At 55.5% G+C, this 139,077-nt stretch overlaps 1 protein-coding gene across 1 annotated transcript; it reads left to right on the forward strand.

Moving 5' to 3' along the window:
* Nucleotides 1-26,118: 26,118 nt before the first annotated feature.
* On the forward strand, nt 26,119-120,133 carry CACNA1E (calcium voltage-gated channel subunit alpha1 E). The gene is made up of 48 exons (XM_084265976.1): nt 26,119-26,385; nt 34,488-34,593; nt 35,040-35,179; nt 45,503-45,606; nt 46,385-46,537; nt 46,800-46,981; nt 61,538-61,641; nt 73,919-74,034; nt 75,072-75,125; nt 75,441-75,575; nt 75,838-76,047; nt 77,378-77,490; nt 77,724-77,836; nt 77,963-78,094; nt 78,430-78,502; nt 78,867-78,984; nt 79,306-79,373; nt 80,777-80,874; nt 83,913-83,969; nt 85,225-85,833; nt 85,933-86,207; nt 86,817-86,976; nt 87,482-87,611; nt 88,154-88,213; nt 88,544-88,650; nt 92,545-92,556; nt 94,216-94,312; nt 95,401-95,561; nt 95,657-95,794; nt 96,693-96,894; nt 97,085-97,249; nt 97,597-97,707; nt 98,705-98,788; nt 98,875-99,000; nt 99,192-99,257; nt 101,191-101,282; nt 101,732-101,897; nt 102,033-102,160; nt 104,849-104,945; nt 111,603-111,708; nt 113,544-113,651; nt 114,171-114,271; nt 114,563-114,669; nt 115,322-115,430; nt 116,752-116,880; nt 118,431-118,611; nt 118,756-118,949; nt 119,536-120,133. Exons 1-48 carry the CDS (start codon nt 26,120-26,122, stop codon nt 120,073-120,075), a joined length of 6,903 nt encoding a protein of 2,300 aa, XP_084122102.1. The 5' UTR covers nt 26,119; the 3' UTR covers nt 120,076-120,133.
* Nucleotides 120,134-139,077: the final 18,944 nt, after the last annotated feature.

Here is a 139,077-nt window from a genome sequence, read left to right on the forward strand (position 1 = left end):
GGAGAGGAGCTGAGAGAGGTTAGGTCGTCTTTCTTGCTGAAAGAAGAAACCCTGTGAGGAGGAGAGTGAGCCTGATAAGATGGTGGCTTGGATCCCAAGGGGAGGTGCTGGGATCACTGATGCTACTGAAGCGAGGCAGACAGTGGGTGATGAGCACCCCTCTCACTGGGTTTTGGAGGGGGAGTTGGCACCAGGGCTGGGGGCAAAGCTGTGTTGTGGGAGGGATGGGAGGCTGCTGACTGTGACTGGGGTCTGACTGGGTGCATCTGGAAGAGCAGCACCTGGAAGTGGTGTGCTCTGTGCTGGTCCCCCTGCACGGGTGGTTTCCAGGTCCCTCAGTGGGGCGGCTGGGTTCGTGTTCATGCAGGCTCAGCCCTCATGGGGATGAGGTCTGGGCTGCTGTTTGGGGCATTCAGGCAGCACCCAGGCTTACCTGTGGACCCGAAGGAGGAGAGAGTGACCCTTGGGACTTGGCGGGTGTGTGCACATCGGGTGGGAGGTGAGCGCTGGGCGTTTGCTGAGCCAGGTTGCTGGGCCTGGTGGGAAGAACAAGGCTGCTGGAATGTTCTCTGTAGCTCCCTGTATGCATCTTTCTGCTTTCCTCCTCTAATGTGGGAGGCTGGGAGGGAAACTGGGCGTGGGGGATGAGCTCTGCATGCATGTGGCTGAGCATGGTGGGGATGGGTGAAGATGAGGATGGAGGATGAAGGGCAGAGGCTGGTCCGGGCTTTTGCCTGTGAGCTGACAAGTGTCCTGGGACATCCTCTCCTACCCTTTAGACCCAGCAGGGCAGCTGGCTGCTTGCTCAAGGCCCCATTCATGCATCTGTGATGCCAACAGGCAAGAAATACCCTTATTGTCCACTTACCCTGTCCCAGCTCAGGCCAGGATAAGGTGAAACTTAAGCCCAGGCAGTTCTCCTTAGGGTGCCAGGTGATCGGGGAAGGCTTATAGAAGACCTGGGTGAAGGAGCAGAAAGAAAACCTCTCTCTCCTCGTTTTGATGGACTTGGGAAGGTCTTGCTTTGTCCTGGTCAGGGGCTCCCACTTCTGTGGCTGGTGAGGACCTTGCAGGAGAAGATGCAGAGCACACTACCTTCTGTTATTCTTCAACACAGTGGGACCAGGCTTATTCTTCATCCCCTTTTCCTCCTTCACTGTGCAATTTGTGCAAGAGACTGTCTCTTTTTTTCCCTTTTGCACAAACAATGAGACCTTTTAGTGAGTCTTTGTACATAACAAGAACAAAAGTCAAAGAAGAATAAAGCCTGCCGTCGCTCACCTCTAAAGCATCCCTTTGTTTTAACATCTCAGGGGTGCTGTGACTCCTTGTGCCGGGAATCTGATGTTTGCATGAGCATATAATTGCCTTAGTGGGTCTATTAAGTAATGACACACATTGTGGCTTGTGAGTCACCTCAGCACAGGCACCGTTGGAAGCGGGAACTTCTTTTTTCTCCCTGGCTTTGCCAGGTTAAACAAGAATTGTGGCCGTGTTTTTCTTAAGCTTCCTGGCTGTGGGGAGGAAGGGGAGGCTGGAGGAGCTGCCACCGAGCCCTGAGGAGGGATCCCAGGAGGGAACCCCTTGGAGATGGTCCTGGGATGCTCTCTTCCTGTGGTGCTGGAGCCCTGGGTGTGTTCTTCCTCTCCTGTTGCAGCTGGCAGCTCCTGGCTAAGCCAGGTGTGTTCAGAGAAGCGGTAGCACAGAGCTGGAATCGGGGCATGTGTTAGCAACTCCTGGGGTGCTCAGGGTGCCATCCATTCACAACCACCCTCTGGGGAGCCTGGGCAGAGCAGCTCCCTGGTCTCATAATCCGTCTTGGGACCATAGGGGAACAAACCTTTCCTGGGGCAGTGCTCAGGAGGCTTGGATGCTTCGTGGCTCCCTATTTTATTTCTTGTTTTCCTTCCCAATTTACTTCCAATCCCCTTTGCATCTGTGGTTTCTGGTTTTCTTACGGGCAACGCTCTGTTCTCGGCCCCTTCCCATGTGCTGCCCTGCTTCAGGTGCTCCGGAGCGAGGGCTGGCTGCCTTCTCCCAGCAGTGTTTCCCAGAAACCCATATATTTATTATCTTTTTAAAGCCTTCTCTCTCTCTGTTGCACAGCAACTTCTAACACACCCTGGCTGGTGCCAGCAGCTCCTGCTCCTCTCTGCACCTCAGCGATTCCTGCTGCTGCGTTGGGCTGAGCGTGGTGAGGACTGATGCTGGACCCTGATGACATTTGGGGGGGGGGGGGGTCACTAGTCCTCTCAAAACGTGTGCATCAGCTCTGGGCTCACCAAACATCTAAGGGATGCTGGGTTGGGATGTGGAGGTGCTGCTCTCCCCCTGCCCATGGCTGGGCAAGAGGGGCAGGTTTTGGAGGCCCATGAGCTCGAGAGTTGGGTTTTTTCCCCCTGTATGTGCACTTTATAGTGGTGCTGGCTGTCTGCCCTGCATCTCGGGGACGGACAGGCAGCCCAGGAGGATCATCGTGCCTTTCTGAGGAAAACATCCTGGCAGTGGGAGCTTGGAGGGAGGAGGGCGGTGTGGCCCCGAGGCGGGTGACAGACAGCCTGTGTGCTTGTGCAGGAGCAGAGTTTTACTGCTGGAGGGTGGCCCGGTGATTCCAGCTGGAAATTATCCGAAGTCCTGGCTCTGCCCTTCTTTGGAAAGCAAACTCCCGAGGGCACGCTCTCTGGCTACACGTACGCTCGTCTCCAAGCGCCGCTGGTTTCTAGACGCTGCTGCTGCACACATCACTGCTTGCTTTCCCATCCTGGATGTTGTCTCTTGCCAGGCTTGGTCCTGCGCTGTGCACAGCTGTGCTGCAGAGCTAGGTGAGCCAGAGTCCAGTACATGCCTGCTGGAGCTGTACCTGTCCCCTGCTGAGGGGGAAGAGCTTGTACAAGGAAGGGAAGCATCATCCCGTCTCTGCCCGTGGCTGGCGACAGACACGCTCTCAGGTCTGGCCTTTCTCTGCCTTCCTGGAGGAGCTGGGGTGCTGGTGGGGATCAGCACCTGTGTGGGGTTGGTACTGGGCTGGGGGCAGGGAGTGGGTTGCAGGCATGGAATGTGTGATGAGGGATACCTTGCCTTGAGATGTGGAAAGCTGTCTGTCTAGCACGGAGGGGTACGGGACGAGGTGATGAGATGGTCTCAAACGTGATTGTGGGAGATTTGGGCACTGGGCTGTTGGTCAGGATGGGTGTTCTCAGGCACTGGGACACAGAGCTGTTGATGCCTGGTGAAATCCTTGTGTTGGACCAGACAGAGCCCTGTCACTGCCCCCTCATCCCCCCAGCAGCATCATGTCTGTCCCTTGCTGTGCCCTAACATCCTCGGTGCTGGGGCTGCAGCCAGCTCCTGAGCAGCGAGTCCCACTCCCTGGCAGCCTCTGGTGCTCTCTGTTCTCCATGTTGGAGATGGAGAGCTGATTTCTTTGACATACACTTATATAAATAATAGTGGGGTTGTTTAACAGTTGCTCTTAAAGGAGAGATGAGATAATTTCATGTTTTGATATTCTTAAAGCTGATTCCCCTGGGAGCGGTGCTCTGCAGGAGGGCTCCTGTACCTGGGGCTCTGCTGCTGTGCCACCAGCGCGGGCAGAGTCCTTTGCACCCGCCGTAGGCTCCCTGTCCTTGAAATGCCTCCGAACTGGGATGGGGTCTGAGTGGCAGCCTGGCCCCATCCAGGCTCAGCGTGGCTTTTCCCAGGAAGCAGAGCGGTGCTCAGCCCCTAAGGAGCAGGGTCTGCTGCTGGAGCACTGGCTGGCTGTGTGAGCCTTGGCAAGGTCAGAACAAAAGCTCTTTCCCAGACAAACGGTTCTCTGGTGTTTGGGTATCTCCTGGCCCCTGGCTTTCTCCTCCACCAGATCTTTGCTGTTGTTCCAGGGGGGGTCTTTGTAGTGTCTTGGTGCTGTAAAGGCCCCCCCCCAAATAGTTAATTTTATGTGAATGGGTGAGGAGAAATGAATGTCCCTTGAGAAATGAGCCCTGCTTTTATTGCACTGCATCTCTCCGTGGTGCTGCCTTCCCTGGCTCTATGTACCTGGATGCTTGACCCAACCTTTGCCCTTGCAGCTTCTGCTGAGCACAGGAGTGGGTCTGTGTGATGAATCTTTGCCTGCAGACATCTTTCTTTAGTATTTTCTTCCTCACCTTGCATAAGCCTCTCTGTTACTGGTGTCATACAGAGAGCTCCAAGTGTAGGATGCAGCACTGGCCCTTGCTGGGTACCAAGGATGCTGGGAGCAGCTCTTCCCAGCAGATTTCCTGCAAGCCTGATGGTGGTGGGGGATCTGGGAAAGGGGTGGGTTTAATCCAACAAACCTTTCCCCACTAACAAATGCTGTAACTAAAAATAGCTCACCCGTGCCAGCTGGCTCCTGCAGCTGTCACCGTGCCGCACAGACCCAGCCGCCGTGTTCAGTGCGAGACAGAGGAGCCAGAGGACCACGAGGGTCCAGAGCTGGCCCGGGGTGGTGCTCACCCACCACAGCATCTGTGCCACTGCAAGGGGAAGTGCACGTGGTGGGAAAGGAAAAGGCCATGAGGATGAATCAGTCGCTTTCACAGCCCATCTGGCTCTGTTTTGGAGGGGCCCCCGTGCTGTGTGTCTCCCAAGCGTGCGGAGGTTTGGCGCTCTGCTTAGCTGGGGGTAGCTGCCCTCCTCCCTGTGAGCAGGGACTGATAATGGGCGGTTCTGGATGAGTGGGGTTTGGCATTCCATTGCCCTGAAAACCGGGTGACCTCCAGGACCTGGAGAAAAGGGGCAGCAGGGGGTGAGTTTGAAGCCTTCTCTGTGCCCCTGAGAAGGATGGATGGGGCTGAGATGGCTGGGCACACGGGTTCCCAGGGTGACTGGCCAAGTATATGTGTATATACGTATATAAAAATGAGATTTCACACACATTATATATATACACAAATCTCCTTGGAGGGGTTTGCTCTTGTCCTGGTTGTGTGCTCTCCTTAAGAAAGGAGAGGGACACTCACTTCCAAAGGGAAGCAGCAGCTTCTTGCTCTCAGCAGGTGTCAAAAATCATTCCCCCAGTGCCAGGAGAAGGCTGCTGGACCATGGTGAGAGGACTGTGGCAGCTATGCTTGTTGCATACAACACAGCTGGGCTTTGTCTATTTGTCCTCTCCAGGATGGGATGTCCAACTCTGCTTACCCAACGCTGTGGCGCTGGACCCTTGTGCTGTCCAGGGAAGATCAGCCCCCGCGGGGTCAGCGCAGGATGAAGCCCTTCTGCTTTAACTCTGGGCCCTTTGGTGAAGGTTGTTTAGATAATGGAAGCAAAGAGCTCGCCCAGCGGCTTAAGTGTAGTTATTATGGTACCACATAGTTCCTTGGCTGAAGGCGCGATCGCCGCCGCTGTAACACAAACACGTACACGGAGAAAAAGCCCTAAAAGGAATTTCCTCTCCATAGGGCAGCAGTGCTGCTGGGACGCTCCTTCTCCAGCAGCTCCCTCGTTTTCCCTTGCAGTGACTGGTTAACTGCTGATGGATGGTGTTGAGGGTCTGAGGTGTCCTGTCCACGGGGCTGTGTTGCTCTGCCATGATGCGCAATTTGGGCTGATGATGCCTATGGAATGCTGGAGAGGACCTGTGTGTGTGTGTGTTGTCACTTGTCCTGTGGTGCTGAGGTCTCTCGGGCTGTTTTTGGTGGTCTGTGGGGTGGGATGCTTCCCTGGGCTGTGTCCCACTTCAGCTGGTGTGAATGTCCAGGCCAAGGGGCCGGAGACGCTTGCTGTGCTGTCCCTGTTTGGCCATGGCAGTCCCAGTGTGGGAACAGAGGAAGGGATGGATGGATGCTGGGAGCGATCTCTCTAATGAGATCCCCGTTGGACAGTATGAGCTCTGACTGTCCATCATCACAGCTGGGTGGGCTGTATCCTCAGATGTCCATGGGCTGTGCTGGCAGCATCACACTACTCCCTGCCAGGACACAGGTGAGAGTGTAATTGCTGGCACTTTCCCAGCCGAACATCCCCTCTCTCATTCAGTTCAGCCTCTCCTGGTGCCCTGTGGCCATGGCTTTATCAAGATGACTTCCCTTCTTTGGGAGCAAACAGTAAATTTCCTGACTCTTATTACTCTGAGAAATTGGGAGATAAGAGACCCTAGAAACTTCATTTTCTGGCACAGAAAGCCTGCTACGTGTCATAGCAGCAGTGGCTTCTTGGCTCTCCTGTGTTAAGCGCAGCCAACGTCCCTGTCTGTGCAGTGATGTCCTCTGGTTTTGGTGAGATACAGCTGTGGCATGGGATGCTGACAGTGACCATCAGCTGGGAACGCCTGTGGGAAGCCACATGTGGTACCGTGGGGAGAGTGAATGGGTGGATATACTGATTGTTTTTAAAACTGTCAACTGGGTTGTGAAGCCATCTTCTGCCCAGCTGTTTGCGGGGAGCTGTGCAGCCCAAACAGCACTCTCCCCCTGTGTGAAGGTTGGTTTGCAGCCGGAAGGGCTTAGGAGCAGAGTTACATGCCCGAGCTCTGTGTTATGAAGCAAGGTGGGGCTGCGTTTTAGCCTGGAGAAGAGAAGGCTGAGGGGAGACCTTATCACTGCCTACACTGACCTGACAGGAGGGTGTAGGGAGGTGGGTGATGGTCTCTTCAGACAGGGGACAGGAGATGGGACAAAGGGAAATGGCCTCAAGCTGTGCCAGGTCAGGGTCAGATCAGATGTTAGGGAAAAGCTCTTCCCTGAGAGTTGTGGGGATGTGGAACAGGCTGCCCAGGGAGGGGCTGAGTCACTGCCCCTGGGTGTGTTAAAAAAAAAAAAAGGGTAGATGAGGTGCTCAGGGATATGGTTTAGCATAGGACAGGAATGGTTGGACTTGATGATCTTTAAAGGTCTTTTCCAACCTTGTGATTCTGCTGGCTGGCTGTGCGGTCCCAGCTCCATCACGTACCAAGCAGTGGGTTCCCACCAACGGGATCAGAAGTTAACTCTTATCTTCCACGCTGACAGTGTCCTGGCTTACCAGAGGTTTCCCTTTTGCAGGAGGCAGGGCTGGTGTTTAAACAGCAGCAACTGAAACACCCCCACCAATGCGGTGCTCTCTCCACTAACTCAGGCTTTGTGTAAAAATAAAGTGGGTTTGTTTTCGATGCAAGGATGGGGCAGCGAAGGCTAGAAGATGGGCAGGTGCCCTGGTGTCAGATGGCATCCCACAAGCACCCTTGTTAGCGTGTAGCCTCGTCAGCTTTTTCCTTAACAAAATGTTCTGGCATCCTCCCCTTCTTTGCCTGTCACTTCACCAGAGGGAACGTGGCTGCTTCTGCTGGCAGCGTGAGCCCTGTTTGCTTTGGCGGGGGCAGAGCTAATTGTTTCTATTTATTTCCTCAAAACTTTTTGCTGTGTTTTCAGTTGAGGGCTCGGAGCTTTTTTCACTTGTCTCTGAGCCTGGGAGTCACCGGTGTCCCTGGAACACACACTGGTAGGTTTCCACGTGGATGCTGGACCTGCCCTCTGGATGCATCCTCGTTTGCTCTTGACTTAATTGGATGTGGCCAAGACCCAGTGTGCAAAGAAAGCCTCCAGTTCTTCCTGTGGGAGCGGGGCTGCAGAGAGGGGGGTTAGAACAAGTGAAGCAACCCCGCAACCCCACAACCCTACCACCCTTAAAGCAAGGTGCAAATCAAAACCAAGCCACAAACTCCTAAAGAAAACCCCGGTGCAGCTGAAGGAGGGGGTAAACTCAAGCTGGAGCAGGGCTGAAAAGGAAAGGCAGGAGCTGGGGAGAGGGGTTCTGTGTGCCTTTATAGTATCTGACTTGAGCAAGTAAACTGATGCCCTTTAAATCAAACAAGGAAAGAAGCTGCCTGGGTAAGCGCAGTAGCAAAGAATCTGTTTATAGCTCTCAGTGGGAGCAGCCAAACTCTCCTCTTATTGATGTGCTCATTAATTTGCTGGGGCTCTGCCTGGCCGTTGCCTTTTTCTCTCCAGAGACTTTGCCAAGGGGTGAGTATCCCTCGGGCCAGGCAGGCTTGGGTGACTTTAGGCACTTGATGCTGGCCATGCAGCACCGCACATGGGGGCCCACCTTCTCCTTTGCCCCCTCAGATGCTCTTGGATTTTTTTCCTCTGTGTTTGTTTTGGTTCTGCTCTTGGTGTGGTGATTTCCCAGCCTTTCCCCCAGACACCTCCCTCTTCACGCCAGAGGAGTTTGGTGGCACCAACTGATGCCCTGAGAAGGGCTTAAGGTGATGGATGTGCTTGATGTCAGACACACAGACTGGTTTGGGTAGGAAGGGACCTCAAAGCCCCCCCAGAGCCACCTTGAGAGCCATGGGCAGGGACACCCCCTGCCAGCCCAGGGTGCCCAGATCCCCATCCAGTCTGGCCTTGAACCCTGCCAGGGATCCAGGGGCAGCCCTAGCTTCTCTGGGCACCCTGTGCCAGGGCCTCCCCATCCCTAGGAAGGATTTCTGCCTCCCAGTTCCTCTACAGCTGCCCTTCTGTAGCTGAAAGCCATTCACCTGGGCCTGGCCCTCCCTGCCCTTGTCCCTCTCCAGCTTTCCTGGAGAGCCCCTTCAGGAACTGAACAGGGCTCTAAGTTCTCCCAGAGCCTTCTCTTCTCCAGGCTGAGCCACCCCAACTCTCTCTCACCATAGCAGAGGTGCTCCAACCCTTGGATCATCTTGGTGATTTCCTCTGGACTCACTTCAGCTCTGTGTCCTTGTTCTGTGGACCCCCAGACTTGGATGCAGCGCTGCAGAGGGGTGTCACCAGCATGGAGGGGCACAATTGCACCCCTTGACTTGCTGGTCACACTGCTAGTGACATGGTTGGCTTTCTGGGCTGCAGACACACACTATCAGCTTGTGCTGCTAAGAAAGATGCTAAGTAGTGCTGACCCCAGTACCAACCCCTGAGGAACACCACTTGTCACTGGTCTGCACTTGGACATTGAGCTGTTGAGCACAACTCTTGTGAGTGTGACCATCCAACCAGTTACTCACCCCTTGAGCCCCCCACCTGTCAAACCTGTGTCTCTGCAGTTTAGAGGTGGGGATGTTGTGTGGCACAGCATCAAATGGCTTGCACAGGAATGGGTACACAATGTCAGTTGCTCTTTCCTTGTCCACTAAAGCTGTAACCCTGTTGTGGATGGGTTTGTCCCCACATTTGTCAGGCACAACTTGCCCTTAGCCAAGCCATGTTTACCATCACCCACCACCTCCTTATTTTCCATGTGTCTTAGCATAGTTTCCAGGAGGATCTGCTCCTGTGATCTCGCTGGGCTCGGAGGTGAGTTTGTTTGCTGTGTTAACGCTGTGCTTGGGGGGAGGTGTGTGTTAATTCCTCCTTCATGTCTTTCCCTTGCTGGCTTGTCAGGGATATTATGGAGGGGGTGACAGCCCCGATGAGAAGTGTCTGCTGCCTCCCCTCTCCTCCTCCTTTTGGATCTCCATCATGGACAAACCCTGATCAGGGGACTTCCAGGGGCTGCTGGAGCAGAGCCCTGCTGCAGCAGTAACAAGCTGAATGGAGGGTCCCCCCTTCTTTAATGTGAGAATAAGATATCTCGCTGTGATGAGCCTTTGGGTGTGTTGTCAGACATCTCCTGTCTACAGAACATCATCTGCTTCGCTTGGCCCAGGAGGCGTTGCTCTGCTCGGTGTTTCTGGCAGCATCCCTGTGCCTTTCGCTCCGACACACACCTCCTGTGTCAAGGCTGCGCTGATATTGCCACATCCAGCCTTCTAAGCTGCTGCCTGTCTCTGCCTGGACTGAAAGCCTGGGGCTGGAAGGAGGGACACACGCTGTTGTGGATGCTTTGGCTAGGGATGCTCCAGCACCGTGCCCACCTGGGAGGCAGCGTGTGAGGGCACCGCACCATCTGTCGGCATGGGTGCTGCTTGCACAGCCCCTGCCTGCACTTGGCAGCATCCAGCTTTTTGGGGAACGTGTGGATGCCTGCTGGACTGGCTGGGGAGAGCTGTGCTGGGGGTTACTGGGGTGTGCTCCCAGCTGAGCAGTGCTGTGCCAGAACTCCTTTATTCCTCCAAAGCAAAAAAACCCAACCCCAAAACCCCACCCTAACCTGATAAAGAGGAGGAAAAAGCAAAAGCAATGCAGGGTGGCTTGATCCAGGTCTCCTGAGTCGCCTCTTTTCCCATCTGTGAGGCACCGTGGGGGCTCATTGTGTTGTGGTCCAGCTGTGTTGCTGTGGGGTCAGAGCTGCAGCTTTGTGGGGTGCAGGGATGCCCGGGTTGGGAAGGAGGAGAGAAGCAGCAGTGCAGGTGGCGTTATCCCTTCTAGCTTTGGGGTTCAGTGCTGTGAGCCCAGTGCCTGGTTTTCAGGGGTCTAGCTCAGCACACCCAGGGGAAATGGGGCTTTCAGTTGGCGAGGGAGGGAGTTGGGGGGTAAATGGAGTAAACCCCTGAGCCTTGGTTCTCTGTCCTGTGCCCCTTCCAGGGTGATGAACTACAACAGCACCAAAGATGCTGGGATTCGGCACGTGCTCTGTCAGCGCCCCAACGCCGGGCAGGGGGGCTGAACTGGATGCTGCCTCTCCCTGCTACGTCCTGGCCCTGCCGGAGGAGGAGACGTGGCGCAAGCACCGGCTCGGCCTGATGCAAACCACCCAGTCCTGCAACCTCCTGGAGCCGGAGGGCCTGGCTGAAGCCCTGGTCTCTCGCGCTGCCAGCTTCGATGCCCTCTACGAGCCCCGGTCCCGGGATGGCGACGCCGGCGTGGAGATGGGCAGTACCTTCGACCTGGGGCTTGGCCAGTACGTCCCTGTGAGCCCAGACGTGATCAAGCGCCGGCGGGGAGGGCTGATCGAGCAGAGGGACATTATCAAGGCGCACGAGGCGCACAAGATGCAGAGCACGCCGCAGGCGCGGAGGAAGGAGTGGGAGTAAGTACCGGCGAACCCCCAGCCCAGGTGGGCAGCTGGGGGAAGCGGGAGCATTCCTAGACCTTGCTGGGGTGGGGAGGCGGAACCGAGGGAGGGTGTCACTTTGGTGTTGTCTCCACGGAACAGCCACACGAGCTGTGCTTGATCTGGCACTCCTGAGCAGGGCTGCTTTTCCTCATCACCTTTGTTTTCCAGGGAAGACTTTTAAAGGGAATGAGAGAGGTTTTTTTTTTTTTTTCTCCAGTCCTGCCAGATCTTTTCTGTTTTCTTGTTCTCTCCCTGTGTTCTTCAAACCAATGGGATGTGTGGTCCTGCCTCCAGCAGCTGGGACCTGGTGCAGCACCCGCCCTAGGGTTCAACACATCCCACAGGGCTCTGGCTGCTCTTAGGCAGCTGGACCAGGGTGGGGTTTTTTTGGACAGGGTGAGTTCACGGGGTGTGTGCAAGAGATGGAGAGAGGTACTGGGGTGCTGTGGATGGGAGGCGAGCATTTGTCAGCCAAAGTTTGTCGGAGGCACCTCTCGGCTCTGAGCTGGAGGGTGGCACCTGATGGAGATGAAGGGGAAACTTGGAAGTCCTTGAGACGGTTTCCCTTGGCTGTAGTGGAGCTTTTGAATGTGTTTGGCTTTTCCTGTGGTTCGAGCCCTGCTGCAAGGGGGGTTGTATTTAACCCTAAGAAGTGGTCAAGTCTCCCTGAGTCAGAGAAATCCGAAGATGTAAATGAACCTGGACAAACAGAAGAGAAGTGCTCAGCAGAGCCAGAACCTGCTTATCAAAGGGAAGTAATCAGTCAGATGAATTTCTTCTTATAGTTTGTCTTAGTGCTGTGAACGAAACCCAGGTCCTGGATTACTCTACTGTGCCCAGCATTTAAATTAGGGAGTTTCCTTTCCTTACAACTACCCAGCCAAATTGCCTGGGATGAGTTGCTGCAGAACATCCTGCTCTGCTGTTCCCTGTCTGGAGCAGCTCCCTGCTTTGGGCGCTTTTTTTGGGGAACAATCAATACATTACAAAGCACCAGGGTGGTGAAGGAGGTGGGAGCCCCTCTGTTAATTAGATGTGGCATGTTGTTTCTGGTGAGATCCAGGTCAGCGCTCCGCTTGTTTGAAGCGGGAGGGGTCTCTTTGGGATGCTTCACGTGGTAAAATTGACTGTGATGCTACTGAAGCTGCTCCTGCCTGCCTGTATCTCTTTTGGAGGGCAGCCCATCGGAGAGGCAGGCTCTCCCCGGCCCTCTTGGCTCTGCGCTCATCCCTTTGCGCCCAGGGAACCTCCTGGCCGGTGACTCAGGAAGCCCCGTGCAGGGAAAATAAATTGACATATGGGCTCGGCGAGCAGCTCGGTGCCTTGTTATCTTTTCCGTGACCCACCAGGGATGCCAGATGAATAAATCATGGCCGGGCAGGAAGCAGAGGGATGGCCTCGTTAATTGTCGGCTGGCGGAGAGAGTTCCTAGACCGGCTGCTGGCTAATTAACTGCCTGGATGACTACAGCTCTATTTTGCGGCAGGGAGATGAATCTAGAGCCCTTCCTCGCTTGAACCGTGTGGGATGTGCCACTTTCACCACCCTCAGCTTCTCTCTTGAGCAGTAACTCAAACACAAAGCCCAACGCTTCTGTCTCTAGTGCTGCAGGACCACACAGGCAGCTGCTGCTTCGGCCTCTCCCAGTACAGTCCAGCGTCTCCCCAGGTTGGAAGGATCCAACTGTTGTGTTTTCCAGCTCTTGGGGGGTTGGCTTGGGGCGCTTCAGCCTGCTTTGCAATGGTTTCGCATGGGAAGTCACGTGGGAGACAGGCACCCCTTTGATTTGGGATGGACTGTCCTTCCTGGGGTCAGCGCTGGCGGGGTCTGGCCATGGGATGCTCTTCTTGCAGGGGCCCAAGCCTGCAGCCTGGTAGCCACACTGCAGGAAGAGCTTTATAGAAACCTATGGTGCCTGGGGAAGGGGATGCTGGGCTCCAGGCCTGACAGCAGCCCTCAGGCTTCATGGACCTTCTGGTCCTCGGTGGGACGCAGAAGGTCCACTGGCTGTCCTGGCTAGTCCCTTCCCAGGGAGCTGGTGATCTCAGGGCAGCAGGCTGAACCCCAGAGGGTAGGATGTGTGCCTCTCTGAAGGGTTAGGTGCCCTGATACCCCTCCAGCCTGCAAAACCCACCTGCCTGAGGCCCCTGCTCTAACATCAGACTGGCAAAAGAGTGATGTTCTCCCAGAAACATTGCCAAAGTCCAGGCTGGCATGTGGAGCCGGTAAGCCTGGTGCTGTGGATGCTCTCTGGGATAGACACATAATGTGTGTGAGCAAATTAGTTTCCTAGTCTATATTTTTGTTAGCAGTAATGCTGTTTCCCTGTGATTTAATTTTCAGAAGGGTGGTTCTAATGGGCAGGTGTGGGTGACTGTGGTTGACCAGTGTCTTTGCTGTGTGTGCATTGGCACCTTTGTTTGGGCAAAAGAAACCAAGTTCCAAAGAAAAGAAAAGCTCCCTGTCAAAATAATGCAAATGGGGAACCCTCCCACAGCTTCTCCAGGCTGTGTGGCTCTGTCCCCAGCTCTGATGGAAAGGATAGGCAGAGATGACTGGGGGCATCCTAGCAAAGCCTCAAGCTGAGTTTGCAGCAGAGAGGAACTAAACCTGCCTTGTGTGGGTGAAAACCCCGCCTGCGTGGATGTTTGAAGTCAGCTTGGGGAAGGTGAGCTGTGCTCTCGTTGTGGAAGGATGCCCACGGCCAGGCTGCATGGAAAAGCCTGGTTCCCAGGGCTCAGGGTGAGAGACGGGGAGAGTTGAAAGGAGCTGGGTCACAGCACAGTTTGGAGATAACAGCACAGAGGAGGAGGGATGCTGTGATTTGGGACTCAGGGGTGATGGGCCTGTGTGTTTTGGTCCTGTGGGAGGTGATGCACACTGCTCCTGAGGGGCAGGGCCCTTGAGAACCATCTCCAGTCTCCTAGCATCTCAGAGCTTTGGTGTTAGGACCTTGTGAGGTCTCCCTTGCGTGGTGTGATCCCATAGCCAATCTTGGGAGGCTGTGGTTCCTGGAACGGCAGAGCAGGAGAGCTTTCTGCTGCTGGCTCAGCCCCAGCCCCACTGGGCTGTGGGGAGCTGGCTGCAGCTCTGCCTTAGTGTGATGCTGCTGGGAGGAGGAAGGGAAGGGAAGGGAAGGAGCTGTGATAGCACACAGGGTGTTGCTGACAGGTCTCGGGGGCTCTTTGTGGCTTGGCAGCCTGTCTGGGTACGTGTGCACTCTGCATCCCAGATTACAAATGAAGCTGGATTTGTTTTTTTCATTTTCCCTCAGTGCCAAACAAGACAAAGGGCCCCCTTGGTGTAAGCCAGGCTGCTGGCTCCGTCACTGCTTCCCAGCATATTCCCTGCACCGTCCTGGTTTAACTGGCTTCAGTGATGGAGAGGGCAAGAGCACGTGTGGGGCAGTGCTGCTGCTGGCTCCTGGCTGTGGGTGAAGCTGCCTGGGAAATGCATCCTGGTTGGCACTGCTTTGGCAGCAGCGTGGCCCTAGCTGGACCGGTGCCCCTCACCCTGGCTTTCCTCGGGCCTGCAGGGAAGGGACAAGCCCCTAGGGGGTCCCTGAGTTGCCGTCACTGATGTTGGTAGCACTGCAGCATGGTTTTGGGAGAGGTGTTGGATGCAGTGGGTGTTGCTATGCTGTAAGCTGCAGCCCTGCTCCCTGCAGCAGCTCCTGGCTCCGCAAGTAGGCTCTGCTGGGGGGGCTGCTGGGTGCTGCCCTGTCCCAGTGTGGGTCTGGGGGTGGCTCTGGCTCTTGGCTGCAGCTCCAGTGTTGGGAAGGACCCATGGAAGAGCAGCCCTCACTCCCCTGTGGGTGCTGCTGAGGAAGGGAGGAGGTCCCCCACCATCCCCTCCTGGTCTTGGCTCTGGCAGTGGTGCCCATTACCCCCCTCTTGCCTCCCTCCCTGCCCTGGGATGTAGATGACTTTCCTCTTCCACTAGCTCTGCAGCATCAGTTGGGCTTCTCTTCAGCACTGTGGGCTTCTCTTCAGCACTGTGGGCTTCTCTTCAGCACTGTGGGCTTCTCTTCAGACATCTGCTGCTGTGTGTCAGGGGTTCTGGGCAGGAAGGGTTGGGCCAGCGCTGGCAGGAGCTATGGGGGCACCGTGGGTGAAAGCCCAGAGATGGTGGCAGGTGAAACCAGGCTCCTGCACCTTGGAGCATCCTCCATGGAGATACCTCTGTCTTCTGTGTGAGCCCTTTGCAACCCAGGGCAAAGCAATTAACCTCTTCAAGAGCCTAACGAGCATCTCTCAGTTAAGATGACTCTCCCTGCTTCTGTTTTTTGCCCTGCAGGAGGTGAGGAAGGGGCTGTGGATGTGCTAAACCTGCGGGCAGTGAAACATGGCTTTTATTTACCTGGCTTTGGGCAGCAGAGGAGCATCTCTCCTTGAGGCATCCACCCCAGCCCTCCCTGCCCTTTCCTCCTTCCTTTACGCAGGCTGAGGCTTTGATGCATGGGGAGAAGATCTTTTCTCCTGACCCGGTGTGAACTTAGTTCTGCTGAGTGTCCTGGCAACAGCATAGAAATAGAAACATCTTTCTCCAAACGCCTCGAAGTCTGGGATTCTGGCACACCCTGGAGGAAGAATGCCTTTTCTGAGCTATTTCAGGTGACTTTGCCAAGGACTGTGGTCTGTCCCAGCCTCCCTGCGTGGCTGAGGTCACTCTTCCAGGGAGCTGTCTGCTTAAATGTGGAGGAGGAGGTGGCGGCTCCTGGCGAGATGCCTCCTCTTCCAGAGCTGCTGCTGCCTCACACCTTGTCACCGCATCCTGGCACGTCTCATTCCTGCTTCCCTGGAGTCTGGGCTGCAGCTGCGGGTGTTGGGAGCTTCGTTAGCACATCTCTGCATCTCGGGGCTGCGTCTGAGCCCCGCACTGTGCTGGAGCTGGCTGAGCTTCCCAGGAACCAGCCTTTGGAGAGAGCTTCTCCCTTGGCCTGTGGCTGGCTGGGGTTAGGAGCAAAGAATTGCTGGGGGTGGTGAGGTGGGAAGAGACCTCTGGATGCCACCTGGTCCGTCGCCCTGCTCAAGCAGGCTGCCTAGGACTGTGTCCAGGCAGGCTTTGAGTATCTCCAGGGTTGGAGACTCTACAACCTTTCTGGGCAGCCTGTCCCAAACACTCAGACTCTCTTGCAATCAGCAAGTTCATTTCTGTGTCTAAACGGAGTTTCTTTGGTTGCAGTCTGTGCCTCTTTGCATCTTGTCCCATCTGTGTGTGCAAGGGAGAAGAGCTCTGCCTATGCAGCCCCCCACCAGGTATTCATTTGAGCTGATGTGACCCCTGAGCCTTTTCCAGCTGGACTGAACAACCTCAGCTCTCCCAGGCTCTGTGTAGGGCGGATACTCTGTTGCTTTGGTCACCTTTGCTATAACTGCTCCATTAAGTCCTTGTCTCCTGCCCTGGGGACCTCATCTCTGGGCACAGCACTCTGGGGATGAGCAGAGGGGAAGGGTCATCAACTCAACCTCCTGTCCATGGCGTTTCTCTGCCCAGCTGCTTCCCAGCGGGCAGCACTGCGTCCTTCTTCCCCAAGAGCAGGACTTGGCATTTCCCTGCTGAACTTGGTTCCTCAGCCTGTTTCTCCAGGCTGTCGGAGCCCCTCTGGATGGCAGCACAACCCTCTGCTTGATCTGTCCTGGTTTTGTATTATCTCACTATACTGAGCTCTGCTGGTGTCACCCAGCCCAGGGGACACACACTGAGACTTCTGGTATTCAACAGCTTCATCCTTCCCCTGCCCTGGAATAATCCCACCTGTTCCCCTCTCCCAAAGTGATTCTGACAGGGAGTGACCTGTTAGCCAGGAGGTGTTGGTGGGAGAGGTGCTTTCCAGCCTCGCAAGTGCGTATGGTTAATGCTGTTCTCTGTGCAGCTGATAAGGTGTGTCACATCCCTCCCTTTGCCCACATATGTTTGAGATGATGGGGTAATAGGGTGGCTTAGGGTGGAGGGGACCTCAGGAGGTGTCTGGTCCCATCAGGCTGTAACTCTTAGTTTTCTTTGTTTCTGTCACGCCATGTAGCTTTCAACCTTGGGAAAGGGTTTTGGAAGGCTGGTGAACCCCTCCTTCCCTGCCTCCCCTGTGGGCATTAGCTGTCCCTGGAGAGACCAGCTTCGCCATACCATGGCCAGGGCACTTCCACCTTGCTGTGCTCCAGTGAATGCCATCGATGGGGAAGTGTCTGTTTGGGGCACGTGTGGGATGTTAGCTGTTTTGAGGCTGGTGCTATCCATGCCAGCACAGCCTCTGCTCCCCAACTGGGAGAAACATGCCAATGCTCATCCCTGGCCCCAAGGGACTGTGGTGCCAGAGGAGATCAGCATGGCACTGTCCTTTCCCAAAACACAGCCATGGCTGATCTTCCATGGGTGATGCTCACCACCTTGACAGGACAGTGGCTGTTCTGTGAGCTTGGAGCCCATCACTGTGATGGATGATGCTGCAATGAGACACATGGCCTTTGTGAGCTCTAATACAAACCATGAGCCCTCATTTTTTGCCATCTGAGGAGCTTCACAGGGGTCACTTCCCCACCCCTCCTCCCTGCCGCCACAGCTCATGGGGTGGTAAAACAGTAGCAAACCTGGTGTAACTGTCCTTGAGGTGGGGGAAATTGGCGTCTGAATTCTTCAGTGAACTTTTTCCCACTGAGGAGCTGCACACAGTGGCACTTTCCCAGGGATGGGTGAGGGTGTCTGCCTTCGCAGCGGCTGTTGGGCTGCTGACTGCCTGTCGCTGTGGCAATGGGGGGAGGTGTGCTTTTTTGCACCTCCAAGCACTTGAGTAGCTTTCAGAGAGCAGTTTTGCTCTTTGGCCTTTTCTTGTTCACAGGTTTGGGAGAAGGAAATGGTGTCTCCTTCCTGGCTGCCCTCCAGGGACAGGGCTCCTCTGACTGTCTTGAGCATCAGCTGCTCAGCGTAAGTTCAGATGTGCTGGAAAATACTGTTTTCCAACAGCTCCATCTTCTCCTGGCTCTTGTCCTGGGGATGTGATTTCATTGAAGGCACCCTGTTAGCTCACAGGTTGCTTCTGAGAGAGCCCAGCCCATGAGTTGGGCTTCATTAGATCAAGGATGGAGATGGTGAGATGCTGGTCTGGCTTTCCTTTGATCGCTGGGGGGTATTTTCAGCCCCAAAGTGGGAGGCTCCTCCGTCATCCTGCTCCTTGGTCCCACAGCTGCTGTGTTTGGCTCAAGCCTTGCAAGGCAGGCAGAGGGTCAGAGAAAGCACAGGATGGTCCTTAGGCATGGACCTGCCTTTTGTGAGGGCAAAGAGGAGATCTGAGGGGAAGAAGAAAAAACTTCTGCTGGCTTTGGCAGGAGATAACGCTGCTGCACCAGAGTGGTCTCAAGGATGTTGATGGAGCAAGGGCTTTATTCTGCTTCAGATAGTGCAGAGGTTGAAGAAATGCTTAAAAAAAAAAATCTCTGACTGTTTGGCAGGTTAGAAACAGGTTTTCTCCTCTTGACTGTCCATGGCTGGCCCAGGATGTCTTTTTTTTGAGCAGCCATAGAACTTGGCACCTCAGCATTTGGGTGCTCGGCTGTGGCAGGATCTGCACCCTTGAGCCCTGTGCTTGCAGGGCTTTGATGACAGGAAGGGGAATATTCCCCTCCCCAGGTCTGTGCTCATTCCCTTCTTCCTCTCCTTGGTCTCCTCTTATCCATGCTTCCCAGCCATGATCCTTTGGGCAGGGTCATTCTAAAATATCCCTGTTGTTTTTCCTATTGTATCCTCTTGAATCTGCCTCTCTGGAAGCTCAACTCCCAAAACTGGACCTGTCAGAGATGGGGGGAGGATGGAGAGGTTCTACCTCACCTGCTGCCAGCTCAGGGAGCATGGGGCTGGGATGCTTAGCAGAGGGGGAGCAGGATGCTGTGTGGAGGGACTTGGGTGGTGGAAATGAGGATGGAAATTTTCTTTAATCTGATGGAAAAGCAGAGGCAAGCGGATAGATCTTCTCTGGGAGTTGGGATTGCTGTGTGCCTGCCTGGAGCTGCCGGGAGGTGACTCTGAATGCTAATTAGAGCCCGATTCACGAGGCTAAATAAAGCAGCAGGGCACTCCAGGCAATTTATTAATGGGTGATTATTTCAGGCCTCGTCAGCCGAGCTGTGAAGCCTCCTGGCCGGAGGCAGAGTTATCCCAAGGAGCACCACTGCTGTCCTCGCAAACGCTCCTGGCTGCAGCCGGCACCGGGGCCAAGCGATGCTGCCCCTTGGCTGCGATGCCTTGGGGGTGACGGGGTCTCGCCTGCCTCTGAGCTGTGTCAGCAAACCCTTGTGCTTGTTGGGTGGCCTATGCAGCTGCAGAGGTGGCCAGTGGCTTTGGTTTGGGCTTTTGGGAGCCCGTGGGGAGGTGGGTGAGCGCAGACACCCAGCTTCGTGGTGGCAGAGTGAGACAAGCCCCCACAGCCACGTCCCATGGGTTCTGTGGGGCCGGGTGCATAGTTTATCCCCATAAATGCACGGGACTGGAGACTTCTTGGCTGTCCTTTAACCCTCCCAGCTCTCTCAGCCTGCGGGTGCTGGGTTGCTGAATCCCTCTTGGACTCCAGATGCAGCATCCTTCTGTTTTTATCTGACATAAGAGCTGCTCCCATCCTATGGCAATGCAGTGTTGGGCCAGCATCCAACCTCAAGGCTCTGAGGCGCATTTGGGCACTTGTGGTGGCCTCAGGAGGTACGTGAGGAGTTTACTTCAGGGTGCTTGTGACCCCAGGATGCTGTGGGCAGTGGTGAGCCCTGGGGAGGATCTGGTGCTGGGCTACAGCACTGGTACCTCGGCACATCGTGGACTGAAGAGAGCACAAGAAGGAGGTTACAGTGCTGGATCCCTGCTCTGCCATCCCGTCTGACTGGCAGAGACACCTTTAGCATGTGTCTCCTTCACTCGTGCAGGTGGATGTTGCAACAAATCAGGTCCTGGGAAACATCTCCATGCATGCAGCAAGGGGAGGAGGGATGGAGGCTCCTGGGTTTTCTTCCAGGCTCTGCCTGGAACTCCCTAGGAAAAAAAACCCGTGATTGACATGCACAATCAGCTCTGGTATCTCCTCCCAGAGAAGCAGGGGACTGGTGGGCTGTGCAGGGGTGTGGTGGGATGTTGTAAGTTTGGGAACCTCAAGTGGGATCCACTGTGAACTAGGCTCGTGTTTGTGTGACATTTTGCACCAGTTTCGTGCTTCATTTTGCTTGTGAGCTGAGCACTGGCTGGTGTTTTAAAAACTGGGACCAAGGATGCTCTGGGCTGGGTTCTCTTAGGCAAATGCTTGGAGAGAGGTTTGGAAAAGGGGTCTCTGGGCTGGGAACACAAGGTGTGCTGAGTCAGGTATCTTGGGAAGGGGCTGCATCAGGGAGGGTTGAGTGAGAGCTGCTGTGGCACTGCTCCTCTGCATCTCCATCACCTGCGCTCCAGCTTGGGGAGAGGTTCTCAGGAGATAGTGACCCAAACCCTCATTTTTCCATCCCAGGAAAGAGCATTGCTGAGATGCTTAGCCCACTGATTTTAAAGATGCCAGGATGGGATGTTGCACTCATGGGTGTCTGCTCATAGCATTGGAGCATCTCCCCTGTGAGGAAAGGCTGAGTGACCTGGGGCTGTTCAGCCCGGAGAAAAGAAGCCTGAGAGGGGATCTGATCAGTGTTTATCAGTAGCTGAAGGGTGGGACACAGGGGAAATGGCCAGCCTCTTCTCAGTGTCTGTGGGGACAGGACAAGGGGCGATGGCCTCAAGTTGGAGCACAGGGAGTTCTGCACCAATATGCAGCAGAACTTCTTCCTGGTGAGGGAGCCCTGGGACAGGCTGCCCAGGGGGTGTGGAGTCTCCTCTGGAGATATTCCAGCCCTGTCTGGACACCTCCCTGTGTGACGTGTCCTGGGGACCCTGCTTTGGCAGGGGTGTTGGACTCGATCTCTGGAGCTCCCTTCCAACCCCTACAATCCCTGTGGTTCTGTGTTGATAGTTAAAAGCAGCACTATTGGGGAACACAGGTGTTTTTTGGCAGCATGTGGCAAATTACCCTCTCTGCTTAAAGCAGCCTGAAGTTTTCCTGCTGCTGCTGGTGTGGGTGCTCTGGCCACGTGACCAGGAGGAGCTTGGAGTAGTGGTGGCTGCTTGAACCTGGGCACATGGCTCATATCTTGGTGTGAAACTTGCTGGCTTGTGCTGGTCTTCCAGCCGTCTTTGTTTTCCCTGAGAAGTCAGGGTTGGAGATGTGCCTGGGGCAGTTTTGGAAGATGATGATGATGCTCCTCTTTGTATTTAGTGCTGAGGAAGACACATTCCAGTGAGGCAGGTGGCTTGGGGACGGTAAGCATGGGAAGTGTGAAGCCAGGAATGAGGGAGCAGGTGGCAGAGGGCAGGACCACACTTGCCCTGGCTTGAGTAAGAGCTGCTTTGCTGTGAGGCAGTGTAGAGTCTCTGCAGCACAGCCAAGGTGGTGTGCCTGGCCCAGGGTGTTGCTGGCAGGAGATATGCCTGTGCTGCAGCTGCTAACATCTGCACTGCTGTGTGTGTGGTACCCTCCTCTGGAGATGGCATCCTGGAGCTGCTCAGACACCTTCCACCTTCATCCTAGATGTCTGCGGGACTCTGCCTCCCTGCTGCAGAGGTTCTTGGCTTGGCCCCTTCACAAGCAGGGAAAACATCTTGTCCTAATCCAGCAGGTAATGAATTTGTTCCTGGAACAACCCAACCCTTCCATCCCTGCATGGTTATAAACATGCTTCTGAGTCACAGCTCCCAGGTCCTGGTTTGAAATTTGGCCAGAGCACTGTAGATGATTCTCACTTGATCCTTCCTCTTATTCCTTAAAACATAAAATCATCTCAGGATGCCAAAAGCCACTTTCTAAGATGAGTTGCAGTCCATCAAAACTGGGCATATCAACCACCAGCCTGACTCCCCCAGCCCCTGTGTGATGCTGTCCCTGAGAGGAGGAGCAGCTCTAGCTCTGAGCTCCAGGGAGAATGCTTTTAGCATTTCCTGTACCCAGAGGTGCAGAGGTGAGAGATTTTGGGTGGGCTGGGGTGAGCCTGACCCCGCTGCGGTGCCAGGACAGCCGTGCGAAGGGATGCTGGGCGAGGGGCTTTGTGCATCTGCTTTAACAGCCCCCCCCCCACCTGCCCCCCCCCCCTCACCCCCACCCCTCGGGAAGGGTGGGCAAAGGGGGTGGGCCAAGGGGCTCGGCTCGGCTCCCCCCGACTGGAAATCTGCGCCCTGTTGGCAGAGACTGGGATGAGCTGGAGGGCGGCTGCAGAGAGGGGGCAGCGGCCGCTAGATGGCAATGCCGGCGCGGCGAGCGGCCCGCGTCCCTGCGGTGCCGGGCGGAGGGGACACCCCCCCTCCCACCCACCCACCTCGGTCCTCTCCAGGGAAAGGGGTAGCCCAGTGTCCCCGGTGATGCTCCGCCGTGCAGGGGTAGGGGCATGGCTGGCGATAGGGGGGGCCGTGAGGGGGGCAAACCCAACCCACAAACCAAAACCAACCAGGCAGGGAGGCTGCTTGGCTGGTGCCAGCAGAGTGAGGAGGGCAGTTAGCCCGCTCCTGGAAAACCAGCGCATCCCAGCCCATCCCGGCAGCTGCTGCCAGCCTGTCGCTTTGGATTCCCTTCATTCACAACAAAAAAACACCCAGCCACCCCCCCCCAACCCCACATTAGCTGGCTCTGAGTCTCTGTGCCATGTTGAATCATGCGGGCATCAGCCACGCTTCTCCCTGACTCACCGATCCCAGCGTGCTGGGGTGAGGGTCAAGACGAGAATGGCAATAAACATCCTGGGAAACCGAGCCTGCATCTCTTGGCACAGCCAGGGACTTTCTTCCCCCCCAGGCCCCCCCCTTCCTTGCTTTCAATCTTCTCTTAAGGAGCTGCTTTCTCATAAATATCCCATCCTTTAGCACCGTCTGAGCTGGAGAGAGGCTCCCAGTGGGGTCATCCTGCGCTCGGCTCTGCAGCAGCGAATACAGAGCAGAGCCAAGGGTGAACCCTCCCGTCCTGGGCGCAGGGGATAGCCTGCTGCCCCAGCTGAGGTGTCTAAGGTAAGGTGTGCATCCCTGCTTCCAGGGGGCAGGAGGAATGATGCCTCCTTCTTTCTCCTCCACGCCTTGCACTGAGCGGTAAGGCAGGCGTGGTATCCCTGAGCGCGGGGCAGGGAGTGCAGGGGGAGTGCTGGGTCCAGCCTTCCCCATCCACCTTGGAACTCTGGGGACCAGCCAGAGCTTGAGAATTTAGGCTGGGTGGAGGCATGCTTGCAGGCTTGGGGGGGCTGAAAGAAAGCTGTGTGTTTGGGGGAGGGGGGGAGGCTGTGGGGGGGAGCCAAGGCAGCTCTGCAGACTGAGGATCTGCTCCTGGCAATCAGCCCAGCCTTGGGCTTAATTAACAGCGGCTTAAGAGGTTGAAAGGTGGGAGAGTGGCATCGCTCCTGATGCTGCACTGATGCTGGGGAGGAGGATGCGAAGGGGATGAGCCACAAATCATAATTGATTCATTTAGGGCAGTGTCTTGCCTGGAATGAATCGAAGGCCCTGTAATTAGTCCATAGCCAGCGTGGCTTCCTTGTTCTTGGTCATTAGTGGAATCAAAGCCCAGGGTCATTTGGGCTTGTGCCAGGGCTGGCTGGTGGGTTTGGGGAGTGTTTTGGGAGGGGTCTTGCCCACTCCTGCTCCACTCCATGCTGCAGTGTGGTGGTGACACAGCTGGGGGTCTTGTGGAACCTGCACCCCCCAATTACACCCAGTTCTGTTATAAGAGGAGTGGAGTCAAGCAGGGATGTGGCAGATGGGCAGCGTGGTGAGCTGGTGGGCTTCTGATGTCTGGCTGAGGCTGGGGGGAATGATCCCACAGTCTTTTTTGCAAACACTCCTCTTTTACCTTCCGGCAGATCCTTCTTCTCTCTCACCCAGGCAGCCCAAGGGCTCCTGTTAAGGCACCTCTGAAAGCCCAGGCCAAAAAGCAAGCTGTTCCATCATAGTAGTGCCTGCAAGGTGGGGAAGTCCATGGTGAGGTGCTGCCAGACTGCACAGGGGGAGCAGCCCTTGCCCAAATGAGTTTGTGATTTGTGTGATTATTTGGGGTTTTTTTTCCCTGCCCTGAGGGTTCCTGTCAGCCCCATGGCAGATGTGGGGGACAGGGCAGCCGCTGCTGTGCTTGCAGAGCTGGTGGTGGGGTTGATGGGGGAAAAGCGTCACAGGGATGCAGGGTGTCTTGTGATGCCAGCAGGAGAAGTGGGCACCCTTCCTGTGGGAAGGGGAAGTAGCTGGGTCTGAAGGCCCTGGGGAACCCTTCAGCTGAGGGATTGAATGGGAGGGAGGAAGTTGGGGGGGGATCCTGTGTGTGAGGTGCTTGCAAGGTCTGTAGGTGTGCTGAGTGGTGAGGCTGCTGGTGTCCTGCCTGTTGGGTAAGGTTGGTGAGGCCAGCCCTGGGTGTGCCAGGAGGGCAGGATGCATTCCCCAAAGGTGGGTAGGCAGGCAGACCCTGCACCAGGGGTGCCCAGACCAGGGGACCCTGATCATCCCTCTCCCCTGCATGGCCGCAGAGGTGAGGGTGCAGGACTGGCACTGGCCCCAGCTTTCTGCCTGTGGTGGGCAGTGGGGTGGCAGGAGGGGGGGATTGGGGTCAGAGCCTGGACTGGCCTTGGTACCAGCCCCCCTGCCGTGGCAGCTGCTGCAGGGTCACATCCAGAGCGGGTTGTTTACACCCCTCTGCTGAGCTGCTGCTTCCTCTGGCCAACATCAAGTGTCAAAAAGAAAAGGCCGAGATGGGGGGCTGGGGGTTGCGTGCGCTAAAGAGCCTGATCTGTATGCGAGGGAGCAGGAGGGCTCTCCCCGGGCAGCCGAGGGGAACCGGGAGCCTCAAAGTTTCCCAGGGATGGAGGGGAGGGGGGGATGGGGGGTGGTGGGAACGGTGCATGTGGCCGGAGAGATGCTCAGCGGGGGTTGAGATGCAGCAAGCCTCTCGTCTCCACTGTGGGCAGGGGGAAGCTAGAGCCGCCCCCCCCCCCCCCTCCGTCACCCCCACCCCCCCGATTAGCCACTCACCTAGCAGTACCCATGTGCTGAAAAAAACCCCTCTGCAAGCCGGGGCGGTGGTGTGGCGGTGGGGTTTTCTTGTAGGGTGGGGGCTCCCCTATTGCCTTTGTTCCCTTCAGACCCTCCCCTCCCCTTCCCTTCCCTTTGCGGCAGCTCCGGTGCTTGCCAAGAGAATGCACTGGATGGAGAGAGGGAGCGAGCCGGGCGGGTGTGCGCGCTGGTGTGCGCCTGTCTTGGGGCTGGCTCCACTAAAGCAAGGGGTCCCCGAGCTGCAGAGGCGCGGCAGCCTTTAATTTCGTGGCCCGGTTCCTCCTGCTGCGGGGAGGGGAGGGGGGAAACCGGCGTCGCTTTTGCGAAGGGCTGAGCATCCTCCCCTACCGCCGCCGCAGGTGCCTGCCTGCCTGCCCGCCCGGGGTTTGGGGAGGAGGAGGGAGGGGAAAGGAAGGAGGGGGGTGGGGAGGAAGCTCTACCCGCTGCCCCCCGGGAGCCGGCGGATGGGTGGCCGTGCTCTCGCAGGCTGCTGAAGATGGAGTCGGGAGGAGGGAGTTGGACACTTGGCTCCAACTAGGCTGGACCACGCTGCAACCTGTTTCCCCGGCCTCCCCTCCGCTGCCGCGCTGGGTGCTGTAACCACATTGCGTTTTCCTTTGCGACGGGGCGGATGGAAGGACTGGGGAGCCCCAAAGCCCTTTGCTTGCCTTGCTGGGGACTGGGGGGATGGGGCGGAGTGGGGTGCGGGGAGGTTAAAAGGGGCAGGTTTGGACTTGCAGAGCCGGTGGGAAGGATGCGGCTGGGTTTAACCCCTTGCTTCGTGGCGTCAGGTGCCTCCGGGGACCGCGTTGCTGCGGCCTCCGCCGATACACAGGACGGCTCCCTGCCCTTCCCCGCTGCCCGGGGATGCCTGTGCGGCTCTCGGGGAGGGGGGGGGCTGGGGGCCGGGGGTAGCTGTCTGTCCACCATGCCGTGCAGCTGAGCCGGGGCCGCGTGTTACCGCCTCTCCTTCTCCACGCGAGTCCCCCTTTCCCCCCGGAGGGACGGAGGAGAGACGGAGCTGAGCATCACCTGGCGAGGAGGAGGAGGGGGCTGTGGTTGGGACTGCGCCCCGCAACCCCCCTCCCTCTCCCCCCACCTCTTTCCCCCCGAGTCTGTCTCGGTAGTGCTGCTTTGGCTCACCCGTGTGTTTTCTTCCAGGATGGCTCGTTTCGGGGAGGCGGTGGCCGGCAGGCTGGGGTCCGGAGATGGGGGCTCCGACCAGAACCGGAGCCGGCAAGGACCTCCTGCCCCTACGGGAGGAACCCCGGGAGCCTTCAAACAAACCAAAGCCCAGAGAGCCCGGACTATGGCTCTGTACAACCCCATCCCTGTCCGGCAGAACTGCTTCACCGTCAACAGATCGCTTTTCCTCTTTGGGGAAGAGAACATAGTGAGGAAATACGCCAAGAAGCTCATTGACTGGCCATATCCTTTCTGCGCCCCCTGCGAGCCCCCCCCTTTGCTCTCAGGATTTGCCTTGGTGGCCGCCCAGGACACGTGCGTGTGGCACTAGCCGGCAGGTAAGCACTTGCCTTCTGCTCTCCTTCGGCATGCGGAGAGGGGTGCCCCGTCCCCCGGGGATGCTCTCTATACCCTGTTGCTGCTTCCCCTCCCGTGCTCCGCTCAGTGCCTGGCAGGGAGCTGAACCCCTTGTCCCCATGGGGAGCTCCCCCCTCCCCGGCCCCTCCTCAGGCTTGGATTTGGGAGCCCTCCTGCGATGGCAAGGAGTGTGGGGGGGGCTCTGATCCCTGTTTAACCCTGTGTGCTTTTAGGATGCTCTGTGCATGTATGGAAGCGGGGGGGTGTCATGGCATTTCCTCGCGGCCTCAGTACCTCGCTCGAGTTTTGCCACCCCACCTGGAGCCACCCATCCTGCTGAGGACGGACCCTGGAAGCCCACAAATCTCCAGTCCCTGCTGGGTGGCTGCTTTGTCCCCTCCTGCCTGCTTGTGCCACCTTTGCTGCTGGGCACACCTGGCAGGACATGCCCCCCCCTTACCCTGCAGCCCCTGGCCTCCCATAGCAGCTCTGGGTACTAGATGTCCCCTCCCTGCGGCAGAGACAAAGATGCTCTAAACCTGTCTCTGCCCCATGGTCCCTCTGCGGGGGGCTGGTGCAGGGGTTTGTGGCTTATCCCAGCGGCGCACCTCCTAGGGCTGGGTAGAAGGTGCAGATCCCCCCCTCCACTCCTTCCCTTGCTCCTCTACCAATTCATACACCCCCTCATACTGCTCTTCCCTGCAGGTACCCCCTGTGCACCCTGGTCAGTGCCCAGCACCGCATCTCCCCATTATCCTGGGCTCGCTGCCCTGCTGTTGCCTCTCCCCCAAAGACCCCTCCTGGGTTTTGCCCCCACTGAGGACCTGAGGCTGAAAACTTCAGCGCTGCCAGGCTTTGGCTTCGGGACCCTCCCCGTGCTGTTTTCTGCAGTGGTGATTACGTGCAGCTCTTGCTGCTGCTGCTGATTTCGCTCCCTGCAACTTGTTGGTGAACTTGCCGGCTCCTCGAGCGGGCGCGGGAGAGCTCGCCCCGGGAGCAGAGTGCTGCTGCTGTGGCCTGGTGCAACAGGTACCTCGGGGAAACCCTCTGGAGAGGCCCCAGGGATGCTGAGCAGGTCACCCACCCTGCTGACCGTTGCAGAGGGAAATGGTCACCTTGCACCTCTAACGCACCATGTTGAGCCTCTGCCAGGCAGGAGGTGGGGAGCAGCAAAGCCCCAGGATTTGAGGCAGGGGATTGAAAGGATAGCTTGCGGCGGGGTAAAAGGTGCTGAATTCCCTGTGGCATCCTTAAATCCGCCCCTGCCAGCAGTGGTGGGTGGGTGGCTGAGGGAGGATGAGTGCGGGAGCTGGGGCTGTGGCAGCTCAGCCTGGATCCCTGCCGGGCAGCGGCCGGGCCGGCCTGCCTGCTTTTCCAGAATATGCCAAATTATTCATGTGCTGCTTTTTTTCCAGAGTGCGCTGTGCGTAGGAGGCAGGGCCCTCACCCCTTTGCCTTTCATTTAAAGCGAGAAGGAGCTGGGGTGCTGCCGCTGGCCCTGCGCTCCCTGCGTGGGCTGGGGTCCCGTGCCAGTGTGGTGGGATGTCTCATCTCTAGGCAGCCGCTGTCTCCTAGAGACTGGAGCTTCACCGCCACGCAGTTAAAACCCCTCAGCGTTATTCTTTCCTGGAATTTGCAATGCATGAGGGAGATGTGCTGGGTTTATATGTATATATAATTTTTTTCTTCCAGGAGTGACATATCCCCATGCAAACGTTGGGCACGGGTGTGCTCCAGGCACGGGAGCTGAGCATCCCTGGCCATCATCCCCCACCTTGTTGCCATCTCTTTCCGAGGAACTCTTCTGCCCTAGAGCTTCTCCGCATTGCTTGAGCTCTCGAGGGCTTGGGGATGGATGAGGCTTTTTTTGGGTGATGAGTTTGGTCAGGTTGGCCAGGCAAGATGTTCTCACCCTTGTAGTTGTAGCCTGGCACGAGGAGCTGGTACCCTTTTGGTAGGGCTAGGGAAGGCGTGTGTGTGTCTCAGCTGCCTGGCCCGGAGCCTGTGGCATCGCTCCTGGGCAAGGGTGGTTTGGGGAGGTGAGCGTTGGATCTTGGCCATCGTCAATGAGAGCTGCTGGCCTTGGGAGGGAGATGGCTGATCCTGGCGCTGTGGGTCGGAGCAGGCACAGCATCAAGGAATGCTGAGGGGGCTTGGGGTGGAGTGCAGGGAGGAGTTGAAGGCTCTTCTTCATCCAGCTCCAGTTGACTAGGTAATAGGGCTAAAAATAACTGGTGATTCAGGCCTGTATATCTGCTGGGTAACTGTATAATTATAACCAGCAGCCTCTGCAGTTTGGCTTCCTAGTGTAAATAGGGATGATGCATGGAGGGGAAGGAGGAGAAATACGAGGAACTGGGATTGGGATGCAGCTCCATGGGGAGATGAATCTCTGCTGAGTTCCTTGCTGGGAAGCCCAGTGCGTTGCCTCTGCTGGAGCTGCTCTTTTGACTGGTCCTGTTGGAAACGGGGCAGCTACTGTTTTGGCTGTAGGAACATCTACTCCTCCTTCTCCTTTGGAAACAAAGCCTCGTCCTGCCTGCTCTCCTCCTGCTGATGGCCAGGCCTTTAGCCCTGATTTCATTTGTTTGGCTGCCTGGAAAGCTGCAATTCAGTTAGCACATGAGATGGGCTGCAGCTCATCTATATCTGCTCCCTTCTTCATCCGCTTAATCACATTTGACCTGGATAAGATCCCTCTCCCGCCCCAGAAAGGCTAGATGACATTGTGTGGCTGTGTCCCCAAGGACAGCCTCTGGCTGCAGGCGCGCACCGGCCACCGCACCTGTCCCCTTGGTTGGGCAGGGGAGAGGGATGGCCACTGAGGTCCGTCAGTCCTCTGGGGACCTTGCTCCTTCCTGCAGCGAGGGCTTTCTCCTGTCTAAGCCCCTTCAAGGACTGAATCTGGCCAAGAGCAGCAGGGGGGACTCTGCAAAAGCCCCAGTGTGCATCCCCTGTCCAGCACACGTGCAGATCTTGCTCCACAGGATGCACAACTGTGTGTATGTGCCTTTGAACCCTTTTACACGTGGTGACTCCTGTTTTGGGCTGGCCATCTCCCATGCTGTATGGGCATCACCCTTCAGGGACCCTGAGCAAGCATCTTCTGCACCTTCACTTCTGCCCAGCCAAGATTTTGACAGGTCTCACCTTCCCATGGGAAGAGCCGCACCATGTTGTGCTGTCCTTGGGCAGCTCCCTCCTTGTGTTACCAAGAACATCTCATTTTTTTTCTCCTTTCTTTTCTGCCCCCTCCCCCCTCCCCCCTTTTAAGGCTGTTTTCTGCTCCCTTCATTCATCAGATTTTTTAAAACGCTTTTTTTTTGGGGAGGGGCGAGTAGGTGTAATGGCAGGTCCATCTTTTTGACAGCCGGGGGGAGAGCGAGGCTGCCTGTCAGATGGTGAATTTAAACAGAGGCAGCTGTTGTCATGGTGATGCCAAGTTGCATCCTGTTGCTGTGGCAACCAAAGTTAAAAAACTGATGTTAAGGCAGAAGAATCACATGATGTGGTTCTTTTTTGTTTAGGGGAAAGAAAAGGAGAGGGGAAAAAAAAAAAAAAAAAGAGATATTTGATTTCCAGTTTTTAAGTGGAGGGTTGAGGTGGGGGGAAAAGGATGATGCTTCTCCACGGAGCTGCTTGCACGTGGCAGGCAGGTTGCCTCATGCCTGCATCCCTATGGAAGCAGCAGCAGCGCGGGTGGCTCTGCCCTGCCTTTGGGTTTAGTCCTTAGGAGAGACCAGAGTGCTTTAACTCGAAGTATTAAGCAGCAGCATCTACAGCTGTAGATAGGGAGAAGAGTCTCCTCAGCTGCCATGTGTCCATACGGTGAGATTTGGGCAGGCTGAGCACCTTGGCTGGGTGGTCCTCCTCCACTCCCCCCCCTACCCCCGCCCTGAGTTGTGCAGAGACTCAGGCGCAGCCCCCAGCCTACGCTCCCTCTCCTGAGCCCATTCTGCTGTGTGTAATAGGCACGTGGGAGCTGGCTCGTATTCAAAGCCTGGCTGGGGGATTTGGGATCTTTTGGCACCTTGTCCTTCTGGAGACTGTTTTCTGTCAAGCCCAGTATGGCAGGGATGGGCCGGGAGTGCAGGAATGGGGATGGCTATGAGAGGCTGTGGCTGCTTGAAGGGCACTGGGTTGCTTTATCTGCTGGGGGAAGATGGCCCATGTCTGTGGGGACAGGCCAGGCAGGTGCTGTATGGGGCTGGGGAAACCCAGAGCTGAGTTAGGTCTGCTCATGGTCTTTGCTCTGTTTGGCAGTTTGTTTCTCTTGGAAAACAGCCTTGGTGAGGAGGCACTAGCTTTCCTGCTGGGTGATGGGAGGGCAAGGCGTTAAATCATTCCTGATCTTCTCGCTGCGTCTCTGACGTAGACTTTCCCAAGAACCACTTTGGAGATGCTCGCGTGGCCTTGCTCCTCTGGCTCCTCTCCTTCCCCACCTGCCTGCCCAGGAGCAGGGAGAAGGCACGATCACTGAAATGGGGAGGTGGAGGGAGGCGCTCTGCAGCTCCCAACCCTCATCTGCATCCAGGGAGGGATTTATCTTGCACCCAGCCTCTTGGGGAGGTTCCATCAGTGTGCTATCAGCACCATGAACCCATCTTCAGGCCTGGAGCTGGGCACGCTCCCTGTGCTAGCAATACAGATGTTCTGGGTGGGATAGTTTTACTTAGGGAGGGAGGTGATGTTGGAGGAAGGGGGGGATGTCACAGCTGGAAGCAAGGTTATCTCCCCATGCTCCCTTCCAGACCCACCAAGGAGCTCCAGGCATGGGATTAGCCCACAGCACTTGCTCCGAGTGGACTGGGGCATGGACCTTGGTGGGAGGGGTCCTCATGGCCTGAGAGCCCCTTGCCCACCATGGATGGAGCTGCAAGTGTGGATTGCATGGGGACTGGCCAAGTTGCTAAGGAAACAAGTCAATGGTGCAAGGGAGAGCGTGTTGGGTAAAGGAGATAAATCAATAAGAAAACCTATTTTTATCGGCTCCCTAATGATCCTCCAGGAGAAGCCAGACAAGGGAGGAGGAGGAGGCTGGAGGGAGCTGGGCTTTCATTGTCAGGCTTGGAGGGAGGCAAGTGCTACTCTGTGTTCTGGGTGGACACCTAATGAGAGAAGAAGCGGAGTGATAGTGTCGTCTGGGGGGCTCCAGCCCTGATCTGTCAGGATGTTTGCTTGGCAGAGGTGGAGTGTGTGGATAAAATTTCCCCCTGGTTTAGCCCAGCTGTTCCTGATCTCCCTTGGGGAGGGTTTTCTTATCCTTGAACTCTCAAAAGTCTGGCACAACTGGAGCTGTGGGGGCTTGGTTCTGCAGGGTGGGTGCCTCACACTTCTCACGTAGCTCCAGGTGTGATAACCCAGGCTTGGGTCCCTGGAAAACTGCACCGGTGGGGTTTGGAGAATCACATTTGATGACAACCTCATGCTTAGGTTGACCGCTGCTCAGGGTGTCCCTTACACTTGGTGTTTGCTGACCCATGTGCCCAATGGAAGTGGAGTGGGGATGAAACCCTGTGCCAGGGCTGGCAGATGTGCACCCTCCTTGCACAGCTGAGCCAGATGTTGGCGTCAGCAAGGCAATACAGGGGTGAGCTGAGCCATCAGAGGTGGTCCTGAGCTCCTCCAGCTGCTGGCTTTTTGAAAACCTGGGATTTTCCCACCAGGGTGTTTTCCCTGTGGATGCTGGATGCTCAGCCGGGTTAGCTGTGCTGGGGCAGACAGACGGACTCGCTGTGCCGTTCCCACGCTTCTCATCTAGGCCAGTGTGCCTAGCGCCTGGGGAGCTGGCTGCGCTGCCCCGCTAACGGGCTGGTTTCTCTCCAGCCTGTGCTAATTGCTCACAGACTTTCAGGAAGACAAAACAAAAGCTCCCCCCGGAATGGGCCGGTGGCTGGGGGCCAAGTGCTGCGGCCTGCGCTTCAGCTGGGGCCTGCGCTTCAGCTGGAGTGTGTGGCCAGAGGTGGGAAGGAGGTGGGGGGGGGGGTGGAAGTATTTGGCTTGGGTGGGAGCCCTGCAGTGAAATCCTTACTTGGATGAAGTCTCGGAGGGAAACTTTTTTGGGGTCTGGCCTCCCTGCAAGCTCAGGATTCGGATCCAGCTGGCTCTGAGCTCCAAGCTCGCAGCAGCGAGTGCTGCAGCGGTCTCTCTTTCGGTTTGCCTTTAACTTAGCGACCATTAATTTCGCTGAGTGGCCTTTTAAATGCCTTGGCTGGATCTTTCCTGGCTCTTCTCCCTATCAAGCTAAACAGATCCCAGCTCCTGCGGGCTCTCCTTGGCTGCCCCTCCTGGTCTGCTCGCCGGGGACCCGCTCCCATGCCTGGCCCAGCTCCCGCCTTGCCTGTGTGCTGCAGCATGCACAGGGGCTCTGCTGCTGGGGGTGATTCATGGTTTCCAGCTTGTGGCCAGCACTGAGATGTCTCCTCTTGCCCATGGGCTTGGGGATGGTGGTTTAAAGCATCTCACTGAAGTCAAAGGCTTCACCAAAAGCCAGGGTTCCAAAAGAGTAAAGCCCTTGTCCCAGGGGTGACAGAATGGGATGGTACCTCCTGACCTGAGTGTTGTGAGCCTGAAGCTGCTGGGTATGGAGGAGGCTGGTGTGGCAGAGAAGGGCTCAGCCTGGGTGCTGCTCCCATGCCACCTTGGGATGGGTGGGAGCATGAATGGTTTTGCTGTGGGCAAATCCATGCCAGGTGGAATCACATCTCCCTGCCACAGGCACGAGCCTTGGGAGGGTGACAGTCCCATCCTGGGGGGGCTGCTGGTGACAGTAATATAGCTGCAGGTTTTTGGCACAGAGGGGAAGGGGTGTGTTGCCTGCTCGTGATGTTTTCTTCTTGAGGACAGCAGAGCTTTTGCTGTAAAGGTGGATGGGAAGTGGGAAAGATGTGGCTGTCCCGTTGCTTGGAACTGCTTTGTTTTCAGGGCGTGGTGATAGGCCAGGCAGGAGGATGGAGCTCGTGCCCCTGCCTCGCTCCTGGTGGCCCCTGCAAATCAAAAGGCAGGAGGGAGCTGGGTTTGGGGTGCTTTTCTGGGTGCCACCCTGTCCTTTCCTCCCCCCTTGCTGAGGTCCTCAGCTGCCAGCATCTGCTGCCACTTGTCCTGGTATGGGCTTGCTCCCAGGGAAGAGTGTGTAAGCCTGAGGCTTGGCTGCAGGATTTAGGATGCTTGTAAGGGTCTGACCAGACCCTAACCCCACCTGGGGTATTGGTGGAGTGTAGCTGAGCTGGGATGTTTCCATGGGGAATTTCTATCCTGATGGTATTGGAGCTTGGACCTAGTTATCATCAGTGTCTTGAGTTATAAATACTCAGTCTTGAGCTCTGCAGCTCCCAACGCTACCTGGGTTCTCCCAGCCACCCACAGGGTGCTTGGCATGGAACCCTTGGGTTCCAGGGCATGTCCACCTTGCCACCTGATCTAGGTTGGGTCTTCCAGGACCTGCTGGGAAACCCTGTCTTCCTTGGGAAGGCAAGCAGCAGGACCATGGCATGCAGGGACATGCCAGCCACCAGCATGCCATGCCATGGAGAGCCACCTTGACGCTACCTGGGATCATATCAAGCCCCTTTCCAAATGAAGCCCAACCTGGTCAGAGCCTGGTTGGCCACCTTCATACTTGTGTCTGTCTCCTGGGCTCCCACCACAGCAGTGTTGCTCTCCTAAGAGAGTTCACAGCCCAGCAAAAGCCATTGGTTAACTGTCCTGTTGCCTTGGGGAAGGATGTGATGAGGCTCAGCAGGTTTCAGGTGAGGAAGGTCCCAGAGGCTCTCTGTTCTGTTGCCACCCCTCTTGTTTCCAAACACTGCCAAGGTGGGCTTTACCTTCCTGCCCAGGAGCAGCAGTAGGTGAAAGCTGGGCTCTGTGTGTACCTGTTTCTGTGGGGAAAAGCAGTGGTGGTGGCTAACAAGCAGGTAGAACGAGGGCTGGACTGGTGGGTTGGGGATGGACATCATCCACCTCTTCTCTGCTCCTTAACTCCCCTCCACTCCCTTCGAGTACATGATCCTGGCGACCATCATTGCCAACTGCATTGTGCTGGCCCTTGAGCAGCACCTCCCCGAGGACGACAAGACACCCATGTCACGGAGATTAGTAAGTACCCTGTGTCCATCCCTCTCTGCCCTGTGTTGGGGGGTCGGGTGGGTGAGTGGGGGTACCAGCCAAAGGGAACAACCCTGTCCTACTAGCCTGTTCCTGGTTGTTTCGGGGTGGTAGGGTAGAAGGCTTCCTCCAGGACTGGTCCCTCCAGCCTTCCTGGGGCTGCTGTCACATACTTACTACTCCACGTAAAGGGTTCAGGAAGGTTTAAGCGCCTTAGAGTGGTAGGGAAGGGGGGCTGGGTGGTCTGAGTGGGTGGTAGACATCATCTTTTCATTTCCAAGGCTGATGCTGGCTGAGGAAGGGCTGGGAAGGCTCCCAAAGAGGAGGAGGGGGCTGTGGAAGGTGGTATGGGTTGTGAGTTGGGTCAATGTGAAATGGCTGGCGCTGTGTTTGCTCCACCTTCCCCTCTCACTGTGTCCCTGATTCCCTCCTGGCAGGAGAAGACGGAGCCCTACTTCATTGGGATTTTCTGCTTCGAGGCTGGGATTAAGATTGTGGCTCTGGGGTTTGTTTTCCACAAGGGCTCATACCTGCGCAACGGCTGGAACGTCATGGACTTCATCGTGGTCCTCAGTGGGTGAGTCGGACAGCTGGGCTTGGGGGCTCATCCTACTGGGGGTGCGAGCTCCAGGGTGTGGGGCAAGGCCCTGGTTTGCTGTTGTCATTCATGTTTCCTCATCCCAACGAGGGAGGGGATTGTGGTTCCCTGCCCTGGAGGCCCCTGTGCTGAAGGCTCCTATGTTGGTTTTGCTGTGGGTAGCTGATGGAGGAACACGCTTCCCCATCGGGCAAGCAGGTTTGGGCTCTGAAGGCATCATGTTGAGCTTCCCTCAGCCGGTGCCTGTATCAGTCACCCATCTGGGCATAAGGTGAGGTGGGGATGGGTGAGGGTCCAGTCTGATGAGCAACTGGACATGGTTTGGGACAGATCTAGGTCCAAGACCCCAAAGTGGGGGGAAAAACTCCTCTCCTCTTGCCTTCCCAAGCACTTTCCAGCATTGGCAAGGTGCTGGGATTTTGGGAACGAGGTCTGGGTTGGGGCTGTTTCCCCAGGTGATGCTCGCTCAGCATTCCAGCGTGCTGCAGCAACACTGGGGGTGGTACTGTGCGGAGCTTCACAGGTGCTAGTTGTGTCACTGGTGGTGTCACCTGCTACAGACATGGCCCAGATTTGAGTCCTGTGCTGGTGACATAGAAAGGAACAGGGATGTTTAGGCTTGTGCTAGCCAATGGTGGCAGTTGGCCTGAGTAGAACCCTCCCAGGGTGATACCTCCCCTGGCCCCTCACTGCGTGGAGGGCAGGGGTGCCTGGATCGTGGCTGTTGCTTTTTGCATGCTGGTGGAAACCCCCCATTCCGAGGAGCCGGTTTGATATGTACCAACAGATGGTGTCTGGGCACCTCTGAGTGCTTTGGGTGAGCTTAGTTGGGTGCAGAGCTGCTGTAGGGCTGGCTGGGAAACTGAGGCATGGGACCCAGGCAAGGTACCTGGGTCTCTCCTGGTTGCACAGTCATGCCTCTTGGCTTGTGGCCTTTTCTGTGTGGTTGCACCGTGTGGGATGTGGCACCAGTTTGGGTGTTCAGAGGGGGAGGGGGATGCTTGAGCCTGGTGCTGCCAGGGACGTGGCGCTGGTGGGTTGGGGCTGTGATTGAGAGAAGGTGTCAGAACAATGTGGCCAGGAACATTCCAACTCCCTTGATCCAATATGGACCTGTTTGGCTTTGCTGGGGAGTGGGATGGTCTCTGCCTGTGTAGGTGATGTGCCTCAGCATGTCGGTGGTGGTTCTCACCAGGCAGTGGGTGCTGCAGGCTCTTTGGCATCTGCAGAGTGGCTCTGAGGGGGCCTCAGTGCTGTGGGGAGAGAACTGGGCACAGCTCCTGGGCTGGGCAAAGGCGGGCGCATCTATAGGGACAGCGTGGGGCACGAGTCACCCCCCTGGTAGCAGTGAGGGGGGATGACCCGGCCTCACTGCCGCTGGGCTGAGTGCGCAGAGGGTGGCCGGGAAATGCCCATCAGATGTCTCCTGGCCCCAGCATCCTTTGGGGCTTGGGCCAAGGGGAAGCACTGGGCTGGGAGGTTGCGGGGAGGTTCTCCACGGACCTCCCCCTGCCCTCCCTGCGGGCTGACTGTAATGGAGCCGGTGCTGAGTCAGCGCTCGGCAATTACTCACTCGCGAAAGCCCCGCCAGCTCCGCTCAGTGCCGCGCTGCGCCTGGCCCCGTGCCAGGGAATCAATTGGCCGTGAAGGGCTGTTAGTGCCGCGCCAGCCACCCTGGTGGGAGGTACCCAGGTTCCCCCCCTAACACCGATGGTTATGGGGCGCAGTCCTCCGTCGTCTGCTCTGCCGCCGTCATCCCCCTCGTGTCCTGATGCCTGCTTCAGCAGGACAAAAGCCTTTCCAAAAAATGCCAAGTTACCCACTGGCATGAGCTCACCAGGCTTTTCGGGGTGAATTCTGTGGTTTGATGGGTGGAGGAATTATCCCAGACCAGTTTTGGGGTTGCTGGGGGGTCAGCCGGACCCAGGTCTCTGCGCCGTACAGCTTTTGCTTTGTGTTTGGTGTGTGGTGCTGACGCTGCCACTGTCCTTCAGCGCAATGCCCAAACCTCCTGCACAAGAGAGACTCTCACCTGTTTGATCTGCTGAATTATTGGCCAATTTCTCCAGCAAACAACCCTCAGCTGGCAAATGCCTCTCCAGCGGCTTACAGGAGGTTTGTGCTCGGTGGTTTGCACGGTGGTGGCTGCATAAGGCGGGCGGTGAAGTCTGCACGGGGGATGTGTGCAGGTGACTGGTGGGTTTGGGATCCTCTTCACAGACTAAAACTTTACACTTGGTTAATATGTGAGTGTCTGGACACAGAGACTGTTGAGCTTGGGAGGATTCATGGTTACTGGGATGTTTTGGGGAGGAGACCATGGCGGTGGTGGAGGGGAAGTTGCGAGGTGCGAGGTAGTGCTTGCCTTGGGGTGTGCTGGCTGTTTTGGGGTGCTGATGCATCCCATGGTGATGGACCAGAGGGGATTATCCACAAGAGCAGGACCTTCTCCCTTCTCTGACTGACCCAGTATTGCACTCGCTGGCTGGTCCTTGTCCCTCCAAGTGTGACACAGCATTATTACTCTTCTGGACTTTAAGGCTGAGTGACCTGTGGCTGCTCAGCCTGGAGAAAAGAAGCCTGAGAGAGGATCTCATCAGTGTTTGTCAATATCTGAAGGGTGGGACACAGGAGGAAATGGCCAGCCTCTTCTCAGTGTCTGTGGGGATAGGACAAGGGGTGATGGCCTCGAGTTGGAGCACAGGAACTTCCACACCAATATGTGGGAGAACCTCTTCCTGGTGAGGGTGAGGGAGCCCTGAGACAGGCTGCCCAGGGGGTGTGGAGTCTCCTTCTCTGGAGATATTCTGGCCCCATCTGGATGCCTCCCTGTGCGACCTGTCCTAGGGACCCTGCTTTGGCAGAGGGGTTGGACTCGATGAGCTCTGGAGGTCCCTTCCAACTCCTATGATTCTGTGATTCTGTGACTTATTTTTTGCCGTGAGTCTGATGGGAGAGGTGGGATCACAGCCCAAGACACCACATCAGGGTTTTGGTGAGCAGCAGGATTTCTCTTCCTGGTGTAAATTAGCCTAACAAGGGGCTATTGCCATGAGCACCCTCCTGGGACCCCATGCAGGAATGGATGGCACTGACTTGGGTTCAACTGGTGGTTGCTTCCTGTGTCAGTAAATCCAGATACTTCATCTCAGTGGAAATCAACACCCACCTAAAACTCCCTGATGCTAAAGCTTCCACTGGGGAACTAATAGTCACATTTGTAAACCTGCTCTGTTTATAACCTGTGGTTTCCAAATCATCGTGGCTGTCTGAAAAAAGCCCAGCCTGTTCTCTCTCATCTACAAATATTGGTTTTTTTCCTCCAAAAATGCGTAAAATACCTTCACTCCTTCTGAGGTACAGCCGGGGGACAGGGACGTCTGTGTTTCTCCTGGGGTTTGGGGATGCTCGCCTTGCTTGTGCATGAACCAGAGCTGGCTCTGTGCCCTGGAGCTGGACTTGTGATCCACTCAATGCAGCATGTCCTGGACCAAAAAGGGGAAAACTGCTCAGAAATAGTCAGAAAGGGCAGCGGGAGTTTGGGGACCTCTTAATCGGTGGCCCAACAAGAAGAAGTTGGAGGAGCCATCAACAACTTCTCCCCGAGTATCATTAGCATGATGAATAGAGGACCCTACACCAGCCCGGCCTTGTCCTATACCATATTTGAAGGGCTCTCATGGAGAAAGAAGGGTTAAACTCCCTCTGCCAATACCCAGGTGGGTGTGTGTGCTTCACACACTCCAAGGCCTGAGCACCGCCGCACCATGCTGCCTCTTCCTTTTTTAATAGAAGTGGCAGTGGTAATACAGTAACACGTAGCAGGAGAGGTGAAGGGGTGGGGGAACGCTTCTAACAATGGGGAGGAGGGGGGAAAAAGGAATCAAAATGGAAATCAAGAAGCCCTTCTGAAGCTGTGCTGCTCGGGAGCCGGGGAAGGGTAAATGAGAGCAGCATCACTCAAAGGAAGCGCTGGCGCCGGGGTTTTTTCGGAGGGTTTAATAACAGCTGTTACACCTCCAGTGCCTTTTGTTGAAGCCCTTGTGTGCTGTGGTTTTCGTTGAGTGATTTTTTTTTGGTAGGGTAGAGTGTGGCTGAGGGAAGGCAGGAACCAGCGATTGCCGGCCGTGCCCTTAATGAACCTGGAGCTGACTAGACGGGCACCAGCCCGTGCCCGGCTCTGTGAGCCCTGATGGCTTAAAAACAGAGTCCTCTCGCCTCAAAGGCAAGCAGCACTCCGGAGCCTTAAACCGGGTTAGGTTGTTGCTGATCGTGGTGCTGCCTGGATTTTGGGATGACTGGCCCAGAAGGTGCCTGGTGGCACCCTTTTTGTGGTCCCCCTTGGCAGAGGTGAGGATGCTTTGGCCCCCAGTACTCGGTGCACCTTATGCAACATGAGCTCTATGTGTCTTAGGTGGTCTTTTTGGTCTTGGAGGTCTAGAGCTTCCTTGCCTGGTTCAGAGATGAACTGTCTGTGCAACATTCATCTCTGACCCAGGCAAGGAAGCCTGGGGGAGCGGACGTGAGGCATGGACAACAGCTGTTAGGTCAGAGCCAAAGCCTAGCATCCTGCCACGATTGCCCTTCTGGAGTCTGTACTGCTGGAAGGAGTCTTGTCCTGTAGGATAAACCAGTAAAGAGACAACCCCGAGTCCAAAAGCGGAGTAGTGCTTTGATCACACCAGACAAAGATGGTTTTTCCCTTCTTTTCCTTTCATGAATGGTGCCGGTCTCCAACCTGATGTCTGCCCTATCTCCCACCCCCTTCCCAGCTCTTTCCTTCCAGGACAATTAGTAAAGTGTTTGGTCTTTCGTTTGGATGAATAATTAATCTCCCAGCTTTGTGAATGATTCATGTGCCATATGCCACGGCAATGGGACGTGCCTGACATCGGCACCTTGTGTAAAGGGCAGTGCTGTTTCTGTGGTGAGGGTATGGGGTGGGTGAGGGAAAAGGCTCTGTGCTGCAGAGGACAGGCAGTGGGGAGGACACAGGGTGACCCCCAGGCAGGCAGACCCATGGCTCTGGCTGTGGGGGAGACGGGCATCCTGCTTTTCTCCAGCACAGGATCCGGCTCACATGCTGCTCACGTGCTTTGTCCCATCCTTCTTGGAGTGAGTCAGTCCCTCCCACATGACTGCTGGTACCTGGGGGCATCGCCTCCACCCTTTCCCCCCACCCTCCGACACCATTGCGTAGCTCCTAGGCTGAGGTGAAGCCCTCATCCTCCTGGGATGGTGGTGGCCTTGGGCCAAACTGCAGTGTCCCCATGTGCCATGTCTTTGCACCTCTGTGGACCTCACTGCAGGAGAGGAGTTGCGGGGTAGAAGGCTGGCTGCCTGGCTTTGAGGGGAGGGGAAAGGTTATTTTCCATGGCATCCTCATGTGGGGAGGTGGTATTGCCCACCCAGGCTTGGGTTGGATATCTCTGGGGGTCTGGGACCTCTCCTTTGGCATGAGTTTAGACAGCTCCCATCATGATGCGTGTTCACCTGTGCTGTGCTGGCCTTTGCAGGACCAGCTCTGTAGCCTCCTGGCAGCGACTTTGGGTTTCCACCAGGTCCTGTTTGGGCAAATGCAATTTCACCAGAATCTTTGCTCCTCCCTGACAAATCCTGCATCCTCTGAGAGAATTTGCAGGGGTTGGAGGTTGAGAGGGAGGTGTGGGGTCTGGCCAATTCAGGGTTTGGGGTGGGGATGCTCCCTCAGGCACTAAACCTGAGAGCTTCCCCAGGAAGAAACGGCCTGGAGAGCATTTCATCCCCCCACCCCATCCAGACCAAAGGCTGGTGATTTTGTGTTCACCCTCATCACACCTTCGTGGGGAGTCACTGGTGCCAGTTCAGGGCTCTTGAAGCTGCTGGGGAAAAAAGATGGGATCAGCAGCTTTGCGGTGCTGCAATTCACTTGTGTCACGGCCCCGAAACCTAGAAAGACCAAGCGAAGATGACAGAGGCTTGGAGGTTGCTCTGAGCTGTGCCCAGAGCGGAGCTCAGACCTGGTTTGTGTCCCCGTCCCTCGGCAGCCCTAAAGCCGGAGCACTGGGGCATCCTCGGGGTGGGCGACCCTAATCCCACCGGGAGCCCAGAGAGCATCCTGCTATTCGGGGATGTGTCAGCAGGGGTTGGGGGGAGGGGGGGCAGAAAGTGGGGGCAATTGTCCAGCAGAAAGGGGGTAAATTCATCAGTTAACTTACTTTCTGTGAGCTGTTTGACCAGTGTATTAATTATGAAGTAGTCTCCCTCACAGAGTCGGGTGGCAGTGCAGGCCCTCGGGGGCCTTTCCACTTAATTATAAATATTAATTTGCACACCAGCCAGCCAGCCAGCACCCTCCCTGCCCCAGATTTTGAGTCTGTCTCAGCCGATCCCTTCCAGCGCCCCGGAGCTGCCCTTTCCTGGGTCAGCTTGTCTGCATGTGCCTCTGCAGTAGTCCCTGTCGGAAGCGGTGGAGGGATGCTGGGTTTTGGGGTAGGGGGATGAATTGAGGGGTGATGGCTTGTCCCCAGTGCAAAGCCCAAGCTGCGTGTGCTGTCCCCATGGGCTGATGCTTCAGGGCTGCCGGCGCAGCTCCCCGTGGGATGGTGGGGACAGGAGCAGGTGTGACATGCAGCCCCCCTGGCACAGCGGAAGCACGGTGGGTGCTGTGGTAAGCGATAGCACCCGAATTCAGTGCTGGCTTTGTGTGGGCAGGGGCATCGAGCGTTGCTCACGGTTTATTCTGCTAAAGCCCCAAAGAGCAGAGAGTCGCTTTAAATGGGATGGATTATTTATTTATCTTTCATTATAATTTTTATTTTTAAAAATTTACTTATTTATTTCTCATCCCTGGGGAAAGCAATCCATAGGTGCCAGGTCTTCAGCGGGCGGCGTGGGTGTGCGCTTTGCTCAGCCGCTGCTGTGAGCTGGAGCGATGCCCAAAGGCTGAGCAGCGCTGAGCAGCAGCGCTCTGCCGGCAGCCAGCCCCAGGAGCCCGCAGGTGCGCCGGGCCCGGCAGGAGCTCGCCCCTTCGCTCCGCAGCCTGTAAATAAATAAAAGAAACTCATCGTCCTGGTTGCAAACACAAAGCACTGGGGGGGTTTGGGGTATTTTTTAATTATTTTTTTTTTTTATTTGCTGGAAGCATGTTTTTGTCTGCCGGTGATTGCTCACTATTCAATTATACTTTGGGGATTAGCATATATTTCCCATCCTGCCTCCTCTCTCATTTGCATCCTTCCAATAGCTCTTCTCTGCTCCTTTCTTCACCTGAAGCCTCTTCCCCCTTTCCTCGGAAGAAGTAAAACTCACCCCTTTGCCTGGGTGACCTATAAAAACGCCTTCACTTTTTCTCTTCCCCACCCCCCCCCCCCCCCTTCTTCTTTTTTTTCCTCCGGTACATATGATGAAAAGCATGAGATCACTGGGATTTTTATAGCCCAATCTGGCAGCTTTTTCAAATAACTTGGATGGTGAGATGTAATTTTAGTTTGGGTCCTTGCCTAAAAATAAAGAATAATTATTAGCACATCAGACGTGGATATTGTAAGCGTTGGGAAAGGGTTTAAATTGTTCTAGAGAGATACTGGAGCCGCCGCCCCGTGTCCAGTGTGTTAGTGCTGTCACAGCCCGAGGTCCTGTCTGTGCACCCATTGGCCTGAGGAGATGTAAGACATCTTCACGTGTGTCAGTAAATTGGAAAGTGGTTGTACTGGGTGATGTGCATGGCTTGAGGGGTGAGAGGGCAGGGGGAGAGGGAAAAGGGCATGCTTTGAGGGTTACTAAGCAATCCTCAGGTGAGATGCTGTAGTCCAAAGCTGGAGAGCATGCTTTGGGTGTTGTATTTAACATTAGCGGTGCCGTGGTGGTGGTGTCTGCGGCTTTTCCTAGTCACCTCGACCTATCTTAAGGTGGTCCAGGGCTGCTCAGACTCTGATCAGAGGCTCTGGGGCACCTTGGTGCTCTGGGATGGATGGGTTTCCCAGGAGCAGCTCCAGCAGCATGTGCTCCCAGCGCATCCCCCCTCACCAGGAGCCACGCTGTGCCTGCAAAAGGATGCTTAGGCATCTATTTCATAGTGGTGAGTCGTCTCTGCCTTTGGTTTGAGGGGACACCCGTGCAGTGCTACCACCAGGTGATCTGTCCAGACCTCCTTCTGAAAGAGCTCGTGATGTCCCTTGTCCCCCAGTGAGGACAAGGAGCATGTCACCTTGCCACAGAGGAGTCCCATTCTTAGCAGCTAATTTAGAGCGCTGGGAAGCGGTGCCCTGGAATCGCCGGAACCTTGCCTGAAGGCTCAGTGCGGCAGCTCCCGAGCCCTTCAAACAAATCTGGGTTAGCGGAGGACTCAGCAGCCAGGGTGCTTGGCTCCCCTCTGCTGTGATGGGCGGCTGGTGATGGTCCTGCCTTGGGGAGGAGATGTGTGGTGGGGCTTGGAGCAGCCATGGCTCCACCTCCATCACTGCCTGGCTCTGTAGGGACCACAGCCCCTGTGGCTCTGTGGTGGGAGAGAGCTGTCAATACACTCTGCTGCCAGGACCCTTCCAGTTGGGCTCTTCACAATACTAGGCTTGTGTTGGTGAACCTTCAGGAGAAGGGCTGGAGCCTACATCCAGCTTGGAGCATCCCTGGTCTCCTGGAAATGCTCAGTCCTGCCTGGATTCAGCTTAGGGGCTACAGATGCCTTTCCCCTGTCCTTTTCGGGAGGCTGGTTGGACATCAGGATGTGAGGAGGAAAAGCTGATGGAAGGTTTTGGAGTCCTCAGCACAGTGTTGAGCACTCTGTGCTGGTGTTTTGGGGTGCGCTGGGTTACCCCGCTCTTCTCGGCAGATTGCGTGAAAGAGATGAAAGTGCCTGTGCTTTGCTCTCTCCCATGTGCTGTTGAGTGGCTGTGCTTTATCATACTTATTGATTTTGATCTTACAACCAATTTAACAACGCAGCTCTCCCCAGCCTCTGGGTGCTCCTGACTTAATTAAGTCCCTTTTCTGCTCTCCCATCAAGGGCTGGGGTGTGAGGACTGTGCCGATGGGGGGAAAGGAAAAGTGCTGCTGAGGGTGAAAGATCCCTGATACACAGGGAGTGGTGGGTGATGCATCCCCACTGCTGCTGGGGCTTTGTGGCTGACCCCTTGTAGGGAAGGAGGGAGGAAGAGGAGGTAAGGGAGAGGGGTTGAAACAACACGGTTTGCTGGTGCCAGAGCGTTTCTGCTGCTGGGGTATCCTAGGAAACCCAGCCGCCTTTCTGGAGGGGCAGGTTGGTACCTGCGGTACCTCGGGGAGAGGGGGAGAGAAAGAGTGCTAATTGCTCAGCGCGCAGGAGAGCTGCTCTGGCCTGTAATTAGATGAATTAGTGGAACAATGACCCAATTTCCATCGGTTTTTGGATTGCTGCAAACAGCCCTGAGGTTGCTGCCTCCCTCTGTCCCACTCTCCTCCCCATCCCCTCCTCTCCCGTCCCCTGCTCCCCTACTGCAGCCCTCCCTTCTCCTCCTCCTCGCCCAGCACCTGGGGACTGAGCCCAGATGGGATATGAGGCCATGAGCTCCGACACCACTGTCTCTGCTCCCACAGCTTCACCGGTATCCCCAAGCTGCACCATTCCCTGTCCTCCCAGCAGGTCCTGGTGCCCTGAGTATTTCTACTGCTGGGCTCACTGTACACCAGTTCCCTTCTGCCCCAGTTTGTTTTCCAGAGATGGGCTCAGAAGAAAGAACTCTTTCGTGTTTTAAAAGAAAGCCTCAGGAGTCCTTCCCGTGCTGCTGGTTGCCTTCCAAGGTCATCAGACTTTTACTACTATAGGTTTTGGAATGCGTGTGAGGTTCTCTGCTTGTTCTGAGCAGTCCCAGAGGTGGGACTCTAAGGAAGCTCCATGTGTGGGGAAAAAAGCCCCAGAGCAGCTGATAGCTGGAGGTGCTGCCAGGGAAGCATGGGTGGCTGTCAGGGGAGCAAGACCCCCCTCGATATCTGAAGCACCATCTCCAGTCCATGTGACACCTGCCATCCTTGTGCAGCTGCAATGAGCACAACATCCACAGCACTGACTGCATGGTGCGGGTGATTACCAGCGCTGTGGTGTGAGCCTGTACCCAGCAGTCCTGGTGCGTGGAGGGTTTGGTGGCCACCAGGGTTTGGTGGCCCCTGGGTGGCTTTGGCTGGCTGGAGTGATCTATGAGCTTTGATGCCAGCATCAAGCAGGGGCTCACTGGCATGTGAGTTTTAGGATGCGTTAAATCTCTGTACCTGCCGTCATGGTTGCCCACAGCCTAGTGTGAGAACGTGGCTCCTGCCTGGGGTAACTGCTCTCTCCCTGTCTGCCCACAGCATCCTTGCCACTGCTGGGACGCACTTCAACACCCACGTGGACCTACGGACACTGCGGGCCGTGCGTGTGCTCAGACCTCTGAAGCTCGTCTCGGGCATTCCCAGTAAGTTGGATGCTCCTGCTCTTCCTCCTGGGGTGTCCGTGTCGGTCCCTGACATCCTTTGGAGTGAAAGGGTGCCACCTCAGGGATTTAGGGTGCAGTTGTGGAAGAAGGGGACAAGCCTCCCTGTGTAGCAGGGATCATATGTGCCATTTTCCCAGGCACCCCTTGGACAGCCTGCAGGGAAGAGGGCTGCAGGACGGCAGTGTTTGATGTCCCTGGGTGGCACTTCTCGTTGCCTGTCCTGCTCCATGCTAACACAAGGCTGGGCTTGGGGGCTTGCTGGGGCCCACTGGCAGTTCCACTTCCCTGGCCAGAAGGCACTGGGTGGATCCTTTCAGGACTGAGGTTTATTCAGGGGAGATTTTGGGGTTTTTTGCAAAATTTCATCTGCCGGCACATGGATAAATAAAGAAAGTAGGCTGCTACTGGCACTGGTTCTCCCATCCCTCCTGCCCTGGGCACTGTGCTGGGTCTGTCCCTTGGTGGGGATGGGGGGTCCCACGGGGGGTTTCACCCACCCAGGCAGGACACCAGGGACAGGAATCAGCTCTCCTGGAGCCTTTCTCTATGGCCTGGCCCTCCCTGCTCTCCATGGGACTATGCTTTCACCCGTGGTCCTCTGCCTAAAGGGATGCTCCAGGCTGTGCTGACCTCCTGGATCTGTCTGAGGACTGTGTCCTCCTTGCTGTCCTCCTCTTGCTCTGCCTGGGATGGATGTGACCCAGGCAGGTGCTTTGCATCCCAGTGCTGAGCCACGCTCTTTCTTTCCCCCCACCAGGCCTGCAAATTGTGCTGAAATCCATCATGAAGGCCATGGTGCCTCTCCTCCAGATCGGCTTGCTGCTCTTTTTTGCTATCCTCATGTTTGCCATCATCGGCCTGGAATTCTACAGCGGGAAGCTGCACCGAGCCTGCTACACAAACAATTCAGGTGGGGAGAAGGGCTCTGTGCCCACACTGCGGAGAATGGCTGCGGGAAGCGCGCGTTGCTGTTGTGGGGTGCCGGGGGCTGCGGGGATGCTGTGTTTCGCTTTGTGTACGCCAAGGCATCGCCCAGTTGCATTCAGGACATCCCAGTGTGAAGCCAGGGCTGGTCCCAGCAGGGTCCTGATGAGCTTTCAGGCTCATCCTTTTGCCCGTCCCCTGCCTCTCTCTTACCTCTGCCCTTTTGGCTCTCTGCTGTGTGCTTGCAGGTGAACTGGAGGAGCTGGACCCCCCCCATCCATGCGGGGTGCAGGGTTGCCCCCCAGGTTACGAGTGCCGGGAGTGGATCGGTCCCAATGATGGGATCACACAGTTCGACAACATCCTCTTCGCTGTGTTGACTGTCTTCCAGTGCATCACCATGGAAGGGTGGACCACTGTCCTGTACAATGTGAGTAGTGCTGCGCTGGGGGTCTCTGGGGACAGCTGAACATGGGGATGGAGAGCTGGACATGGTATTTCCTGGAAGCCTGTGAGATGTTGAATTCCCTTTGTGATGGAGATGGGATCAGTCTGTCTGGTTTGGGCAGGAGATGGGGAGTCGAGGCATGGGTCTCTGGGCAAAGGGAGCTCTGAGGGCCTGGCCCCATTTCTGGGCTGGATGTACAACCCCTCACAGAGAGCAAAGCTTGGTGGGCAGTGGCCTCGGGAAGCCCCAGAGCTGGGCTCAGACCCCCTTGGTCACTGGGACAGCATTTTGGTGCGTGACAGCAAGCTGAGATATTTGGTATTTGTGCTGCAAATACCTGTTGGTGCTGATGAAGCGGGGCATGGCTGGGCTGGGTTCCTGTGGCTTAGAGCTGCTGATGCCCGAGCCCTTGGGGTGTGTGGGGAGCAACACAGGGGCAAAGCTGGAAGCAGGAGGGAAAAAAGCTACTGGTGATGAGGCAGTGGGATATTGCTGAGAGGGACTGTCTGTGGTACATACTTTTTAGTTTACGGGCTACGAGCAACCAAGCCAGTTCTGTTCCTGGCCTAATTTCAGCATCAATTTGGTGTCACTGCACTGGGAATGTTTTTATACCCTGCTTCCCAGGTCTCCCAGAGACTTGTGGAGTGGGATTGCTCTGTGGGAGACAGATTGGATGGCTTGTGATGGGGAAACATGCTTCCATCAGTGTGTTTCATTGTGGAGCAGGAAGGCTGTTCTTAATCCTGGACAGAGGAACTGTGCTGCTAGCTTTGGGGTCCCCATCCCCACTCCATCCACCCCTCCTGGGGGTGCAGGGTAGTGTTTGTGGGCAGACTGCCTTTGAAACCCAGACTGCGGTGGGAAGAAAAGAGTTCACGTCAAAGGCTTGGCTTTCCTCTTCCTAAAGGAGATCGTGGCATAAGGATCCTGCCACTTCGGTGGGAAAGTAGGCAGGATGGAACCACTCAGGAGCTCAGACCAAAAAAAGAATGCTTCTTGGCTGCTCCTGGTGTATCAACGGGATTAGACTCTTAACTACAGCGCTTATTGCCCAGGCTTAATTGCATATAGTGGGAAAGGTATTTTGGTGGTTTTTTTTCTTTCTCCCCTGCCTGGTGCCGTGGTTTCCCTGCCTTTATCATGCTAGGCAGCTGCTGCCTGCTCCCATCGCTGCATGGAGTAGCTGGCACCACCAACCTGTCCCCAGCCTTCTTTCTTGTGGTAATGACTGTCTTTCTGCAAAACCCCAGGGCTGGGCCCACATCCCGTCTCCCCATCCCTCAGTGCCTGCAGCAGTTGGCAGCAAGAGCTCCAGTTGTGCCATGTCAGGAGCCAGTGAGCTATGTGGATGGGCGATGTATGGTCTGATAGACCTTGAGGGTTTGGTACCACTGGCTTCTGAAAAAGTCTGGACTCCGGTTGTTTAGCTGGGTCTGTTGGGATGCCCGTACCCGAGGGCTGGATCCAGTCCACATGGTGTCTGTGATTTGCTGATCCACCATCTGGATCTTACTGGTGTGGGGGTAAGGATGGGAGATGCTGCTGAGGGTGCTGAAGAGCATTCTCTGCAGCACTTACCCTGTGGGTTCCCCCGTTTACCACTGCAGCTGCCAAACTGGGGACTCTCCAGGTCACATCAGGACCCATAAGCCTTGGTATCCAAATGCTCTTCCCAGCGCCAGTTGCCGTGCTGGGCAGACACGCTCTGTCACTGTGTCCCCAGCGGCTGGGGACCATAAGGTGCCTCCCTTTCCCGCTCATCTGCAAAGAACCAGCTATTACTGGCTCATAATGGAAAGGATTAAGGGCCTTCCTTGGCTTTTAATTGAATGAGGATCAGGGCTTTGGTAGTGAAACGCTGCTGATTCACTTGGGGAAGGTTCGGACACTGTTCCCAGCACTGTCAGGCTGTACCTCCCTCTCTCCCTGGGAACATGGGCTGTCTTGCAGAGTGCAAATACTACAGGTGCTCAGTCCTCCTGCTGCTCCCAGGGAGGAGAATGGGCTCATGCCTTGTTTTTTTCCTTTTCTTTTGAAATAGAGAAGTGAGGTGTGTGACACGCTGTGGGGGATGTGGTCCCTGGGGGGGGGGGGATGGGAAGGGGTGGAAAAGCACTGGGGTGCTCTGCCATCGCCTTCATCACTTGGAGCAGCAAACTAGACCAGGCTGCCAACCAGCGTGGACCTCACCCGGTGTGCACCTCAGATTTGGGGTGATGGAGGGGGTGGCACTCTCTATTTTCCCACAGGGGAAAAGGGATGGGAAGCTGTATCCTTGCAGGTGAACGCTGCAGCTTTGCAGAGGAGAGGGAGCCGGCAGGAAAACCGCCGTAGCAACCTCTGAAAGAGAGCGCGTACGACAGTATTCCCCTGTGTAACTGTATCGTGATTTCAGAGCCATTTTCCCCACAATTTTACTGGGTCTAGAAGCGTGGCTCCTGGAATTTGTAGATAACATCACAGAAGGCTAATTGGCCCCGTGGCACTTTTCCCCATGTGCTGTTGGGTGGATGCGCTTACCTTTCCCCTTGCTTTAATCAGCCTTGCCTGCGTGAAATGCCAGGCAGAGAACACGGCCTGGGTGGATAAAAAAATCTTTACAAAAATCTTAAAAAGAAGAAAAAGACGTTAATTTGGGCTGTTTTGGTTTTTCCAGCTCCAGTCCCTGGGAGTCTGAAGGACTTTGATTTCTTTTAGAGGAGAGTTGTGGCTTTGTGGGTCCTGTGTCTGTCTCTGCAGCCCAAAACAAGGGCTAAGGAGTATTCTGCTTTGCTTTTTATACCGGAGCAGATGCCCCGTCCCTGGGCTGGCTTGAGACCAAACCTGATTTCTTTTAGAGACCAGAGGGAAAAATAATGCTGGCAAAAGAGGCTCTTGCTGTCCTACTTCTCCGCCTCTGCTTGGCGTGACGGCATGGGGCAGGGTTGCGGTTTTGTCCTTACATGGTGATGCTGAGGTGCGGGAGCGGGGGGTGGCAGGGCTAGTGAGGGGCTGGCCAGGCACAGGACAGATGCTCAGTGGTGCTGGTGGCTTTGGGTGCTCAGTGCAGCTGCCCGGGTCCTGGAGTGAAAATGGGAGAGGAGTTTGAAATGGAGGTTTCCTCTCCCCTTCCCCATCAGTGCTGCTGGGGGCTGAGAAGGGAAGAAAAACACCCGTGGCAAGTGTGTGGTGGGGTGGTGGGCTGGTGGTGGGGGATTCTCTGCAGGGAGAGGGGTCAGCCCTGCCTGTTTTGGCTGGATACCTTGTCCTGGGTGTTGCTCTGGGCTCTCTGGAGCTGCTGGAGCTGGTAACACACCAGCCATGCAGCATGGGAACCGCAGCACCCAGTTGGGAACTGGTCCAAGATAACATGTAGCCCCAGTTGAGTCCTGAGAGTGGGAGCAACCCAGAGATGGGCTGGAGTGCCAGCATGGCAGTGATTGCTGAGCTGGGTCATGCCAAGAGCCCACCTGATTTTGAGCGGGTCTGCGGCTGCTTTGCAGTGCCAGGGGAGTGATGCTTCCCTCCTAGGGAGTGCATGTGTGCTGGAAGAGCAGTGCTGGAAGAGCTGCCCTGCTGCTAATTCAGAACGCACGGCCAGCCATGGCTGCTTGCTGTGTAAACCCCGAAAGATCCCTTCGTGGTGCAAGTGATTAGGATTATAGGGAAAAGAGGGGGGCTGGGAGGTATGGGGGGAGCATCAGTGCTGGCACTAAGCACAGGGAGCATTTCTGGGTGCTTTTACAGGGAGGAGAGTGCTTGCTGGGGGGAAAAAGAGCCAAGTTCTCAGCAGTTTCCAAAATACCTAGGGAAAAGCAGGGGCTGTGGGGCAGAGATGGGGTATGCAGGCCTTGCGTCCCCACGCAGATCTGAGCAGCTACGCTCGGCGCTGAGTGTGAGCTGTGTGTGCACAGACGCTGTGAGAGCTGCCGTGAGGAAGAAGGGGGTTTGCAGCAAGTGTGACTCAACCACCACGTGCTGCCGGTGCGCCCGAGGCGCCGCGGCCACGAGTGTGCGAGGGGAGGGGACAAGGGGACACACAGAGCCTGGACTCCGGCACTGCACTGGGGTTTGGGATCCCCTCTAAACGCAGGGTGCAGAAGGACTGGGATGAGCCTCGCCGCGTGCACGGGCACCAATCCTGAGATCTCCCTGGCTTTTGGATGCAGTGACGCATCCATCCATCCCCTTTTGAAAGGGGGACTGTGCAGGCAGCCCCGATGTGTGTGCCGGGAAAGGGACGATGTGTTAAATCACCGGCTGTGCCAGAACACACAGGGGCTCGGCTGTCCTGCTCCCTGCCACTCCCCAGTTGCATGGGTTGAGTATCCTCAGAGGGGCTTGCAGGAGGAATTGGTTGCTAATCAGTCATTCTTCTCTGTGTGTGTGTGTGTGTGTGTGTGTGTGTGTGTGTGTGTACAGAATTGCTCATCGCTTGTTGGCGTAAATTCCCAGGGTGTCACAGTCATCTCTTGGGATGCTCAGCACTCCGCAGCTCTCCCTGAAGCACGAGTGAGCAGCACAAGTGAGACCTGAGCATTGTGTGGGTCTGGGTGTGCTTCTCCCCTTTTGGAAAGACCCCCACCACCCCTCTCCCGAAGTAGGGGAGGCTTCTCCCCTCTCCAAAAGCAGGGGAAGCTTCTGCTTTTGGAAAGACAAGGGCAGTGCCCGACTATGCGCAGGGCAGCCAAATTACTGGCTTCACTGGGGAGGAGCTTGCTTCTGCTGGGGTTCATGTGAACCTGTAGTAGGGTCTCTGCAGTGCAAAGACCCCACACTAAACAGCCCCTGCCCTGACACCGCAGTGATGGGCAGAGCACTGGAGGAGCTCAGTACAGGAGCTGAGTCCACCCTGCTGCTTATTCTGGAGGTTTGGAGAGGGGGGTGAAGCTCGGAGCGTGATGGGTGAGGAGCAGCACTGGCTAGAGGTGATCTTTGGGGAGAGGATGAGGAGGAAGAGGGAGAGAGGCGAGGTGGTGAAAGTGGGGAACCCACTTGGGTTTTTTAGCCTCCGCACCCTGGGATGATGCCAGGGTCTCAAGCTGGAGCGCTCATGAAGGGAAAAGCAGTCCCTTCTTGTGTGTTTGAAATTAAAACGCAGCACGAAAAATATCCTGTCGGGGAGGTATGAAAATTTAATCAACACCCAGCACTGCCGGCAGCAAGCACCGATCTTAATGCCTCTGCGGCTATTCCCGGCTGCTCCCAGCCGGGTGGGCCAAGCAGGGTGCACTGTGTGCTGGGGTAGACAAGGGACACACACACACATGGGGGCTGCCAAAAAGTTCCCAGCACTCGTGGCACCGCAGGACAGAGCCCTGTCCTGCTTCTTCCTCCGGAGCGTTAAGTGCGGGATGTTTTTAAAGGCGGTCACATTAATGAGGACTTCACAGGGGACGCTTCAAGTGCCTCCTCCTTGGTTTAAAGAAAACCCACAAACCCAACCAAACCTTCCTAACTTTTTAAGGAAACGAGCTGCTTTCCCTTCCCTCCCTCCCCTCCCCCCCCAACCCCCCAAATGGCTCCTGCTGATGCTCGAGCCAGCAGCTTGTGCTGCCAGCCGTGGGTGCTGGAGCCTGTTCCTGACGGGCACGCGTGCGGCAGCCAGCCTGCTTTGCCCTCTTTTCCCTTTGGAAGAAACGGCTCTTTCTCTGTGCTCAGCAAAGCCAGACCCTTGCCAGCTTGCCAAATGTTCCTGCTTTTTTTTTTTTCCCTTTTTTATTCCCCCCCACCTTTTCCCTCTGTGTGTGCGTGCTGAAATGACACAGCAAGAAACAAACGGTGTCTGCTGGATCCCCAGCTTTGCCGGCATATTCTGTCAGAAGCTCCCTGCCCACACCCTCTTCCCTAGACCTAGTCTCGCTCCTAGACCGTCTGCTGGCAGGAGTCGGGGAGCCCAGGGGATGCTGAAGGCACTGATGCTCTGGCTTTGCCCAAAAAGGCTGGCCTTAAGGAGGGAAGGTGGTCCTGGGGGGTGGTCTTGGTGCTGCCTGGCTCCTGCTTCTCATCTTCGTTAAGCCCGGGGTCTGTAATTCCATGAGCAGGTTTGGTGGTGGAAGTTGTGCCAGTGAGATTTTGTAAAGCTGATTCTGCATCTCTGCATTGGTACATGTGCTGCTCTGTGTGTGTGTCGGTGGGCAGTGGGGGGGAAGGGGGTGTTTGGGTGAGTTTGGGGTTCTCAAGCAAGGTTGCACATGGGTCTTGCTCCAGAGCATCGCAGCTGGAGCTGGGGTTGTTCCTGCATCCAGGAGACACATCAAGGGCCCTTAGCTGCCTCTCTGGGTTTGCAGAATGATTTGAAGCAATAGCAAGAAAGGAGTCATCCAGAGGGATCTTGACAGGCTGGAAAGGTGGGCCCAGGTGAACCTGATGAGATTCAACACTGTGAAGTGCCAGGTGTTGCACTTGGGCTCGAGGAATGTCAGACACATATACAGACTGGGAGAAGAGCTCCTGGAGACCAGCCCTGCTGTGAAGGGCCTGGGGGTTCTGGTGGATGAGAAATTTAACATGAGCCAGCAGTGTGCTCTTGCAGCTCAGAAGGGCAATGGGATCCTGGGCTCCATCAGCAGAGGGGTGGCCAGCAGGGACAGAGAGGGGATTGTCCCTCTCTGCTCTGCACTCAGGAGACCCCAGCTGAAGTCCTGTGTCCAGATTCAGGGACCCCAGAAAGATGTGGAACTGTTGGAGAGGGCTCAGAGGAGCCACGGAGATGATGGGAGGGCTGGAGTACCTCCCCTACGAAGAGAGGCTGAAGGAGCTGGGCTTGTCCAGCCTGGAGAAGAGAAGGCTGTGGGGGGACCTCATTGCAGCCTTCCCATCCCTGAAGGGAGCAGAGAAACGGGAGGGGAATCAACTTTTCACAAGGGCAGAGACTGGCAGGACAAGAGGAATGGAGTGAAGCTGAAGGAGGGAAGGGTTAGATTAGGGGGAAGTTTTTTATAGAGAGAGTGGTGAGGGTCTGGAACAGGCTGCCCAGAGAGGGGTTGGGTGCCCCATCCCTGGGGGTGTTCAAGGCCAGGCTGGATGGGGCCCTGGGCAACCTTGCGTAGATCCAGGCCTGGAGGTTGGTGTCCCTGCCTGTGGCAGGGGGTTGGATCTCTGTGATCCCTGGGGTCCCTTCCAACCCAGACCACTCTTTGATTCTGTGAAACCAAGCAGGGATCCAGCCTGGCAATTAGCAAGGCTCACTGTAAAACACCTCCAAATCTGACCCCTGCACCCCACAGACCCCATGCCCCACTGCGGTGTGCGGGCTCTGGGTCCCACTGGTGAGGCAGCAGTGCTGGCACGTGTCTGAGCCCGATGCTGAGGATCTGCACTGGGAACACTGATGCTGCTTTAGCCAAGGTCTAACAAAGGCTGTGGAGCTTGGCAGGTGCTCCATCAGGAAAAGTTCATTCTGGGACAGGGGGAAGGTCAGGGTTTGGGAACAGAGGAGGGGGCTTGGGAGCGAAGGGGTTGCAGTGAGCGATGGTTGCAGGGAGAGGAGGAGGAGACAACATACTTGTGGCTGGGGTCTGTGGGTTGATGCTGGGGCATCTGGGTGTGGTTTCTTGGTGGATAGAGAGCAGAACAAAGATCGGTCTCTGTCCCTATTTCAGCGGGTTTGGAACCACTGGATTTTTAGCAGTGCCTCTGGCAATGCAGTTTTTGCATTCAGCTTAGAGAACAGGAAAATGAGATATATATCGAGCTTTTTCCTGTCTCCCCACTCCTGCCCCTTCCCTGCACAGGCACCAGCGTGCCCACGCACTGTGGGCTTTGGACACCCCTCACCCAGGACCCATGGCTCTACTGCCTACCCCAGTGCCCTGCCCTCTCCCCCAAAGCACCCCAGGGCCAGGGGCCAGGCAGTGCTGCAGGCAGGGACTTGGGCAGGAGGTGCCCTGCCCGGACCTCCCAGCGCATGTCTGCAGCAGGATGCGTCCCTGCAAAGGAAATGTACCAATTTCCTCATTAACCTGATTTGGAAAAGCAAAGTGTTTCCATTCAGATCTTGTCCAGCGCTGGGGTCACTGACGGATACCAGGCAGGGCTGGTGGGGAGTGAGGCATGGCCCTGTGTGCAGCAGATCAAATTATGGTTATTACAGGGAAGCAAGAGATCTGTTACGGGCTGGGGAGAGCAGCACCAGGTGTCAAGGGCTTGAGGGAACTGGTTAGGCCAAGGAACCTGCTGATATGGTGGTGGTGTTTTGTATTTTTCATTTCCCCTCCACCCCTTTTTTTTTTTTCTGGAGTGCGGCGATCCGGAGGCTGTTTCCTGCTCTCCTGCCTCTGTTTTGCAGCCAGAAGTGGCTGTGGTTTGCAGGGTTGGGGGCAGCAGAAGTGATGCTGGAGGGATGGCATCAGCTGTGGGGGGGCCATGGTGTGCCTCACCCCTAAAGCTGAGGGTTTGGCATACAGATCATGGGGCCTGTGGTGTTGTCACACCTGCTGTCCCAGCAGGTCTGGTCTGCAGCAAGCCTGGGGAAGGGCAGGCATGGTGTCCAGGGCAAAGCCTTCTGAGATCCTGGTTTTCCGATCATTCCCACCTACCTGGCTAGGATTGCAGTGAGAGGGACAGGCAGACCTCTCCTGCCTGGCTGCAGCGGATGGGGTGGTTTGGTCATCCCATCCCTGCCTGCAATGCTGGCAAAGCTGTGTGTCCCTGCTGGAGCTCTCCGTGGGGTGGGAGATCCCTGGCAGAGGACCACAATGAGAGCAGGATGTGACCACCCATCCTGTAAACTGGGAGCCTAGCCCTGTTTCTAGACACTGGAGCATTAGTGAGGGCAGATCGCTGTCTGACTGAAATCCAGCAGCTCCCTGTTTTCAATGGTCTGTGGGGACAGGACAAGGGGCGATGGCCTCAAATTGGAGCACAGGAAGTTCTACACCAATCTGCAGCAGAACTTCTTCCCGGTGAGGTTGATGGAGCCCTGGGAGAGGCTGCTCAGGGGGGTTGTGGAGTTTCTTTCTCTGGAGATATTTCAGCCCCATCTGGACACCTCCCTGTGTGACCTGTCCTAGGGACCCTGCTTTGGCAGGGCGGTTGGACCTGATGACCTCTGGAGGCCCCTTCCAACCCCAACAGTTCTGTGATTCTGTAATGTCCTACTGCTCCCCAAATGAGTTGAGCACCCACAGCCTCGGTCCCCAACCCCCCTCCCCAAACTGGTGGGCAGCGAGTGGCCATTAAAGGCACCCTGCACCAGCAGAACCTGCTCTCTGTTTATTTTTAGGTAGAAGAGACTGAATTTGTGAGGGTTTTTTAGGTTTTGTTCCCCCCCTTTCCCCTATAGCAAAAGAAATCCTAAAGTTTCCCATGTGAGCGCAGCCCGAGGGAGGGTACGTGTGGGCTGCGAGCTTGTGCTTTGCATTCCACTCGAGTATATATTTAGATTTCTTTAGATTTCTGGCCCCCTGAGTGAGACCTGCTTTTGCAGCTCCCTGTGCCTTTTCCCGCCCTTTGGAATGGGGAAAAGAAAAAAAAAAAAAAAAAAAAGAAAAAACAAAAAGAAAAAAGGAAAAATAAAAAAGAAAGAAAAAATACAACACAAGAGCTGCTGAAACAATAACTCCGTGCTGGGGGTTGAGAAGCAGGAGCTGGCGGGGGCTCCTCCGCAGGGTGGGGACCTGCCGTGCTGGCTCTGTTATCCCATGGGGTTCCTGCTCCCACGCCTCCGCGGTGTCATTTATAGGCTCGATGGCTTCGCTGGCAGCGGGGTGGGTCATCTCAATGGTGGAGGTGCGAGTCCAGCGGTTCGGCTCCTGCCAGGGAGTGGCTGGGGGTCTCCGTCGATGCCTTGGCGAGAGAACTGCCCTCGGGTGTGGAGTCCCTTGGGGAAGCTGTGGCTCCTTAGACGTCACCATCAAGCTCACGTTGGTTGTGTTGGTGTCTTGGGTGTGCCCCAAGAAGAAACACATTTCATCGTCTGGATGATATGGGAGGGCTCAGGTTGGTGGTCGTGGTTTAGGCTGGTGGGGGGTGGGTATTGAAAAACTGGTTGTCTGGAAGGGAATCATAGAATCACAGACTGGTCTGGGTTGGAAGGGACCTCAAGGATCACAGAGGTCCAATCCCCCTGCCACAGGCAGGGACACCAACCTCCAGGCCTGGAGCTACATAAGGCTGCCCAGGGCACCATCCAGCCTGGCCTTGAACACCTCCAGAGATGGGGCACCCACCCCCTCTCTGGGCAGCTTGTTCCGGCCCCTCACCACTCTCTATGTAAAAGAGAGGGAGGGAGCAGCTCAGTTAAGCCATCAGGCAGCATCTCTATTTTCCAAAAGGCTTGGGTGAGCAATGGGACCTGGTTTGCTGCACAGGGCAGGAACCAGGAGTTTCTTCCTTAAAGGAGGTATAGTGTTTTTATGGTTTGGGGATTAAACTCCCTGTATCTCCACACATGGTGACCTCCTGCTACTTTCAGCAAAAGAGGAAAAAAAAACCAGCAGGCAGCCACAGTGGACCAAGGCGATGAACCTCTGGAGGAATATTAAGAACAACCAATGCCCCAAAGGGGTGGGAAAAGGGACTGCTCAGTCAAGACAACTACATTCTGGCACTGAAGATGTTGGGAAGTGCTATGGGAGCTGCCAAAAGTCCCACCAACATGGACCTTGTGCAGGATGTTCAAAGGGCCAGCGAGTGGTTCCCCATCTCTGCAGATCAAAGCAAGGCCATGGGGAAGCAATGGCTGGGGATGTCTGGGCAACAAACGGATCTTTCACCCTGTTTTTTGGTCACCAGCAAGACTGAGGCAACGAAAGGGGATGGATAGTGGGAATGAGGACATGGGCGTGAGCCGATGTGGAAGCCAAGCACTGAGACCATCGCGCCCATTGGGATGGCTTCCCCCCTCCCTGTGTTTGGAGGGAGCTGGCACATGAAATGGCAGGTCTGGTAACAAGTATTTTTAACAACTCCATCGAGTTGGGGGAGGCACCATCTGACTGGAGAATAGCGAATGCGATGCCTATATTTAAAAGCAGGGGGAAGAGGAGAAAAAAAAAGTAAGGCAGGCAGGAATAGGACTGCAAGCCTGACCTCAATCGCATACCACTCCAGAACAGATTTGGAAGGCAAAAGAGGAAAATGAATCATGGGTTTGCCAAAGGTAGGTCACTCCAGGCTAACCTGGCATCAGAGACCTGGAAGCGTGTGGAGCTGCTCTTTGTAGTAAAGCTTTTGCTATGGGAAAGTGTTAATGAAGTAGAGAAGAGGGGAAGGAGAAGAGGAGCTCAGTGAGGCTGGCAGGGAAGCGAGCAGCATTGGGATAGCACTGGGTGGTGTTGAGGGGACGTAGTGGCTGGTGGTGACCGGCGGTGCTCCTTGGGGATGAGTCACGGGCTTTCCTGCTTCCAGCTTAGGCTGGCTTCCTGGAGCTGGGGGAGATGGAGGCTGCCGCCCTGGACTGGAAGAGCTTGAGGGCTGGAGGACGAGATTTGGGATGCAGTGAGAAATGGAAAGCCACGTGCTTGTTGAGGAACAGTGAAGATATCTCCTAAGAACCCAAGTCTTGCTGATTGCGAAGTCGCAGTGTGGAGGAGGATGGGATGAGCAGGGGAGTGCAGGGTGACCGTGGGCCAGCGGTACCCTGGAAGAGCAAGGAGGTTTGCAGACAGGATGGCACAGTCTTGGTAGCATCATGTAAGGATAGAGTGGGACCCATCAGAATCCTTCACTTGGGTCTCCTGAGTCCAGAGAAAGGTAATTGAGCCCGGACTGGGGCAGGGAAGGGAGGGCCAATTGTGCAAGAGAGAACTGGAGGTACCTTGCTTTGACTGGCAAATCAAGGACTGGGGGTGGCTGTGATTGCTCTGTATAAATACATCAGGTTAGGAAGCAGGAGAAGAGCAGTTTCTGTTAAAGGCCAGTGCTGGTAGAAGAATGGCGTGACCACAAATTTAGGCTGGAAGTTAGAGTATCCATTAGAGCATCTACTTGTGGAGCCTTCCAGTGAGTTTTTACAGTTGAGTTGACAAAACTTGGGGGAGATTGCATGATGTGAGGTGGTTTGGACTTGGCAACTCCATGAGACCCTCTGATAGTCCAGATCTCTCCAGACAAACCCACTGGCCTCCAGCTGAGGAGCAGGGTGTGTGTCAGAGTTTTGGGGATGACAGGACATATGGCCAAGTGTTCCTTTGGTTCCCTGGGCAGATGTGCTTCAGCTTTGGAAGTGGAGAGGTAGGAATACACCCACTTGTGCGTGTGTATGCACACATGTTCTGTGTACTCCTGCGCTGGGTGCTTTGTGGTCATGTTCTCCACTGTGAGCTAGAGAAGTAGTGGAAGATGCAGAGCCTGTGAAATGCCATGCCCTTCATGTTTCACAAACAAACCCTCTTGTCCCAGCTAGCTGGGACCTCTGCAGCCTGGGTGCTGTAAAGGTACTGGAGCAACTCTTCCAGCTCCTCGGGGAATAAAAGGGCAAATTTTGGCAGTCAGAGTGGCTGAGCAGGTACTAGATGATGGGCTGGAGTCACCACAGCCTTCCTGGGCATCACCAGCTCCTGGTGGTGCAGGGACCATTGGGAAATTTTATCTTGGGGATCTGGGATCCCAGCAAAGCTGGCACCAGCCAGGAGGACCCATGTTGCTGCTCAGTGCAGGGCTGTTCATGGGGCTCCTGGCATTTGCCTGGGAGACAGGGACCGTTCTTGAGCTCTCTGAGGTCAGTGGTGTGTCCTTGGGTACCTGGGATCCATCCCCTCCACTGCCCCAGCAGTGCCCTTCCTGGAGATGCTGGCTGCTAATGGTACTGGGCATGTAACCCCCAAAGCCTCTAAAATCTCTCTAATCCCTTCTACCTCCACCCCCATGGGAGCTGGGTACCCAAATGGGCAAAGAGGTCGAAGTTGCAGACAACCTGTCCCGCTGGGGTGGTGCCCAGCCCCAGTCTCATCGTTCCTGGCTGCAGGTCCTCAGTGCCGCTACCTTTGCCATGCCCAGAAAATGGAGTGGGAAGAGGTGGTCTGGGCACTGCTGCTGGTGTTGCAGGCTGATAACCCTGGGGAAGTTGTCCCCTGCTCCATCATCCCATCTGTCACCCCCTCCATCTCCTGTTGAGCACTGCTGGAGAGGAGAAGGCCAAAGGGTGGTGATGACCCAGCCCTGGGGAAAGATGTCGTGTTCACTTGTAGGAGCTCATCCATTTTGTGTTCCTCTTGCCAAGGACCTTGTCTTGGTGGCATCTTGGCAGGGACCTAGGGGTGTACAATCCCTTGAAGACTAATGCTGTGGCAAATGGCACTGCTAGAGCAGAGCATGGGGGCCTGGGTGGCTCTGGAAAGCAGTGACCAATGTTGGCTCTATGGGATTCCCACGCATCATTCCCACGTCCCCATGCCCTGAAGAAAGGGTCTGGTGGTGGACTGGGGCTCTCAAAAGGTGCAGGTCCTTGAGAAGACACGTGTTGTCTGGTTTCCCTGGTGCTGGAGGAGGAAGGTGGCGAGTCTTTCTGCAACGTCCTGCTGCGTGCTAGGTGCTCCTCGCCACCGGAGTCTCTGCCCGTGGTATCCCCCTCCTCGTGCTGCGGTCCATGCTTGCAACAGGATGCGTTGGCATCACCCTTCCTAAACTGGGCTGGGTTTCAGGGTGATGGGGGTGCCTGACTGAGGTTCCCACTGGCGCCTTGGGCACTGGAGGAAGACTACGGTGTGGTGGCTTTCTCTCCCCATCCCTTGGAGATGTGCTTCTCCCCTTGCAGAGCCTTGTCTTGGCTCTTGCACTGGCTGACCGGGAGAGGTGGTGCCAATGACTCAGACGAAGATGAGGGCTTAATTAGCATGGGGAGGGGGGGGGTGGGGAAAGAGAGAGAAAAGAGAAAGAGTCTTTCATTGCAACAAGATTGATACCACCTCCCCCAGACAGTCACGTTCTGCCGCATCACCCTCCAGCCCGGCATCGTGTGCACCGTGCCTGACACTGGAGGACAAATGGGGCTTGGGGAGCGGCTGTGAGGTGCAGAGGAGCACTGGTTTATTAAAAGCCTCAGTGAATAAATGTCTGGAGGCATCGAGCAGGGCTTGCAACCTGTTTAGCTGTCAGGCTCTGTCCAGCTCTTAGGGTTCCTCTCAGCTCCTTGGACTTGGGGCAGCGCATCTTGGGCTGGGAGGGTGCCTGCAAGGTATCAGTGATGATGCCATCAGCAAAGCACCCATCTGAAGGTGTGGGGCTTGCCTGCACCTCTCTGTTTTCCTACTGCACATGGAAGGATGAACACCGGCTGCCTCATCTTTTGCCGCTGGCCTCCCTGGCACGACGACACCTTCTAAATCTGTCCCTCTTAACCTGTGCTGCGCTTCACTGGGCACCGCTGCTGCTGTCCTGGCTTGGTGGGCCGGGGAGGGGGATGCTGCTGGGGTAGGCATGCTCAGAGTGGCCCTCACACCCTCAGCACCCTGATTTTTTGGGTGGCATGCTCCTACACCTCTGAGGAGCCTGGTGCAGTCAGCCTGGAGAGAGAATCGCCATGGGGCTGTAGGTAACGCCGCCTCCCTCTGCCCTGGGTGCTGGTGTCGAAGGTAATGTCACACGTGTTTGTGTTTTTTCTTTCCCCTCCAGACCAATGATGCCTTAGGAGCCACCTGGAACTGGCTGTACTTCATCCCCCTCATCATCATTGGATCCTTCTTTGTCCTCAACCTTGTCCTGGGAGTGCTGTCAGGGTAAGCGAGATGCTGTCCTTCCCACCCGGGCCGTGTTGCATGTCTCCAAGCCCCAAGGTTGTACTGTACTGCCACGCCCCCACCCCAAAATCCCAGTAGCTGGTTCCCCCTCCACGCCTGCTTGTCCCATAGCTAGGGATTGCTCCGTAACTCTGCTTAGCTCCTTCCCTGCCTGGGGAGCTGGGGAAGGGGCAGCCTTGAAGATGTCTTCTTGTTGTTTCACCTTGCCAAAGATTTTGTGGTTTGGTCACCTGTGAGAAATGGACAGGGTTGATCTCCTGGCTGCTTGGGACCTGCTGGGGCAGGGGGTAGGGGGGACATGTCAGGGGGCCTTATGGAAATGTGTTTGTAGTGGGGTGAGTGTTTACTGGCTGCTGGAGTGTGGTGGTGGGTTTGCAGCAGTGGTGCAGGGCAGTTCCATGCTGGGTGGGCTGTAGCCAGGAGGATGTGCCCAGCGCTGTGGGGGATGAGGGTAGGGGTGCCTGGGGCACATGCGGACATGTCAGGGATGCGGGGACATCACAACTGTCCCTGTTCTGCTCTTCCCAGCAGAGAGGAGGTTTTAGTCCAAGCCATTAAGCTGGATTTGGAGAGGAAAAGGCTTCTTGTCTCCATGACAATAAACTGCGGTTGCATCAGCCCATCCTCAGCTGCTGGCAGGAGCTGGTGCATGGGGACATCATGGCCTCTCCTGCACTGGGAGGGGAAAGTGGGCTTCTCTGCCCTTGCTGCAGGTGGCAGCACAGACCCCATGCCTGGCAGCAGAATTTTTTTCCTGATTGTCCATCATGACCAAAAAAAGCCACTGTAGCACTGGTTTGGCCAGTGGGAAAGCTCTGAGATGCAAGGATTTATGTAGAGACTGTCCCTGGGCACCTCCGTCACTGCCTGAAGTGTCCTGTGAGTTCAGGTGTGATGACGGTGGTTTCAGGAGTGCCTCTGGAGTGGCAGGCTGGGCTTCAGGGCCTCTCGGTGGATTGAACTTCCCCAGCTCTCATTCTGGGGTCTGACTGAGTCCAGGGGCACTGGGGACAGGCTGGAGGAAGGGTGGGAGGGAGATCTTATGGAGAGTGACGATGTCCAAGCAGCACTGGGTGGCTTTTGCATCCCTTGTGCCCCATCCAGATTGGGAAATTGAGCAAAGTCCAATTGGGCATCAGTGTCAAGTAGAAGCTTTCCTACCAAAGCTCGGAGCAGGGAAGTCAGGAAGCTTAGGGCTTGGCAGCTGGAAAAGCCCCTTGAATTGTGCCAGTGTAGCCTGGTGTGTGGACATCGAGGCTTTCAGTGCTGGTGTGATGCCAAGAGCAGCCTGGGAATGCAGCAAGGTGGCACTGCTCTGTCCTGCAAGCCAGCCATTGGCAGGGGGACCACAGGTTGGCTGGTGGGATGCTCAGCCCGTGCCCCGGTCCGTGCTTGGTGCTTGCCCGCACTGGGACTGTGTGAGGCAGCTGTTCCTGCGCCCGCCAAATTGGATGCAATTGTCAAGCGCCGGCTGGCATTTCAACTGTTTGTTTATCGCTAATAGGGTTTGTATTGGGGAAGGATGCAAGTGGGTGGGTGGCCTAATTGGCAATGGAGATGCTCTTGTGGCGTGCCAGATACCTAGGGAAAAGCGTGACTGCTCAGCTCCCCGGAGGGCTGAGCGAGGTGAGCGGAGGCGGCGAGCTGGGCTCTTCCACTCGATGGCAAAGCCACCCAGTGTCAAGGCCACCGCGCATGCTCTCCCACCTGGCCACGGCCATCCTCGGCAACTCAGTGGATGCAGGACCTCGGCGGTGGAGAAGCATCCTCTTGCTAAAGCTGGTGCTGGAGTCATGGAATGGAGGGATGCAAGGCAGGAGAAGGTTCTTTTGCATGCAAACAATGCGCGTCCTTGAGTGCAAAAAGAAGAGTTTCACTCCTGGCTTTCCTTGCTTAGTTGTTTTGTTTTTAATAGTTCTCGGGATGAGAGCGCTTGGCTCTGTTGTGGGAGGGGAAGGGTGACTTTCCAGCCTGCCCCAAGCCTCAAAGCTGGGTGAGCAAGCAAGGTCTGGCAGCATCCCCCTGGAATGAGCTGGGAGGAGAAGGTCACGTTGGGGATGAGCTCGGTGGAAAACACCTCCTGGTGAAGGAAACCTTTCCCTGGTGTTGCAGCACTGCTTTGGGGGGAGGGCATGCAGCCTGCTCGCCTCGCTGAAACCATGGCTGCTCCGTTACCTCGGGGCGGAGCGGTGAGCAGGGATTCCTGGTAGGCCGATTGCAGAAACCTGGACGCGCACTGCTCGCAGACTGCACCGTCTGCACCGGTGGATAACAAGGTCCGCTTGGGATTTCCAGCCTCCTTCTCCAAGTTCGCGCTCACGAGCGGCTGCAGAGCTGCCTCTCAGCTCTCCTCTCGGCAGAGGCTTTCCATGGGGAAGCAACCAAACGCCCGAGGCGGGTCCTGAATGCAAAGAGGCTGCAGAAGGACATTTGTATGTTTAACTTGCCACCATTAGACGCTTGCCGGAGCCCAGATTTAGCAGTCTTCTGGTTGTGATGTGCATCTCTCCTAACAGTCGGTTCCCCAACTGTTAAGCTGAGGCATGACCTCCGTGATGTAAACAGCCTGGATCCATCTGCTCCTAAGCACAAAGTATGTGGGAGAGGAAAAGAAATTATTTCTATCATACCAAGAGGCTCTCTGATTTTTCTCTCTAAATACGAACAGGCACACATGCACTGGAACGGCGTGCAATGCTATTAAGAGGAGATGGAGTCGTTCCAGGGTAGGGGTTTGTGGAGATCCAGTTCTTCTGGGGTTTTGGCATTTATTACTGGGTCTATTAACTTCCCCCCCCACTCTATGGGTGCAATTATAGATCAATTAATTCTAACTGAAAGCAGGAAAGGGGAAAAAAAACCCCAAAACTAAAAAAAATATTGGCCCTGTTCCTTCTTGAGAAGCAGGTATGAAGCCCGAGGAGATGCGACTGCTCAGCTTTTAAAGCTGCACAAGCTACCGAAATAATCCTGGCAGAAGAGAGTCAGTGGGAGCGAGCGAGGATGGAGCATCAGCTGCAGTGCCCTGTTTTCTGCCATGTGGCAGCCGAGTGGTTTGGGAGCTGGGAAGATGCTGAGACTCTCACCGAGCGTGGCTTGCTGGTGTCATCCAGCCACCCTGCTGTGGTGGGGCAGTATGCGCTGTGGCTCTGCACCTCTTCCCAGGGGCAATCGCTGGACTGTGGAGAGAGGATTGGATGCTGCAGCCATCTTCACTGTGGGATGCGCAGCAGGGGTGGATGGGACCACCTCCTGCCCCATGGCTGATGGTGGGTCAGCTCATGGGATCCAGAAGTTGCACATGTCTCTGTGCTGGAGGTTTGGAAAGGTCTGCTCTCCCTTTGTTGGGAAAGGGGTTGGTTTGGTTTGGTTTGATTTGTCTCAACTGTTTTACAGAAGAAACAGCTTGGATCTGTGTGTTCATACTGCATCTCCAGAGCAGCAGAGACCTGGCTAGAGCCGTGCTGGGGGATGCGTGCTGCCTGCGGTGCACATGGTGTCTCAGCAGCGGTAATGCCATCACAGCTCACCACTGGCCCTATCCAAGCCTCTGCAGGTGTCCTGCCTGTTTTGCCACTCCTGATGCTGAGGGGTCTTCTGGCTAGCTTGTCACTGGGAGCAAGAAGATGAAAGGGTGAAGCTTAAAAATAAGCTATGCTTGGAGGAATAACGGGGGATCTTGTGAAGCTCCTGAGACCAAACAGGCTGTGTTTTGACTCTTTTCCATCTCCCTTTACCCATGGCTTGAAGAGAAAATTCGGCTTGTGATCCCCCTCCTCCATTTGTTGCAGCTCTTGGCGGCTGGTAGACTCCTTTCCCATATCCAGTGTCATTCTTCCAGCCCCTTTCCAGGGTGACAAAGCCACAACAGCCATCGGTATTTGCAGTTGGCAGCGGTAGCTGAGCAGATGCATGCAGAAGAGGATGCTACCTGACCCGGGAAGGCTGGATCCTCAGGTCCAGGAAGGCTGGATCCTCAGATTTGGGAAGGCTGGATCCTTGGGTCCGCGGAGGAGAAGACCTCTGGAAACTGACGACAGAGCAAGTTGAACACGGTGGCAAGAAAAATGAAATCCATCTGCCTTGTACCAAACAAGAGAGTAATTTAAATCCTCCTAATTGCTTCCACTCATCCTGGTGATGTTAAGTCTTTTCTCCCTTTAAGTCTTTTCTGCCCCCCACCCCCAGCTCTCGCACTAAGCCTTTGAAAGAAACGACTAATGTTATAATTAAAGGATCAATTTGGCAAGATTTCTTTGTCTTAAGATCTTCTTTCTTTCAGGTTGGGTTAGTGCTGTGTTCCCAGTCTCCGGAGAGTTTTCTTCAGCTCCTTCAGGAGCCTTCTGTACCATCACTGAAATCTTTTCACTTCACTTAATTTGAATTTTTCTCACATCCAATTTTGAGGCATAACAAACGATGAATAAAATTAAGTTTTAGAGCAATTAATAATAAGGGCATTGAAGGAACAAGCATACATTTTCAATGGAGGCAAGGGTTTGGTTTTGGGATTTTTTTGCTGGTGCTACTCGAAACCTGGGCCTTGTGTGGTTGAGCTGGATCAGCTGGTTTTAGGCCAAAAACGTGAGGAAGAGGATTAGTGTCTTGGAGGTAGGCGGTTTGTGGAGGGAAAAGCGGGGAGACCTGTTGCCATAACACAGGAAGGCCTGTGGGGAAATCATGAGTTGACAGTGAGATGCCAACAAACATCCCTGAGTTGTGTTTCATCGGATGCACGAAAGCTTGGAAGCATCAGGGTTTGGTTTGGTTTTCCTTTAATGGTGGCGGCATCGGATGAGATGTAAAAATGTCTGTAGCACGTTTGGGGTTTCGCTAGTCGGAACTGCTTTGGAATGGAGGTGTGGCTGTAATGAGGTGGGGGGGCTGTGATGCCTCCCACTGGGTCCTCCAGCACCATCTTGCGATGCACGTTGGCCGGGCCATGTTTGGCAAGAAACGGCCATGCTTATCACTTTGTTCTGAGGAAGCTCTTGTGTCACTGACGTGGTGTTTGAACATGAGTGAAGTGAGGGAGCCTTTGAGATCTTCATCTATATTCAGCAGCCAGGTGGGTATCCATATTCAATGAGGGCCTCTCTGCCTCGCTCTGCCATACCACCTTGCTGTGGAGGGCCTCCAAGCCCTTTTCAAACAAGCTGCCTAACAAGAGATGCGTGTGCCTCGTGTGCCGCATCCCCCGGTGTTACAGGAAACAGTGACTCCTCTTACAGCCGGACAGGCAGGATTAAAAAAAAGAAGGAAAAAAGAGATGACTCAGTGACTTTTCCCCCTTGATTTGTCTTTGCTAATTACTTCCCAGTGTGTCTCAACTGCTTCAGATTGGCTCTTGCTTGTGCTTCCGTGCAAATCTGCTCTACAGACCGCCTGTTGTCTGGGGACCGTGGGTGAAAAGGTCTGGCTTTGACCCTCTCGACACAAGTGCTCAGCAGATAGTTCTTGCTTACAGATTGCTTTTGGAGTTGGTTTGTTCTAGAGCGTCGTAATTTCTGTCACGTGGCCATGACTTGAAGCTCTTTGACTTGGCGGGCAGCTTTGGAGAGGCCCGGTTTCCTCCATGACAAACTCCATCCTTGCAAGGGGGGGATGCTGGGCGCTTCAGTTGGGTGAAGCAGAGGGGATGCCCCAAACAAATCACACAGTGTTACCAGCTATTTGTACATTGCAGGTGGCTGGCTGTTTGTTTTGCAGCAGCGGGGCGATGTATCTAGCAGTTGGTGTTGTGGGTTGATGGTTGGTTCTGCCTTCATTGGATTTGCATGTGGAAGGTGTCGATTAGAGTGCTTGGAGGTTCCTGGGAAGTTATGAAATGTTGAAAACTGGTGATGTGGGGTGTTTTTCCCCTGTTCTGTAACACACCTGCAGCACTGGCTGTCCACCTTTCATCTGCAGATTGATCTCGCTCGCAAAAGGGGACTATAAAACTGTTCTCGACTTAACAGAGGATAAAAACTGGAGCATAGAAGGGAAGGGGAGGAGTGACATTTCCCCAGCGCTGCGTGAGCCAGTGGGAGTGATTGTGAACAAAGCCTGGGGCTCTTGAAGCAGCAAAGCTGCTCTGCTCATAGCAGCCCTGCCTGATAAGAGCAAAACAAACCCCAGAGCTTCCACCTCTGCCTCTTGCCACCAGACCCTCTGCCTGGACCTTGCTGTCACTTTCTTGCGGCGCAGGTTGGCTGCCTTTCTTGTTTGCGATGTCACACCGGACTTCTCTGAGCGGTGGGGACCGAGGTGCAAACCTCAGCCTTGTTACCCCTGGAAAAGTATTGGAGACCCTATAACAGGAATGCCAGCGGCTCCCTTTTTCCCAGTGATATTTGTCCTCTCTGCTGTTGTTTTTTCTCCGCTTCAAAGCAATAAGCCCTCCAAACAATTAGCTGCTTGGAAACCAACCCAAGTGCCCAGGGAAGCATTTGTTTATTTATTTATTCAGAGGTCATGGCAGGGTTGAGCTGAGCACAAAGCTCCGCGTCGCTCTTCTCACTGTGATCACAGAGTGCTACGTGTTCTTGGAGACTGTGTGTGGAGGGGCTGGTCCCACCCCAAAGTGCAGAGGCTGGACTGAGCATCTCTGCTGGGGTCTGTTGCTGAAGGACGGGCTCTGCAGCGAGGTACAGCTGATGCCCAGCCATGTTCCCAAGCGATGAGTGAACCTGCTTTTGGATGAATCAGAGCCTATTGACAGAAGCTTAATTGTAGACAAGAAAGAGGCTTACTGGAGAGAAGGGAAGTATTTAAAGTCCTTGCTGTTCAGTGGGCTGTGTTCTCCATCAGCAGATGCAAAGTCTGAGTTCTCTTGTGTTTCTCACTGCTTTGAGTCATTTCAGTGTCTCCACTGCTGGTCTCCATCAAGTCATAGTTAGTCGAATTCTTAATCTTCAAAGCTGTCCAAAGCCTGGACCTACAAGATGCCATTACACAGCTGGCCAACAGTGACCCTGTCCCTGATGCTTTGGGCCATACATGGAGCCATGAAGGTCCATATCTCTTTGAGGGACTGGCTTACAAGAGGAGCTGTTTAGTGCTGGGAGTCTTGACTTTGTTTTTGGTGGCTCCTCATCTGGAGGCCCTCTGCCTTCTCCTCACTTGTGGAGACGGTTTCCCATTTGGGCTGCCTTCTCCTCCCCGCATCTCCATGCTGTCACTGCCTTTTCCTTTTGTCTCTATTTTTGTTCACTTCTCCTTTTAGCGTGGGGTGTCAACACACGCTAGCATGACGAGGTCTTTCTGAATTGTTCCTGCTGCTCAGGATCAATCCTGTCTAATCCAAGCCCCTTTTACGACCTGGTAGAAGTGAGAGACATCAGCGAGTACCTATAACAAAATCTGATGTAAATCACGAGCTTTCCCCAAGGTAGAATATAGCCATTAGCATCTGCCCCTTCTTAAATGGGACAGTGAGGTAATGGGTAATCTCAGGGCTGGTATCTCCCAGCTCTTTCCCATTTTACCATTCAATGTCGCCAACAGCTTGTCAGCTTTTCATTCCCCAACTCGTGCATCTGCCAGCACTCTATAAACGTGCTCCCTTTTAGCGTCGTCAGCTGTGAGCTCCGCTTCTCGCTGCGGCTTTGTCACAGCGTGGTGAGCACATAACTCTCACCCAGGTACATGGGGATGATCAAAAGCTAAGGGCCGCCACTAAAAGGGAATAGAAGAAATGGGATGTCCCTGTTCTCCTGGGTTTGGTTTTTTATTCTTTTCACCGGTTAGTGCTTCGTGGGAAGACTTTCTCAAGGCAATCCAGCTTTGACAAGGGATGATAGAACCATTGAATAGGTTTGGGTTGAAGGAACTGTTACAGGTCATCTATTCCAATTTCCCTGCAATGAGCAGGGACATCTTCAACTAGATCAGGTTGCTCAGAACCCAGTCCAGCCCGACTTTGAATCTTCTCTGACTTCTGGCAAGTACCCTTTATCCAAAAAATCTTGTTGCCTCCTTCAAAGCAGACCTAGGAAGCTCATCCTCCCTCTGTTGAGGTGTTCTGTACCTCGTGGACTCCCTGCTCTAGCCATTGCTGTCAGTTCAGTGCAGAAACCCTGGTCTGCAGTGCCAGTTCTGCTGTGCCTGCTTGCAACCGGCTGTTTAAGCTGAAGCACCAGGTTACAGACTGCACAGTTAGTTTGACACGCATGCTTTAGTTCCTTTACACCTCTTGGGTAAATACCATCTGATCCCCCCTGGTTTGCAACTGTCTCATCCGTGTTTTCCAAGCCGTCTGTTGTCAGGTCTGTCCCGTAACCTTCCCTGACACTCTCCTGGAGTTCCAAGGTGGGTTTCTCTTCAAATTGTGGTGCTCAAAGCTCACATTTGGAGCCATGAACTGAGACCTCATGAGTGCTGAGGAGAGCAGCAGTGTTACCTGATGCCTTACAGATGGTGTTCCTTGTTGTACGGTTCCTTGTTGTACACCCCATTACGTGTGGTTTTTCAACAGCAGTACAGTACTGCTACCTCATCCTTAGCACATAATCTAGTATTCCTCCTCTTCCCACTCCATCCTTTCCGCTGCCCCCATATCATTTTAAAACCTGGTTGGTAACTGGTTTGTTGGAGGCATCTTTAACAGTGGCAAAAGGTAATGAATGTATGGGTTTGAAGATGGTTGGCTTGTTGTTTCAAAGCATGGAAGCCACAATGTTGATGTGACCAGTGCTATATAGCCACTGTAGACTCAAAGAAGCTCCAAAAAGGAGAAAAGTGGGTTGCAGCATCTGTGATTTTCATTATTTTTTTTCTTAATTGGTTTTTGGTTGTTGGTTTTCTTGTGGTTAGGCATTTTTGTGTTTCCTTTTCTTTGCTTGATTTGTTACAAAGAAGGAGACCCGTTTTCAAGCTGGGTGCTTCCGCACGGGTGGTTCTCCCATTAAAACCAGACCTGGGCTCTCCAGTCCTTTGAGCAGAGCACAATGGCATAGTAAAAGCATCGCTGCCCTGTGGTGAGCGAGGGAGCAGGACCTGCGGAGGAAGGTGGCTGAGCATGCCGGTGTCCCCTGGGGTCTCCTGCCAGGCAGAGATGCTCTTGGGCCGTGTGAGAGGAATGCCAAGGCTGAATTTGGAGGAGCGAACCATCTGTGCTCCAATCGCCCTGGCAGGCTGGGCATGGCATGCGGACGGATGGTGCCCTTGCATGCAGGAGAACAGATGGCACACTGCTCCCCAGCTCCCACCATGACCTTCCTTCATTGCTCACTGCACCTCTTCAGCTTTACAACGTGGAGGAGCTGCAGTTGCACATGAGTGGAGTTCGGCTGCTGTGGGTGGATATTTTCGTGCCAGAGGCATTGGGAGTTGGGGCTGGGACACCCAGATGGACAAGCAGAAGTGTTGCCAGTGGGGACTGTGCTATCTGCTGGAGTCCTCTGAGCACCCCTCGCCGGGAATCCCATGGGGGCAGCATGGTCCTGTGCTCTTTGCAAGGCAAAATTGGGCTATTCCTGGTTCTGTAACTGAACGTGCTGGGGAGCAGAGCCCTTCAATGGCAGGCAGGCGCCCAGCTCCCTCGGCAAGGCAGTGCCACCCTGCCTGTGACTTGGAGCCTTCCCAAGTGGCTGTCAGTCACCGTCGCTGGCCCTGTTCTCACTCACATACAGTATTATCTCTACCCGCTGCTGCAAATTGGCTCTGAGCAATCCTTGATCTGTCAGCATCGCCTACCCACTCTCAGATGTCACCAGCCCCCGCTGCTGCCCTGCTCGGTAACGTGTCTCTATGAAATGTAATAATTCATTAAGTTGAGCTTAACTTTTGTTTTTTCTCCCCCCCCGCCTCAGCCACCCCTTCCTCCTCCTAATGGACAAAAGCAATTAAGGTCCATTAGGGATCAAGCGAGTGGGAAGTGTCTCCCTCGGAGACACTGCTGCAGCTGCACAGACCTTGTCCCCAGATGCGTGTGGCACCGGTTTCTTGCAAACCAGGGCTCTGCCAGCAAAGAGCTGGGGAGGGGAAAACAGTGCTCGATGAGGGAGGGCACTGGAAAAGATGCTCCTTGTCCATCCTCTGGGGAAAAGGTGTTTTGAGGCTTTGCTGGTCCTTCTGGCTGGGTTTCATCATGGATGCACAATGATTCATAGAATTGTAGGGGTCGGAAGGGAGCAGCAGAGATCATCAGGTCCAAGCCCCTGCCAAAGCAGGGTCCCTGGGACAGGTCGCACAGGGAGGCATCCAGGCGGGTCAGGAATCTCTCCAGAGAAGGAGACTTGATGATGGGTTCTCTTGCCGTGCAGTGAGATGAGACACTGACCTCAGCAGAGGAGGAGCTGGAAGACAGAGGGATGGGCAAGAGGGAGGAGGCAAAGAGGGGCCAGATTCCCAGCTGGTGTAAATCAGGTGAAGGCTTCCAGGTGGTCCTGGTTGCAGAATATATCTGCAGGGTCTGGCTTGCAAAACTTCTGCCAAGGAGCTGGCTGGTGTGGGGTTATGGCCTGTGGGACAGAGGTTGAGCACATGGGAGGACCAGTGGACCAAACCAGAGGGAGAGTGGCAACTCCCCCGCTCGGTCTGGTTGCAAAAGGCATCTTCTCATTTCTTGACATCCTGAATTTGCTAACAAGCAAAGGCCGGTGGGGGATGATGGCACAGCCAAAATGGTCCTGCCTTTCCTCCAGCTAGAGTAAGGAGGGATTTTGGCATGGCATGCCCAAAATTGAGAGCGCATTTCACTGTTGGCTGTGGGAGGTCCTTCGTTCTCCCCCATCTCCTCCCGCCTTCCTTCCCTTCACTTAGGCTGCTTTTATCTTCCTTGCCTTTTGTTCTCTCCCCCTTCTCTGCCCTAGGAAAAAAGTCTCATTTCACTCTGAAAGCCCAGCAATGGAGCGGGAGAGTCATTTGAAGCTTAATACCAGAGCGGCAGGAAACTTCACCTTCCTGGGGTAGAATTAAAAACACTTGAATTGTCTGGGGATCTTAAACAAGAGATGCAGGGAACATTCAGGGCTTTTCACACAAACAGACACACACACACACATGCAAAAGCCCACACAGCATTAAGGGTGTAATAGCTCAGCTGGGGTAATGCACTTGAACTCTCTCTGCAGCAGACAGACCAATTCTTTCAGTTCTTTTGAAAAAAAAATATATATATATATTTGAGGCTGGAGATTACTGCTGATCTCTGGGGAGAGAGAGACATTCGTCTCGCAGAGAGAACGGTGCCATTTGTTCTTTGCGATCACAGGGGGACCTCATCACAGCCTTCCAGTTCCTGAAGGGAGCAGAGACACAGGAGGGGAATCAGCTTTGCTAAAGGGCAGATACTGGCAGGACAAGGGGGATGGAGTGAAGCTGAAGGAGAGAAGGGTTAGATGAGATACTGGGGGGAAGTTCTTTACATAGAGAGTGGTGAGTGGCTGGAACAGGCTGCCCAGAGAAGTAGTGGATGCCCCATCCCTGGAAGTGTTCAAGGCCAGGTTGGATAGGGCCCTGGGCAACCTTGTGTAGATCCAGGCCTGAGGTTGGTGTCCCTGCCTGTGTCAGGGGGGTTGGAGCTCTATGATCCTTGGGGTCCCTTCCAACCCATGCCATTCTATGATTCTGTGAGCACCTGGGTGCTGCCGCATCTGTGCCCCACGCATGTCAGAGGCCATGGGAGCAGTGTGGGCGGCATTAGCTCTGCCCAGCGTTGCTCAATATTTGACATGCCCTTTCAACCCCTTCCCAACGTGGTGACAAGCCATTGTGCTGCTCTGGACTGGTCATGGTGTCTGGATGGGGAGATGCTGAAGTCCAGAGAAGGGTGACAAGGATGTCTCGAGCCCCAGCACATCCTGCCAAGGAGAGGCTGGGAAGAGGAAGGGTTCAGAGGAGAAGGTGAAGGCAGGAGACGAGACCTCCCTTTGTCCATCCCCTTGCTGCCTCCTCATGGTGCCTGTTTTTTGTTCCCTGTAGGAACACAGCAGCTAGGCTGGTTCTGGAGCCATGTGGAGCTGGGAATGTTCCCATGCAGCGGCAGCTCCCAGGCAGCCGCAGCTCCCAGCCAGGGCACACAAGGCTCAGCAGCTGGGCAGGGGGCTTGCTCATGCGCATCGGTGCCTTTCCTTCTGCAAAGAAGCCTCTTTTCTCTGATTGCTCACCCATCCCTTATCCATGCTTTGGCTGGGATTGCCCCAACCTGCTCCAGCAGCTCCTGGCTCATGCTCGCCCTTGGTGCCTGCCTCTCCTCTGGGCCCTGTGGTGCCCACAGCCCCCCGCTGTCCCCCCAGCCATGCTCTCACTGAGCCCCTCTGTCCTTCCCCAGGGAGTTTGCCAAAGAGCGTGAGCGAGTGGAGAACCGACGAGCCTTCATGAAACTGCGGCGCCAGCAGCAGATCGAGCGGGAGCTCAATGGCTACCGGGCCTGGATAGACAAAGCAGGTAAAGGCTGGAGGGCCAGGGGGAGCTCTGATGGTGGGGCAGCAGGCGTGGCAGGCTGCTGGTCATGCAGAATGGTGGGGATGGGAAGGGATCCCTGTGGATCTTGCAGGGCAACCATAAAGTTTCCCAGAGTTGCCCTGCTGCTCACATGGGAGCCTTGGGTGCACAGGCTGATGTGATGCCAGATGCGCCAGCAGCTCTCCAGCCAGGCTGAGAGCAGAGGCATCACCAATGGCTAATGAAACATCATGTTCTGGGGTGTGAAGCTGTTGTATTTTGAACGTGAGGCATATTGCATCTTCAGGGGAGGATGCAAGCACCACAGCTGCAAGCTTTGCCATGGTTTACTTTCTCTTGATGCTTGCTGGAGTCTTCTGCAGTGGTAGTCAGGGGGAGAGTAAAGCAGGGAGCAGTGGTTTTCCATCTAAACCTGTTCCTGGAGCAGTCTGGAGGGGATGTGCTTGGTGGTTCTGGCTCAAGGCTCCCACTTGGACCTGGGTAAGGGCTGGGGGTGATGGAGGTTTCCAGGCATCCTTGTACACCCAACCAGGTGGGACAGTCTGCGGGTGCTGGTCCCCACATTGCCACAGCCCCTGTCCTTATTTGCCCCTTGTGGGGATCAGCTCAGTGCATTCAGCTCTGGAAAGGGAAGACTTGAGCTTTCATCTAGTGCCTGGGCTTGAAAGAAGGTGATAGCTTGGAACGAGGCCTGAGCTGCAGACCTCAGCTTCAGTCCTGGACTGTGAGCCTGGGCCTCAGACCTGCCTGCCATGTTCCCTTCCTTAGTGGGGTTAATTACAGCAGAGAAAGAAAGATTGATTAGAAGTAAATTTTCTTTCTGATGCAATATGTGGTGGGTCCCACTTGCCACCCACCAGAACTTGCTTCTGGATGCTTACCCAATACTTGAGAAGAGTTTGCAGCCTGGAGCACCCCACTTCGAGGGTGGGCAGAGTGCTCAGGTACAAGACAGCGAGGTGTGGTCTGCTCAGCCAATGGTGTCTTGTCCCTGATGCTGAACTGTGTGTTTTGCATAGAGGAAGTCATGCTGGCTGAAGAGAACAAGAATTCTGGGACCTCAGCCTTAGAAGGTAAGACAAGCGATGCCCTGCCTAAAAAAATATCTGCCTGCAGACGGCGTTTGAAACCCTCCAGCTGTGGTGGGAGGTCTGGGGACTCCCTGGTGGGATCTGCAGCCTGAGGGGGGGATGCGGGAAGGTGAATTGACAGCAAAATCCCTGAGAGAGCGTGGGGGGTGTCTGATCCCACGCAAGGCAGCTCTGGACTGTGTATCCCCATCCCGTTATGAGACCTGAGTTAGCCAAGTACTGGTCATCAGGTGCTGGTCCAACAAGCTGGCCACTGGCAGAGTTGGGCCACCGACCCCTCTTCCCTTCCCTTCCCAGTGCTCAGGCGAGCCACTATCAAAAGGAACCGGACAGATGCCATGAACCGTGACTCCAGCGACGAGCACTGCGTCGATATCGCCTCTGTGGGCGAGCGGAGGCTGGCACAGAGAAGACCTCTTCATCCAACCTTGGGTCAGTGCAGTTTGGAGCTTGCTTCCCCAAAACCTCACCTGGAGATCGTCACAGATCGGCTACCTCTGCTTGTCTGGTAGCAAAGGGGCAGACCTCGTGCCGCCCCCTGCGCTGCATAAAAGCTGTCTGGATAAGTTGTGTCCCATAAGAGCAGTGTCTGTCAGCTGTCTGTCCCATCCTACGTTGCGGAGAAGGCTGGAGCACCCAGCTCCTCTCTCCTTGACTGGAGCACCCAACTCCTTCTCCCCCTCTTTTCCCGTAGGTAACCCCTTGAGTCACTCTGGCCTCAAAGGTGCCAGAGTGGATGGTGCCTCCTACTTACGGCACAAGGAGCGACTCCTGCGCATCTCCGTTCGCCACATGGTGAAATCCCAGGTCTTCTACTGGATTGTCCTGAGCCTGGTGGCTCTCAACACTGCCTGCGTGGCCATCGTCCATCACAACCAGCCAGCCTGGCTCACCCACTTCCTCTGTGAGTCCCTGGGCTTTGTGTAGGTGTGTGAACACTGCATGGGCAGGCAAAAACCTCCAGCAACCTTCTTATCTCCAGAGGTTGCAGCAGTACGCCCTTGTTCCTTGCTCCCAGGCACACGGGGATGAATCCCACCAAAGTCAGGCTGGTGTGGAGCAAGGTGGGGGATAACCTGAGTTATGTTCGCTGTTGATTTAAAGAAAAGGATTGTCTACAACCAGTTAATTCAGCTTGGCCCCACGGCCACTGATGGTTGTCTCAGCTCTGTGGGCAAATGTAGAGGAGTTTTACCGGCCCCGTGCCCTCCAGGTTTGATGTGTTTGCCAAGAGGGAGAAACAGACTGCAGCTCTCAGTTGGGTTTATCCTAAAACTGTGAACAGTGGTGATGAAAAGCTTGCTGGACGTCCACCTTTGAATGCCTGCAAGCAATTGCTGGAAAGAAGTGAGTTTGCAGGGATGAGACTGGTTAAAGCTTTGGTGCAGAGCATGGCATGGAGATACCAGGCTTGAAACCAGTTACTGGAGCATGTCCCAGACCTCTGTGGGTTGTAGTACAAGGTCAGGTGTTGGGGACAGTACATCCAAGTCTATTCTAGAGCAGTGTTAATTGAGGAACGGCATGGTCAACCCCGTGTCAGCAGTGTGTTACTCCAGAGCTGCTGCAGCAGGGTCAGGGCTGTCTTCTCAACCGTATGATTGTGACTCACCTTGAAAATGTCCCTGTCAAGCACCGTGTCTGCCCAAATTTGCATTAACCTGCTCAGGCCTGCCAGGATCCCAGCATGCCACAGTGTGGTATGGCAGCTGGTCGTGGTGAGAAGCATCTTTGGACAAGGTGAAGAGCCAGACTCTTGCCTGCTGAGGTTTGTGAGGTAGCTGAAGATGCTTTTCACTGGCTCTTGGCTGCTTGGCTCAGTCACTCTGGCCAAGTTCCAGCTGTACAATGATTTAAATCCAGGTTGCTAATATCCCCTTACAGTGTCATGTGGTTAATGTCTTCCCAGACATCCCAGCCACCACTGTATAATGCTAAAGAGCTGCTTTGCTCCATACCAGCCACCTCTGGTTTTCTCAACCCTCTGGGACATCAGTGCAGCTATCCTGAAAGATTAACTTTTGGGGTTGGTGCTCTGTGATGTACATTTTACAACATCTTGGACAAGCTTCCCTCATCCCATATCCTGTGGCCTGAGAGAGCTGTGGGGAAGCAGTGTGGTCCTCAACCTGTCCACAACTCTGATGTGCCATGTAGGCTGTGGGTGGATGCATGCAAGATGCTCCTCATGGCTCAGTGGTCTGAGGGTAGCTCATCTGGGATTTCTCTTTCAGACTATGCAGAGTTCCTGTTTCTCGGGCTCTTCCTCCTGGAGATGTCCTTAAAGATGTATGGGATGGGGCCACGCCTTTACTTCCATTCTTCCTTCAACTGCTTTGACTGTGGGGTAAGCAGCCCCAGAGATGCTGTGGGTGTTGGGGGGAGATGTTTGGCAGGTAGATGTCTGTAGTGCAGTGCACCAAGGGTGAGAAGAACTTTCTGCCAGGACAGCCTGCCTGTGCCAGGCCAACACTGGGTCTTTGGCAGTGTAATGGGTACCCCCTCTTCAGGCACATGCAGGCTTCCTACAGCAGCCCATCCTCAGCCTGTCTTTGACTCATGACTGTGTTTGCTTCTCAGGTCACGGTGGGAAGCATCTTTGAAGTGGTTTGGGCTATCTTCAGACCAGGAACCTCTTTTGGCATCAGTGTCCTACGAGCCCTTCGTCTCCTGCGAATATTTAAAATAACTAAGTATGTACCAACGTGTTGACGCCAGTCAGCCTTCATCTCAGACTCTGGCTGCAGCCCAGATCCAGTTGCTCCTGCTCTCCCATTGGCATCACTCTTGAGTATTCCATCACTGTCTTTGTTTCCTAGGTACTGGGCATCCTTGAGGAATTTGGTGGTTTCGCTGATGAGCTCCATGAAGTCTATCATCAGCCTGCTCTTCCTCCTCTTCCTCTTCATTGTAGTCTTTGCCCTGCTGGGGATGCAGCTCTTTGGAGGCAGGTAGGTTGTTTCAAGTCTGGGGAAAAGGAATTTCATGGTGTTAAGTCCAAGTGATGACACCCTCTTAGGTGCCTAGGAAGACTGTAGCTTTGCCCCTCAGCCTGCTGGTAACAGTGGTACTTCCCCCATACCAAAGTTCCTCCTTGGGGAGGGCCTCAATGCTGTATGGGTCCTTCTGGCCAGGAGTTCTGGGTTCTGGCACCAGATGCTCAGGAGACCTTCCTTAGAGTGGGAAAAGATCCTCCTAAGCATGAGCTGGCTGATAGCACAGCAAGTCAGTGTTTTGATGACCTTGGTACTCCAGCCCATTTATGTTCTCCTGATTCCACCTCCAGGTTTAACTTCATTGATGGGACACCATCAGCCAACTTTGACACTTTCCCTGCAGCCATCATGACAGTGTTCCAGGTAGGAGCTGGGCTGCAGGGGTACGCGCCCAAACAGACTTGGGACTCACTCCCCACTAGCTGGAAGGGCTCTTTAAACCAAACGGGTTCCCCTCCATCAGCTGTTAGGATGTAACTTGCTTCCTCCCTCCCCTCTCAGTAAAGAAGGTGGCAGGAGATGGAAGCACTTCCACCTCCGTTATATAAGTTGGAAGAATTTCAAAACTATGTTGAGGAGACGTAATCCTCAGCAGTGTCCAGCATCTTCTCTCTCACTGCATGGGGTCTCTGCACTCCTCTCCTGTGAGTTGGTGGGATAGATCTAGGGGGCCCCCCAGATGATAGGAAGGTGTGGGTGACAGAGCTGCTGGCCTGTTTTCCTGCAGATCCTGACGGGTGAGGACTGGAATGAGGTGATGTACAACGGCATCCGCTCCCAGGGAGGTGTTCGCTCGGGCATGTGGTCCTCCATCTATTTCATCGTCCTCACTTTGTTTGGAAACTGTATCCACCTGGCTGCTGTGCTTTTAGGGGACAGCCCCACCTCAATGCCTTCTCTGGGGGCATCCACCTCCCCCACCCACTGCTTCTTTCTCCTCTTCCAATTGAGGGAGACCCAGTGCAGCAGCCCTGGATATCCCAAATGTGGAGAAGGAGCTGTCTGGAGAGGTGCAGTGGGGACTGTGTACATGGTATGGGTGAGGAGTTTGAACATTTGGCTGCTTCTCAATGAGCCGGTGAGGAGCCATCAGGGCTACCCTCAATTGGTGGCTATAGACACACATGTCCTTAACACGTGGCTTGTGCATCCTTAGCTGCTCACAGATACTCTGCTGAATGTGTTCTTGGCCATTGCGGTGGACAACCTGGCCAACGCTCAGGAGCTCACCAAGGTATGTTCCTGTTGATCCTTTTTCTTCATGTGTGAAGAGAGCAGAGGGGCCCAGCAGGAAAGGTGCTGGGAGCAGCGCCTGTAGCTGTTCTCACTCTAGAGCTGAGGCTACCACATCCCCTAGCTCAGCCTGCCTTAGGAAGAGGCAGGGTCAGGTTGGAAGTGGAGGCTCTTCCTCAGGGAAGGTGTGCAGGGTGCTCACCTGAAACACAAACCACTATCACTAGGCAAAGCCATTTAGATTCCTTAAACCCACTGGTCTCCTCAGGAACACCCACACTTCTCATCAAATGTGGCTAAACTACTTTTCCACTTAAGCTCCACGGTTTCATCTGCATCCTGACAGATGGAGGTAACCTGGTGGGCTCTGAGGTGGGGATAGTTATTTGCCCGAGCAGCCTGGCGATGTGGGGTGGGAAGTGCTTTCCAGTGGTGTCAGTATTTATTCCCCATCTGCCCGCAGGGCAGTGGATTTGATTTAGGATGTAATTTAGGATGGTGCTTGAGAAGGTTATTGGGTTTAGCTGTTTTTAAGACCATGCTGGGAAATATTTGGGGAGTGATGAAAAGTTGGGGCATCATCTGGATAACAATGAGCAGGCGAGAACTGCAAGGGTCATTGCTGCTCTTTGGAGGGGACCAGCGATTCCACTGTGCCCGTTTTATTAGTTTGGCTTTGTATGCAGAGCCCGTATCTGTTACTCAGGGTCGCTGAGAGGTTTCCACGCTGGTGTAAATCTGATCCGTTAGCGGTAAACAAAATGGGACACGGTGCTTGTTTGCCTGAGGGGGTGCGTGCGGGGGTCCCTGTCCCCTCCCACAGCGGGTGCAGGTAACACTTCCAGGGGCTGCTGGCTGCTGCTGGGGTGCAAGGGGTGGGATATCCCTGCAGCGTACCAGCAGCACCAATTAAGGGAACAATGAGTTTTTGAAAAGGCTGAATGTGTGCTGATGACTCCTAATGACATGGGTTTTGTGCTCCGGAGATACCGCCATACTCATTAAAAGCAATATGGGCTCTGCTGGGGTCATTTGTGGATGCCTTGCCTCCTGTGCCATTTCGGGGGGATGCCTGTCTCGCCCCTGTGGATATGAAGGAGGGCCGTGCTGGTCTACTCTGTCTGGGGCTGTTCTGGTGTGCACAGCCTGGTTCTTGCCTGGAGTGGGCTGGGTTCACTTATTTAAGTAGCGCTGACGCCTTTGGTGAGATCTGGCGACGTGGGGAAGTCACATCCCCACAAGAGGATAAAAGGTCGTCCCTGGAAATCCAGGTGCCCTCTCCCCTTTTCTCCTGCACACCTCGGCATCTAAGGTCACCTGGCGCATCCCTCACTGCTTCGGATGGCTGCACCTGCCCTAGGAAGCCCGGCGTCCCACTGAGCACCTCCCCTCTTTCCTCTGCAGGATGAGCAGGAGGAAGAGGAGGCCTTTAACCAGAAGCACGCCCTTCAGAAAGCCAAAGAAGTCAGCCCCATGTCTGCCCCAAACATGCCTGCTATCGAGTGAGTGACAACCCCCTTCCATCAACCTCTACCCTGGTGCCCTCCACCCACACCCCTCCCTGAGCCCAGCGGGGCTCCTCAGCAGGGTGGAGAACTGAAGCAGAGCCTGGCCATGGCTGTTTGGGGGGGTACTGGAAGAAAAAGGGGTCCCCGCGTGGGGTGATTCCTTCTATGGGTGTCTTCCTGAGGATGGATGGAGATCTAGCAGCATGCACCCCATGCCATCAGAGCAGGGACCGGCTCACCTGGGGAGTGCCCACCCCTGCCCAAAGCAGCAGCCCCAGCACTTGAGTATGGCAGAAATCCAGTAAAAGAGACTTTGCCCCAAACATACGGCTCGAATGCTCAGGGCTGCTGCTGGGGCTGGGGAAAGAGGCTGGGGAGGAGGAAGGTATCTCAGTGTTTTCTTAGAGGGGTGATATTTGTTCCTGGGGAGTGGGGGGTTTTGTGGCAGACCTGTGGGATTGCAGCCAGGGCTGGGGGAGAAGGAAGCAGCGGTGTCACAAATCTCCTCTGGGCTCCTTCCCTGGGTAGCAAACGCAGTTAGGAGAGATGGAGGAGGTATTTGAAACCACATTTGATTGTACAGAAATTTGATTTGGGCAAGGAAAAAAAAATCCCAAACCACATAAACCCCCGGCACGGTGTTAAGGAGCCTTGTCTCTGCGTTTCAGCAGAAGAAAATTCGGTTTTTTCCTTTCCAGACACCTTTTTTTTCCCTTTATTTTGCAGTGTCATATGGTCTAAATCACATAAAACTTTCAAAGTCAACATTGGAACGAGGCGTTTTGATTTGTTTCCCAAAACAGTACATTCCAGTACGGCTGGAAGGATATTTCCCCCCCTCCCTTTTTTCTTCTTCTTTATTTTTTTATAGAATCTCTTCCCAGGGAATTTTAGGGTTTGTTGTGCTTTGAAACCCAGCCAAGCTCGTACATGGCAGAATCTCTTGCAGATTTGCCCAGAGAAACTGCTGTCTTCAGGTGAACGCTGAGCTGGGGGGAGGAAGGTGTCGGGGGGTTCCAGAGGCAGCATTAGGAACAGATGTGATGGTCCCCCATCCTGTGTGCATCACCCGTGGTTTTAGGGGTGACAGGTGTTTGGGGGTCCTTGTAAGCCCTGCTTGGTCTCGCAGTAGCCAGAGATACTGCTCGGTTTTGGGGGTGGTGGGGTGTTCCTAATGGATTTGTGCTTGGCCAAGTACTGGGGTGGGGTGGGGGGTGGATTGCAGGAGAGATGGCAGAGTCTGCGTGTCACAAGCATCTCTGGCTACCAGCGGGAACGTGTTGGATAAAGCGAGGGAATGGAAGGATTTAGGCTGCAGAAGGGGATGAAGAATGAAGAGGTCCAGGAAGGGAAAAGGGAAAGATGGACCTTGTGAGGGTATGGAAGGATCTGCCTGCGCTGCACATCCCTGGTAGAGTTTTCTAGCCCTTGTCAGACATAGCTGGTTAGGAAAACAAATCTCTCTTAACCTTTTGTTGTTGTTCTGGTGGCATTGAAATAGGAGGTATTGATATTCGCAGGTCTTTTTTACAGCTCCTCCCCCTCACCAGGATGGATGGTATCAGGGACAGGAAAGGGAGCGTGATGCCACAGGGGTGATGATGCTCTGATGTGCTTTTGGTGGCTGTACCCTGCTGCCAGAAGCCAGGGAGGGACAGAGGGGACATCACAGCAAAGGGACAAGCTGGAGCAGAGCTGTTACCGAAGGGCTGTTGGAAACACAGAGCCGGTGAAGCTGAGCCCGTCTCCGCGCTCAGACACAGATGGCTTCACTGCTCTGTGGGTACCCAGCGCGGGCAGGTTTGGTACACGCGTTCCTGCCTTGCGGAGAGGTCCGGTTGGAGCTTGGGGATGAGTGCTCCCACGTGGCCAGGTTGGCGTGGGCGGCTGCGGTGCCGATCGGAGTATTGTATTTGTACATGGGCGCCGTGTGGTGCAGATGGCTCGGGGCTGGCTGACGAGTGGGTGGCCAGATGGACGCATGCGGATGCTGTCATGTGTTGGTGCCTTAACGCGGTGCGTGGATGCGTTTGAAGGCTCGGGCCACTTGCTGCGGGCACGGTGATGGGTGCCTGTGGCTCTCTCCCTGCCTGGAGTGTGGCAGTGGGGCCGTAAGGAGGCAGTTCACCAGTGTGACGTGCCCCAGGGATGAGAGTATGGCCACACTTGGGGGATGGCAGCGGCGGTGCCAGCAGGAGCCCTGTGTGCAGGCAGGTGCTTGGTTCCACTCGGTTAGGGGATGTTTGCTTGTGCATCCTGCACACACGTGGCGTGTGTGGAAAGTCAAGCCTATAAATCACGGCGCGGACATTTGTGTGTGCTCATGGCTGATTGCTTGGAGCTGTGTGGCTCTGAACTGTCCCTGTGCTGGTACGAAGGGGAAAGCCTTGAATTTCCCTAGCTGCCTGAGCTCGGTGTGGGTGCAGGGCACTGTGATGACCCTGCTGGGCTTCTCTCAGGTGACAGAGGCTTGGAGCTTGGAGCTTATGGACAGAGGCTGGGGAGCTTCATGTTCCCCTCTGTGGGCTCAGGGCAGCATCAGCCCATGGCAATGGGCTTGGGGCGGGGCTGACATGTCGCTTCCTCTTATAAATGGCTGTGTGTGGCTTGGGAGAAGTGAATTTGGAGCAGCTTGAAGAAGCTGTTTGATACCCTGGTACATCATTGGGTATCTGCCCTGCCTGTGATCCTTGAGGTCCCTTCCAACCTAGACCATTCTATCATTCTATGATCTGGGGGGTTGCAGCCTGCACCGCGCTCTCTGTGCTGCTGATTGATGGGAGGAAGGTTCTGTGACCCCCATGAAATGGATCGCAGTGTGTGAGGAGTGTGACCAGCCTCGAAGGCAGCTCACTGTGGGTGTGCAAGCCTGGACATGCAAGGGCTTCAGTGTTGGGTACTGTGCTCCAGCATCCCAGCAGCCAATAGGCAAAGAGATGCCGGCTGTCTGGGGCTGGGGGACACACACCTCTTTGCACTGCCCACCTGGGGTGAAGGGAGGGGGATTGAACCGGTTTGTTTTTCCTCCCCAGAAGAGACAGGCGAAGGAGACACCACATGTCGATGTGGGAGCCACGCAGCAGCCACCTGTATGTGGGCCGCGGGGGCGCGTGTCATCTGTGGCTCCTGTGCTTTCTGTGTGTCCGTGGGGCCGGCGCACACGCTGCTCCTCTCCATCTCCCCCCCCCAGCCTCCTCGGCTGTTTGGGGTGGGGGGGGGCGGCGGGCCGCGTGTGCACATGCCTCTACTCAGTGTCCTCCTTTGCACCCCTGTTTGTGTGTGTGGGTTTGTGCGTGTACCTGTGGTGCTGTGCGTGCCGTGCAGTGTGTGTGTGTTGGCGTGTGCCGCTACCCGTGGATGTGCAGTCGTGCGTGCTCCGGGGGCGAGCGGTGTACTTGCTTGTGTGTGCTCATGGGTGTTTCTGTGTACCTTGAGTGCGTTGGGAAGGGCACGTCTGTCTTCTCCAAGGTGTTTGTGTGTGTGTTTAGGGTGCTGACGGGGTTTCCGGGCACAGCCCGGTTGCCCCCTTAGAGTACTCCTGCAGGGACACAGAGGAGCCCAGCACAGCTCCTTCCCCTGCGGACAGGCACAACTGCTGCTCCCCGAGTCTGGGGATGGGCTCCCTTCCCGGGATGTGCTGGGTGAGAGGCTGTCCCAACAGACCGTAGCTGGGCACAGGGAGGGAGACAGACCCCCTGCACCCGGTGACCTTCTCCTTGGCAGGTTCTCCATTGCCACTCTCTCAGGTCTTAGACCTGGTGTCTTTTTCTCCCTCTTCCTCTCTGTCCCTGTCCCACCAGGGACTCTGCCACCTTTGTCAGCAAGCTGGCTCCCATGTCAGTCACCTGCATCATCATTTGTACTGTTTAGGGCAGCACCACTCCAAAAAGGAGCCCAGCTCTGAGGAGCTGGTGCTGCAAGGACATCCCTGGTGCAAGGAGGGACCCCCGGCTGCAGTGAGAGGGCATCAGCCCACCTTTAAGCAGGCGTCCCTGGGAAATCACACCAGAGGAAGGTGATCACTGCCTGGCTGGGGTCAGGCTGGGAAAGGGGTGCCGGCTGCTTCCAGCAAGCTGCCCGAAAGCTTTTGTGCGGCTGTGAGGCTGCTGCGGCTGGTCCTCCATCAGCCTTCCAAAGGGGCAGAAGCACACGTGCTCAGGCCCATTTCCAGTCCTTGCCAGCACCAGAGGGATGCCAAAGTTCTGGGGGCAAAGCAGGAGCCCAGCCCATAGCCCTGGGGATGGCATTTCCTTCTCCCCAGGCTTCCAAAATTATATCTAGGGAGGGTGCTTCACTGGGCAGGGGGCAGGTGGGGTGCTGACCTCCAGCTATCACCCACTGCAGGCGAGAGCGTCGCCGGCGGCACCACATGTCGGTGTGGGAGCAGCGCACCAGCCAGCTGCGCCGGCACATGCAGATGTCCAGCCAGGAGGGCATCAACAAGGACGAGCCGCCCCTCATCAACCCCCACGCCAGCATCTTCCGCAGGAAGAAACCAGGAGATGGTGTCAGCCTGGAGAAATGTGCCGAGGAGCAGGGCAGCAAGGCCGAGCGGCCACCGGCCGAGGGACCTGAGCAGCCCACTACAGTAGCCAACCCAGGTGGTGGTGAGGACAGGAGGAGCCCATCGCCCCGGGCCAAGCGAGACAAAGATCTGTGGCACCAGAAATCGTGCCATGGGAACTGTGAGCCGAGTGAGCAGGATGGGGCAGGAGGTGGCATTGAGGATAGGGCCAGGATGCGACAGAGCCAGAGGCGCAGCCGGCACCGCAGAGCCCGGATGGAGGGGAAGGAGCCGGCCAGCACCCTGGGGAGCCGCTCAGCCAGCCAGGAGATGGGTCTGGAGGAGGCCAGCCCCACGGAGGGGGTGCAGGATGGGGACCAACGCGGGGACACAGCTGCAGCAGAAGCGCTGATTGAGGGGGAGCTTGAGGCGAGCGGGGAGCCCCTCAGGTTGGTACCTGGGGAGGGCATCTTGCAGTGCCTGCAGCTCCTTTTTCTTTTCCCTCCTTATCTTCTTGCACTTCATTTTCTCCCACATCCATCCTGCAGGACAAACGGGGTTCCTGGCAGTGATGCTGAGCTGATTGGGACCACTGAGGAGGGGAGTGCCCCGCAAGCGGTACCCGAGCCCCCCCAGGGGAAGATGGGCAGCCTGACAGAGCAGGACTGCAGCAGCCTGGACACCAGCGAGCAAGCACTGCTGGAGGCCAGCCGCACCGTCAGCCGGAGCGAGCCCGACCTCTCTTCCATCACCCCCAACACCGAGAAGGCGACGGAGAGCACCACCATCACGATTGATGTCCACGACTCCGCTGTGGTACAGAGTGAGGACCTGTCTCTCTTTCCTGAGCCCTTCTCCCAGCCCTTGGGGACCTTGCAGGGATGGGAAGCTGCTTGCGTGGCTTTTCCTATCTGCATCCATCAACCTGGGAGGTGGGGCGGGGGGGGCTTTCCTTGCTGTTCCTTGCAACACCTCCCTCCAGCAGCCTGGTTTACAGGGGAGTCTGGACACAATGCTGGTGTGCCACCATCCCCTGGGGAGCTTCTCCCACTCTCACCTCCTTCCCACTTGCCTGATCCCTCCTTTCCTCTTCTCCCCAGCCCTGGCAAAGCATTCGCATCTCCTGTGTTTCCTAACACATCTGCAGCTTCTGCCCAGCTCGCTGCCACTCATGTGCCTTAACAGCATCCTTGCTGTCAAAGTGAGCTGCTTTTAATAGTGTTATTAATTAAACAGCACTGCAGAAGCTGGCCTTGTTAAAACCCCTTCTGTCTGCTTCATCCTGGTAGTGTGTGTCTTTTCATCCTGCTCCTCGTAATGGCACGGGGATGCAAAGCAGAAACCAGGGGGGGTTACACATGTCTGGGTGGCAGGGACACCCCAGGATGCTGTCTGAGTGCAAGGCCAGGCAAAGGTTCTCGCTTTCCTGCAGTTAGCAACAAGACAGATGGTGAAGCCAGCCCCTTAAAGGAGGCAGAGACCAAAGAGGATGAGGAAGAGATGGAGAAGAAGAAGAGGAAGAAGGAGAAGAGCGAGACGGGCAAAGCGATGGTGCCGCACAGCTCCATGTTCATCTTCAGCACCACCAACCCGTGAGATGGTTTTTTGGACTTGTGGGATCTGGGGAGGGCTGCAAGGGGAAGGACCCCTAGGTGCCAGCAAAAACAGAGGATCCCAGTGGGAAGGGGGCTGAGTATCTCCCGGAGAGCCTGGATAACCAGCCACGGTGTTCTCTGTCTGTGCCAGCCACGCTCATGGCTTTCTCTCCTGACTGCTGATCACTAGCTGTGATTTTTATTCAATGCTTGTTGCACACCTCTGCGGTTCTCTGCTCCTCTGTAGCTCTTGCCCAGCTCCAGCAGCCTGGAAGAATAAGCCCTGTAGTTTCTCAGGGACTTGCCCTGGGCTGTCTGGGACAGCTGAGCAAGAGAGGTCAGCAGGCCCAGACCACCCTTGGGGTCCCCTGGTTTGCTCCTCAGACATCATTGCCCATCTCTCTGCTCTGGAAGCTGGTGTTGTGGGGTGGGATTCACATGAGGGTCATTCCTGGGGCGTGCTGGGAGCTCAGAGGTTGCGGTGGGGTCTGTCTCCCTGCAGGGTGCGGAGGGCTTGCCACTACATCGTGAACCTGCGCTACTTTGAGATGTGCATCCTCCTGGTGATCGCCGCCAGCAGCATCGCCCTCGCGGCAGAGGATCCCGTCCTCACCAACTCTGACCGCAACAAAGTGATTACAACCCCTCCTGCTCCCCCCATCCCGTGGGCAATGCCAACAGAGGTCCCGTAGGATTTTAGCTTCCACAGCGGGACACGCGTGGGACAAGAATCAGGGCAGCCGGTGGCCACGGGATCTGGCTTCTTCCTTCACCACCTTCTGTTATAAACCCTGGAGACCCCTCTCAGCCTTGTACACATGGGGTGTAGAACCTGGGGAGCAGATCCCAGGGCACTTTGTTGGTAGTAAAGTAGTTTAAACTGGGCAGATGCTGATGTAGACTGGGACCGGTGTGGGGAAAACACGGTTCTAGTTCACCGTGTCATTTCAGAGCTGCTTGTGCCGTGCGTGGGAGATGCTTCTCTCCTGCCTACGCAGGCTGGGTTTATGGCTGCCCTGAACTCTTAGGGAACAGGCTGGGGCAAGCACCCAACCCTCTGTCTGTGCCTGAGCCGGGCGAGCCCCGGTACGGGATGGTAACGAGGTCTGGGTGAGCACCAGTGTGCCTGTTTGCTTGGTAGTGGCTGCAGAGCCCCCTTGTCCTCTCTCTGCAGGTCCTGAGGTACTTTGACTACGTCTTCACTGGTGTCTTCACCTTTGAAATGGTTATCAAGGTAAGAGGCCTTGCAGGTTGGCTGTGCTGGGGCTCCTGCATCCCGCAGCATCCTTGCAGCAGGTGGGAAATGGCTCCATTTTTCGGTTCTGGCCCTAAATTTTGCGTGATAGAGACTTGAAAGCCTGGTTCTTACTGGTGGGAGTTGGGTGCTCAACGCTGCCTTTGTTTGTCACCAAGCCCCCAAAGTATGACACATACTTGGGGTGCAGGGTCAGGTTTGCTGCTTCCCACTGATGTCCCTGCCCGCAGCACAGCCTGCCACTGGTTCCACTTGACAGCCAGAGCTGCTCATTCCTCACCTGTTTTTCTCACCACTTCCCCTCCACAGATGATCGATCAGGGCTTGATCCTGCAGGACGGCTCCTATTTCCGAGACCTCTGGAACATCCTGGATTTCATCGTGGTGGTGGGAGCGCTGGTGGCTTTCGCCTTGGCGTAAGTGGCCATCGTCCCTGTCAGCTCTTTGGCCTTCCCTGGGCCAGGGTGGGAGGGAGGATGCAGTTGGGTGCACTAGCTCACTAGAGCCCGATTTATTTATTTATTATTTGTATTTCTCTCCACCCTCCTTTTCTGCCTTGGGGGTGGCTCCTGGCAGCAGCACGTGGCTGCTCCCAAGGTGTATTTCTCCTTGTTTGTCTGATGCTGGTGAGCAAGCAGGCAGAGGGGGCAAAGCAAGCTGGAGATACTAGGAAGAGGTTGGCGGTGCAAATGGACTTGAAAGAGGGCAGGAGGAGCTGTTAGAGAGGGGATTGGGGAAAGGCCTAAGGGTGGCACAGCTGGAGTCACATGTCTGCTGTGCATCCCAGAGCCAGCAAAAGCAGCAGCCTGCCAGGTGGGGCTGCCCTCTGAACGCGTTTGTGCTGGAAACAGTACCTCTGGCCAGTGGCTCTTCCTCTGCTCCAAGGGGAAACTGTTGCCCTGGAGTCCTGCATAGATGGAGATGTGGCCAGTCGGGTTTGCCTGCATTCTCTGCAGCATCACACTGGTGGCAGGGTGCTGTGCATTTGCTCAGCAACCTGTTCCTGCTGAGCCATTGCTTTGCAGTGGAGCTCTGGTATTGAGCATCCGTAGGTGTGTCCTCCTCTGCAGAGTGCTCTATGTCTCTGTGGTGACCTTGCCACAGAGGGGAGAATCATCCAGGGATGATGTTTGTGCTGCTCTGCTCTCCTGTGAGCATGGGGAGGGATGCACTGGTACCTGGAGAAGTGGGTGAGGGGCACCCCATGGTCCCCCGGGGCCCATGGTGCCCTGTCAGTGCCCAAGGAGGGAGATGAGAGGAGATGCTGTGGGTTTGTCATGCTGTTGTTCTCTCTTTGTGCCTCTGACACTGGCGGCAGTGGCCTTAGTGCTGGTGAGAGGAGAGGGCCTGGCAGCCATGCGGACTGGAGCCCTGTCCTTGTCCACAGCTCAGGTACCGTGCGAGGCTCTTGGGGTGGCTGGGTCCAAGTGCCCCGAGGTCACTTGATGGATTACAGGCTGTAATCCATCCCTCCCAACGCACCCCTGGCTGGGCAGCAGCTCCTTCCCCTCACTCTTTGCCCACTTGCACCCTCCCTGGCTTGTTGCTTTTGTCTTCCTCACCCTCTTCCTCACCCGGTGCTTCCATCTGCTGCTCTCTCCTTGGGAAGAGCACAGGAGAATTCAGCTCGCTTGGCACAGGGATGAACTGGCCCCTGGGCAGTGGGCTGACAGTGCCTGACCCTGTCATGGGGAAGGGGCATGGGGCAAGTCCGCTGGCTGAGGATGTTGCTCTGAGCCTCTGAAAGGCCACCCAAACCACTTTGAGGGTGGATCGAGCATCTCTGGGATCTGGATGATGCCCTTCTGCCAGGGCAGACCCTCAGAGCATGTCTGAAGGGGGATCTCCAGGGCATCAGCAGCTTGAAGATTCACCAGCTTGTTTGGGGGGCTTTAGGAGGACAAAGAGAGCCTATTCCTTCCAAGTCATCTTCCATCAAGGCTTTTTGATGGCTGAAGGGGAGGGTATGGTGATGGCTCAGCCTGCTCCTGGGTGGACAGGTGTCCTCACCTCTGCTAACAGTATTGCAATGGTGGTTTGCTATGCTTAGTGTTCCCTTGCCCCCATCCCACAAAGCTGGGGTGGATCCTGGGGTGTCTCTTGGAGATGGCAAGGTCTCTCTGTGCCGGCACCAAGCATGTGGAGAAGCTGTTGTGCTCCTTCCAACCCAGTTTTCAGCCTCCTGAGGGAAGGACAGGTCCCTTTGGGCACAGGACAGCTGAATTCTCAAGGATGAGCATCCCCCATCAGCTGTGGCACTGACACCCCCTCCCATGGAGAAGGCCTTCGCGTCTCCATGTATGTTTGCAGCAAGCATCTATGTCACCTGCCCACTCTTGTAGCTGTAGATATGGAGTCGGTTGTGTTGTGGACGAGGGCTCTTTATAATGTAAACCTGTGGGGTTGTACCTCTCCCCCGCGTCCGACCGTGGCTCCTGCTGGAGGAGATGATCTCATGGCTTTGGGGGTGAAGGGAACAAAGGAACCGCAGTGATTTCTGATGGGTTTATACATTATAAAGCATTTATAAGAACACCTGCCTCTCCCGTTGGCAGCCTGTCACCACTGCGGCCCTCAGGAGCCGCGGGGTGTTTGCCAGCTATACATGTCCCAACCTCCCATCCTCCCTTCCTCCTGCTCTCCAGAGGAAAACTCTGGCCGTGATACTTCAATCCCTCTCCTTTTCTTCTCCCTCCAAGAGCTCCTTGATGTGGGACTGGATTGTGGGAGTTTGACACGTCCACACTCTCCTCTCCCTTGTCCTCCGTGGTGCTGTGTGGTGACAGCGGTGCCCACTGCAGTGATTATGTGGCTGAGAGCAGCTGGTGCCTGGATCCAGCACTTGAAGACGGGCTGGGCTGGGCCATTCAGAGTTTCTGCCTTTTTTGCCTCCCCTCTGACTTCTGGTTTATGCACAGGTGGTCCTGTGTAGACATGGGTGCAGCGGGAGGTCTCTGGGCTGCTCCAGTGCCGCGCTGAAAACTCCAACAAGCAGGTGTCCACCCATAAAACCACCTCCCCATGTGCTGGCACGGCTTGCCCGCTGCCCCCTCGGAGCCTGTGTGTCCCAAGCGAGAGGTCATCTTGGCTCATCCATAGCTCTCTGCGTGGAAAGCTAATACGTCAATCCAAACGCAGCCTAAATAAAAAGCCCAATATAAAACAGTAAATCTCCAAAGAGTTCAAATTAAATTAGCCGACATAACCAGAACCATAACTAAAGGCCCTGCTCGCTTTTGCCTCCTGTGGCATCCTCTGAGAAGGCATCGTGCAGAGGAGCAGCGCTCGCTTGCAGGTTCACAGTGCTGCGGAGAGTTGTGATCGCTGCCTGTGCCTGTGGGCTGGCAGCAGCAGGGAAGGGTGGTGTGGAAAGGTGGCCAGTCCCTAGCCCTCTTCATGAGCAAGGGCAGGAGTTTCTCTACCCAGAGTTACCTTTTTCTTGGTGAGCAGCATCTCCTTGTGCCCATCAGCACTGGTGTCTGGAGGGAGGAACCCCTACGTACTGCGAAATGACCTGGTGTGGGGCTGGTCAGGACTGAGCTCTGATGTCCCAGCACAGAAGCTCTCCAGGGTAGAGCTATCGCCTTTTCGACACCTCTTCTGCCTCTTTTGCTAACATCCAGCCAGGGCCCCGGGGGTTGTTTTCCTCAGGAAGGTTTTACTTGGTGGGCTTGTCCCCAGCACTGAGCCCTCTGTGGGCATGTGGCAGGGCCTGAGCTGAATCAGGGGCAGAGGTTTGGTCACAACCAGGGGCCTTGTAGACAGCCTTGGCTTGTCTGAGCGGGTGTCCTGCTGGGTTGCAGGAGATCCTGTGCTGCAGCTTAGTCGGTGGGTGTCTGGATGGAGATGGCTTACTAAAATCAGCTTGTCTGGGTGGGGACTGTGGCCTTGCAGGTAGGTTCCCTTCAAGGCACCTGTCTGGGGCTGAGCCTCCAGGTTCCTCCCTGACTCATGGCCCAGGAGGACCACACACCCGCCTGCCCTCACCCGCCATCCCACTCTCCACAGGTTCCTCTAGCAGCAGAGGTCTCACTACATGCCTACCCCCAAAAATACCTGCAGCAGGGAGGGCAAGGGCTCCCAGCTCGCTCAGATGAGTCTCTCCCTGGAGAGAAACCCTGGAGGACATAGTGTGGTCTACTCATTGTACCTTTCCACCTAGGTGTGGGGCGATGGAGGGCTGCCTGAGAGGCCGCAGTCGTCCCCAAAAGGGCTCCCTGCTGCTTTTCTTACATTCTTCCTCTCTTCTCTCTCTCTCCCCCTCTCCCCATTGGTGCTGTTTGGTGGCTGCCGGGCTGGATCGCCGACAGGAATGCTTTGGGGTAACTATGCCTTGCTTTGGGGTTGCCGTGGGGATCCTTCCTGGTGTCTGTCTGTCCATCCAACATGTATGCTGACCCTTAGCTGCATTTGCAGTGAGCAGAGTATGCTGCTCTGCCCGCACCCCTGTATTGCCCCGGGGCGCACTAGAGGAAGGGAAGCACAAGTGGGGTTGTCTCTGGAAGCAGCGCGATCCCTTGGCGTTGGAGAAGAGCAGATCTTGGTGTCTGTGAAGTACCCTGAGGTGTTGGGAAGCACCCCCAGGGAGCAGGGCACAGGGAGAGTGGTGTCTGCCAGAGGGGGCTTTGCCTGCACCAGTGCCGCAGGCACCTCAGCCCCGATGTCCTCTGAGGGCATGGGATGCGGTTCATGCCAAGCTCACGGGGAGAGCACAGCAAGGCCGGGCTTTCCTCTGGGCGTTGTCCAGTCCTATATCCCACATCTATGTTGGATCCAAAGCAAATCCATGGGAGCTTTCCTGAGGGCTGAAGAGGTCCCTCCTGAGCAGACGTAAACCACTGCAGTTGAGTTGCCCTTGGTGGCCTCAAATCCTCACCCCAGCCCCAAGTGGGATGCCCCAGATGCTTGCCCAGGCCCTGATACTGTGCAAAGCTGGGGATGGGAGGTTCTAAGTGAGTCCCAGGGCTGTTTGTACAGTTGCTCCCGTGTGTTCCTGGGGCTGTGCTCCTAGGAGGACTATTAATTAGTGGCTTTGTTTACATCTCTTATTGATTAAGCCCATTATTGTGTTCCCTGTTCCATTAACCCTCGCAAAGGAGCTGTGTAATTTCGAGTGTCATTGTTGTAAGTAATTTTCTTGAGGTTTTTTGGGTACAAACTTTGCCACCTCCACCAGGATCTCTGTGCTCCATCCTGGGGTCCAGCCCATGGGCTTTACTTAAACAAGAAACTCCAACACACACCCCCAAACAGTGTGGTTGAGCTTGATCACCTTATTCAAGAAATGAGGGTCGAGAGGGGTCTTAGTGCTGCTTTTCTAAAATAATCCTAATAGTAAGTTCTGCCTCCCTCCGCTGACTCAGGGTAGAGGCAAGCACGGCGCTGATCTGGAGAGGGAAGCCAGGGCTGAGATGTTGTGAGAGGGAAGACTAGGCTGACCAGGTTGGGTAGCACTGATGGAATAAGACAGGAAGCTGTGAGAGACAGCATTTATGCCAAGAAACCAGGTGCAGAGCTGGTGCTTCCCTAGGTGAACTTGAGGACCATGTATTTTTGGTTTCAACCAGGGTGGAAAACCCTTGGTGAGACCTCCATGTCTGCCTTTGCTTGGGGAGAGCGTTGCATCCCCTGCCCCATCCCTGGCATCTTGCTGCTTCCCATGATGAAGGGATTTGTTACGGTCGCTGCTCCCCAGCGAAGGGGAAAGGTGCTAATCCTGAGGAGGAGAGGATTTTCCTTCATTTTTCACCCCAGAGCTGTCAGCCCGTGGGTTGGAGGAGACTCGTAGGTGGGCTTGAGTGCTCAGCAGTCACACGTTTCTAGTCACTGGCCCTTGTGATGGCATGTGTCCCTTCCGCTCCCTTCCTCACATATGCTGGGGGGGAAGGGGTGTTGTCAGCTGAGCATCCAGCCCCTGGGGTCTGCAAGGTTGTCATCTCTCTGTTTCGTTTCTTGCCCCATGTGTCTCTCCGATGTGGTAGGACCAACAAGGGCCGAGATATCAAGACCATCAAGTCTCTCCGCGTGCTACGGGTCTTGAGGCCCCTGAAAACCATCAAGCGGCTGCCCAAGCTGAAGGTAAGGATCCCACCTCCTGCCTAACACCTGTCTTCTCCAGCATAGACTGGTTGGTGCAGGGATCATGTGCAGCGTTTGCTGTGTTTTAAGAGCCCTGCTTTCAAAGACAGCCCTTCAGGCTGCTTCACATCTGTTTCACATCTGGATGCGCAATGAGTTGTCGAAAGCGAGCCCGCTTCTCTGCAAGGTGTCAGAGTTAGGTGCCAGGGAAAGTGGGGCTGGGGTGCACAGGAGGCAGCAGAGCCCAGATGCTCTCCTGGTAAAATGGGCTGCCCTGGCTTTGGGGGAGCTCAGATCTCTTTCCAAAGTTTGTGATCATTCGCACCAGAGCTGCTTACAAACAGCTGGGGATTTTGTGTGCTGTGCTGTCATGGTGTTGTACCAGAGAGGGATTTTCCATCTCAATAGAGGGATTATTTGTGCAGCACAGGTAGGGTTATGGATTTTCCTACCTTAGTTGGTGGGGTATGTAACTAGAAAAGGAGTAAGAGACCAAGGAAGCCCTGGGTGGTTTTTTTTTTCTTACAAAGCATTATTTGGCTGGTGGATGGGACCTGGAGTGTCACCCCGGACACAGGTTTTGACCCCAGCTTTTCTTCCACATCAGTGGATGGATCCAGCCCATATCAGTTTATTTCTGAAGCAGGGATAAGGACATTGTCCTCTTTCTTAAAGTGCTGTGAGAACAAGGGCTGAAAGCATGGCCTGGGGAGGGGCTGCTATTTGCACTGCCTTGCTATTTGGGGTGATGTGAAACAATCAAGTGTTTACTAATTGGTCTCAAGTGCTGCTAATTACATCACTGGGGTGGTCCCCTGCCTGCTGCCCTGGTTGCAGAGAACATTGAGGATATAAATATCCATCCCTGCTGCTGTCTTGGGGGTTGCTTGGTGTGTCTGTGTGTGCTGGGGGCAACTCTGGGTGTTAAACTCGTTCAGGAGATAGCTCTTTGCCTGGGAGAAGGCCCAGCTCTTTCCTCCTTTTCCTGCCAGCAGTGGGAAATGTCTTTCCACGTGGTAGTCTGGTTTCGGTCCTGCCCTTTGCCAAGATGGCAGGTTCCCCAAGGTGATCTATGCCCTCTCCTGCAGGCTGTCTTTGACTGCGTCGTGACCTCCCTCAAGAACGTCTTCAACATCCTCATCGTCTACAAGCTCTTCATGTTCATTTTTGCTGTCATCGCCGTCCAGCTCTTCAAGGGGAAGTTTTTCTACTGCACTGACAGCTCTAAGGACACGGAGAAGGACTGCATGTAGGTGCCCCTGTTCAGTAGGTCCGATGCTGCTGACACCTCTGGCAAAGGCAGAGTGATGTCTTCAAGGTCACTGCTCTCTCCCAACCTTGCAGAGGGAACTACGTGGACCATGAGAAGAACAAGATGGAGGTCAAGTGCCGGGAGTGGAAACGCCATGAGTTCCACTATGACAATATCATCTGGGCATTGCTCACCCTGTTCACAGTCTCCACCGGCGAGGGTTGGCCCCAGTGAGTATTCTGCCTCATCATCCCTTGTTGGGGTGCTTGGGTTAATAACTGGCTACACCCAGGTAGGACTGAGAAAGAAACTGCTGAGCAGGCAGGAGTAGAGGAAGGCTGAGAAATTCTGTCATGATGAAAAAGCTTTTAGTCCCCATGTGAGGCTGGGCCCGTGGGTTAGCCGCTTCTTTAGGGTGTGAATGATGGCTAATCCCTTCTCCTGTGTGGCCCTGAGGTATACATGAGCTACGTTTAGAGATGACCATAGGATTAGCCCTTTCTTCATGCTCATGTGAGCCTGGAAAGTTTTTCTTCTCTGTAAGGGGGGCACTGGAAAATCCATTTTTTCATCAGGGGCACAGGCAAAGCCCTGGAAAACAGGCTGTAGCCAGTTAGAAGGGTCGTCCTTGTAAAGCAGATCACTCAGAATTGTAGGGGTTGGAGGGGAGCTCCAAAGCTTATCGAGTCCAACCCCCCTGCCAAAGCAGGGTCCTTAGAACAGGTCGCACAGAAAGGCGTCCAGATGGGTCTGGAATCTCTCCAGAGAAGGAGACTCCACACCCCTCTGGGCAGCCTGTCCCAGGGCTCCCTCACCAGGAAGAAGTTCTTCTGCATGTTGGTGCAGAACTTCCTGTGCTCCAACTTGAGGCCATCACCCCTTGTACTGTCCCCACAGCCCACTGAGAAGAGGCTGGCCACTTCCCCGTGTCCCACCCTTCAGCTATTGATAAACACTGATCAGATCTCCTCTCAGGCTTCTTTTCTCATGGCTGAACAGCCCCATGAAGACAGAGGTTCATCTCACAGAGCTGGCTGTGCAAAGTGGGTCCCCTGAAAAGTGCCATGTGGTGGTGGCAGTCCTGATGGGTGTATCTCTGGTTGCTTTTCTCCATCTGTCTGCCCGCAGGGTGTTGCAACATTCAGTGGACGTGACTGAGGAGGACCGCGGGCCCAGCCGCAGCAACCGCATGGAGATGTCCATTTTTTATGTTGTCTATTTCGTGGTCTTCCCTTTCTTCTTTGTCAACATTTTTGTGGCTCTGATCATCATTACGTTCCAAGAGCAAGGAGACAAAATGATGGAGGAGTGCAGCCTGGAGAAGAATGAGGTAAGGTCTGGGCAGGGGGAAAGATGATGTTTCCATGGGTTTTCTGCAGTTTGGGAGCTTGGAGCTCCCTAGATGTTGGACAGGTGTAAGAAACCTGTGAGCCACCTGCCTGCTCATCCCAGGAAGGAAGGCAGCTGCTGTCTCCTGTATTGGCATCAGCCAGGACCTGATGTGCATTGTTGTATTCCAGAGAGCCTGTATTGACTTTGCCATCAGTGCCAAGCCCCTCACGCGGTACATGCCCCAGAACCGACACACCTTCCAGTACCGCGTCTGGCACTTCGTGGTCTCCCCATCCTTTGAGTACACCATCATGGCCATGATAGCATTGAACACTGTGGTGCTGATGATGAAGGTGAGTCACTTGGGGTGAGCCTATCCTGTTTGGGGTGGTGGAGAGAAGGAGGGAACAGTCAGGTTGGGGCGAGAGGGTATTTTGGTTGTTTCTAGGAGATGCTTTGAGACAGAGCATGGCATAGTCACTGAGGCACCAAATGCCCTGAACTGGAGGCAAGATCTTCCCTAAACCAAGTGATCCAAATGATCTGGACCTCTTAACTACTGCAGAATGACCTGGATTTACTCTGTTCTTCCTTAGAAGCAGCAGCAGCTGCCCTGGGCGAGGAAGGAGGCAGGGGCCACTGCAGGTCTTCCCTGGGACAGCCCCCTTCCTGACTAGAGATGTCTGTCTTTTTCCATTAGTACTACTCTGCTCCATACACCTATGAGCTGGCCCTGAAGTACCTGAACATCGCGTTCACCATGGTGTTCTCCTTGGAGTGTGTCCTCAAGATCATCGCTTTTGGCTTCCTGGTGAGCGGCTGCTCCTGTTGTTGATGAGGGTGTTAATTTGGACTTTGGCAGCACACAGATCACAGAGGGAAGGTGTTAATAATGTGAGGATGTTGCTATTTATTTTAGGTCCCAGCCTGAGAGCTGTTTTTAGGTTAGAATCATTCCTCTGGTTCTCATTAAACTTCCTGCTGCTGGATGCTGCTGGGGGAACCACACTGTTGCTTTACTTTTTTGCCATGTTTCTGTGGTACTTTGCTGCCTGGACCATATATGTGCCATGGAGCTGCTCTGCTAAAGGCAGCCACTGCTGTGATCTTGATGGTGGCTGCAGTCCCTTGTCCCCGGGAGCCACAAGATACTGTCCTCGGGCTGTATCAGGTGGACCAGACCTACACAGCAGTGAGACTTCCCTGCCTAATCTCCAGTCTTCATGCCCCCAGCTGCTCGTTTTGGATGGGAAGCCATGGACTGCCTTTTCTTCAGCTACCCTCTGCTGCCTATGAGCAACTGTTGGATTTGCTCTTCTGGAGTTTTTCCTATTTCTAACCCATACTGGGAGATAAGGTCCACTAGCTGGAGGGCTTCTAGCCACCTTCCCAGCAGTGCCAACGATGGTCAAGGCTGGTCTTGCACCAGCTGCTGCACAAACAGGCTTAGGTTGGTCAGGGTGCCCATGAAGAGGAGGGCAAAGCAGCCTCTCCTGGCTATTAGGGTTGTTGTGACGAGCTGTTGCAGCCGGACCAGGACTAGCTGTGACTGCTTCTCCCGTTTGCCAGGGTCACCTGTTGGATGTGTGAGTCATCTCCTAGGAGAAGCAGCTCACCACAGACACGCTCAGGTCTGCCACCATCTCAGACGCAGGATGATGCTCCAGACCCTGGCTGCATACAAATGGGCGGCAAGGTCTCTGCCGCCACCACTGTTGTCCATGAGCAGCCTTGGCCTGTGTCCCAGACCCCTCACATCTGCCATTCCTGAGCTCAAATCCATGTTACCTCTCTCCTTCCTTTTGCAGAATTATTTTCGGGACACCTGGAACATCTTTGACTTCATCACTGTCATCGGCAGCATTACAGAGATCATCCTGACAGACACCAAGGTGAAGCAGGGGCTGGGAGCAGTGGGATGAGCTGCTGTGGGGTGGGGAAGCTCCCGCCTCCCTCTGACTCTCTCTTCTCCTCCCAGCTGGTGAACACCAGCAGCTTCAACATGAGCTTCCTGAAGCTCTTCCGGGCTGCTCGGCTCATCAAGCTGCTACGCCAGGGTTACACCATCCGCATCCTCCTCTGGACGTTTGTGCAGTCTTTCAAGGTAGGTCTCATGTGCCCTGGTCTCCTCCCAGGCTGTGGTGCTGGGGTGCTGCTCCCAAATTCAGATGGGTCCCAAGGTCTTGTTGGCTTGTAGGAGACAGATCAGCACAGCTTACCTGCTCACTGTGCTTTTTGAGCTCCCCTGGAGATGAACCTGTGCTGAATGAGATGACTCATCTGCTTTTCTTGCAGGCCCTCCCCTACGTCTGCCTCTTGATCGCCATGCTTTTCTTCATCTACGCCATCATTGGGATGCAGGTGAGCACATCCCATCATCTCAGTGTGCATGCCTCTGGCGCGAGCAGGCTGGACCAGCACGTCCTCGGCATTATGCGCAGCACCCCAGCCGTGTGCCTGCCTGTCATTGCTTCACTCAGTCATGGTGTCTGGGAAGGTCCCGAGGGTGGAACAGCTTGTTGGGGAGCTGTAGCACAGCGCTGCGTGCCCTAGGGGACCTGCCACAGGCTTGTTCAGTCGAGCTCCACAGCTGCCTTCCCTGCTTGTACCTGCGGAGATGTGACCTCAGGGACTCAGCTGGTTATCCTGTGTGGTGGCTGCCTTCAAATGGCCACCACTTCATTTCATAGGCACGTCAGTTTTAGGAATGACACCCCACCTCCAACTCCCTCGCAGACCCCAGATGCCTGAGCGGGCCAGGGAGCAGCCTCCTGCTTTTGCCGGCTGAACAGCTGGATCACGCTGGTGATGCCCTCGGCTGCTGTCCCGCCTCGTCCCTCTGCAGAGGGATGGGTCTGCTGGGGCTGTTGCGCTTAGGGACCTCACTTGCCAGATGGTGAGCATGGGAAGACGTGAGCTTCCCAGGCTCCAGCTGGTAGCTGAGAAGCACGTGAGCTTAAACCCCTCAGCTCCACACGTGCTGTGGGGCTGGCTCAGCTCTGCAGCGACTATATCCCACGCTGAGGATGTGACGAAGCGTCTTCGATGGGCAAGCGCTCGGGATCCGGATGAGCGGAGCCGCCGCAGTACCCGCGTGCGGTGCAGATCTTGGGGAGGCAGCGGGCAGCAGCCTGGTGGTCCCCACCCCCTCCAGCTCTGGGCTCCTTGGCAGAGCTGCTGTTTAGTCTCTTCCACCTCCTCTCTCCCAACCCTGGGGGAGTCGCGTGGCTGCTTTTGCCCACTCTGTCCTACACAGCTCAGCACCAGCTCCAGGGGGTTCTCTGTGCTAAACAACCTCTGCCTGACTCAGCCCCCCATCCTGTGCCGTGCGGTAGTATTTGATTTTTTATTTTTTTATTATATTTTTTTTTAACACCATTGTGAACAAATCCCCAAGCAGTAAAGTCTGTGGGCGTTATTTGAGCAAAATAGCTGGAGGCAGAAAATATTCTACAATTACACATTCCAAAAAACCTGTACTGGGTAAAAAATACTCTGCGGTTGGTGTATTTTTAGGTTCATGGAAAGTGGAATAAATATTGAACGGTAATAACAGCACATTTAGGGGTATTTTTCCCTATTTGAGGAATGTTACGAACATCCATGATGTTCTACCACAGCCTTGGCTGCGAGACGTTATTAGGATGTTGTTCATATCTGGGCCTTCAAGTGCTGCTTTTGACCCTGGGTTTGTAGTCCTGGGTGCCTGGCTGGCTGTGGTGGGTCCGTGGGCAGTCTGTCCAAGCTTTCCCCCACCTTGTTTGCACCAACCCCAGCATTGCAGACCGCTTCTCTGCTCTGGGAGTGTTCAGGACCAGGACCTGGCAACTGACCCAGGGGTGGTGCGACTCCTCCCTGCACCCCCAGCCTGCTTGGGCTGCTGTGTGGTGCTGAGACGCTGCCCGTTGCACAGGGGAGGGATGGATGCAGACTTGTTGGACTCGGTTGATCCCAGGCCCTTCTGTGCTCCTGTTTCCATGGCAGCTCGGCCTCTCGCAGCCTCTGCCGCCCACCACTGATCCCCGCCGAGGAGAGGAGAGTCTCCTTCCCTGACGGCTGCTCAGTGCCAGCTCCTCGGCGTGCTGGCACTGTGTCGGTGTGCATTGGCTGGGGTGCTTTCTCATGAGGGATCGCACGGAGAAGGTGGATGCCAACTGCTTGGCGGAGGCTGGCTGCACTGACGGTGATGGACCTGGGGTGGGATCGGTCCCTGCAGCACAAGTGAACGCGCAGCTGCTTCCCTGGCCATCAAGCTTTTGCCTGAGTAACTGAGACCTTTTTCTCCCTCCTGCAGGTTTTTGGCAATATCAAACTGGATGAGGAGAGCCACATTAACCGGCACAACAACTTCCGCAGCTTCCTGGGCTCCCTCATGCTCCTCTTCAGGTAAGCAACCATAGAAAACTCCTTTGGCAGCGTTTTTGGGTGCCAGGAGTCAGGCTGGGCAGGTTCTTGCTGCCAGCTTGCTTGGTGGAGGTCAGTTTTCAGTGCTGGACAGCAGCTGGGCAACACATGGCCACGGGAGCTCAGGAACCCCTGTTTTTTCCTGCCACCCTGCCCCCAGAAAGGGTGTCTGTCTCTCAGCTCTTTGGTCTGGCTGGCTGGGGGCAGGTAGCCCCATGAGCCAGGAGCTACACCCCAGTGTGTCTATGCTTACTTGGGTCCAGCTCGGTTGCTGCCGACTCACTGCCTCGCTCCTTTGCATGCTTGGAGATGCACTTAATTTGGGTTAGGGGGGCTGCACAGCTTCTTGTGAGGGCTTCTCCTTAGGGCATCCTGCCCCAGCTCCATCCTGTGCCACCACGAGCTGCTGAGCACATCTGTGTTGGGTGCAGGAGTGCCACGGGAGAGGCATGGCAGGAGATCATGCTGTCCTGCCTGGAAGGCAAAGGCTGTGAGCCGGACACCACAGCAACATCCGGGCAGAACGAGAATGAGCGCTGCGGCACTGACCTGGCCTACGTTTACTTTGTCTCCTTCATCTTCTTCTGCTCTTTCCTGGTGAGTTCCTCCTCCCTGAAAGCCCTTGGGGGGGTCCTTCTCATCAGCCCCTCAACCCACACCCCCACCATAGGGTGATCTGTGCTCCCTCTCCCCCTACTTTCCCTTCTCTCTGCCTTTTCCCCTTTCATTTAGATGCTCAACCTGTTTGTGGCAGTCATCATGGACAACTTCGAATACCTGACTCGGGATTCCTCCATCCTGGGACCTCACCATCTAGATGAGTTTGTCCGGATCTGGGCAGAGTATGACAGAGCAGCGTGGTATGTAGCCAGCTCCTTCTCTCCTGAGCCAGCCTCTCAGAGCTGGTTTTAAACAGGCATCTCTGTGTTCTGCTGCTGGAAACAGGCTGCGCAGCCTGGGATGGCCAGGGATGGGCTGCTGTCACTTGCAGTCCTTATGAGGGCAGCAGCTGGTTCCTACAATGCCTGGTACAGGCGTCTTGGGTGATATTCTCAGTTTGCCGTGGTCTTTATCCTGTGTGCTGGGGTCTTCTGCTCTCTCTTTCCTCCCCAGCCAGTGGGCAGGTCTTTCTTGGCCACCTTCCCTGTCCCTGTGCACTATCTGGGTGCCTCTGCCCTGAGAGTGGCTCCATCACCTGGTCCCCAGCACCCACAGCTCCCTGTCAGAGCAGGGCTGAGTGTGGCTCACTCACAGCAGTGAGGAGATGCTGGGGATGGGGGGGGGTAGGTCACCTGGGCTTCTGCTTACCTATGGAAGACCTTATTGGGAGCATGTTTGATGGGTTTGGGGCATTGTGTCCTTATGTTGGCCAGCCTGCTCACCCCTCTAGAGAACAGAGGACTTTGTTTCCTGCACTTGTGCCTCTGCTAATGAGGACAGGGCCCCTGTTTGCAGGCAGTAGCCTGTTCCCTGCAGTGGGATGGGCTCAGAGTGGCCATACATACTCTGGGTGGCTGGGCTTTAATCCTCCTGCTGCTGCTGAGGAGCTGCCCTCCCATGCTCCTCCCAGGATGGTATGGAGCATCCCTAGGGTAGCATGTAGCCCATGGCAGCTCTGGGAGCATGTTTGTCCTCCACTCAGCCCCAGCAGCATGAGGGAGCCTGTGGGTCCCCTCCATCCCTCCCACAGCCTGGGGGCAGCCTCTTTGGAGCCATAACCATGCCATGGCTGTGGGAGATCTTAGCTTGAGAGCCCTTGGCAGCCATGCACCCTCCCTTTGGAGACTCTTCGCCTCCACTGCTAACATCCTGCCCCTCGAGAGACCAGCTCCAGCCAAGATGGATTTTTATGCCCAATATCATCGGCTCCTGGCATAGCTTCCTCCACTGTTTCTGTCCAACCCCGTTGGAGGTTAGTGCTGGCCAGGTTCCTCCTTGCATGGCCTCCTCCAATACTCTTGCTGCTGTGCAAGGCCTCCTTGGGCAGGTGGGTTTGTTTGTTAGTGGGTGAATATGACTTGTGCAAGGAGGAGAGGTCAGCATGGGTGAGTAGATGTCCTGATGGACAGCCAGAGAAAGGAGAGGAGGCAAGAGAAGTGAAACACCCAGCCTCTCGGTGTGGGATGTCTCACCCATGGCTTTTGGGAAGGATTTCATCACACCAGGAACTTCATCCACTCTCGCCTGCCATGTTGGTGGCCTGGGTCTCCAGACAGTCGCTGTAAAAGCATGCCTGGGCTGTCCTATTGATGCCATGCAGCCCTCTGAAATTCTGAGCAAGCCATGCCCTTCCATCATGGCATGTAGCCAGTGGTTAGGGGACATGCAGAGGAGCCGGTGGTGCTGGGCCCGTGGGGGGCAGCCCTGGCCCCCATTGCTGGGTGAGGAACGGGTGAGTACATCTGAACGGGTCCTACCACCTGAGTGGGGCAGCAGTTTGGCATCCTGACACTGGGACCATCACATGAAGGTCTTGTGAGGAGACTGCCTGGTGGGGCTCAGGGATGGGTTTTGTCCAGGTGGCTTGGTCAGCTCTGGCAAGCACTGGAGAGGGGATGGAAGAATAACAAGGAGAAACCAGAGGCAAAGATACCGGGCAGGATGGTAACGCTGATCTTTGCCTCCTTGTGTGGTTTCCATCCAAGCTTGTCTTAAGCATGCCCAGGAGGCTGCAGCACGCTGCACCTCAGCACTTCCACCCCACACAGTCCTAAGGGCTTCCCTAAGGGCTCTGCTCTGGAGCAGAGTGGGGAGCTCAGCATCCGATGGCCCCTGCACCCTTTCCTGCCAGCTCTCCACCTCAACTGCTTTATTTCAGCCAGTGTAAGAGGGGTGTGGGCTGTATCCTGCAGTGACTGCATCTGGGTGTGGGGAGATGTGCTGCTGTGGGCGAGAAGGGGACTGTGTATGGGAGGGTTTGCTTCTAATAATGTGTACCCTTGGCAGAGCGTGGTCTGGTGGTCGGAGCACAGGACTGGACCGTGAGAGACCTAGGTGCCAGTGCCACAGCCACCGGTCACCAGCTGGTCACATTATCTCTCCCCATCTCAGGTTCCCCAGATATTGGAGATACAAGTGACTCAGCTGCCAACCTCCCTGGGACCTCATGAGGACCAGAGAGTTGGCCATGTCAAGGGCAGGCTTTCTCGTGGTGCGACAGGGCACAACTCCATCAAAAGGGCTCTTGGTGTCTAGAACCCAACCAAGCTGCAGGCTCACCCCATTTAAAACCCCAGCCCTCTCCCACCAGGCATAGGGCAGCTAGGGGCACGATGAGGAAGGGTGATGGGGTGGTGTTCACTGCCAAAACTGTCGTCCTCCAAGGTCGAGAGGGGTCAGTGTGAGGAGGTACGAGCTGACTCATGGTGGAGAAGGCCGATGCTCACAGCTTTCTCCTCCCTGGGTCTGACAGAGCCAGAAGGAGAAGAGCCATCCATCCCTGGGGGTCTTGTCCCACAGATGGCCCCCTGAATTCCCCTGGTTAAGCTCTCCATCCTCCTCTCCACCCTCTCAGTTGTCCTATTAACCCACCTGTGCTTCCTTTGCAGCGGCAGGATCTCGTATAAGGATATGTACAAATTAGTACGGGTGATCTCGCCTCCTCTGGGCCTAGGAGAGAACTGCCCCTACAGGGTGGCGTGCAAGGTTTGCCTCCCAGTCCTCCGCCACAACCTGGCCACGGGACGCACCATTCACCCCTCCTTCCCCACCCCACCCCTGCTCCACCGCCACCGCGCCTCCCGAGGGAACCCTGACGTTGCTTTCCTTCGAGTTTAAAGAGGTCCGCGGCCTCCCAGAGCCAGCAGCTGTCCCCATCGAGGGGGAGGCATGAGTTGGGGCCAGGGGGGCTCAGAGCCTCCCTGGGGTGGGTTTCCACAAATTGCATCCACCAGCCAGCTCCCCGCCCTGCCCTGGTTCCGTCAGAGCAGAGAGCCCCTGAAAGGTGCCAGGCCAAATGCCATTGTCTCTGCTTGTCTTTTCAAAGTGGCCTCAAGTGAGAGCAGGGGATTTTGGGGGGGGGGGGCTCAGATGTGTTTTGTTCCTTGGTTGGGAAGGGTGGGAAGGGAAGACAGGAGGACACTGGGGACTTTGTTGTTGTTTTGCAGAGTGAGGACTAGAGGTAGGATGGAAAGGACAGGGTGACCCCTATCCTTGGGGGATGCTGTACCGTACCCAACAGACTCTTCTTCAAGGGTGGTGCTTGGAGGACACACAACCAGGTCTCTGGGGAGCAAGGCTCTTGCTAGTCTTGCCCTTGGCTTGTTGTACCTGCTTGGGAGGTGATGACACATCTCTGGAGCTCAACAGCTCCTCTCCCTGTGCTTCAGCCAAGCTCCAGGCTGCTGGACATGAGTCCATGGCAGCAATTTGGCCTTCTTGTGTCTCTCTGACTTGCATGGGGTTTTTTTAAATTTCCTTTTGGGGTGACAGTTGAGCAAGATCCTGCGCCAGCCACCTTCTCCAAACTGCCACGATGCCTGTGCGTGTATCTGTGACATGAAAGGATGAACTGCAGAGCTTGCTCATCTGAGAAGTACAAGGGAAGCTCAGACCCTCCTGCCAGCCCCTGCTCTTGGCTCTGCAGAGAAAAGAGGGTTCCTTGGTGCAGCACAGTGTAGCCACCACATCCTTTTCTCGCCACGTAAGAAATGGTTCTTCCAGCCAGCGTCCCTGGAACGGGTCTGTCACCCTCCACAGCTGGTCGTGGGGGTGATGCACGCATTTGGAATCTTGGAGCAGATCACGAGGAGGAAAGCAGGACAAGCAAGACAAGGCCTTGGATGCTCAGTCATCTCATTTATGAAGAGGTGTTTAAGGATAGGAAACTTCTTGAAGGAATCTCCAATGTCTTGTCTGTTGAAGGAGGGGTTCCCTGCAGATTTCCACTGTCCTCTCTTGTGTCCCTGGCAAAGGATGGTGGGTTTGCTGACAGCACTTGCTCAAGTCCCTGCAGACAGAAGACACCTTCAAGAGGAATTTCTAGTCTTTCTTAATTGACATTGGGGCTTCACTGGCAAATGATGCTCTCCTAAGTTGGATCACCTGATGCTCAGGAGAGTACCTGTAATGCTTCCTGGGAAGCAGGAGCTCTGCAGCAGTCTGGGCTTTCCGCTGACTCTTTTGGATGGATGGAGCAGCGAAGGTGCTCAAGGGGAGGTGGAGCCAGAGGGAGCAAGATGAGCTTGTGGCTGTCATGTGAGGGAGACCATCCCTGTCTTTTCCTTGTGTTATGTCACTCTCTTTCTCCCTGTCCATGGGGTGTTTCAAGGATCTGAGAGAATTTCAGGGACTCCTACTGTCCTGGAACAATGCCCAAAAGGCAACCAATGAAAGAAAGCTCATGTGGCCGTGGCATCTTGCCACAGTGGTCCACGTCCCAAAATGCCAACTTGACTTGCTCACCCTTCGGTTTGGCGAGCCTGCCCTGCACATCACAGTGCACAGGTTCACCTTCCTGGAGCCTGCACTTCTGTTCAACCAGACAATGTGTCAACGATGACTTGCAAAAGCAAACACCAGTGTGTTGGTGGAGTGGTGGGCAGCCTGTTCCAGCAGAACTGGTGCTTGAGCAAGTTCTGGATGCTGTATAGGGATGCAGAATGGTATGGAAGCACACCTACTAGGCCATCCCCAGGTGGGCTAACAAAAGGGGCATCGTTGCAGGAAGACTTCTTGAAGTCCAGCATCCTGGCAACCAGCTCCACTCCTTGGGGCAATCTCTGCCTTTCTTCAACCCATCCACTTCTAGCAGTCATGCAAGAGTGAGCCAACGAGTTGGGCATCAACCTTTGCCCCCTAAATGTAACCCTTGAGATGGTCATGGGTCAGGCAAGTGCTTCACAGTCATTCATGTCTGTGTGGACACCTCCTATTCCCAAATCTACTCTCACATCACTTGCTTTTCTGATGCTCTGTTCCTAACAGCCTGGCATGGCACAGTACTTCTTTCCAAACCACAGGAGGACACGTCCCTCAGATGTCCTCTTCCATCACTCACAGGGTTCTCTTGGAGCACCAGGACTGAGGCTTTGCTGCCTGGTGGTTTTACAGGCCACCCTGTGCCATAGCCACAGGGCACATCTCCATTCCAGACACAGGACAGATTGCCAGCTCTCCCATCAAGGATGCACTTGTGCTGGGACCAGCTCTTGGGAGCCACCCTGTTCAGACGGATGACACTGCACATGCCTTCCTGTGCTTCAGTCCATGGGGATGTGGTTTCTGGGCGCTACAGTGCTGCTCAAAACGCTTTAAGACCTCTGCTCTGAGAAGTGGCAAAGGGTGCAGCCTGTCTAGGAGAACAGCATGGTTCTTGTGTGGTCCTTCTTGGTTACTGATGCAAACTCTTCCTGCCACAGGAATCCATTCAGCATGCAGAGAATCTCAGGACAAAAGCCGGTGTCTGATGTGTGCTGGGTATGCCCAGTCCCCCCTGCCAGGAACAGTGGGTGGGAGATCACCGTCTTGCTTCCTTTTTGCACAGAGGTCTTGAGCATGAGAATTTTGAAGTCATCTTCTCCCAGAATCACAGCATTACAAAGTTGGAAAAGACCTTTAAGATCATTAAGTCCAACTGTTCCTGTCCTATGCCAAACCATATCCCTAAGTACCTCATCTACCCACCTGTTAAACACTCCTAGGGTTGGTGACTCAGTCCCCTCCCTAGGCAGCCTGTTCCACATCCCCACAACCCTTTCAGAGAAGAACTTTTTCCTAACATCTGATCTGATGCTGCCCTGGTGCAGCTTGAGCCCATTTCCCCTTGTCCCATCTCCTGTCCCCTGGCTGAAGAGACCATTGCCCATCTCTCTGCACCCTCCTGTCAGGTCATTGTAGGCAGTGATTCAGATACCTAGAGTCAAGGCACATCCAGCTCCACCAAGATGCTGCTTACGAACTCCTGGGCCTGGATATTTCCTTTTGATCATCCTTCTTCATAGCTTCCAGCATTATCAATCCTCTTTCCAACCTGTTTATGTGTGTCAGGTCTCAAAGGGGATGGTTTGCCCAGCCTGTTCTGTGCCTGCACCCCAAACAGCTCCTTTTGCGGGTCGTCACCATCTCTAGTTCACATCCTAAGTGTCAGGACTTATCCTGATGGGGGCCTTTTTGGTGAGGGGTCTGCTTCCAAACCAGTAGTACCCCCTAAGGAAAAGACCAAGATCCTGTGGAGAAGGCTTTATTTTTCAGCAGTGCCCTCTCTCCTAGGCCACTCTGGTTCAGACGGGCTGCTCTCCAGCAGCACCTTCTCAGCCCAGCTGCAATGGTTGATGCCTTTGCTGTTGAGAGGTTGCCCTTGCCTGTTAACCATCCTCAACATTGCAGTGCAGGACAGAAGCCTGTCATAAGGGGAAGAAGAAGTGACCGAGCCCATGATCCCTGGGAGATGTATGTGGGTGTCCTCCTGGATGTGCAGAGAGACAGACATGCAGCCCAAACATCTCAGCCTGGCAGAGAGGGCTCAAGGCGTCATCGGGTGGCCCGTTTTTTGGTAGCATCCCTCCCTGCAGCAATCCTAGGCAGGTCCTTCCAGAGCAGAGGAACGCGAGGTGGGGGTCCATCCTAGCCCGCCTCCCTTGGGAAACCCAACCGAACCCCAATGTTGGAAGGCCCAAACAGCTGCCTCTGCTGAGACTCTTTAAACTCCAACCTGGTGGAACTTGCAGCCGCATGTGGGAGAGAGCCAGGGCGGGAGCATGGCATGTACAACTTTTCCTCCTGGTTTTGTTTTCTCAGCCGATTCAGCATGCCTTTTGCACTGGTGCATGGTGGGAAAGTGGTCCATCCGCAGAGCCAGATGGAAGCAACCGGGCATCTTCCTTTGACAAGTGACCCTGGCCCACTGCCTTCTATGCAAGATGCTGCCTCCCAATTGCATAGACCTTTATGAGCTGGGGATACACAGCCTTCTGGCTATGGGTTAGGTGGCAATGAAAAGCAATACCTAGGCCCCCCCACATTCCCCCTCCCCGCCCCCCGGGAGGGAAGACGCTACGGAGGCCGCAGAGCACTGTGGTGCAAACCACTGTTATCTCCAATAACCCATGGCTCGAGTGCCGTGTATCTGATTTATACCACTCGCACACAGCCCTGGAACCTGTGGGACAAGTTGGGGGCTGCTGGAGGGCTTTAGGAAAGGGGTTGAGACCAGAGGAGGACTCCCAGGCTGCTAGAGAGAGACAGACAGGCACTTGAGGCCAGCAGCAGAGAAGAGAGGGGTGAGTTGCTTTCTGCCAGCATTCCTGGGTCTGTGTGAGCAGTGCTATAAATCCACATCAGGACAGTCTCTCATGTATGATTTGCCTTGATTAACGGGTTTCCTGTTCTTTTCCTGTTTGTCCGTTTGTTTTTTTCTCTCTTGTTTTCCTGTACTATTTCCGTTCGTACGTTTTTCTGCTCTCTGGGAATGCCTCCCCTCTCTCTCTGCATCTCCCTCCCTCCCCTTCCCCCTCCATGAGCAGTGGCCGAATCCATTACACTGAGATGTATGAAATGCTGACTCTTATGTCACCACCGCTAGGCCTCGGCAAGAGATGTCCTTCCAAAGTGGCCTATAAGGTAGATCAACCCTTCCTTCTATGGGGGCTAGAGCCGAGCAGGAGCCGGGGCTCAAGGGAGCTGCGGGAGGTGTGGGGCTGGTGGGAAGCCGGGGAGGGGTTTGGGGTATCCAACATGTGTTTAGCTTGCTCCTGTGGAGCACGGTGTGCTCAGAAGAGTCCTGGCCATGCTGGCTGGTCTCCACTACCCACGCAGGTGACACTGCTGTGGTCACTTGCAAGCCCGGGGAGCTCTGGGGTGGAAGATCCCAGTGGAAGAGAAAGGGGCAGGATCAGCAATAGCCTGGAAGTGGGAGGGTTGGAGAAGATGAGGTGAGGAGCAACCCCATAGCACAGTTGTTAGGAGAGTGAGGTGTCCTTAGGAGCTAAGTGGCCCAAGCTCAACCCCTGGGCTTGGCACCATCCTTGTCCTGGGCTAAAGCCCATGGAGATGGGAAGCAGATGGGTAGCCAGGACATATCCTGCAGGATATGCAGTGCCTGAGGAGCCAGACACATTGGCACAAGCTATCTCTAGGACAGCTTGTGCAAGACAAAGCCAGGTGCCTTCAAAAGGTGTTACCCCCTTGCTCCTCCTGGGGCAGTGGCTGGCAGTTGGCCCACGGCGCTGGCACAGCATGCTCTCGGCATGGAGCAGGACTATGGGAAGCCCTGAGGGATGTGGGGTGGGAGCTTGCCTGGCATTGCTGAGGACAGCAGCTGCTAGGACAAGACCCAGGGCTACAGAGCCATGTATCTGGAGCAAACTTGGAGCAAGCTTTTCTTGGCCAAGAGCTGCTGCCCTTTTAGCAGCATTCAGGGCTAGTGAAGGGGGCGGATTTCTGCCCACTTGCAGATGCTCTGCCACCCTCTCCAGCTCTCACGTGTTTGTTCACACGTGCATACGTCCACCGTCCCACTTTTCCAGGAGAAAAAGTCAGGCTTGAAGGCAGGGAAAGGACATGAGAAGCCGGGGAAAAGGAATGGGCAGGGAAGGGATGACCCAAAGGTATTCACAAAGCAAAAAATATACTCTCTGGAAAGTGGATCTGGTCACTTCAGTTTGCACCTCGCCTGCCCGGGGTGGGGAAGGAGCATGGCGTGTCTAACCTGCTTTGGTTGCCCTTCTCTCTTTTCCTTCTGCACTTTTTCTACCCCTCCTTCCCTTCCCCACCCTTGGATAATTCGGACCCTGTGCATGTGCTGGCAAACTTCATCTCTGAAAGACGCAAAAAGGGAGCGCCAGGATGTAGCATGCTAGAGGAATCCAGCCGCTCTGAAGTCCCTGAAGGTTAGGGACCCTCCTCTCCCCTGCCCCAGGTGGGAAGGGTTGAGAGCCGAAAGCCAAACCACCTCGGGAACGGAGACCTGAGCCCCCTCTCCCCTTCCTGAACACCCCCTGTGCCTGCATCCCTGACAGATCAGGCCTGTCTTCCCAAAAGTGCCGGGAGGTGTCGTGGCAGCCCTGGTGCGGTGGGGAAGGGGGGGCTCAGGGGCCATTCCTGGGGTGCAGGAGGAGCCCTGGAAGGCAGTGAGCCGGTGTCCTGGGGTGGAAGGAGCCAGAGGGGGTGGGGTGGGTGGTGGTGGGGTGATCCTTGCCCTTCTTTTTTGGCTGTGCTGTTTTGACACTCTTTGTTGCTTTTTATTTTTTAATTTTGGTTGGTTTTCTCCCTTTTGTTTAATGTTTAATTTCTTTTCCTCCAGCCTGGTCAATGTGTTTTTCGATATTGTTTTCCGTCCGCTGTTTTCTTCTCTCTCTTGCACAGAGACTGGTGCTGATGAACATGCCTGTGGCAGAGGACATGACCGTCCATTTTACCTCCACCTTGATGGCGCTGATACGCACGGCCTTGGACATCAAAATTGCCAAAGGTACAGTTGACAAGGTAGAGAAGGGGACAGAGCCAGGTGGGTAGGGGGACACTGGCTGGAGAGCTGCCTGGCAGAGAAGGACCTGGGGGTATTTGGTGACTGCAGGCTGACTATGAGCTAGCAGTGTGCCCAGGTGGCCAAGAAGGCCAAGGGCATCCTGGCTTGTGTCAGACCCAGCAAGGCCAGCAGGGCCAGGGCAGGGATTGTGCCCCTGGACTCAGCATTGGTGAGGCCGCACCTTGAGTGCTGGGTCCAGTTCTGGGCTCCTCACCATAAGAAGGACATTGAGGTCCTGGAGTGAGTCCAGAGAAGGGCAACCAGGCTGGGGAAGGGGCTGGAGGGCAAATCCTCTGAGGAGCGGCTGAGGGAGCTGGGGGTGTTCAGTCTGGAGAAGAGGAGGTTGAGGGGAGACCTTATCACTGCCTACACTGACCTCACAGGAGGGTGCAGAGAGGTGGGCGATGGTCTCTTCAGCCAGGGGACAGGATGAGGGCAGGGTCAGATCAGATATTAGGAAAAAGTTCATCAGTGAAAGAGTTGTGGGGATGTGGACCAGGCTGCCAAGGGAGGGGGCTGAGTCCCTACCCCTGGGGTGTGTTTAACAGATGGGTAGATGAGGTGCTCAGGGATATGGTTTAGCACAGGACAGGAACGGTTGGACTTGATCTTAAAGGTCTTTTCCAACCTTGTAATTCTGTGATTCTGTGATTTGGAGTGACCAGCACTCAGCCTTTGGGAAGGCTATCAGGGCATCACAGCCAAACTGGAGTCGATTGCCCAGAGCCTGGAGTGTGGATGGCAGTGATTACTTCAAATATGCAGATTTCTGCTGTCTTCATTTAAAAAAATCTATTTCTTAAGGAAAGAGGTGACCAGTTTTCCACTGGACACTGCTTCCTGAGGGCAGAAATGGTTTGGTGTCCACTGTGTAACAGAGGAAGGAGAGAATTCTCCCTCCTCCCTGCATACAAAACCAAGCCAAGGAAGGAAAAGGTTGCATGTGCTTGGCTTCATAAGGCTATGGGGAACAAAAGTCCCTCTCTCAGGAAAGATAAAAATGTTCAGAGCATGAAAACCTGCTTTGTTGTTGTTGTTGCTGGAAACACTCTGATTCATCAGGTGGAAAGCTTTCTGCAGAAACATGCTCTTTTCAGTAAAACATCCCCTGGGAACACCTCAGCTCTTGGAAGAAAACCCAACCCAGGGCAAGATAGCAGCAGAAAGCCCAGTGCTGAGACGTCTCCTTGGGTTCAAGTCCCTCTAGATAAAGCAGGGATCTGCACCTGGGCCTCCTAGAGCTCGGCAGAGTTGCCTCAGGTGTTGCTGGTTGGCATGTGTTGACAGTTCCCTTTGAGCCCTGGTCTTTCTCAGCTCACAAAAAGTCCCTTCACTGTTGGCTGGAGAGCTCTGCTCTCCTCCATACTCCGTATTGCTGAGTATTTAAGGATTTCAACCAAGTGGAAGCTGCTCTTTCACCAGCACATGATCCGCTCACCAGAAAAGAGAAAGTGGGGCAGCAGCAGGTGTGTGTGGGCTGGAGTAGGATTGGAGCCGTGGAGACGGACCCAAGGCGAGCTTGAAGATGGCAGCTTTGAGTGGGAGGGCAGGGGATGGGGAGATGGAGGCACATATGGAAGGGATGGTAGGAAAGTTTCCCTGTGAGAGCAGGAGACCAGGCTCGCTGATGCAAAGTGGGCCTCCCAGCCCAGAGAGCTGGTTGCTGCCCATGAACCTCAGTTCTGGGTGGGAAAAGGGTGTGTTCAGTGGGACACTAGTGTCAGGTCTTGACATACGTGGGCCTTTCCCCCTCATCCCACCCTTCCTTGCTATTCAAGGTGGTGCAGATTGGCAGCAGTTAGACTCCGAGCTTCAAAAGGAGATCCTGACCATTTGGCCTCACCTGTCCCAGAAGATGCTTGACCTGTTGGTACCCATGCCAAAAAGTGAGTCTCTGCAGGGGCTGTCATCACTGTCACCTTTCCATCGTACCTGCAGCACCTTTTTCCCAGGGGGAGGTGGGGACTGCTGAGACCCATGAGAGAAGGGTTTGTGCTCTGCAGGCTGGCTCCTGCCCTGCTTGGCCTGGCTCCTTGGGAATCCTCCTGGAAAATACCCCGTTTTCAGGAACGTACCTCTGCCAAACCCAGAGTCTCCTGTAAATCATCTCTGGAGCACACAAGGGCAGGAGGCTGGGCATCGCTTATGCCATTACTTATGATGGTGTGATGAAGATGTGCTTTTGGTGATGCATGATGATGCTTTCAAGCCATCTCCATCCATTTTTCTCTCCATGTGGAGTGTCTGGGTGTTCATCCCTCTTTTGGAGTGGTGAGCAGACTTTGAGGGTCACCAGGATATCCCACAGCAGGGTTGTTCCTGAGATCTGTGCCAGTGCCTTCAGCTGTTTTACTTAACAGTGTCGCCTCCCTCTTTCCTTCTTCCTTCCCCTCTTATGCTCTCAGCCTCTGACCTGACTGTTGGCAAAATATATGCAGCCATGATGATCATGGATTACTACAAGCAGAGCAAAGCGAAGAAGCAGCGGCAGCAGCTGGAGGAGCAGGTGAAACTCCGCTTGGGGTGGGGGTGGGCAGAAGAGGGCACTTCAGAGCACCCTGGCTGCTTCCTACCACATCCTGACCAGCCGTGCAGCCAGCTGCGCGGGATGCAGCTGAGGGATGAGGATGGCGGTTCCGCTTGGGCTTTGGTGACTGTAAGGCACACACAAACGTGCGTCCTCAGCACCCCCCGCGGCGATCGCGAGCACGCTGTCACCTCCCCAGTGTGGTAGTGAAGGGCTGGATTGTTCATCTCCGTTTGCCACGGGCTCAGCTGCTGCCTTTCCTCGACACAGAAAAACGCCCCAATGTTCCAGCGCATGGAGCCATCCTCCCTGCCGCAGGAAATCATCTCCAACGCCAAGGCTCTGCCTTACCTCCAGCAGGACACCCTCTCGGGCCTGTGAGTATTGATTGCCCCGGCAGGAAGGGAGGTATTCCTGGTGCTTTGATGTTCCTGCCACCCTTGTTTGGTTCTGTGGGGCTGGCACTGGGGGATGCACGGAGGGTTTAAGAGCTGCTGAGCACAGGGGGAAACCCAGTCCGGGTGAAAAATCCCCCAGCACAAAGCTTTTGCAGGATCCCAGGTAGCTGGTGTGTGTCAGCATCAATGACAGCAGCAGGGGTGGACAATGGGGATGGCAAGGTGTCTACATGGATAGTCTTCTTGCAGGGCCATGCCTACACTAGTGCAGGCTCTCTAAGGAGGGGTCCAGGATGGGTCTGAACCTTGGGAGAGTTGAGCGACAGGTTCCTGGGTGGGTGCATGGTTGGTGATAGGTCCCAGCACCCTGGCTGCTGGGAATGAGGTGGTAGGAGTGGCTGGCACTACACTTGGGATGTCCCCACTGCTGCCGTGAGACCCAAGATACTAGTGTCCTCTCCTGCCTGGGCACCACTTCAGCTCTCCAAAGATGATGTTTGTCCTGGGGGGTCTTGACAGCCAGTGGAGGGGCAAGCACAGCGGCTCCCCAGCTCTGAGCCATGGGAGAGGCGATGCCCAGCAATGGCAGCACCTGGCTTGTGACCTTCCTGAAGCGGGACTGTCTTTGCAGGAGCAGCCGAAGCGGGTTCCCCTCGCTGAGCCCGCTCTCACCCCAGGAGATCTTCCAGCTGGCATGCATGGATCCGGCCCATGGGCAGTTCCAGGAGCACCAGTCTCTGGTAAAGTCAGGCACTGCCCTGTGGGCACTCGCCAGCAGTCCCAGTGAGGATGCTGGTGGGCACAGGGAGGTGTGGGGCTGTTGGTGAAATGCTGCTCCTAGGGCAGCGAGCACAGCAGAGGGGTGGCAGCTGCTGGGTCACGTGTGGATCTGAAGCAGGGGACCGATGTCCCTGGGTGTCCCTTAGCTGTGGCACGGGCCCCCCACGTCCCCTTACTGAGGACACAGCCATCCCTGGCCGGCAGGGCCAGGCAGTGCTTTTGGGGCGAGAGCTGTGGCCAGGATCCAATGTCCCGTGGTAAAATATCCTTCTCTTCACAGGCTGCTCTTTCCCCCCCACCCCAAGCGCTCATGTCAGTGGGTTTCCCCGTGCTGAGTGATGGTACCTGATGTTTTCGGATTTGTGTTCATTTTGTTGTCAGTGCTGGTGTCCCTGGTCCCAAACTGAGCTGTCAGACTGTCTCCAACGGGACACACACACACACACGTGCCGGCCGGCAGCAGCGGTGTCTGTCTGTCTGTGTGTGTGTATATATATACATATCTATATACACCTCCCACCGTGTCTCTGTGCGTGCATTTGTGCACCACCACCCCGATGCCTGTCGGATGCGGTGTCGTGCCACTGTGCATCTCCAGCACCAGTCCGTGTCCCCAGGGTCTGCGTGAGCTGTGTACCGCACAGGTGGGCGTCCCCTGCCCTGGCCATCCCCACCACACCACCGCCCTGCTGGCGGGGAGGTTGCAGATGAGACTCCTCCCGTCCCCATAAAGTCACCTTCTAACAGATCTCCAAGGTCACTCCCTGCCCATCTCCTTGACGCCATGTCCTGTAGAGAAAAGTCCCCCTAAATTGGGAATTAACCAGAGCGTGGAGGTGCCATGAATGGCACGTGGTCTTCTGATGGGGACATGGCCAGAAAGCCATTAAAGCAGGGTCAGAGGGAAGATTCTGTACGTTTGGGTTAGAGCAGGGTCAGCAAGAAGATCTGCTACATTTGGGCCCTCCTGGCTAAAGGAGGAGTTAAAGCTCAGGGTGTCAGGGTGTCAGCAGGTCTGGGCCGGGTTTTCACCATCACAGAAGAGGTGCGAGATGCATTGGCCCTCAGGCGAGCCTGCTGCACCACATCTGGGCTCACCTGCAGCAAGATTGTTTCCCAGGAGCCACAGGATGGATGATATGTTTCGGACTCCCTTTTTAGCCCTGCTTAAAATCTGGCCCCCTGGTTGAGTGAGCAGGGGTGTTCCCCCTGAAAAGGGGGCAAAGGAAGCTGCCCTGCTCCAACCCCATCCCAAGAGCTTGGCTGTGTGTTTGTTTCCAGGAGCCAGAGGTTAGGGAGTTTCAAAGAGTGCAGCCCTCTAACCGTGGCAGCTACCTTCCCGTGGACACTCAGGACCACGCTGTCTCTGGGAGGGCCTCCTCCATGCCTCGTCTCACTGTGGATCCCCAGGTAAAACCAAGCAAAGCCCCCATGGGTGCCGGGTCCAAGCAAAACCTACCAGGTAACACTGGGGCTTCTCTCTGTGCTGAGCAAGTCCTGTGAGCCCAGCAGCTTCCCTGGTGTCCTGGCATCGGGGCATCACCCCTGTCTTTGGGGTGCTGCATGAGTAGGATCACTTCTGTCCTCCTGCACGGGAGACACTGCGGGCAGAGAGCAGCCAGGGGAATCGATCTTGCGGCTCATATGGGAGGGACATGCTGAAGCAGGGCCACACAGGGAGGTTTCAGGGGTCCCTTCATAGTGGGACCATCCCTCCTTCTCTCCAGCCCTGGGTGCTGGCTGAGGTTTGATGTCAGGTCCCAGCCTGGCTATCAGATGGGTCTCCCAAGTGATGAAATACCTTTTCCTTCCTTTCTCATGCACACACTTGTCCGTCTGTCCAGGGGGAACCCAGGCCACATCTCACCTCCTTGTTTGTCTGCCTGGTTTCTCTGTTGTTCTGTCCTGTACTCAGCCTCCACCAAGACACAGGCGCTTTCATGGGGTATGGTTGTGCTGTGAAGTCGCTGGGTCTGCTTTCTCACCCAGGTTGTGGTGCGAGGACCAGGTCCTAGTGTCAGTGCTGGTGTGACACACGGTGGCACTTCTGGGGTGGGGAGGGGGGCGGTGTGAAGAGGAAGGGAGGCTTTACTGAGTGTTTGGCAGCGGGGAAGATGATTGGAAGGAGGGGATGGGAGCAAGGAAAGGTACAGTGTGAGGAGAAGAGATGAGGAGAATGGCCCGAGGCTGCAGAGGCAAAAAGCTGTTGGAATAAAGCGTAGGAAGATAGAGCAGGAGGTGATGTTTGCCACAAAATGTGTGAGAACGTGAGCTGGAAGGAGGGGAGAAGGTAGAAAGGGAGACAGAAAGAAAAGGTGAGGGAAGATAAAACAATGGCATGAGCAGGGAGAGAGGGAATGAGGGAAGGGGGTGTGGTAATAAAGGAGGACTGGGGAGGGGTCTGGAAAGGGGGGCAGCAGCTGGGAACATGAACACGGAGCGTGGGGCACTGGAGGATCCCCTCTCTGTCAAGGGTTTCTTCTTCAGCATCATTTTGCTCCCCTTGACCCTGTCTTCGAGGCGAGGAGGGATGCTGAGACAGGGCAGTGGTCTGGTACCCTCTTGTGCCAACGCCTGGGGCAAGATGCTGCTGCGCTTCCCCCGACATGCAGTGCAGTGGCTTGAGTCCCCACATGCGGTGCCTTGGCTTGAGTCAGGATCACAAGCTTTGCTCAGGGGTGTGGATCCCAGCCAGCAGGGAGGGGAAGGGGAGCACAGAGCATGAAGGCTAAACCCTGCCTTTCCACCCCTGGTTTGTGCAGAAATCATACTTGGGTGGGGTGGGGGGGGGGCTGTGCTCCAGCTGCTATCCACCCCCCACCCCTCCCCCCCAACCGAATCTCCCCATGCCTGAGGCTGGTGTGCCAGTGATAATGAGTAAATGAACTAGTAATTGCATGACCACCACCTCCCCACCCACCCCTCACCAGCTACTAACCCCCTCCCCGGGTTGCTTGCAGGTGGTGACAGACACCAGCTCGATGCGGCGATCATTTTCCACCATCCGGGACAAGCGGACCAACAGCTCCTGGCTGGATGAGTTCTCCATGGAACGCAGCAGTGACAACACCTACAAGTCCCGCCGGCGCAGCTACCACTCCTCGCTCCAGCTCTCTGCCCGGCGCCTCAACGCCGACTCGGGTGAGCGAGGGCAGGTGGCCCCATCCCCATAAAAAACCCCTCAAATGCCAAAAAACCCCCCTCCAAAACCCTGGCTGAGCATCCCCCTGCTGTTCCCTACTCCTGGTGGAGAGGATGGCGGGCGCTGATGGGGATGTCCTGCAGGCCACCGGTCCGATGGGCACCGCTCAGGTGGCAGGGAGCGGGGAAGATCCAAAGAGCGCAAGCACTTGCTGTCCCCGGACATCTCCCGCTGCAACTCAGAGGAGAGGAGTCCACAGGCACATGACGAGTCGCCGGAGCGGCGACGTGAGTCCCGGTCACCCAGCGAGGGCAGGTCACAGACCCCCAACAGGCAGGTGGGTGACACAAACTCCCCCTCCTAAGCACCAGGGGAAGCATATGAGAAAGCTCCTTGCCATGAATCATGAAGATAAGCCCTGAGTCCCAGAGCTCTGCGCATTCTTTCCTCCCTACGGTGGCATCTCTGTCACCCATGAGCTGAGCAGGTTGGGGGGCTGTTCAGGCACCCTGCAGAGCCTTTGGGGAGAGGGCTGGATCTCCATGCTGACCTTCTCACGGCCACGGCATCTGGTACATGAGCCTGGAGATGCCAGAGCTTGAGGTTGCTTGAAGCCCAGAGAGATAGAGACCAGCAGCTGGTGAGCCATCATCTCTTCCCACTGAGAGGCTGTGGGTGACCACAGGGCTCTTGCTGACCACCTGAAAAGCTTTCTGCTTTTTGCCCCCCAAGAGCAGCCACATCCTTGTTCCCAGTGCAGACCTCAATGCAGTGATGGCTGGGCAAAAATACAGCAGGGCCTTGTCAGGAAGGGAGGATGCTCCCACCTCGGCTGGGGGCGGCGGTGGGGGTTTGAAAGGAAAGTGGGTGCAGGGTGCTGCCTGTTGCCCCTGTACCCAGCAGCGTGTCTCGCTGCATTGCAGGGAACGGGCTCCCTGAGCGAAAGCTCCATCCCCTCCATCTCGGACACCAGCACCCCCCGGCGAGGCCGCCGCCAGCTCCCGCCAGTGCCCCCCAAGCCGCGCCCCCTCCTTTCCTACGCCTCCATGCTGCGGCACGCCGGAGACGCCTCGCCGCCCCCCGACGAGAGCGAGGGAGGGTCCCCGCTCCTCTCCTCCACCTTGGATCCCAACACCGCCGGCCTGACCGAGTCTTCCAGCTCCCCGGCGGGGAAGCAGAGCCGACAGTCCACCCCACAGCGCTACATCTCGGAGCCCTACCTGGCCCTGCATGACGACTCACACGCCTCAGACTGCGGTGAGGAGGAGACGCTCACCTTCGAGGCGGCCGTCGCCACCAGCCTCGGCCGCTCCAACACCATCGGCTCAGCCCCGCCGCTGCGGCACAGCTGGCAAATGCCCAACGGGCACTACCGGCGGCGGAGGCGAGGGGCAGGGCAGGGAGTGATGTGTGGGGCCAGCATCGACGTGCTCAGCGACACCGAGGAAGATGACAAGTGCTAGAAGCTGCACCCCCCCTGCCCCCACTCCCAGCCCCCATCTCAGCATCCCCCTCCACGCCCCCTCCAACCGCCCCTCACCCCAACCCCGTGCCCCGCCGCCACCCTGCCCCTCTCCAATGCATGCTCTTTGCCACGCCTGGGAATGAAAACAAAACCAAAACCAAATGCAGGGAGAAAGGAGAAAACCGAACAGAACAGAGGTGAAGGAAAGGAAAAGAAAGGAAAAAGAAAGAAAAAAGTCTTTGTGCAAAAAAAAAATTAAAATCTGTCGACTTTCCTTTCCTACTATCACTTTTTTTTTCTGCACAGAGAAGCATTTGATGGGTGGCGGAGCGGCCCGGCCGGGCATGTGTGCTGGGGGGTGATTGAGAGCCCCCCAGCCACAACCCCGCTCCCTGCCTGGAGCAGGACCCCTGGGAAGGCTCATCCCGATGGTTTTCCACTCCCTGAGGCTGAAGAGCCCCAGCAAAGGGGGGTACCAGTGGCCCCCTTTCCTCTGTCGCTTGGGCTCCTGCTGCTGTGGCTTTCAATTTCCCTCCCGGAGGGTGTCATCCAGCCCTGAAAAGGGCCGAGGTGTGGTGGCGGGGGGCCGAAGTGTGATGGTGGGGGGCCGAGAGGTTAGGAGGAACCAGGCAGATTGGAGCAGCTCTGTCTGCCAGGGGTGGAGGAAACAGTGGGGGTACATGAAACTGAAGCAGACTGGTTTGTACTGGGGCAGACAGGAGCAGAGTGGGGGGCTCAGTGCTGCCAAATGTATCCTGCCTCCTACCAACATATATTTATTTATATACGGAGAACTCTAGGTGTGCCTCTGTGTGTATATATGGTATGTGTGTGTATATATATTTATATGCTGTATATATAAAGATATACACATACATGGATTTGTTTTAGTCATCTGACAATGCTGGGGGAGCCCCTTGGGGGTTTTACTGCCTATACCCCATTTGTCAGGGGCAGGATCAAGCCTTCCCTTCCAGGGAGGAGGGCTCCTGCATGCCCCATCACTGTAGCAGAGTGTTGGGAAGGCAAGGCTGGGTCCCCTCGCCCTGTTCCAGATGTTTCCAGCGGTGGGAATTGTGGTTTCTCCATTAGAGGTGGCTGCGGAAGGAGTTTTTGGGGAGCTCAGCCGCCGGCTGTGCTGTGCGATGCCTGGAACAAAGCTGGGCTGTCCCTGGTGGTATGGCTTGCTTGGTGCCAGCAGTCTGTGGGGGTGATGGCAAACCTCTCAGAGGCCTCTCTGCTGTGTTTTCCCAGGAAAAGAAGATTCCCACATCTGCAGGGGACAGAAGATGTGCGTGCGTGATGGCACTGTAAGATTTCCCCCCTCCCCTCTTTCCTCCCAGCAGAGGAGCCTGGCTTCAGCACCTCCCTGCCTCAGTTTCCCCTGAAGCTATGGGTCCTGCCTGCTCGTGGGGCCTGAACCTCCCAGTTTGGAGGGGGGGCTACCATAGGGGTGGCTGGGCTTGCGAACCTCATGGCCCCAACGTTGGGCACAGGTGGGTGTCCAAGAGCTGGCGGGGGTCTTTGGGAGAGGATGGTGGTCCAGGGGTTAAGCAGGGCTGCTTGTGCCTCCTGGAAACACCAAAACTGCAGTATGGGGCCACCTTCCATTAATTAATAGGGTAATTATGTGCTATCTGCTCTAACGATCCCTGCATATGCTTAGCTGCAGGTGCAATGCTTTATCTGCCAAGCCGGGAAGATTTTGGTGGCCTTGTGATAGGTGGCTCACCCTGGTTGATCATTGGTATGTTCCTGCAGTGAGTTGTGTCCGTCCTCAGTCCAAGCGTGGTCCTAGGAAGCTGGAGGGTGCTGTGTCTTTGGAGCCTCAGGGCAGGGCTTGTACTGCGGTCTGGTCAGTGTGGTTGGACCAGGTGTGGCCATGTGCATGGAGATGGGGTGTGGTCTTCAGCCCGCTGGGCTGGGGGAGGGGGTGCAGCCCTTGTCCTGCCCTTCCTTCTGCCTGTGGCTTTGCTCTGCTGTGGGTTGTTGTGGCCCAGGTCCTTGGGGCTGGCCTCCAGTCCCTCCGCTGGCTGAGCAGCAGATCTGGCCAGGCTTTGCTTTGGGCCTGGGTGACCCGTGTCTTCTCTGGACTGGAAGATGCTGTGGGCACAAACTGCCCGGCTCCTGCATGTGCAGATCTGACCCTTACCCTGTCCCCTCTGCAAGCTCCCCACAGGAGCTCTGCTTTGCCAGAGGCAAATCCCGCCGGCTCCAGAGCTGCCCGGTCACAGACCGAACCCCTCTTCCCCTGGTCATGCTGCCCTCTGCGTGCCCAAGGAGCAGATTCTGCCCATCATCAGGCCAAAACTGCCTCGGTCAGTGTGTGCCAGCGCGTGGCACCTCTCCTGCTCCCGCTCACCCCATGCTTTCTGAACAGACCCTTCCAGCTGCCAAAGCATCCAAAAATACCCCAGGAAGCCCTCTGCATTGCTCTGGCTCAGGTCCCGCATCCCTCATCTCGGTGCTTAGGGGCAAGCTGTGCCCCCCACGCAGCTGTGGGGACGGTCCCTAATGCTGGCCGGTGGCTCAGGCATCTCCTCTCTGTTCCTGGGCATCGCTTCTTCCAGCCACCCATGAGTGGTTCAGGGCTTCAACCTGCACCCACTGGAGTGTGCCAGAGTTGGGGGGAGCCAGGTCTGACAGGCAGTGTGGGGGCCAGGGCCAGGGATGTGGTGATGCCAGGGGGGAGGGGCTGGGGGAGGCGATGCTGTACACGCTCTAAATATAGGTGCTGGCATCGTCTACTTCTAAATGCAGAAAGGTGTCTGACAATACACCGGGCTCTGAGTAACAGCCCAGCGGGCGGGGTGGGGGGAGAGGGGGCGGCTTTTTGTGTCTGTGCCTGTTGGGTGGGAGGGAGGGATGCTCTCGAGGAGAGGGCATGGGGAGGGTGAGGCACATTTCATGCAGATGTCAAGCTCTGGGCATTTTTCTTTCCTTGGTCCCATTGGCAAGCGGTGTGCGGCGATGCTCTGCAGTGGGGGTACGGGCTGGGGCAGAGCCCCTCACGGGGGGCACCAGCATGCGGCAGCGGCGTCCGTACCCTGAGCTTTTTGGCATGTGAGACCTTGTTTTACTGACATACAGAAACTGTGTGGCAAACCAGAGCCCCTGTTTTCCCCAAAATCACCCTGCTCTTGCGGCGGGAGGGCAGGAAGGGACCCATGGGGACAAGGTGGCACCTCCGAAGCACGTCTTTGAAACCAAAAACAACCCCCTCACGGGAGGACCACAGAAAAGAGGATGCCGAGGGGGGAAGGCAAAAGAGCCCTGAGGCACCGTGCAGCCTGCGCCTCGCTTTTCAAGGCGCCGGACTCACTTTGTTGCTGTGCTGCTCTCGTCCCTGGCTCTGTGGACATCTCCTTTGCCTCCCAGACACCAGGGATCTGCCACCGTGTTTGCCGTCGGTGGCTGCTGGCTGTGACTGACCATGGGAGGGAGGATGAGAAAGCTGCAGGGGGGGGAACATGTTTCAACATCTGCCTCCATGGGATAAGCGCCTGCCCAGACAGGACTTCACTGGTAGCATGTAACTGGTTCCCAGTTTGATGCTGGGACTGGGCTCGAAGCCTTGCAAAGCTCCTGGGGGTACCGTGGAGGGGTGTGCAGGGAGATGAGGCAACCCCGGAGCATGGAGCCCCGTGGTCACCTCAGGGCTGGTTGTCCCAGCCCCATCCTCCCATCCCCCCAGGAGGCTTCAGAGGGTAGAGACCCCCCTCCCCAGCGTGGGGCTGGTGGCTCCTGGGGGTGGGAGATGCTCTGCCTTCATCCCCCAGGCGCTGGGGCGGGATGTTGTAACAACCATGCTCATTCAGACCCTCGCGGGGAACGGAACCGACTGACGGCAATGTACAACTTCAATGTTTTTTGTCAAAAGGAAATTAAAAATAAAACCTTGTTGTAAAGAACCGCCGCAGACCCCGTCTCATTGGCCCCCTCCCCACGCTGTGGGGACCCTGGGTGAGGTGCTGCACCCCTGTAAAAGGTTCCCATGGCAGGGAGGGGGGTGACACACATGTGGGATGGGGTGTTGGGTGCAGGAGCCAAACCTGACGGTGCTGTCCTGGCACCCCTGTGGTCCCCAGGCAGGGTGGGGGGCTGCAAGGGAGAGAGGTGGGGAGCACATTTGGGAAGGGGTGTCACCCGGGGGGGCTGTGGCTAATGCCTGGCTGCCTCCAAACATGTTGTCTGGGGGGCATCAGGGGTCTGGGGCCATTTGGGTCGGTTGGGGAAGGTGGTCAGGAGCCTGAGGAGCTATTAACAGTGGCACCACAGCAAACTGGGGGTGGGGGAAGCTGGAAGCATCACGGTGACGTCATACAGTTGGAGAAATGCAAGGGAACAGTAGCCTGTAAACCCAGGGCTTGGGAAACCTGCTGGGGCCTGGGGGCTTTGGGGAAGGGGGGTGGGTTCAAACACCCTGTGATCACCCCTCCATGCCTGTGGTCCCCGCTCTGTGCCTGCGCCCTGGAGATGCCAAGTGAGGTCAGATGCTGCTGCCGGATCCAAGGCTCATGGGTGAGTTACGAGCCCGGCGGTGCAAGTCAGGCCTCGTGTTTCTCTTTCCACAGAGGTGTTTAGGGTACACAAGGTTCTCTGGCAGTCGGAGGTGGGTTGGCGGCCTGTGGCAGCCCACAGGCTCAGCATGGGTGACGGGGATGTTCTATGGCTTCTCAACACATCTCTTCTTTCTCTGGTGACGGGAGGACATGGTGCCAAGAAGAGCTCTAGGAAGGATGAAGGTGGTTACTCGGGACCAGTTTGAGCTGAGATTTCCCCTGTGTGCCTCCCACCTCTGCCATCCCTCCGTGTGGTGCCACCCAGGATCAAGCCCAAACCGCAAGCCGTGGCTTTACATTGCCCTTGCTTTGCACATCTTTCCCTTTATTTCCCAAGCAGAGTCAGGTTTGGCTTTCAATTCTTTGGCTCATGAAGTGCTAAAAAAAAAAACCCCAAAATCATTATGTTTTGGGCGGGAAGAATACAGTTTGATGGGGATATCACCGTGGAGATGGCTCAGCTTTGAGGGAGATGGATGGAGTGACAGCTAGGTGCTGGAGGGCAAAGCCTGGTGTTTTTCAGGCTGGGAAGCACATTCCCATTTTTTTATAGCCAAAAAAGTGATCAGCATCTCTGCCCGTGGGTCAGCTCTGGAGGGCAGCGATGCCTTCTTCATGGCTGAGGGTTTTGCGCGGGCGCTGGAAACAGTTGAAGGGGGGGAGGACCTTCTCCTCTTTGGGCCAGAAGTCCTGTGTTAATGGGGTGAGTGTTTTTGGAGTGAGGGCCAATGGGATTCTAGGGAGAATGAGAAGGATTGTGGCCAGCAGGTCACAGGAGGTGATACTCCTCCTCTGCTCTGTCCTGGTCAGGCCCCCATCTGGAGTGTTGTGTCCAGTTCTGGGCTCCCTGGTATAAAAAAGCCAGGGATCTCCTGGAGAGAGTCCAGCAGAGGCTAGGAAGGTGATTAAAGGCTTGGAGCATCTCCCCTGTGAGGAAAGGCTGAGTGACCTGGGGCTGTTCAGCCTGGAGAAAAGAAGCCTGAGAGGGGATCTGATCAGTGTTTATCAATGGCTGAAGGGTGGGACACAGGGGGACATGGCCAGCCTCTTCTCAGTGTCTGTGGGGACAGGACAAGGGGCAATAGCCTCGAGTTGGAGCACAGGAAGTTCTGCACCAATATGTGGCAGAACTTCTTCCTGGTGAGGGTGATGGAGCCCTGGGACAGGCTGCTCGGGGGGTGTGGAGTCTCCATCTCTGGAGATATTGCAACCCCGTCTGGGTGCCTCCCTGTGTGACCTGTCCCTGCTTTGGCAGGGGGGTTGGAGTCAACGGTCTCTGGAGCCCCCTTCCAAGCACTCTGGTTCTTTGATTCTGTGAGTGTATTGAGCACTAACTGCCCCAAAGACTTTGAAAGCGGGATCCAGCGTGCAGGTCTGTGATGGGCACCCCATGCAGCGCTGCCAGGGGGGCTGCTGGCAGGATGAGTGATGGATCTAGCTAGCTGAGTCCTTAACCTTCTCTGCTGCCCTCACCCCAGATCCCATAGCATACCTGGGGGGCAAGGAGGGGGGGAGGGTGGGGCGAATGTTACCCAGAGCAAAGCAGGGAAGGCAGAGCTTCACCATAGCAAGGAGAAACTGGTGTCACGAAACGGGGAGCCTTGGCTGTTGGAGAGCCGGCGCTCTACCTGGCAGGCGTCAGGGCTAAAAAAAGCCCCTTGACAAATGGAACAGAAAGGTTAAAATTATCTGTACATCATCTGAATAACAATGGCAACGCAGATTGTACCTGCTTATAATAGCTCCGGGAGACAGGGGATAAATCGGGAACAAAAGTACCCCAGAAACAGGCGCTGCCGGCGTGCCCACAGCTGGGGCTGTGCTCCTCAGCACCGGGGCTTGGGGAGCCGGGGGGGGGACGGGGACACCCAAAGCACCAAAACCAACCTGATGGGCTCCCAGGATATGGGACCATTCCCTGCCCGTGGTACTGGCATTGCAGTGAGCGCTGTGCCCAGCTTGTCTTGCACCCAGGAATCCAGGGGACACACAGAGACCTTTTTCTGGGGCTGCTGCAAACCACCACCCCGTAACCCAGCTTCTCTTCCCAGGAAAAGGCTCTTCCTGGGAAAAAGGCCTTGTCTGATTAGAGTTTTCTTCTCCCTGTCCTGCCCTGCTTTCCTCCTGTGAGCAAAACGAAGGCACAGGGCTCCAGGCACATCCATAATGGCTCTTCCTCAAAGGCTTCCTGGATTGTTTCTAAACCGGGATGCCAGGGATTGTGTGGCCGTGAGGGGCTGTGAGGGAAGCTTGGCTCCAGTCCCGGGGCGCTCCAACACCCCCTTCGGTCAAATGCCTAGTGATGACCACGCTCGCTGCTCCACCAAAAGACAGGGAAACTTGGATGCAAGGAGCTGGAGCCAAACCCAAGCTCCTGGGGGAGGAAGGGGCAAGGCAGGAGCACCGGGGAAACTCGAGACAATGGGATCTCGCGTCTTCATTTCACCAGGCGCAGCGAGGTGTTCAAAATCTGTAGGGACAGGGCTGAGCGGGCAGGGGTTTGCTCCCTCTGAGGATACAGCTGCTTGGAGGGGAGATGCTGGGGGTGGTTCTCACACCCCCTACACCCTCCACACCCCCTCCCCCCTTTCCCTTTCATTCCTCCACCGGTACTTACAAGCCTGCTCTCCCGGTGCCAAGGATGTGCGTGGGCTCTGAAGTGGGGCTGATGCTTACTCATGCTGGGAGCCACGTGGCGTTTGCTGGCTTGCAGGCTGGCAGTGCCGACGGTTCCCCGGGCGAGCATCCCCCTCACGGGAGAGCATCCCCCCTCCTCCCCCCCCCCCCCATCCTCCCCGCCACAAGCAAGCAGATGCAATCGCTGCTCCTTTCCAGCACCAGCATCCCCAGGGATACGGGATGCTCTCGCAAGGGTTGTCCTCCCCGTTGGGTTCGAACAGCCTGGCCTGGTTTAAACCCCTCTATTTTTAATTTTTTTTTTTAATTCTAATGATTTATTTATATCTCTTGACCATAATTTCCCTTGCCCAGGGATGTGGTGCTGCACATCTGCATGGGCTGCGTCTGCACCACCCCACATGAGCAGGTGAAACACCGTGAGCTGCCCTGGAAACTGGCCCCTATGAGGGCATGGAAGCACCAGCTGACAAATGCTGTCTGCCAGGAGCTTTTTGGGAGCTGCTTCACAGTACCTTTGGCGTTACAAGTGACAGGGAGTGAGGGGCTGAGCAGGGCTGGTCTCACCCCTGCATCTCTCATGGGCTTCTCTTGCCTTGGTACCCCCCACCCCATGCATTTGCCTTTGCTATTCCTCTGCAGATAATTAAAAACCCCCAAACTACTAACACAATTCTGCCTCCTAAATGAATGCAAAAGTGTTAATTGCTCTCCTTCCCCAGCTGGCATCTTCCTCTCACTGAAGCGGGGCTCTTGAGGGGCCAGGCACCCCTAGCAAGGGGCAGCTGGGGGCTGGATGCCCAGCAGCAGCTTCCTGCAGCCAGAATCTCTTCATGCTCTCACCTCGTAGCCATCGCAGGGCTGGGATGTCTCCACTGCCACCCAGGACATGAGGGAGCTGCTGGAAGTACCGGAGTGTGGATGTGATGCACCAGCAGACTTCAGCAGAGGTACCAATGTCACTTGGGGTACAAGGGAGAGGGGATGAGGGTGAAGAACAAGCAGTTAATTGCTAAAGCCCAGCCTAAGTGAAGCTGTCTCTCCCCTCCCACATGCCCTCCCCTGGGCCCCAGTCAGTCAATTTGTGGAGCAATCTGCCACAGATGATGTGATTTTCAGATTGGCTTTCACAGAGCTGCATCGCAGCCGTGGTGAATGATGCACGGGGCTTCCCCCCCCCCAAAAGGAGATGAGCAGAAGAAAGGGCTGTTTGTCCCATTGGAGTTTAATCCCGTGGTATCTGGGCAAACACGCGGGCTTCGGGCCACAGCATCACAGCTTTGGGTCCTCTGGGCAAAGCAGGGAAAGTGTAGGACCACTGGCCATAGCCCCAGCTCCCACCTGCCCCATCCCTTGGCCTCTGCAGAGTTGATAGGGGCTTGCAGACAGCCTTGTTTCATTGCTAGCTTACTTCAAGGTGGGGGGGGGGGAATAGTACAATCAAGTTTTTTTTTAGGTTTTTCTCACTGATCAAAGGGTGGGCTTTACTTACACAGGCACAAATTTTTAAGGACCTGTCCCAGCTTGAGCTCCTGTTCCTCTGGCATGTGATACTGCAGCATGTCAGCAAGTCTCACCTCCTTTAGCAGCTAGGAACTCGTCAGGAAAGCAGCAGGAGCTGTGCGAAGGAGCTGTGAATTAGCAAAGCCTCCCCTGCCCCTTGGCAAAGCCTTGTCTTACACCTCCCAGCAGGAATAGCTACAGCTGCCTTCCACAGCCGAGTGGGGAGAGCAGTGGGACAGGCCAGGAATCCTTGCATCCTTTCCAGGACACACGGCCTTGGGTCACTGCCACCAGCCCAAGGCTAATCACACCTGGGATGAGGGGCTTTGCTGCTCCGTGTCCCCAGCTGCGTGGCATCCCGTAGTGACTGTCCCACTGCAAGGACAAGCATCCTCGCTCTCGGTGATCGCTGAGGGGTGGGAGATGCAGGTTAGCAGGGAAGGAAAGCTGCTGTGACCAGTGTTGGTTGGCAAAAACCCCTGCTTCACCTGGGAAGCACCCATCCGGCGCTGAGCGGAGCCAGCTTGCTCTTCTGTGCCTGGACCATCTCCGCAGCACCAGCAGGGATGGAGGCCCACGGCTGACAGCGAAACGGGCAGATGGGGGATTATCAGTCACATGTGCTGCTGCTCTACTCCTCTTTTTTTTTTTCCCCAGTGTTAACTCCTTGAGCGTTGTTTTCAGCCCGCGCCAGCGATTTGATGCTCCACACAACCAGTGGCTTCCTGCTGTCTTCCAGAAACTGGTGGGTGTTTGAACATACCCGGCGGGATGTTTCTGAGCAAGGCTGGCCTTCCTCCGCATCCCACCCTAGGAGCGTTCTGGCAGGAAAGCCTCCCTGGGTGCTGGAGAGCCCAAGCAGCTCACAGGGAAAGGCTGCTGCAGCTGCTTTGCCCACTCCCACCCCGGTTTACGCTGTCCCAGATGCGGCCCACCACCATCTGGGTGAGACAACAAAAGGAGGCTGAGCTGCCTAATTTCCTTTGCTAACTTCTCCCCCCTCCTGCATCCCTCTCCTCTCTCCAGTGTCTAGTGATCCTCGCTCTGGGAAGAGCTGTAGAGATACGCTCCAGTGACAGGAGCTAACGGCCTGGAAGCCATCTCAACCCCAGCTTGCGCTACATCTCCTTCTCCTCTGTGGCTCCTTCTCCTCCTCGGTGCGTGCCCCTGAGCATCCCCCACTCGAGGAAACAGGCTGAGGGAGGCGGCTGGCCGGTAGCTGGGCTCAGCTGCTGGCTCTCGGTGTGGCACATTGATTCATGGGTCGGTCCCTTGGTCCCTGCTCCTTGGGCCTCAGCAGGAACTGCTGCTCGCTGCCTGAACGCTTTGATCTTGCTTCTTCGAGTTCTCCCCCACCCCCATGGAAGCCCCTCTTTGCTCTGTGGGTGAGGGTTACCTGGTGAGGCATTGGGAGGTGTTGAGCAAGGTGTTGTGCTTTCTGGGGCTGACCTGCAGTCCCCCATTGCTGCTGGGGCTCTAACCTATCCCTTGGGCCAATCGCTGCATCCAGGGAGAAAGGTTAAGGCATATTTTTGGACACAAATCACTACGGCTCCAGTGAATTAACTCTGGGATGTTATTACAGGCCATGAGAACAGGTCAGGTTTCAGCCTGGGAAGGAAGTGGGTAAGTGATGATCTGTGATCATTTACTGCCTGAAATCAGGCCAAGAAAAAAAAAAACCCCAACCTCCTGTCCATCCTCTGGTCCTTCCCTTGGTTTATGGTTCGGGAGGGGTGGGGGGGCGCAGTGTTGTGGGCAAAGGGTCCCATCAACAGGCTGGTGGGAGAAGTTCCAACAGTGCTGGGAGGGAGCCTGACTTCAGGGAACAAAAACTTGTATTAGCTGTGAAAGTAAAGGTCAGGAGGTCAGGACAGACCTCCCAGGCTGAATTCCACATCCACAAGCAGAGCAAGTTGTTGGTGTTGCCAGCACTGGCATAAGGAGACATGTCGCAGACGGAGAACGCTGCATTCTCTGTTCCTGACAAACGCCTCTTAGCATAGCTTGAATATAAAGCAGGGGCTTAGGCAGGGGAGCTTATTTAGTGTCTGCATTTTTCCGTAAATTTGTGTTTCTCTGTAGTTCACAAGACCCTGCTGGTGTCCAAGCCGAAGCCAGGGCTCCCACGTGTATGGCAGCAACGTGGGGTCAAGCCCCATTGCTTGCAGGCTGGGTCCTGCAGAAGGGGAAGGCAGCCACGGTGTCCTGGCATCCTCACTGCATGGATGCAGGCAGGCACGGAGCACGGCACCGATATTCCTACCAGGTACCCAGACTGGATAGGCCTGGGCCTTGTCCCAATCCCATAAAAAGGGGAGGAGGGTGAGCTGCTTTTTGCCAGAGTCACCAAGGGGGGGGGACCCTCCTCGACATCCTCCTCCAGCCCAGCTCAGTCCCCACTACCCCTTCTCCTCAAGCAGCACCTTTCTTCTCGTTTCTCCCCATTTGCTTTAGCAGCACCCCCCTCCCCACCACCCCACCCCTCCCTTCCCCCCGCACACACACCCGAGAGAAGGATTTACTCTGAACAAGGTTGTTCCCTGGCAGCATCCACCACCCTGACATGGTCCTGGCAGTTGGAGAAGTGGGACAGACAATGGCTGGACTAAGGGTACACCTGAGAGGTGAGTGGTAAAACTATGGATAGATTTGTTTCAAGGTGCAGCTAGAATTTGATCTGGTGCCTATCCCTGAGGCATGTGGGGACATACATGAAACTGCACTTTGGTCACAATAATCCCAGGCAGTGCTACAGGCTTGGGGCAGAGTGGCTGGAGAGCTCCCAGAGGAGGACCTGGGGGTGTCAGTGGACAGCTGGCTGAACATGACCCAACAGTGTGTCCCAGTGGCCAAGAAGGCCAACGGCATCCTGTCTTGTATCAGGAATGGTGTGACCAGCAGGAGTAGGGAAGTGATTATCCCGTTATATTCGGTACTGGGGAGGTTGCACCGCGAGTGCTGTGTCCAGTTTTGGGCCCCTGACTACAAGGAAGGATATTGAGATGCTGGAGCGAGTTCAGAGAAGGGCAACCAGGCTGGTGAAGGGTCTGGAGCACAAGTCCTGTGAGGAGCAGCTGAGGGAGTTGGGGCTTTTTGGTCTTTTGGATGCTTAGGGGAGACCTCATTGCTCTCTGCAGTTAACTGCAAGGCAGCTGCATGTCAGGGTTCAGTTTCTTCTCTCGGGTGCCAAGTGATGGGACAAGAGGGAATGGCTTGAAATTGCCCCAGGGGAGATTTAGGTCAGATACCAGGAAGAATTTCTGTACTGAAAGGGCTGTCAGGCACTGGGACAGGCTGCCCAGGGAGGTGGTGGGGGCACCATCCCTGGAGGGATTTAAAAGGTGTGTGGATGTTGTGCTTGAGGACACAGCCTAGAGATGGGACAGGCAGGGTTAGGCTGTGCTTGGACTCAGTAATCTTGAAGGTCTCTTCCAACCCAAAAGATTCTATGAAACATGGCTCCACTCAGAGCCTGGGAATAGTGGCATCTCCCCATAACAGCCGAGTGTTAACTTGCATTTCTAGGCCTCTGGCAGCAGCCTGGGTCCTGTGGCGCACTCCGCAGCGGCTGCACTAAATGGCTACAAGTTTCCATAGCGGTGGCCTGCTGGGGGGCAATCTGGGCAGTTGGCAGGCCCCAGAGCTGACCTGGTGCTAACACAGCAGTGCTGATTGCACGCCGTGGCTTGGGGAGCTGGGGGATGGACCAGCTGGAGGGAGTTTTTGGCAGGTTTTTGGCCTGTTAGTCCAAACCTTGGCCTGGCTGGACTTCCTTGGCGTGGCTGGTTGAATAGGCTGTGACGTGATTGAATGGTTGGTGGGTGTAGAAGGGAAGAGAGGGTGAAATCAAAAGGAAGGGGAGAGGGGAGCAGGGCTGGAGGTCACCGGTGCTGACTCCACCCTAAGAAACACAGTCCCCAGGAGCGTGAGCATCCACACTCTGTCATACGGCTGCGATGCTCATGTGGTCACAGTGGCGGGTGTCTCAAAGTGCTGTCACCTTCACACTGAAAGTGCTCTCAGTGTGTGTCCCCCCATGCTGCCGAGAAGCCCTGGGCTCCCTGCTGCCGTGTGCTGCAGTAACAGCCTGATGCTCAGCAGCGATGGGGCTCCTGGGGGTGCTGCCATCTGGACACCCAGGAGGAGACAGCCCATGCTCCCCCAAAACGCGTCAGCCCAGGGTGGGAGAAACAAATCCTATTCTATGGAGGTGCGAACAGCTTCATCGGCAGGAAGATGGTGACTTTACTAGGGGTGGTTTATCAACTCTGAGCACCCCAGCTCCAACTCCAAGCATGAGTTACCAGGCGATGCGAGGTCTCAGCAGTGGAGAGGGCCTTTGGTGAGGGCAGCAGCTTGCAGGCAGCTCGCTGCACAGGCAGCAGTTGCCTGCCCGTTGCAGATGGAGGCCTGGCTGGCACAGGGCTGGCTGCCTGCAGACTGTGAAGTGGTTGGCTGCCCGTGCCTCGTGTTGGCTGGTGTGATGCCCCCCGGGCTGAGGATGGCTGCAGGTGATTTTGACAATATCTAAAAATCTATCTGGAGATGATTACAGTCATCACAGTGACTTCTCCATCACATGGAAGTTTGTGCAGCTTTCCTGGCCAACAAAAGAGGCTGCACAGCAATGGCTTTGCAGCCAAAAATGATGATTCAAGGTGCTCTGCGAGGCTCCAGCAGCTCCATGAGCTCACCCAAAGGGGGCTTCATAGAGCAGCAGAGCAAGGATCGCCCGGAAAAAGGAGTTCTGGCATTTTCCAAGCTTTCCAGGAGCAGTGGCAGCCACGGGTGTCTCATAGCAGCCTCTCTCAGCAGTGATCTTCCAGCACTGAGTTGGGAAGAGGAGCTCTCCCAGCTGAACCGCAGTGTGTGCCTGACATCCTGCTCATCCAGGCATGAGTCTTGCTGGGCTTTGGTCACTTCAACTGAACCATTCAAGCGAAAGCAATCTCCATGGGTTTGGGGTGTTTTTTTTAAATGAAACTTGCTGCTTCTTCCCTTCGGTCTCCTGCACTTCCAGCTGTCCTCACACGCCCGCTAAGCACTAGGACTGTCACAGATGGGTGATCCAGACTCGTGACTCTTGTCCCCCCAGAGTCCCGGCTGCTGTCTGGAGGACCAAGCAGCCCGAGGTCCTGGTCTCCACAGATGCCATGGGGGCCATGCGTGGGCATCAAAAGCCTGCAAAGAATGCATGGAGCAGCTTGTTCTCATCCTCTCTGCAGCGACGCTCTGTCGCTCTGCAGGTATCTGTTGCCGTGTGTCTCCTCGGGCACTGATCCTGCAGACCCAGCCAAGGCTGGATGAATTTCTTTCCTCCTTTTTTACCCGGAGGCTACGCAGAGGCAGCTGCCGAAGCCTTGCCAGGGGAAAGTATCTCTTGTTTCACAGGAATGCAGAAGCCAGATGATTCCTCAATGTGCCCAGCTAAGATAATGCCGAATAATCTCGTTTGCATTTTAATTTCCCAGCCCAGTGGGGAAAAGCTGATACGCCACTGTTCTCCTCTGCCGTGGGCTGCAGCGTAGCACTCGCTGCAGTTGGGCTTGCCCTGGCTGCCGCTCTGTCTGCCAAGAGCAGCAGGGTCAAAGTGACATCAAGAGCTCCAGGGATAGCTCCCAGGGTGTTTGGGAGAGTGCTGGTGCTGCAGCAGAGAAGGTTGGTTGGAAGGTGTGGCAGTACACTTGGCTTCTCTTCTTGGGGGATGGATATGAGCGGCAGCCACCTCCTGCCCGCTCCCCGGCAAGGCTTCCCTGCGCTGGTTGTTTTTCCCAGCTGCTGGAGCTGAGTCATTGCTGTTCTTCAAGGAGAAAGGATCGTTTGCCCCCCAAACAGTATCTCTCTCCCTGCATGGCAAAGCCCAGGTCCCTCTCAAGACTGCTGTGATCTATCTGCTCGTTGTGAATCTGTGAGTTTCTTTAGCTGAGGAGTTTGTCTCCCATTCACACATCCCTGCTCCATACAAATGGCCACTTGTCTCCGGGGATGTACTGTTGGGAGGTGACGTTACACCTTCCTTCATGGATCAGCCCTGTGCGTGGGTAGGTGTGTGTGAGTGTGTGTGAGACCGCTCTGCGCAGCTGAGTGTGGCAATAAAACCCATCTTTGGTTCTCCATCAGAGGAGGAGCTGCTCCTTAAGGCCCAGAGTCATCCCATGGGCTCCCAAAAGTTCTGGTGGTGTGCAGGGGAAGGATCTCCACTTTCAGAGGAGAGGATGTGCAGATGAAAGCAGTGTCCGGCTGTAACTCCATCCTGGTAAGAGCACGCCTCTCCCCTGACCCAGGCAGCCCAGCCTCACTAGCTGGGTGCCAGCGTGTCCCAGCCCGCTGCCATCGTCCTGGCAATGCTTCCGGGGTTTGTTTGCCAATGTACCACAGTCTAAGAAAGTCTGATGTATTTAACTCCTTGCTCGTGGCCCTTATGTACCTCACCAAACGTGTGGGACCAGCATATGTCCACCACTCTCCCTGGCTCCTTCTTCTGGTGTAGGGTCCTGCAAGCCTGTTCCTTCCCACGTCTTTATTCCTCCATCTTGCCTTTCTGCCTTGCAATTCTTTCCTTAACTTGGGAAAGCTGTGGAAATAATCAAGTGTTTGCAAGAATTTTCTACAGAGCCCGTTTGGTTTCCTCAGAGAGCTGATTAGAGGCGAACAGGAGAGGATCTAATTGCATCTGTGCTTTCATCTCCTCCTGAGGCATCGCGATTTGCCAGGAGAACAAGAAAAACCCTGGATTCTGCAGGGTGAAGGAAACTTCTCTAATCTCCCTCGTTCAGTGGAAGCAGCAGCTCTTGCAGGGCTAGTGACACAGAGTCGTACTGGGGTGAATTTGGCCCTGTGACAGGCACATGAGAAGCGATGGGCAAAGGCTCTTGTCAGCAGGCACCCTGCAAAGTGAGCGCTGGGCAGAGGCAGCCACCAGTGCCTGGGGCTGTGCTGTCCTGTCCCATGCGGAATGGGGAACGCGGCTGGTGAATCACAGGCTGAGTGCTGCCCCGTGCCGGTAGGGATGCAGGAAGGTTTCTCCCAGCAGCTGATGTGATACCGCAGCGGTGAGCCGGGATGTTGCGCCTGCCAGACTGGACCGGTGGGCTTCGCGCTGCCCGTGCCCCTCGCAGGGAGCGGGAGGATGGCAGCTCCGTGCCTTCCACTTTCATCCTCTCCCTCTAGAAGATGCCACTTCTGCCTTTCGCCTTCTTGCTGTTTCACAGCCAGGCCCCTCTCAGTTACCTCTGAGCTCTGGAAGGGGCTGGCTGGGGACATCCCCAAAGGGGATGCTGGCACCAGCCAGCAGATCCTCTGTGGCCAAGGACGCTGGCTCCTTTGCCCAGTGGGGACAGGCTGGAGGGGGGGTCTTGTCACCTGCACTGAGCCCTATCTAGGGAGTGGAGGCTGCTGAATGCCGCAGGTGGGCAAGATGTTTCCTGCGATGCACAGGGACAAGCCCTTGTGTTTTCCTCACTAACCTCCATCTTTGCCTCACATACTTTCTAAGCAGATCTCTATGGAAACAGGTGCTGTTTGTAACAGAGCCTCTGCTTTTCCCTTTGCTTCGCTGCTCTCGAGGAAGGAGGGGGGCAGAGACCTATAAAGGGCAGATGGAGTTTAGGCAGGTAGAGATGTTTCCGTTGCCTTGGCCCTTGGCACAGACAGGAGGAGTGTTGGCATCCCTCAGTCCTGCCCTTGCTGATGGGAGATGGCGGCTGAGATCAACCAGACCCCTTCTTGGCATGCTTGGTTTTGGTGAGGGCTCAGTGCCTAGCTGACACAGCCCTTCCTCCTGCCCTATTTGGATGAGGGGAGCACTGTGGTGTTGAATGGGGGGAGGGAAATCAATCTTTCCCAGAGTTAATAACTCAGATTTTTCCTGTCTCCCCAGTGAGCTACCGCCCTGACAGCACCCTGGGTCTCTTGAAGGTCACCCAGTGCTCACCCTGTCTCCGTGTCCTGACAGCACCCACCATGACATCGCTGTGGGGTCCATGTGAGCCACCTCCACGTGAGCTGTGGCGTGGGGCTGGGGGGTGGGGGGGAGCGGGAGCTGCAGGGTGTGACGCGAAGGGGCCGGAAACCACCACGAGACAGAGGATGCACAAGCCCCCGCCTTCGTGGGACGCTGGAGCTCCGTCATCTCACAGAGCTTCCTGCCCGCAGCGCGTTCCCAGGCTCATGAGCTTTCAAACTTGTTTGTTTATTTTAGGGAGGGAGGGGGATGTTTTAGGAGCTGAGAGGGGAATGTTTTTAAAGGAGGAACTCGGTGCCAGATTGGCATCCTCTGCATCAGACGGCGCAGTGCACCAACGCGTGCTCGAGCTGCGGGAGGGAGCTGTGTTTGTCAGCTCCTTCTGCTGCAAGTCGCCCTTGATATTCAGCAGCCCTGGGTCTTTCCAGGGGCTGGGCTGGCTGCGGGGGCTACTAAATCCAAGGCAACCTGTGGTAGACTAATCCTCAGCTCCAGGGGGTTTTCTAGGACACTCTGACCTGTTTCTGTTTTCCACCCAGACAGAGCGAACTGAATCAGACGTAACTGACTTTGAGATGAGTCCATGGTGCTGCTTGGCCCTCTGGGTTTGGAAGGAGGGTCTTCCACCCTGACCAGGAGTCAGTGTCCCCTTCCCACGGAGAGCCGGTCCATGCTGCCCATCATGCTGCTAGAGGCCACAGAGGATGGATGGATGGGCTGTAAGAGGTCTCTCTCCTGCTTTTCTTTAAGTAATTCTTTATGTCAGGCAAACGACCCATGCGTAACCACCCTGGACCTAGGGCTTGCTCCAGACGAAATCCATCTCACTGGTTCCACCACCTGTTCTGCTGGAGCTGTCAGGTCTGGTGTTGGGAGATCAATGTCTCCAGGTTGCTCCAAGGGCTGAGCATGGAAAGCACCCCCACCCCGATGCTGTTTCTGGGAGAACAGTATTTGCTTTAAGAACAGGGATTCAGACTTTTAAAACTAATGGTGCTTCCTTCCAAAGGGACTCCATAATCCAGAGTCTTTGTGGTTCTGCTAGAATTACAATATGTGATTACCCGGGTTGAAACACTGGTTAATTACCTAGTCATTTGTTGTAATGCTCCTAATGAGCTTGTGAAAGCACAGCAAATGCGTTACTTCACACCTGTTTTTAATGGCTTATACAAGGTTATTCACAGATAGTAGAAGATAAATAGTGCTGCGTGTGATACCAGAGTGGTGTAGCACTTTCTTGCTTCCTTGGGTGTCCTTTCCTAGCTGGGAGAAGGCAGGAATTCATACATGAAATGAGGTAAGCACCTTGATGTGATTCATTTCACATCTGAGCTGATCGCATCACCTTGGGTGTGATTCAGCTGAGCTCCACTTCCACAGGAGCCTGTCAAACCCTGCGGCGATGCCAGCATGGTGGGATGGTTCAGTCTGCTGGGGAAACTGGTGGAAGAGGGGGGGTCACCCGCCTTTTTGAGCTTTGTTGAGCTTAGTCGTCCCAACCTCTTGATGTCAGGGAGTAGAGGGAGGGGTTTTGCACTGGGGGAAGAGGGGCCAGCCTTCACCCAACCCCACTTCTCCTCACTGCCTCTGCACACTGCCTGATTCCATGCCCGCGAGAACGCACGCGTCGAGGCGATGTTTGCCCATACAAGTGCCTGTTTGCCCACACAACGCATTCGTACATCTGGCTTGGCAGATTGGTGCACATGCAAAACCAGGCAAGAAAACACTGAGGCCTGGATGGCAAATCACAGAATCACAGAATCACTAGGTTGGAAAAGACCTTTGAAGATCATCAAGTCCAACCATTCCCATCCTAAGCTAAACCATATCCCTAAGTACCTCATCTACCCTTTTTTTGAACACATCCAGGGAAGGTGACTCAACCCCCTCCCTGGGCAGCCTGTTCCAGGCCCTCACAACTCCTTCATTAAAAAATTTTTTTCTAATGTCCAATCTAAACCTGCCCTGGCACAGCTTCATGCCATTTCCCCTTATCCTATCTCCTGTCACCTGGCTGAAGAGACCATTGCCCACCTCTTTACAACCTCCCTTCAGGTAGTTGTAGATGGTGATAACGTCTCCCCTCAGCCTCCTCTTCTACAAGCTAAACAGCCCCAGCTCCCTCAGCTGCTCCTCATAGGATTTGCCCTCCAGCTCCTTCCCCAGCCTGGTTGCCCTTCTCTGCACTCGCTCAATGTCCTTCTTATGGTGAGGAGCCCAGAACTGGACCCAGCATTCGAGGTGTGGCCTCACCAATGCCGAGTACAGGGGCACAATTACCTCCCCAGACCTACTGGCCACACTGTTTTTGATACAAGCCAAGATG

Source organism: Gallinula chloropus (assembly GCF_964237585.1).
Source record: "Gallinula chloropus genome assembly, chromosome: 6".
Classification (NCBI taxonomy): domain Eukaryota; kingdom Metazoa; phylum Chordata; class Aves; order Gruiformes; family Rallidae; genus Gallinula; species Gallinula chloropus.

Bases quoted from the DNA above. Each gene is read 5' to 3' on its own strand.
- CACNA1E (XM_084265976.1), top strand. From the start codon at position 26,120: ATGGCTCGTTTCGGGGAGGCGGTGGCCGGCAGGCTGGGGTCCGGAGAT. The intron at 87,612-88,153 runs GTGATTACAACC...CTCTCTCTGCAG, and splicing joins CCAACTCTGACCGCAACAAA to GTCCTGAGGTACTTTGACTA. The intron at 115,431-116,751 runs GTAAAGTCAGGC...GTTTGTTTCCAG, and splicing joins TCCAGGAGCACCAGTCTCTG to GAGCCAGAGGTTAGGGAGTT.